Genomic DNA, 144,179 nt, shown 5'->3' on the forward strand with positions numbered 1-144,179 from the left:
CTCCCGCGACTTCCTTGTAGTCTGAAGACCTAAATCATTATTTTCCTATCTCTCCTCTCTCCTCCTCATATTCTCCTCTCTCCTATAGAGAGTGCTACCGCTGGGTAACTTCTCTCCTCATGCTCTCCTCCCGCGACTTCCTTGTAGGCTGAAGACCTAAATCATTATTCTCTTATCTCTCCTCTCTCCTCCTCACACTCTCCTCCACACATTCTCCTCTCTCCTACAGAGAGTGCTACCACTGGGTAGTTTGTCTCTCCTCCTGCTCTCCTCCCGCGACTTCCTTGTAGTCTGAAGACCTAAATCATTATTTTCCTATCTCTCCTCTCTCCTACAGAGAGTGCTACCGCTGGGTAACTTCTCTCCTCCTGCTCTCCTCCCGCGACTTCCTTGTAGGCTGAAGACCTAAATCATTATTCTCCTAACTCTCCTCTCTCCTCCTCATATTCTCCTCCCCACATTCTCCTCTCTCCTACAGAGAGTCCTACCACTGAGTAGTTTGTCTCTTCTCTTGCTCTCCTCCCGCGACTTCCTTGTAGTCTGAAGACCTAAATCATTATTTTCCTATCTCTCCTCTCTCCTCCTCATATTCTCCTCTCTCCTATAGAGAGTGCTACCGCTGGGTAACTTCTCTCCTCCTGCTCTCCTCCCGCGACTTCCTTGTAGGCTGAAGACCTAAATCATTATTCTCCTATCTCTCCTCTCTCCTCCTCACACTCTCCTCCACACATTCTCCTCTCTCCTACAGAGAGTCCTACCACTGGGTACCTTCTCTCCTCCTGCTCTCCTCCCGTACCAGCTCATCTTAGTCTTCATATTTACTTATTGTATACTGTATACAGATTGTAAATAACAAAATAAATTAAAAAAAAAAAATCACGTATGAGACTTAATTTTCAAATTTGATGCAAATCAGCTCACAGAAGTGACTCTTTACTGAGCAGAATTTTCCGTATTTTCAGATTTTTCTCGCAATCGATTTAATTGATTTTATTTAAACATTGTACTGTGTTTACAATCATCAATATCTTTTGATTCAAACTATTTTTTCCCCAAAAATTTTTGATTACGACACAGCTGTGAAAGAAGTTAGATTGATTCGTTCCTCTAAAGTGCTCAAAATCAATAAAGTCAATTTTTTTTTTTTTGATCTTAACACAATTTTTGAGCTAAAACATTTTGATTAAAGTAACAAGAGAAATTTTTTACGTATGTCCATCACGGATTTTTGATTCAATAAAGATCAATCTCAATGGACCATTGAAACAATTTGGAATACTGCTTAGTTTACAGATTGTAGGTTATCTTCTATAATATAGACATTGAACGAAGTAATGATAGGTAAGTTGGAAGACAAGCAACTTGGTGACAATTATAAGTTTGCAGAAGTAAAACCGCTGTCTTGTACAATAGACACCCTGATGCTTCTCCTCGTTTAAAGAGAGAGTTGCAGCTCTCAGGGGCTTCAATCAATCCACGTATCTAACCAGGAGCAACTCGAGATATAAATTGGATAACCTGGATGCCCTTTCCACCGTTTGTTACCCTGATTATCCTCATCCCAATACTTTTCTTAACCAGCAAAAGATAATCAAAAAATCTTTTCTACAAAGTACTAGTTAGGGTTGTTAGCCTTTTTTGTCCGTTAGGTCATGGCCGAGTCCTCATGGCCGAGCCTCCATCGAAATCGTAAAGCTTGACTTTGGCGCCGTGTAGTTACCACTTTTAAGGGATCATGGACCTACAAAACACGCGCATTTCTGGTAATAAATGAAAATAATTAAAAAAAAAAAAATTATAATTCATTAAGATCGTTCATTATCGATAAATATCGTACGCTATTATGATCGATCAATAACTATTATCGATTATCCATCACCGGATAGTGTGCTATAAGTAGCTTCTAGAAAGAGAAAATCTAGGATTAGTAATTAGTAAGCAGCTGGAACCTGTGATTTCCGCGTTGAAATACAATACTAAGCTAATCTATTCCTACGTTTTTATTAAATATTAATTGAAATACGTAGCAATGATCTTAATGAATACTGGAGTCAAGGGTGGTTTCCCTTGGCAAGATAATGCTCAACTTCCCTCGCTCAGGGGCCCTTTCTAGACCAAGGATGAGCAACACGCGGCCCGCCAAGCATTTCTAAAATTGAATTTGATCTAATATCGATCAGCTTGTATCGAAAACACAATGCCAAATTTCTCATTAAAAATTTCAAGTAAATTCGTTTTTCTGATCTTTTCTTGTTTGTTTTTAGCCTGCATTAAAATTTGCATATGAAATCTTTACTTTTTTTTTTAATTTTATATTTTTTTATTCTAATATTTATTATAAATAAAGTTTCGTAAATTATTAATAAGAGTTAATCTATGTGCGGCCCGACAAAAAAAATTAAAATTTATATTGGCCCATTGATTAAAAAGGTTGCTCATCCCTTTAGACTAAACTTTAGACTATCTGAACTTGCCAGGCGCCACAGTAACCGAGCGGTTAAGATACTAGACCCGCAATGCTAAGATGTATTGTTGGTTAGTGGGTTCGATTCTCGGTCTCTAGGTCTTGTATTTTATTTAATGGTTAATATGAGAAATTTACAGTAAAGTATGTTTGCTAATCGCCTCCGTCCACGGGCACCTAATTTGGTAGTTGAACGTAAAGCCCGCCTGAAAAAATAGGTGATTACTTTACTTTACTTACTTTACTATCTGAACTTGCTGGCTCCACTTTGTTCATGATGCTGCCAATAAGTATCAAGCAGGTTAGTTATTCAGGAGTTAACCGACTATACCTTCCTTGAGGGGCTCTGGGAAGACGGGTGACTCCTACTTTCCCCTTTCTTTCTGGGATTTTTTTAGGAAGAATGCCTGATTGGTTACCAAAAATCAGCCTACTTTTAAGAGGATTTACAGGTTTTACAAACCGTACAAATCGTAGATTCCTAATCAGGAGGAGGATTTCAAACATATATTAATGATATGTACACGTTATGTGGTAGAAAGGAAACGAATGTTTCGACGACATATACAGGTATTTAGATGCACCATTTCGTTACGAAGACATAATATTCTCCACCAACATCTGTAGCAGAGCTAGCTACAGAAATATGAATGTATATTTAAAAGTTATAGCCGATTAGAATGAATGCAAGAAAAAAAATGATTAGAGAAGGATTATGGTGATTTTAATTTCGGTTAAGCTATAAGGATGACAGGAATATAGAGTACTGGATCCATCCATTAGTTGTAAGTTTGTATGTAAATAGTTGTATATAGTAGAGGGATGAATGCGTGAAGCGAATGTATTTATAAGTAAGAATGGAGAGTGAGTGATATTCTAGTGATAAGCACCTAGACGATGCTGGCTGTATAGCGGAAGTCAATGCCAAAAAAAAAGGCAAAAAAAAAACCGCATTGGAAGTATGAAATATGTTTTGATAATTCAGAGTCTTGAATCTTCAGCTTCCTTTGCTAGAGGAGGTCGTGCGAGTGACCAAGCTGAAGTTATTTACTGAAGAAGGTAACCAGGCATTGCCAAACCAGTAAATGTAGTCAGCAAAACGTTTATAAAGTTTTCGATTGTATGACCCCGGGTTTAAAATTCAGGTTACGCCCCCTGCATGAAGGAAGAAAACCTAATAAATACAAGAAAACTTCATTATACAAGTTAAATAATGAAAATAAATTTTCTTAAATGATTGAGAAGTGAAAGAAGAACAAAAAAAAAAGGTAAAATAAAAGAAAAATTATGGTTTTCCTTGAGGTTTTCCTTTTATTCCCTTTCCATCTTCCTCTCTCTTTTCCTTGGAAGTAAAACACGGCGTACTCTCACTAAGAGAGAGGGGGTGGGGGTAGCTGGTGTTTGCCTCATTTCCTCGGCCGCCGCAATAGAGAGCCAAAGAGAGAATTGCATGAGTTGTACGTACATAATACACAATGAGAGAAAAAGAAAACTTTCTCAGAGTGGCAGGAGGAAAGGAATGTGGGGGCGGTAACGCCCCGCGTTCATTCACTTCGGCAGCAAGTTTCTCGCCGTACCCAATGTAAGGAAATGTAAGTCGGAGGGCGGCGGGTTATACACGGCCGCGTGCAGTGGTGGTGGTGGTAAAATAGTGGCAGCCGAAAGACCTTGGTTTGTTTTATGCAGCAACTGAATAAGGAATGGGGGAAGGTTTCTTATATATGTGGAGGGAGTTGAGGACAACCCGAGGAGAAATTGTGGGTTCCTAGGTACGACGGGTATGGTGGGATACGCTAGGCGTAAATCTGGCCAAAAACCCATTAAAGCTGCCAACTGCTGGCAAACGTAATTAGTAAGCGCAAGAGAGAGAGGAAAGAGAGCCAAAGTTCAAGTCCTCAAGTTCGACTCTGTTTCTCCAGCTCTCCCAACGGCTGAGTGCTGCCGGGGAGTCATTCTTCCAGTTCCCCGGCTTCCTGCGGGAACATTGCTCTTCTCTAAACCAGTCCTCTGCGCATTTTCCTAGTTCAAGTAAAAAGAAGAAAAAGAAAAAGAAAAGTAGGCCTACTTACTGCCACCACTAAAAAAAACTCCTCCCACCACAACGTTTTCTTTGTACCGCACACCGGATGTACATGACAGCTAGTTCTGTCCCCATTCCTGCGGCACACTTTCTGGGAGTAAGGTCGTCGGAAGGACCAAGGATTTAGCACAAGGCTTGCTACACAGTCTCCTTCTTCTACAATCTAAACTAGTAACTCTAATTTTGATTCTCCCACTCTCCGTCAAGCACTACCACACAGACTCAATTGTGCACAGCTGTTTATACAGGGTGTTCAGCATAAGACTACGGTAACTTCGGGAGGCGATTCTGGGCATCATTTGCAACAAAAAATTCCATATAAACTATGGCTCGATTCGGCTCCGTTTTATAGATATTTTTAATTTTATGTTTTTTCAAGGTATTACTACTTTTTAGCAAAAAGTTGTCTATATTTCTCAAACTATTAAAGCTACAGCTATTTCAATAAGCTCATTAGAAAGAAGGTTAAATTTCCTTTTAAATAAGCTAATTTGTATTCCAAAATAATAATATTAAGTATTTTACTTTGTGGCCCAAACATAGGAAATAACAAGTTTCTAATTTTTTCCAAAAGCTTTGACTTCATTTTTCTCAAAAACGTTTTATATAAAAAAGCCGTGCACTATTCAGGAAAAACATCTACATACGATCACCTTTCGAACGGTATACAATAATTGGGGTTATGTTAAAAATTGATGCAGAAATCTGTGATTAATTGCAAAAAAGTATAGTGGAGAAGCTAGGCGGGAGTATTGTAGATGTTTTCCTGATAGGGTGTTCCGAACGCTAAGACGATCGTGGAGGTGTACTGGCGGTCCGGTGAAGTATTCCATCCACTATTATTTAATTTGGGGATCAGAGCGAGTAATAAGTTCTTCGCTTACTTATTAGCGCTCCACAATCTCCTGTGTTCGGCTTATTCATTAGCTCTTCACAACCTGTTAATTCCAAAAGTTTATTGAGTAGTTCAAAATGATGATTTATTCACATTATTTGGTATATTTCATTAATTAACTAAAGAATAACACACAGATCTAAACTCGATAAACGAAAATCCTTTCTTTCGAAATTGGTACCTAACACTCATTTAACATCATATTCATTTTTCTTCTTTTTATTTTATTTTAGTATTTTTAATGTAAATTTTATATTTTTGAATATAGTTCTTAAATAAATTAATTATTAAATTACACGTTTGCAAAAAATCGTACTGGATTTGATGATTCTGATGAGTTACATATATTCTTATGGTAGGAGAATTCCTTTCATAATGCCGACGTTGTTTTGAGGCCTACTTTTTTGCAATTAATCGCAGATTTCTGCATCAATTTTTAACATAACCCCAATTATTGTATACCGTTCGAAAGGTGATCGTATGTAGATGTTTTTCCTGAATAGTGCACGGTTTTTTCATATAAAACGTTTTTGAGAAAAATGAAGTCAAAGTTTTTGGAAAAAATTAGAAACTTGCTATTTCTTATGTTTGGGCCACAAAGTAAAATACTTGATATTATTTTTGTGGAATAAAAATTAGCTTATTTAAAAGGAAATTTAACCTTCTTTCTAATGAGCTTATTAAAATAACTGTAGCTTTAATAGTTTGAGAAATATAGACAACTTTTTGCTAAAAAGTAGTAACACCTTGAAAAAACATAAAATTAAAAATATCTATAAAACGGAGCCGAGTCGAGCCATAGTTTATATGGAATTTTTTGTTGCAAATGATGCCTAGAATCGCCTTCCGAAGTTACCGTAGTCTTATGCTGAACACCCTGTATATAAAAAAAAATTATTCTAATCACCGGATATTGACTAAATACAAAATGAATGAACAATTTACCAGTTATAGAGCTAACATTTCTCTACAATTCGGTGAAGAATTCATTGAATTCTAAACAGTAGAAAGAGAGATACAAAAGTTTAAAAATTGGAACAAGTAGCAAAACCTCCAAAATGTAACCATCTATATCTATTTAACTATTATCACTAAAACCATCAAATCTATACCAGTTATAGAGCTAACTATTCTCTACATTTCGGTGAAGAATTCATTAAAATCAGAAAAATAGAAAAAGAGATATAGAGGTTTGAAATTTTAGCGATTTATAAAAATCCACGAAAATTTAACCTTCCAAATCTCTTAAACATTTCACACGAAAACATTGCTGTTTACGTCAACGTGTAGAGCTAACTATTCTATACATTTCGGTGAAGAATTCATTAAAATAGGAACAATACGAAAAGATATATAAAGGTTTGAAATTTGAACGTTTTACAAACGCACGAAAATTTAACCTTCAATATCTCTTGAACTATTAACACGAAAACATTTCAATTAATATCAGTTGTAGAGCTAACTATTCTCTACATTTCGGTGAAGAATTCATTAAAATAGGAACAATACGAAAAGAGATATAGAGGTTTAAAATTTGAACGTTTTACAAACGCACGAAATTTTAACCTTCCATATCTCTTAAACTATTAACACGAAATCATTGCTATGTATGTCAGTTATAGAGCTAACTATTCTCTACATTTCAATGAAGAATTCATTAAAATAGGAACAATATAAAGAGAGATATAGAGGTTTGAAATTTGAACGTTTTACAAACGCACGAAAATTTAACCTTCCATATCTCTTTTACTAATAACACGAAAACATTCCGATTTATGTCAGTTATAGAGCCTACTATTCTCTACATTTCGGTGTAGAATTCATTAAAATAGGAGCAATATGAAAAGAGATATAGAGGTTTGAAATTTTAGCGATGGGCGACATCAGAGATTTAATGGGCGACAGAGCCTCAAAGGGTCTGCTTTGTGGTGGAAATCATGTGGCCACAGCCAACTAGATTATAAATGTGATACACTAATCATAACGCTGGAAATAAATAGGCCACGCCTCCCGGTCGCCTTTTTTAAGATTAGCCGTCTTCTAATTGGGGGCATTCATTCTGTTTAAAAGCCATATACTTTTGCGCTTTGTGGATTCGCTTTTAATCGCTTTTAATAGGTCTTCTATTCAGTGTGGGATGGGGTGGCAAGTGCTGGAAGCCTCTAGAAACGATGTGGGTCACGTGGCACTTGCTCGGGTTTAGTCGGGTGTTGACGCTGACCCTGGGAATAAGATGGCGGTGATTTGGAAAGTGTATTGCCATAAATGGTTTGATGTGGAATTGAATGAATAGCCATTAAATATGGAATTAAACGCAATAAATGGATTATTTCTTAAATTGTAAATAAAGTTGGATTACCATTTATGCTACTTTAAATCTAGAGAGCAAACAACGATTAAAGGATTAGTAATAAATGTTAGAACGGTTAAATTTTGAACGTGGAGAATTGAGAGACGGCGGAAGTTTGAAAACGGGTTTTAGAGGAAGAACAATATGAATGTACTTCCGTGGACTTGAAAAACCATATTTCCGGTGCAAATCCAAAATCGAAAATCCACTCGAAAACTTTTTCTCTCACTGAGGGTTAGGAAAAGTACAAAGTACCAACTTCGAAACAAGAAATAACGCAGCTACAGGTTCAACTATAATAAGTCTAACATAATTTCAATATAGGATACAATCTACGTTAGTATAGTTACTATGTAACTTAAATCAAAAGACAACATCTTATCCGTGATTAAGATCAATCAAGTTTTGTGTAAATAGTTAACAGAACAACAACAGTAAATCGAATTGTGTTTATTTATTAAACAGCTAATTTCTGCGAACAGCAACATTGTCACCTTAGATACGTACATCACTATCTGAAGCTAACTCCCAGCTACAAAGCGCTTTAATTCTCTCCCACCTAAACTATAACTTAGCTCCAAATAGCTTACCTAATATTTACATAAATAAATAGTTTTGTTTAGTTTAGTAAACTATTGTTTACAATAACTTTGTTACACTACAACTTTTGTTATTGTTATTTGTTTTAGTTATAAACTGTAACTAGTTTACAAACTCAGAGAAAGTATTGCTTCCATAAATTAGAATATTTTAATTTCTGGTACGAAGATAAAAGGAATCCTGGAAAATGATATACCGTTAGAAAGTACCACATTAGACAAGGAAACTTTTACTAAAAAGTGCCAGCACCTAGGTCTGATAATGATCCCCATAAGGGGGCCTAATGAGTTTTCTTCAAAAATTTTCGATTACTTTTATTTTTCCCAGTATCCAGGAGGAAGACTGTTTGGAGGAATAACTTATTCTTCAATGTCGTCCTGTAGGTGTGATGGTATCTTTAAATGAATCTTAACCAGCATTGCAACTAGCTTGCAATTAGTACCAATTGTACCCAGCTAACTTATGCTTCAAAATGGTATCAATTTTTAGAAAATTTATCTCTGTCTTTCTAACCATGTAATAACATTTTTATTGCTAAAAAAGGGGTAATGATTATAGAGAAAAAATATTAAGTGACGTCACTTAAGTGAACAGTGGAAAATATGAAGTTGGCCAATACGTCATTGAACTCCACTTTAGATGTACTACACACAGTAGGCCTATAGACATTACTTACTGATTCATCCAGTATATTTATTGTAAAGTAGTATATTGTATTATAAATGTATTGTGAACCAGAAGATTGAGGCTGTTTGGAGAATAACTTATGCTTCGAAATGGCATCAATTTTTAGAAAATTGATCTCTGTCTTTCTAACCGTGTCATCAGAATCGAATTCGGACTAAAACTTTCTGAGTAATAACATTTTTATTGCAAAAAAGTAATGATTTTAGGAAAAAAAATTAAAGTGACGTCACTCAAGTGAACAGTGGATAGTCTAATCCCTTCCCTTTATATTGTGTATAATTGTAAATTTTGTATTATATGTATATTGTTGGGAATTATCGTGTGTATTTAGTTTATTATTTAAATTAATGATTTTACATTTGTATATAATAACATGTACTGAAGGGAAGGGATTAGCTATGAGGTTAGCATACTGGACTTCCACGCGGAGGTCCCGGGTTCGAATCCAGCAGCTGACCCATAGATTTTCTCTTCCTAGGAGCTTCTTACAGCTCACTGTCCGGTGATGGACAGTGTTGTCTGTAACGAGAGAACACTGTCCGGAGGCCGGCAGTGCACTGGAAAAAGCTCCGGGCGCTAATGACCTCAGCTGTTGATGCGCCAAAAAAAAAAAAATAATAATAATAATTATAGGTAATAATTATCTGGCTTTATCGCAAATAATATAGTTTTCTTCAATTATATTAAAACTGTCCGGTAGGACAGTTGTATAAGGGTTGATCGTCAAAAACTGCACGAAAAAGCGTAACGTTGAAAAACACCCAACTTTGACAATTTTTTTCTCTTTTTCTATAAAAGATAAAATTCCCAAATTTTCTTTAAATTATAGGGCAAACCCTCCTTTATCACTGTAATTTTTTTGTAACGACCCAGATTTAATAGGTTTCGAGAAAAAAGTTGCCGAAAATGAGCAAAAACGGCTTTTTCAAAAAATGTTCTTGTTCTTGTTCTTCTTGTTCTTCTTGTTCTTCTTGTTCTTCTTGTTCTTCTTGTTCTTCTTGTTCTTCTTGTTCTTCTTGTTACGTTTTTTGTAAACAACGTAGCGCCTAAACGCGTGAACCGATTTTCATGAATGAGGTGTCGTTCGATTCGGAATTTTATGTAGATGTGCCTTTTGGGGGTCTCGATCCTATACATGGAATGGGAGAGGAGTTAGCCCCCTTTATGCAAGGCCCCCTCCAAAATTATTATTACTAATTACTCTGTAAATCTTGGCCCGATTTTGATAAAATTTGGTAGGATGATAGGGTTAGGGCTCCCCTACGTAACATTAAAGCGGCGATCAGCTCTTACACTTGTTAAGGGGAAGTATAGCAATCGTTTCAAATTATCGACACGTGAACCGACCGAAGTGTCATTCGAATCGAAATTTTGTACAGATTTGCACTTTAAAAGTCTCGACGCCGTGCCTCATAAGGAGGGGAGTTTGCCCCACCCAAATAAGGCCCTTTCTAAAACTATTATTACCAATATTTCTATAACGCTTAGTACGATTTTGATAAAATTCAGCTCGAATAAGTGGTTAAAGCTCCTCTACGTTGCTGATGCTCTTGCACCTACTAAGAGGAAGTACTGCAATCGTTTAAATTATCAATGAGTGAACCGATTTAAATCAATGAATTGTCGTTCGATTAAAAAATCTTTGCCTCTTTGCCTTTTAGGGAGAAGTACTGCAATCGTAGTTTATTTTTCTTACTCCTCTTAAAAGGAAGTACTGAAATCGCAGTTTAATTTTGCTATTTACGTACAAATACCTTCCTATGTTATTCAAAACGCTTTTTCAAAAACATTGTTATTGGGGATGGTTTGGGGGACCGCAACTATAATCATTCTTTAGAAAGATCTCTCCAGTGGTAGTTACGGTTCCGACTTAACACCTTATCAGGTTATAATTATAGAATTGCTTATTCCAAATTTTAAAAAAATCTGTAAAGCCGATATGTAACTTTGTAAAATAGACATAAAGGAAAATCTATCCAAAAGGTACAAAAATCTCCTTAACAAAAACTTACAGTTTAAAATGTTAAGTATAAGGGTTGATTAAACGCCAAAAGGTACACAAATCAGCAAGTACCCAACATTTCATTAATACTTCATTAATATTTAAGTAATTCTACTGCATTAATTTTCATTAATAAGTTATTTTTTAGAATTTATTAGATGTCACAGACCCTTATGCTGGCCACTTCATTTATAATATTTTTTTGTTATAATTATGATAAATCACATATATTTACATGCATGTTAAAGTAGAAAAAGACAAAGTTAGAGTTGGCTACTGTCTTGAATTCCTCTTACCGAAATATTCGTGAGCACAAATAACATACAGTTATAACAAGTAGATTATTCAACAACAATTATGATTTCTCGATTGTAATTTAATTTAGTCCCCCTAATTTTACTTATAGTAAAATACTGGAATAATTAGCTGTCCTAAAAATATGCATATCTTATTTACTGTATATTACATATATACAACATTGTGGGATGAATACCTAGATTGAGAATGTAATTGAAGAAAACTATATTATTTGCGATAAAGCCAGATAATTATTACCTATTATTATAAACGTTTGACTACTTCATAAAATAACAATTACTTTAATCGAAGAATGAACTTAAACCGACGATTTTTGAAAATCATTGATGTATGTTGGTGAAGTTTCTTTTAAAAAAAAGTTTTGAATTTTTTAGCCTCATAATTTTTTTTTATTTTTTGTAACGTTTTTCTTTTTAACCTGTAATTAATAGTTTCATTATTATAGATAACTAGATATTACAGTCAATCTACAGTGCTACTTGAACATATATTTTGTAGACGAAAATGGCCAGCATAAGGGTCTGTGACATCTAATAAATTCTAAAAAATAACTTATTAATGAAAATTAATGCAGTAGAATTACTTAAATATTAATGAAGTATTAATGAAATGTTGGGTACTTGCTGATTTGTGTACCTTTTGGCGTTTAATCAACCCTTATACTTAACATTTTAAACTGTAAGTTTTTGTTAAGGTTCTCAATCTAGGTATTCTTCCCACAATGTTGTATATATGTAATATAAAGTAAATAAGATATGCATATTAAAACTGTCCGGTAGGACAGTTGTATAAGGGTTGACCATCAAAAACTGCACGAAAAAGCGTAACGTTGAAAAACACCCAACTTTGACAATTTTTTTCTCTTTTTCTATAAAAGATAAAATTCCCAAATTTTCTTTAAATCTTACTCCAAACCCTCCTTTATAACTGTAATTTTTTTGCAACCACCCAGATCTAATAGGTTTCGAGAAAAAAGTTGCCGAAAATGAGCAAAAACGGCTTTTTCAAAAAATGTTCTTGTTCTTGTTCTTCTTGTTGTTGTTCTTCTTGTTCTTCTTGTTACCTTTTTTGTAAACAACGTAGCGCCTAAACGCGAGAACCGATTTTCATGAATGAGGTGTCATTCGATTCGGAATTTTATGTAGATGTGCCTTTTGGGGGTCTCGGCGCTGTACATCGAATGGGAGAGGAGTTAGCCCCCTTTATGTAAGGCCCCCTCCAAAATTATTATTACTAATTACTCTGTAAATCTTGTCCCGATTTTGATAAAATTTGGTAGGATGATAGGATTAGGGCTCCCCTACGTAACAATAAAGCGACGATCTGCTCTTACACTTGTTAAGGGGAAGTATAGCAATCATTTCAAATTATCGACATGTGAACCGATTTTCATGAATGGTCATTCGAATCGAAATTTTGTACAGATTTTCACTTTAAAAGTCTCGACGCTTTGCCTCATAAGGAGGGGAGTTTGCCCCACCCAAATAAGGCCCTTTCTAAAACTATTATTACCAATATTTCTACAAAGCTTAGTCCGATTTTGATAAAATTTAGCACGAAGAAGTGATTAAAGTTCCTCTACGTGGCTGTGAAGTGCCATCATGCTGTTACACCTACTAAGAGGAAGTACTACAATCGTTAAAATTAACAATGAGTGAACCGATTTACATCAATGAATTGTCGTTCGATTCAAAATCTTTGCGTTTTAGGGAGAAGTACTGTTTTTCTTGCTCCTCTTAAAATGAAGTACTGAAATCGCAGTTTTATTTTGTTACTTAAATACAAATACCTTCCTATTTTATTCAAAACGCTTTCTCAAAATTTTTAGGACAGCTAATTATTCCAGTATTTTACTATAAGTAAAATTAGGGGGACTAAATTAAATTACAATTGAGAAATGAATAATTGTTGAATAATCTACTTGTTATAACTGTGTGTTATTTGTGCTCACGAATATTTCGGTCAGACGAATTCAAGACAGTAGCCGACTCTAACTTTGTCTTTTTCTACTTTAACATGCATGTACGTATATGTGATTTATCATAATTATAAGAAAAAACTATTATAAATGAAGTGGCCAGCATAAGGGTCTGTGACATCTAATAAATTCTAAAAAATATTAATGAAAATTAATGCAGTAAAATTACTTAAATATTAATGAAGAATTAATGAAATGTTGGGTACTCGCTGATTTGTGTACCTTTTGGCGTTTAATCAACCCTTATACTTAACATTTTAAACTGTAAGTTTTTGTTAAGGAGATTTTTGTACCTTTTGGATAGATTTTCCTTTTTGTCTGTTTTGCAAAGTTACATATCTGCTTTACAGATTTTATTAAAATTTGGAATAAACAATTCTATCATTATAATCTGATAAGGAGTTACGTCGGAACCGTAACTACCACTGGAGAGATCTTTTTAAAGAATGATTATAGTTGCGTTCCCCCAAACCATCCTCAATAACAATTTTTTTGAAAAAGCGTTTTGAATAACATAGGAAGGTATTTGTACGTAAATAGCAAAATTAAACTGCGATTTCAGTACTTCCTTTTAAGAGGAGTAAGAAAAATAAACTGCGAATACAGTACTTCTCCCTAAAAGGTAAAGAGACAAACATTTTGAATCGAACGACAATTTATTGATGTAAATCGGTTCACTCATTGATAATTTAAACGATTGCAGTACTTCCTCTTAGTAGGAGTAAGAGCATGATGGCACTTCACAGCCACGTAGAGGAGCTTTAACCACTTATTTGAGCTGAATTTTATCAAAATTGGACTAAGCGTTATAGAAATATTGGTAGTAATAGTTTTAGAAAGGGCCTTACTTGGGGGGAGGCGAATTCCCCTCCTTATGAGGCACAGCGTCGAGGCTTTTAAAGTGCAAATCTGTACAAAATTTCGATTCGAATGACACTTCATTCATGTAAATCGGTTCACGTGTCGATAATTTGAAACGATCGCTATACTTTCCCTTAACAAGTGTAAGAGCAGATCGTCGCTTTAATGTTACGTAGGGGAGCCCTAACTCTATCATCTTCCCAAATTTTGTCAAAATCGGGCCAAGATTTACAGAGTAATTAGTAATAATAACTTTGGAGGGGGCCTTACATAAAGGGGGCTAACTCTGAATCGAATGACACCTCATTCATGAAAATCGGTTCGCGCGTTTAGGCGCTACGTTGTTTACAAAAAAGGCAACAAGAACAACAAGAAGAAGAACAAGAACAAGAACATTTTCTGAAAATGTTGTTTTTTCCAGTTTTTGCTAACTTTTTTCTAGAAATCTATCAGATCTATGTAATTAGGAAAAAATTACTGATATAAAGGAGGATTTGCCCTATATTATAAAGAAAATTTGGGAATTTTATCTTTAATAGAAAAAGAGAAAAAAATTGTCAAAGTTAGGTGTTTTTCAACGTTACGCTTTTTCGTGCAGTTTTTGACGATCAACCCTTATACAACTGTCCTGCCGGACAGTTTTAATAATGTATTATAAATGTATTGTATACAGGGTGAACCAGAAGATTGAGGCTGTTTGGAGAATAACTTATGCTTCAAAATGGCATCAATTTTTAGAAAATTTATCTCTTGTCTTTCTAACCGTGTCATCAGAATCGAATTCGGACTAAAACTTTCTGAGTAATAACATTTTTATTGCACAAAAGTAATGATTTTAGAAAAAAAAAATTAAAGTGACGTCACTCAAGAACAGTGGAAAATATGAAGTTGGCCAATACGTCATTGAACTCCATTTTAGATGTACTATAACACAGTAGGCCTATGGACAATACTTACTGGTTTACCCTGTATACTTAAGTATATTGTGTAATTTTTTTTTTTTTAATGAACATCTAAGGTTATTGGCGCCCGAAGCTTTTTCCAGTGCACTGCCGGCCTCCGGACAGTGTTCTCTCGTTACAAACAACACTGTCCATCACCGGACAGTGAGCTTTAGGAAGAGAAAAATCTAAGGGTCAGCAGCTGGATTCGAACCCGGGGAACACTGCGTGGGAATCCAATAAGCTAACCGCATAGTCTAATCTCTTCCCTTTATATTGTGTATTATTGTAAATTATGTATTATATGTATATTGTTGGGAATTATCGTGAGTCTTTAGATTATTATTTAAATTAATGATTTTACATTTGTATATAATACCATGTACTGACAGTGGTACAAGTTATGTGATATTGCACTCATGTTATGCGATATTGCAAACTCCCTATCAGCAGGTGTATTGTTGGTAGGGATAAAAAATAAAAAAATACAAAATCTTTATTTTTGTACCCCGTTCTGGTTTAATAACCACACAAAAATAAGCTATAAATTTCGTTGATTTTATTTAACTACTTAAAAAACTATATATACTTATACAACAACAACAGCAGGCTTACTACTTTAAGAGTGGTTAGTTTGTCTACTGTTTCAAGTAAAGGACGTGATCAATAATTCTTGACTTGTTGTTCTACAGCAAGTAAAAACAACCTTTAACTATTAAATACAACATGTAGTTAAGATCACATACGCAAAACATATGTTAACTTGGCCGCTAAATTACTAAAGCAAGAGTTCTTGTGTGTGTATCTGTCTGACAGACAGATGAGAAGGGGTGAAAGGGAGTATAAAGTACTTAGAACTTTCCACTACATACTTAACCAGTACTTTATCGCTTACAAGTTTTCCTAAGTAAAGAAGAAGTTCAATAAAAGAGGAAACAACATAACCTAAAACCGAAATTACGAGCATCTACTATATAGCTATAATAAACATAAGGGTATTCCTAAGCGTTTTCTACAAAATACGTTTTTGCGTTAGTTCTAACAAAATTACATTAACAGGCGAAAAATAAAAAATAACCCCCCACACTAGAAGAAATTAAGCTTGTAACAAACATTACCCAGCATGCAGTTAAAAGTAAAAAAAAAAGTCCACCTAAACTAAATGAATGAATATTTATGTCAGTTATAGAGCTTACTATTCTCTATATTTCGGAGAAAAATTCATTAAAATAGAAACAATACCAAGAGAGATATAAAGATTTGAAATTTGAAGGTTTTACAAACTCAGGAAAATTAAACCTTCCATATCTCCGAAACTAATAACAGGAAAACCTAATGATTTATATCAGAGATAGAGCTAACTATTCTCTACATTTCGGTGTAGAATTCATTGAAATAGGAACAATACCAAGAGAGATATACAAGCTTAAATTCTGTACGTTTTTCAGAAATACACAAAAATTAAACCTTCTATATCTCTTAAACAAATAACAGGAAAACATTGCTATTTATGTCAACTATAGAGCTTACTATTCTCTACATTTTGGTGAAGAATTCAACAAAATAGGAACAATATAAAAAGAGATATAGAGGTTTGAAATTTGTACTTTTTACAAAAACATACGAAAATGTAACCTTCCATATCTCTTAAACTATAACCACGAAAATATTGCTATTTAGGTAAGTTATAGAGGTTACTATTCTCTACATTTCGATGTGGAAGTCATTAAAATAGGAACAGTACAATGAGAGATATAGAGGTTTGAAATATGTACGTTTTACAAAAACACACGAAAATGTAACCTTCTACATATATCTCTTAAATTATTACCACGAAAACATTGCTATTTACTCAGTTATAGAGCTTACTATTCTCTACATTTCGATGTAGAACTCATTAAAATAGGAACAGTATAAAGAGAGATATAGAGGTTTGAATTTTCAAGGTTTTACAAACTCACGATAATTTAATTTACCATATCTCCTAAACTATAAACACGAAAACAATGTTATTCATGCCAATTTTAGAGCTAACTATTCACTACATTTTGGTGAAGAATTCATTAAAATAGTAACAGTGGAAAGAGAGCTATAAAGGTTTGAAATTTTTATGTTTTACAAACTACTGGGCAGTTTTAGTAATTTCTCTTTTCTTTCAATTTATAGTAATTTATATCTGTATAAGATACAGTATGTGCAAATGATACTGCATCACTGTCAGGTACAGAATGAATGAGTATCCAATCCAAACATCTAATGATGAGTCTTCGCTGTAATTCCCTTGCTGGTCAATTGAGGCAATCTCGAGGCCACTGGCGCTTCAGCTGAGTTTTTAGGATTTCCTACGATGTGAAGGAGGTTCAGGTTCCTCTGTAAGAGGTTTTATTTAATAAATAATACGTACTAAATATATACTAAAAACATGCATATTGCATAAATACTGCGAGACACATTAAGTAAGAGTGGTTAATTTGTTAAGTTTATCTAACGCGTTTATTTGTCAGTATGTGCGTTCATATTAACTTTATACAATATAAAGTAATAACTTTATCATAAAGTTGTAGTGTTAAAAGGGAAATTCGCCATCGTTTTCTCCCTAGTTAAGTATCCACTGGTTAACCCTAACCTGTCAGAATTATAACACAAAATAATCTCTATAATAAAACTTTATGGACCACAGACGTGAGGTTATTGTTCTCTTTGGTTATAATAATTATCATTAAAGTGTGCATTAATGTTTAACTACTTAAATTAATAGGCCAAGTGTATCGTGTATTAAAATTTGAAAACAATTATTTTGGAATAACAAATGGATTACCTTAGCTTAAAGATTAGAATTCTTCAGGTTAGTAACTTAAATGAAGCTATTCTAGGTTTAATTTCATTAAAAGAAGTAGAATAAAGTAATGCATATTTGTTGCAGGTGGGCTAAATCCTGTACGTAAACGTAAACGTCCAACTACTAAATTGTGTGTTGTGGACGGAGACGATTAGCAAACTTACTTTCTGCATGCTCAAATTAATCAATAAATAAAATCCAAAGCGTATACTGGGAATCGAATACAGTATATCAAAATTCATCTTAGCTTTGCAATCCTAGCCCTTACCGCTTCGCTAATGTGGCGCTTAAATGTGTCCTAAATGGACAGAAATTCAGATTTGAGTTAGGCTGCATTTCCTACTATTTAATATCCTTAAAATTCTGATAGTTTGCAATATAGTTACCGTACATATTTATGAAATGATTCTTTAGAGAGATGAGAGAGGTTTCGTACAGTAGTTCTTTGGGTGAAAAGATTTTGTTCCCTAATTTACTGTCGGGACCCAGTCGTAATTTAAAGTTTCAGTTTTTTCCCCCCTTTGAGCTTGCGTTTTAGGGATATTTGTTCATACGCTCAAAGAGTTTTCTCTGAAAAAAAAAATTTCTGATCTCAAAACGGATAAATAGCGTTGCCACTAGCTATATAATGTTAACATCACTCCACATCGTAGCAATGCTATTCTTTTCTTTTTGGCGAAAATATCAGTTGATTTAAGAATGCGTGTGTAGGGTAAAAGGCAGGCCAAAGTTACGTTGGCTGGACGGAGTGAAGGAGGATGCCCTGGCGTTGCTGGGCGTACGTAACTGGAAAGTGGCTACCCAAAATAGGGAAAACTGGCGGAAGCATTTGACGGAGGCCAAGGTTCGGTAGACGGACTGTCGCGCACAATAAGAGAAGAGTGTAGGGTAAAAGCTGCGAGCGATTGGTCATCGAAGAATGAATCCTGCGACATTAATCTAACGTATGCAGGTCCTAACAAGATTTGGCCATATTCCTTCAACAAAGAGAACGTTTCTAAACGATTCCACACCCCTTTGGCACTTCTTCTTAGTGATGCCATAAAATGGTTTGGAACAGAGGATATCTCGAAGTAACTATCTTACTCGCTGAGGAACAAAAATCGAAAGTATTCTTAAACTGTAAAAAAAGGGGTGAACTGTGATATCCCGTAATTAACTTAACAAGTTGAGCTCTAAAAAGCCAAAAGTGGGGTTTCCCTTCCCCCCTCAGGTAGGCTGTTTTCTCTCTCTCCCAAAGTTTACTGAAGACAATTGAGTTGGGCTCCTTCGACTTGAGTAGAGGCCCGGAAGACTGACGAATGAGACTGCAAATTAAGCTAAAGCAGCAGGCGAAGTGGCTTCTCTGCAAAGTAAGAGCCTGCTTCTTCCGCTATGTCTGTGTGGCGGCAGACGTTGCGTACCCACTTCTTGCACTGGCTCTGGTTATACTTGGAAACGCCGCCGGCAATATCACCAACACTGAACCAGCCAGTGACTCTGGTTCAACGCTATTTGAATTGCAAAATTCATCTTATATGCGACCACCATTCAACTTACTGCCAGAGTCTACAACTCTCTCTCTGTTGCTTTCTCTCTCATTGCTCCCCGCTCCACATTACCACTTCCATACTCTTCTCCGCATTCTACATCCTTCACCACCATCAAGTACCTCCGGGTTCTCCCATTAATTTCACTGGAGAGATGGAGAAGAAGAGGAAAAAAAGACACCTTCTGGGATATTAACACAGTTACATCCCCTCCAGGCTGTAATATAGTTCGCCTTCCTCCACTTCTTCGACTACAAGGAGTTTCTCTTTGTGTTTGTGTAATGTTGGAAGTGGAAGTAAGATGTACGATCTTGGGAAGCGGAAGGAAGTGAATGGTAGATTAACGGAAAGGCTTAATATTAAAATCTTATTCATTTTTAAATCTAGTTAATATTTTATTCTACAATTTTTTTTTCTTTCTCTTACTAGTGTAAGAGAAACATATAAACCATCCTCAAGTTCTCAGAGAACGAGAAATATAAGAGAGGAACTTTGAGAATTAAAGTCAGAGAAAGACGTGCGAGTGAGCAAAACCAGTTTTTCTGCACCAGAATACTCAGGTTCTGTAGTTAGTCTCCAGTGTGGACTATTTATTGCAGCTTTTTGCCATTAGGATCTGAGAGTAGCGCAAGCCGAGAAGGTTGGAAATTCAGTCCCTGACTGAAGGAGTCATATAAAATTCACAGGAGCTGTCCAAATAAGTCGGGTAAGGGGAAACAGGCTGGGCTCCTCCCCCGTGAAATGTACCTCAAACATTCTGACGTTAAAATCTGGTTAGATCCACAGTGTTGGATATCTATCTGGACAACGCCTGTCCGTTGAGAAGACTGATAAGCTGTATAAAAGGAATCTGGCACTATTAAACCAGAATGCAATGTAAGATATTCAGTCAGTGATCTGAGAGGTGTCCGTGACAAGCGATATAAGCCTAATCACATTATAGATATCTATAAGGTGGTCGTCCATTGTGGAAACTCAAGAGTTACTAGTGTCCAGTGACCAGCTATTAGTAGGTTCGGAATCTAATCAACAGCTTAATTAGGTCAGCCTTCCCAAAATTCCCGAAGCATCCAGGATGTATAAATACATGCTTTTGATAGGAGATACTTCCTGCTGTATACTGGAGACTATCCAGCACCATACAAGAGTTAATTTCACAGTCTCTAGTGAGTACGCTGTTAAATCCCTTTTCTTTTCTTTTTTTTTTTTGAGGTTTTCTGCTTTTTGGGGTTTAATACTTTAAAAACTCCAGGAAAATTGAGGGCACTCTTGAGGGCATTCTGAAACACAGTGTATGTATTTGATTTTTGTATTTGTATTTTTATTCTGAAACATAGTGTGCATTTCACACCCCTTCTTCACCCCTTACACTACGTCTAGGGCTTAGACTAGCAAGTCGATCGCAACACACTTTTGAGATAAAAAGTAGATCTTATATACAGAAAAGTTGGCCACCCCTGCTAGAGAGGTATCTAAGCTGCCCAAATAGAGATCAAATTTAGGTATTGTATTAAATAATGAGTTCAATGTGTAGAGATGTATGAAGTGTTACATAACGAAGAACTGATCAACTTCAGTTCCACTTATGTAAATAATTCTTGATGAGAATAAGTCCTCCAAAAATGGTGATTAAAATTAGTTACAAAAAATTTACAAAAAATATTAAAATTTTAATCTTATGTTAGTTTCATTGTAGTTGTCAAGTATTTGTTTGTTTGGTTTTTTAATGAGCATCTTTTAAATTATTTAACGTCTCTCCAATTAAGTGTAACACAGATCTCACAAGACTTAATTTTTAGAGAAGTATCCGGTAATGCAATAATTAATGATTGGAAATTAATAATTCTAAAATTGAAGGGGGCACCCCCTCTAAATATTACATTATTATTTTTTCCTGTTTTGGCGCATCGACGACTGTGGTCATTAACGTCCAAGATATTATTCATTACTATTAATGGACATTATTATTAATGTTAATTTTTGTTCATTAAATAATAAGCATTCAGTATAAATAAATAAATGATAATCCTGCATTATTAATATTAATTATACTTTCAAAAAGCATTAAAATGAACATCACTTTATTTGAAATCACAAAATTAATAGTACACTCCCCTTAAATGCTGCGAATATCATTTTGAAAATAGTTTCACATCAGAACTTGATTGTTCACCAGATCATGGTGGTCATGAGGATCCAAGATATAGCAGCGAAAAAGATTCCTTTAGTAAGAAGATGGATGTAGTAAAGTCTGCAAACAAAGTAAAGAGATTTAAATAGTTTGGTGAGCAACCTAACCTAATACCTTCTCTTATTGCAGATTACAATTCATTCGGAAGAGCCCCATTTTTGTCTTGTTTTGGATGACGGCAGCAATGAGGTGTCATCCTACAGCTATGGAGGTTGCTCTCGATCTCATCATTCTTCAACTGAGATGGAGATTAACAATTAGAAACCGTCCATGCCATCTCTTTGACGACTTTAGTAGACATGGTTGCCATGAAAACAGGGTTTACTCCAGCCACTGTGTGGCAATGTGGTAACTTCACAATCGGCTTCCCTCACCTAGACTTAACCCAATGTGTCTGCTTCTTTTTAATAAAAGAAAGATACACTCGGAAACACTTACGAGGTGAGGAGTCATTGAGGTGAGTTGGCACAGCGAGTGGTTATTCTTGATTGCCCTACGTGGGGGATCCTAGAAAAGCCAGCCTGGTTTAGTAAATCGTTTGGTGAGTAACCTAACCTAAAACGTTTTCTTACTGTAGGTTACTAATCATTTGAAAGAGTCCCGTGCTTATGACTAGTTTATGTATGACAGGAACAATGAGGACTCATCCCATAGGTGAGGAGGTTATGCTAGATCTCACATCCCTCATCGGCTAGTACAGAGATTGGAAATTAAGAGTCATCCTCCTCATCTCTTTGAGGATTTTAAAAGGCATGGGTGCACTAACACCAGGTCAGTGTCTAGGAGTCTAAATACAACGGTATGGAGCAATGGATCCCTTCCTAGTATTAAAGAATATACGATCATGTGGGCACTCGGATGGAGAGAAGTACCCAGAGGGAACAGAGTGCTTGGATCAAGGATCAGGTACTTGGAGCGAATTTTCCATCACTATCAAGACTAAAATCAATAGAAAGACGCTTCCAGCTACATATAGATCTATTTGGTCTCCAGTAAAATATATCTTTTAAAAATAGTTCCAGTTACCTCCAATATTTAGCCTTAAACTTGTCCAAATCTTCATCTTTCTCATGGAGTATGAACTTTTTCACTCCTTTCCCATAGATAACTAACAATTCTGATTTTGTAACCTCTTTAAATTTTAAATCAAAAATCTCTCTTTCTTCAGAAGGTATTAAATTGAATATTGATTTATAATTAGTATTATCGAATTCAATCTGTTGGCAACTGAAATATTTAAGTGCATTCATTGCTTTGTATATTCTTATATTCAGTTTAGTCAATCTGAAAGGACAAAGAAAGATCACATTAACAATATTTTGGAATTATGGCAGGAATCAGTCTTCACGAAGGTGGTTTTCGTTGTTCATAAAATACTAAATTAATTGCAAAACGAAAATGGCAGTTACTGTACCTAGGCTCTTTGCGAAGGATGATCAACAATGAGTCTACAAACCAAGCTGGCAGTACTTGCAGAGTGTAGAACAGGAAATGCAAGTAGTAAGGGTTATTGGCGTAGTAAACAAATGGATACCACAGATCATTGTTCACTGGTAGTTCTGGCGCTATCGCCTCACCTATTTCTCTTAACTCTTCATAGGTCGTTTGAAAGGTATCTCCATACGTACAGTTGTACACTGGTAACTTCTCAGTGCGCCTGAAATGAATTTATCAGGGTTAGAACAAAAAAATTTATGTTTTTCGGTAAATACTTCAAACATAGTTTTTTATATGATTAACTCGTCGAAGTTCTACAAAGATTTTTCTAGATTAACTCGTCGAAGTTCTACAAAGATTTTTCTAGAAAACCTGTGCTCTTTTTAAAATAACTAGGCCAGTATGTAACCAGTCTGTAGTTAATCAATTCTTTGATAAATTAACATCATAACTCCAATCTTCTGCCCCTTAACAGATGATCTAGACGCAGGCCTAGAGCGCCATTGTGGGGCGCCGCTGCCATAAGGCTTACAACTTTTTATTTATTTGCAATTAATTTGAAAGTTTGGGTAAGTTGGGCTTGTGATATCGGTTGTCCTGGGTCCTGAGCACAGTAGTCTTCGGGCTCCGTCTCAGTACATAAATGTATATGAAATATATAATTATGGTGCAGGAGATGCTCATCATTCTAAGACCTAAAGTGACCGGAACATCAAAATACTTACTTGTGCTTGGTGACCCAGGCACTGACAATCATCGCATTTACTACAACGTCTATGGGAACCATATCCAGAAATGTTTCAGGTTGACACCTGGAAACTCTTAGAACTCCAGTCCCTATTCCACAAAGTATACCAATTGGTCCATTTAGATTGTCTATCCATCCGGGTTCTGGTTCTTGCAGACTGCCAACAACTACGCAGACAAACTGAATGTCCTAAAATGAAACTGTCAATTCGCACTTCAAACTGCTTTAATGCTCATAATCGGCTAAATTAAGCTCCGAGAGCTTGCAGGCCAGATGGTCATTGAGGGTCCTTTTCTCATCATGTCACAAACTTAGCTAATAAAATTTTAGCGGGCTTAGTACGGAGGCTTTCAACAGTTAAGCTGAAAACCACAGCTAATAAGGCAGTTTTTAAAGTGCAGAAAACGATGTAAGCGAGGTAGTCTAATGATTGGAGCAATTCGATGATTTGTTAAGGGGATCACTTTTCCAAGTTATGGGATGCATATAAGAGTTTTTGCGTACTAGAACGGGGTGTGTAATCCCAAATATCGCCAACAACACCAGTTTTTGAAAAACTATTATTACACAGATAAGCGAGTTCGTTTTGTCATCAATGCTAGGTATCGTATGATCGGAATGCTTGGGAGGAGTTAAAGCTTTAGGTCCCACATTCAGACATTTCAATCGCAACTCTCACCTACTGAAGGACGAAGTATAACTACTGGAAGGTTCTCTTTAATCTGTGCGACCATATTCTCAGCTATCGATTTTGAGAAGGTGTACGTATTAGGATAGACAGTTATTATTCTGAAACAGAATAAAATGTGTTTTAAAAAATTGTTATACTTTAATGTTTTTTATGGTTAAATTAAAAAAAAATAATAATAATTTTATAAACCAAGTTTGTAAAATTACAATTTTGAAATTTTAGCAATGTATATCAATATCCTGTTACTAACAAAATAAAAAATAAATGATTTTCATGGATTATACCATTTAAATTCCACATATGAGAAAATTTTAATGTGATCAACTCTAACTAAAGCAACAGGCTCGCATTTATATTACCATAGTGCAGGGGTCGGCAACCCGCGGCTCGCGAGCCGCATGCGGCTCTTTTATCCAAATTATGTGGCTCTTCAACCTGTCTAAAATAAATTCTATATTTCAATTTTATTCAAACAAATGAAAATTTCATTTATTAAAGTAAAGATATTCTTTCAAAAAGAATTTTAAATGTGATAGGTTAGAAATTGAATAGAATTATATTAAAATACAGTACGTAATATATAGGACGGCCCCTATTTTCATTTAAACACAGGTTTAGTTATGTATTTGTTTATTTACTTTGCAATATGTTAAAATTAATATATAAAATATTTAAATGTTATTGAATATCATAAAATAATAATTTGCGAATACAAATGATCTACAGAGTTGTTTACATTATCATCCTTGCGGCTCTTGGTAAGAATTATTAAAATTATTTAAGGAGAAATGGCTCTCTTCCTAAAATAGGTTGCCGACCCCTGCCATAGTGCATCAGTGGAAGTCAAAACTTTAACAGCTATCTGGTGAATCAGCCTCTGATAATGAATAAAATACCAAAAACTGTCAGAAATTAGGAAAACATGCGAGCTGTGACGAATAAAGTGAACAATATGGTCTTATCATTGCGCACCTAACAATATTTCGATGGAAAATAAAATGTTTACAATATTACAATGCTTACTTATGTTGTAATAAATTCATTAAATTGTCTTCTCGTTCTGCAATATCAATCAAAGTTCTCCAGTCATACTGCTGAGGATACAGTACTTCGCCGATTTTCTCGTCGTTTAACTTCGGCGTGGAATATGCTGTAGATACGTACTGAAAACACTGTAATTTAAAAATGTTATTAGTTAGGAATCAAACGTTTAATTTAAATCAATGAGTAATCTGAAAATGTGATTTGTAAATTCTTAGAATCTTCTGACTAAGCTATTACCAGGAACAAAAACGTTATTTTCATAAAATATTTTCATCTTTTTATCAGCAGTACAATTTTCATCATTTTTGGCGTAAAATTTATGCAGGTGACTCCCATCTGATCAGCTAGAGATGTTTTCATCTTAAGCTAGATTTTTTTTTTTTTTTTTTTTATGATTTAAGGCGCGTCAACATCTAAGGTTATTGGCGCCCGGAGCTTTTTTCAGTGCACTGCCGGCCTCCGGACAGTGTTCTCTCGTTACAGACAACACTGTCCATCACCGGACAGTGAGCTGTAAGAAGCTCCTAGGAAGAGAAAATCTAAGGGTCAGCTGCTGGATTCGAACCCGGGTCCTCCGCGTGGGAGTCCAGTATGCTAACCTCATTTAAGCTAGCTTTCTAGGTACGCTTGTGAACGCCGGTAGACAGACGTTCTTTTTAGGTGTAAGAGGATAGACTCTGAACTACTTCCGCCCTTTTAATTGTTTACTTCCGCTGATAAATATTTCTCAGTTGAATTAATCACAGCCATTTTGTTCTTAGTACAATGACGGAAGATTGTTGGAGAATTCCGCTTGTTCGGCTCAAGTTACGCAGCACCAACTACGAGGTGAAGAAATAATAATTAGTGCTTTTGGAGCATCTTAGCTATCCGAGCAGATACAAACCCTTTTAGAAGATCCTGGTTTATTTCCATTCTGAACCACTTCTAATATTCATCAGAAATGTGACCTGGCTAACTCATCGCTAACCAGTTCTCGCTCGAACAAACATAGTTGTAAGTATGTTCAAAATATACGTATTTGTCACTCTGTCAGAAGACCTGGGATTGCTACGCCTCCAATCAAATCAGAGCTGAACTTCGTCAAGTTGGTTACTAGTCAACTTACTACAAACTCCTACAAGACATAGGCCCTTAATCGCTTTTGTGCCAATGCATGCATTCTCCTCAAAGATGAAAAAGAAGTCCAACGTACCGGTTTGATCCGTTGTAGAAGATTCATAAGAAACAGTAACTCTGGCAAAAAAAAAAACTCCCCTAACTGCAATAGGGTTTTGAAACTCGAAACTGTTCCGAGGAATGCAGAAAATTGGGTGCGATTCATTTTGCTGAGTTCCTCAAATGAAGTTTGTGTACTTCACGGAGAATTAAGTTTTTAAAACAAACTACAAAAATCTAAATACCTCTAATTTCTTCATTGATTTCGCCAAATCAAGAAGTTCTTTGGTGCCCCTTACATTTAGCAGGATGGCACTAGATAGAGGATCATCAAATCTTACACAGGCTGCTGCATGGAACACCACAGCTACGTTTTCACATAATTCCTGTCACACAATGTTTCGACATGAAAAAACTCTCTTTCAAAGAACAAGATCCTTATCAACGAGACATAAGAAAGTTTACCCTTCTATCGCGATCGCTCAGTCCCAACCCCTTCTCCGCCACATCGCCATCCAGAACAGCTACCTTACTGAAAGCGTCCGGCCTTTCTGATCGCAGCCTTTCAAATACCTTCAAATTACAAATCAGATATTACATAATTAGCTAATAATCCCAGTTCTTACTCTCGTAAGACTTGCTTGGTACTCACTAAATTCTGGCAGACCTGTTGCCATCTTGTTTCCGGACTCAAATCTCTTTTACTTCTGATTATCAAGTAGATCCTGCGCACTTCCGTTGTCCTCAAGAGTTTCTCGATTAGTCCTTTCCCGAAGTATCCAGTTCCTCCAGTTATTAGTACATCCTTACCGTGCAGCCATCCCCGGATCGTTTCAGCCATTTTCTTGCTGTTCTGGGGAAAAACAAACAAACAAAGCTGTAAATACGAATCATTTAGTAAACGATTACTTACTGGATAGCTTAATTATTTTCAAAGCTTATTTTATTAAATTTGAAATGTCTGCTATCTTGCGGTTTCGAGTTATGCTGATAAACACCCACATGTTGCCATACACCTATACAGCTCTGAGTATATGTATGTAATGTACATAAGAAGTACACGACAAGATGTGATTAAAACTATGCCTAGAAGAAGGGGATGGGATAGACTCTTCTGTAAGGCTCCATTTCAGTGGAAGATACATATATTTGTAAAAACAGGTGAGAAGTAAGTTTTATATAATGCGGAGTTTAAATAAAAACTATGCATGGTAACCTTGAGAATCTTGGATGTTATAATCTGTACATAAATACTGTGGCAACTTACCTCCCTAGCAGGTTATCGTCCACTTTGTTTCTAAGCGCGCCTAGGATCTGTCAACCTTCTAGCTTGATTACCGAATGAAGAATAGACAAGAAAATTGTAAAATATCTAAACAGAGAATCATTTCCTTCTATTATTTATCTCAGAATATCGTTACCGCAGTATGCACATAAATTGTTGTTTTGAGAACAGGTCAAACAACCGTGAGATCTTTTTCATTGTTTTCTAAATTATTTTGCTGTCAAAAACACACACAATAATGAATATTTGTCTAAACAATGCCAGATTAAGTGAAGATATTAATTAGATATAGTTAATTTTAATTCATTGTTGCCTAAGAATGGTGAGTTGTATATTATTTGGATAATTGCAATTCAGTGTAGTGGTCGTTTATAACTTCAGTCATTCATTCTGGAATCGTGCAAACTTGTCATTCATGTTTGTATTGGAAATATCTGATTCGTTCTCTTAAATAACGAACGTAGAAACTACATTTGTGCGGTCAACAAAACTAAAAAGGTCCAGAAATTTCGAAATTATTGTGTGGTTTAAGTCCGTGAGTAATGAGCTCTTAGAATAGATCTTCTTATTGCAAATGCTCATTTGTTGCCCTTCGAATGAGAGCCAAATTGGCTGGGGCACCCACTTGAAGGTTAATAAAATCGCATTCGTCAGTTTCTTTAAAGAAAATAGGAAAAACAATAGGGCGTGCTAATTTGTAAAGAAATTAATTCTCAATTTTGGACACATAAAATCGGCCAGAAAACGAAGTGTGAAAAAACGCGCTCATGGTGACGAGTGAAAGCATTTGTGACACTGCCAAAATTTGGAAGCAGTGAAATTTATTGAAACCTCAACTTCTTAGTTGGGGTTGCCCTTGGTGCAGAGCAGTCTTGAAAACAATACCAGCAGAATGGTCTCGCCCATTTTAATAATTTGGAGAGTGTCATTTAGGCCTTTCAGGGTGCAAGTGAAAAAACATCGTAACAGCTTCAGACAAATGATTAGTTTCCATAAGAAAATCATTTTTTGGAAAGAACGAGCAGAAGAAAGTAATCCAGGCATGTTCCACTGAAAAGCAGCAACTGGTCTAATTTTGCTTAAACTTCGCATGATCTTCTGTAATAGTTTTTGTTCAAGGAAAATTTGCTTTTTTTGTTCATAAGAACTTGTACGCTCCAATAGTTTCAATATAATAGTACAGTTTGTAGGTACAATGTTAGTGACGAATCTAAATGTTCCAAAAATTCTGTGTTAGAAGGATTAGAACTGTTCTAGTTTCTCTTACAATATTATTACTATCATAAGGGAATTTTGTAAGGTTACGTTGGTAATAAATCTAATGTAAATGGTTGCCAGAAATTATTTACCTTTGACCAACATGTACTTTAGTTTTAGTTTCATCGAAACATGGAGGGGAAGGATTGCATTTAATTTTGGACAAAAAATAAAGAACTTTTTTAGATAAATTGTAATGAACATTAATAATTTCTTATTTTCTTTTAATGTTTATTTTATTTATTGTTTATTAACTAATTTCGTCAATTTCAATTGTGGTTAATTGCAAGCTTTTAGTACATATATCAGCTGAAATAAATAAACTTTTTATTGTGTTAAAACTGAATACATTTAATTTTGAATGATGATGTTCGACGTTAATGTCACTCGCCTTCAATTCTGATAATTTTATTTTGAAAATAGTTTCACATCAGAACTTGATTGTTCACCAGATCATGGTGGTCATGAGGATCCAAGATATAGCAGCGAAAAAGATTCCTTTAGTAAGAAGATGGATGTAGTAAAGTCTGCAAACAAAGTAAAGAGATTTAAATAGTTTGGTGAGCAACCTAACCTAATACCTTCTCTTATTGCAGATTACAATTCATTCGGAAGAGCCCCATTTTTGTCTTGTTTTGGATGACGGCAGCAATGAGGTGTCATCCTACAGCTATGGAGGTTGCTCTCGATCTCATCATTCTTCAACTGAGATGGAGATTAACAATTAGAAACCGTCCATGCCATCTCTTTGACGACTTTAGTAGACATGGTTGCCATGAAAACAGGGTTTACTCCAGCCACTGTGTGGCAATGTGGTAACTTCACAATCGGCTTCCCTCACCTAGACTTAACCCAATGTGTCTGCTTCTTTTTAATAAAAGAAAGATACACTCGGAAACACTTACGAGGTGAGGAGTCATTGAGGTGAGTTGGCACAGCGAGTGGTTATTCTTGATTGCCCTACGTGGGGGATCCTAGAAAAGCCAGCCTGGTTTAGTAAATCGTTTGGTGAGTAACCTAACCTAAAACGTTTTCTTACTGTAGGTTACTAATCATTTGAAAGAGTCCCTTGCTTATGACTAGTTTATGTATGACAGGAACAATGAGGACTCATCCCATAGGTGAGGAGGTTATGCTAGATCTCACATCCCTCATCGGCTAGTACGGAGATTGGAAATTAAGAGTCATCCTCCTCATCTCTTTGAGGATTTTAAAAGGCATGGGTGCACTAACACCAGGTCAGTGTCTAGGAGTCTAAATACAACGGTATGGAGCAATGGATCCCTTCCTAGTATTAAAGAATATACGATCATGTGGGCACTCGGATGGAGAGAAGTACCCAGAGGGAATAGAGTGCTTGGATCAAGGATCAGGTACTTGGAGCGAATTTTCCATCACTATCAAGACTAAAATCAATAGAATGACGCTTCCAGCTACATATAGATCTATTTGGTCTCCAGTACAATATATCTTTTAAAAATAGTTCCAGTTACCTCCAATATTTAGCCTTAAACTTGTCCAAATCTTCATCTTTCTCATGGAGTATGAACTTTTTCAATCCTTTCCCATAGATAACTAACAATTCTGATTTTGTAACCTCTTTAAATTTTAAATCAAAAATCTCTCGTTCTTCAGAAGGTATTAAATTGAATATTGATTTATAATTAGTGTTATCGAATTCAAACTGTTGACAACTGAAATATTTAAGTGCATTCATTGCTTTGTATATTCTTATATTCAGTTTAGTCAATCTGAAAGGATAAAGAAAGATCACATTAACAATATTTTGGAATTATGGCAGAAATCAGTCTTCTCGAAGGAGGTTTTCGTTGTTCATAAAATACTAAATTACAAAATGAAAATCACAGTCACTGAGATTACCTAGGCTCCTTGCGAAGGATGATCAACAATGAGTCCACAAACCAAGCTGGCAGTACTTGCAGAGTGTAGAACAGGAAATGCAAGTAGTAAGTGTTAGCTGTCAAGCAAGCAAATGGATACCATAGATCATTGTTCACTGGAAGTACTGGTGTTATCTTCTCACCTATTTCTCTTAACTCTTCAAAGGTCGCTTGAAAGGTATCTCCATACGTACAGTTGTACACTGGTAACTTCTCAGTGCGCCTGAAATGAATTTATTAGGGTTTGAACAAAAAAATTTATGTTTTTCGGTAAATACTTCAAACATAGTTTTTTATATGATTAACTCGTCGAAGTTCTACAAAGATTTTTCTAGAAAACCTGTGCTCTTTTTAAAATAACTAGGCCAGTATGTAACCAGTCTGTAGTTAATCAATTCTTTGATAAATTAACATCTTAACTCCAATTTGCTGTTCTTCTTCTGCCCCTCAACAGATGATCTAGACACAGGCCTAGAGCGCCATCTATTGAGGGCGCCGCTGCCACAATGCTTAAACCTTTTTATTTATTTGCAATTAATTTGAAAGTTTGGGTAAGTTGTGCTTAAGATATCTGTTATCCTGGGTCCTGAGAACCATAATCTTCGGGCTCCGTCTCAGTACATAAATGTATGTGTAATATATACTTATGGTGCAGGAGATGCTCATCATTCTAAGTAACCAGCATTACATCAAAATACTCACTTGTGCTTAGTGGCCCAGGCGCTGACAATCATTGCATTTACTGCAATGTCTATGGGAACTATATCCAGAAATGTTTCAGGTTGACATCTGAAAACTCTTAGAACTCCTGCCCCCATTCCGCACAGTATACCAGCTGGTCCATTTAGATTGTCTATCCATCCGGGTTCTGGTTCTTGCAGACTGCCAACAACTACGCAGACAAACTGAATGTCCTAAAATGAAACTGTCAATTTGCACTTTAAACTGCTTTAAAGCTCATAATCGGCTAAATTAAGCTCCGAGAGCTTCCAGGTCAGATTGTCATTGAGGGTTTCCATTTGTTTCCTAAAACTTTCTAATCATGTCACAAACTTTGCTAACAGAATTTCAGCTAGCATTGTAGGGAGGCTTTCAACAGTTAAGCTGAAAACCACAGCTAATAAGGCAGTTTTTAAGGTGTAGAAAACGATGTAATGGAGGTAGTCTAAAGATTGGAGCAACACTAAAGCAACTCGATGGTTTGTTAAGGGGGATCACTACTCCATGTTACGGGATGCAACTTTTTGTGAGCTGGTTGCCTGGCCATCTATACGAGATGGATCGAGCGTCTAACTGTAAATGTCGCAATAAGACCAGGCTTTTGAAAAACTATTATTACATTGGTTAGCGAGTCCGTTTTGTCATCAATACTAGGTATCATATGATCGGCATGTTAGGATGGTATACTCCCCTATAAAATGCTTGGGGAGGAGTTGAAGTTTTTAAGATATCTTACAGTACTGCAATAATTTAGGTGCTCCCCAAAATTATTTTGTTTAGAGTAAAGGTCGAAGAGAGGGGACTAGAGTCACATTAGTTTTACGTTCCACATTCAGACATCAATCGCAACTCTCACCTACTGAAGGACGAAGTATAACCACTGGAAGGTTCTCTTTAATCTGGGCGACCATATTCTCCGCCACGCATTTTGAGAAGGTGTACGTATTAGGATAGACAGTTATTATTCTGAAACAGAATAAAATATGTTTTAAAAAATTGTTATACTTTAATGTTTTTTAGGGTTAAATTAAAAAAAAAATAATAATTTTATAAACCAAGTTTGTATTCTTACAATTTTGAAATTTTAGCAATGTATATCAATATCCTGTTACTAACAAAATAAAAAAATAAATGATTTTCATGGATTATACCATCTAAATTCCACATATAAGAAAATTTTAATGTGATCAACTCTAACTAAAGCAACAGGCTCGCATTTATATTACCATAGTGCATCAGTGGAAGTCAAAACTTTAACAGCTATCTGGAGAATCAGCCTCGATAATGAATAAAATACCAAAAACTGTCAGAAATTAGGGAAACATGCGAGCTGTGACGAATAAAATGAACAATATGGTCTTATCATTGCGCACCTAACAATATTTCGATGGAAATTAAAAGGCTTACAATATTACTGTGCTTACTTATGTTGTAATAAATTCATTAAATTGTCTTCTCGTTCTGCAATATCAATCAAAGTTCTCCAGTCATACTGCTGAGGATACAGTACTTCGCCGATTTTCTCGTCGTTTAACTTCGGCGTGGAATATGCTGTAGATACGTACTGAAAACACTGTAATATACAAATTTTTACAGTTAGGAATTAAACGTTTAATTTAAATCAATGAGTAAATTGAAAATGTGATTTGTAAATTCTTAGAATCTTCTGACTAAGCTATTGCCTGGATCAAAAACGTTATTTTCATAAAATATTTTCATCTTTTTATCAGCAGTACAAATTTTCATCATTTTTTGGCAAAAAATTTATGCAGGTGACTCCCATCTGATCAGCTAGAGATGTTTTCATCTTAAGCTAGATATCTAGGTATGCTAGTGAACGCCGATAGACAGACGTTCTTTTTAGGTGTAAGAGGATAGACTCTGAACTACTTCCGCCCTTTTAATTGTTTACTTCCGCTGATAAATGTTTCTCAGTTGAATTAATCACAACCCTTTTGTTCTTAGTACAATGACGGAAGATTGTTGGAGAATTCCGCTTGTTCGGCTCAAGTTACGCAGCACCAACTACGAGGTGAAGAAATAATAATTAGTGCTTTTGGAGCATCTTAGCTATCCGAGCAGATACAAACCCTTTTAGAAGATCCTGGTTTATTTCCATTCTGAACCACTTCTAATATTCATCAGAAATGTGACCTGGCTAACTCATCGCTAACCAGTTCTCGCTCGAACAAACATAGTTGTAAGTATGTTCAAAATATACGTATTTGTCACTCTGTCAGAAGACCTGGGATTGCTACGCCTCCAATCAAATCAGAGCTGAACTTCGTCAAGTTGGTTACTAGTCAACTTACTACAAACTCCTACAAGACATAGGCCCTTAATCGCTTTTGTGCCAATGCATGCATTCTCCTCAAAGATGAAAAAGAAGTCCAACGTACCGGTTTGATCCGTTGTAGAAGATTCATAAGAAACAGTAACTCTGGCAAAAAAAAAACCTTCCCTAACTGCAATAGGGTTTTGAAACTCGAAACTGTTCCGAGGAATGCAGAAAATTGGGTGCGATTCATTTTGCTGAGTTCCTCAAATGAAGTTTGTGTACTTCACGGAGAATTAAGTTTTTAAAACAAACTACAAAAATCTAAATACCTCTAATTTCTTCATTGATTTCGCCAAATCAAGAAGTTCTTTGGTGCCCCTTACATTTAGCAGGATGGCACTAGATAGAGGATCATCAAATCTTACACAGGCTGCTGCATGGAACACCACAGCTACGTTTTCACATAATTCCTGTCACACAATGTTTCGACATGAAAAAACTCTCTTTCAAAGAACAAGATCCTTATCAACGAGACATAAGAAAGTTTACCCTTCTATCGCGATCGCTCAGTCCCAACCCCTTCTCCGCCACATCGCCATCCAGAACAGCTACCTTACTGAAAGCGTCCGGCCTTTCTGATCGCAGCCTTTCAAATACCTTCAAATTACAAATCAGATATTACATAATTAGCTAATAATCCCAGTTCTTACTCTCGTAAGACTTGCTTGGTACTCACTAAATTCTGGCAGACCTGTTGCCATCTTGTTTCCGGACTCAAATCTCTTTTACTTCTGATTATCAAGTAGATCCTGCGCACTTCCGTTGTCCTCAAGAGTTTCTCGATTAGTCCTTTCCCGAAGTATCCAGTTCCTCCAGTTATTAGTACATCCTTACCGTGCAGCCATCCCCGGATCGTTTCAGCCATTTTCTTGCTGTTCTGGGGAAAAACAAACAAACAAAGCTGTAAATACGAATCATTTAGTAAACGATTACTTACTGGATAGCTTAATTATTTTCAAAGCTTATTTTATTAAATTTGAAATGTCTGCTATCTTGCGGTTTCGAGTTATGCTGATAAACACCCACATGTTGCCATACACCTATACAGCTCTGAGTATATGTATGTAATGTACATAAGAAGTACACTAGAAGATGTGATTAAAACTATGTGTAGAAGAAGGGGATGGGATAGACTCAACTGTAATACTTCATTTCAGTGGAACTTGTGGGCGTACAAACAGGTGAGAAGTACGTTTTCTACAATGCTCAGATTTAAAGAAAATCTATGAATGATAAACTTGAGAATCTTGGATGGAGATAGTCGTGTTCATAACGATCAGGGTACATTGCTTTAAGGAAGGTTATAATCTGAACGTGAAAACTGTAGTAACTTACCTCCCTTGCAGGTTATCGTCCACTTTGTTTCTAAGCGCGCCTGGGATCTACCAATCACCTGGCTTGATAACAGAATGAAGAATAGACAAGAAAATTGTAAAATATCTAAACAGAGAATCATTTCCTTCTATTATGTATCACAGAACATCGTTTACACAGTTTGCACTTAAATTGTTGTTTTGAGAACAGGTCAAATAACCGTGAGATCTTTTTCATTGTTTTCTTAATTATTTTGCTGTTAAAAAAAAACACACAATAATGAATATTTGTCTAAACAATGCCAGATTAAGTGAAGATATTAATTTAGATATAGTTAATTTTATTTCATTGTTGCCTAAGAATGGTGAGTTGTATTTTATTTGGATAATTGCAATTCAGTGTAGTGGTCGTTTATAACTTCAGTCATTCATACTGGAATCGTGCAAACTTTTAATTCAAGTTTATATAGGAATTATCTGATTCGGCCTCTTAAATAATGGATGTAGAAACTACATTTGTGCGGTCAACAAAACTAAAAAACTGAAAAGTTACAGAAATTTCGAAATTATTGTGTGGTATAAGACCGTGAGTAATGAGCTTTTAGTCCAGATCTGCTTACCGGAAAAGCTCATTTGTTGCTCTTCGAAATCTTTATCTCGTCGATAAATTTTTTTTTTGTAATTTTAATTATTTACTGAACTCAGTTTTGACAATTACTTCGCATCATTACACCCTTTAGCGTTCCAAGACATACGCTTACGTCTCTCATTTTTTAGAAAACAAAAATTGGCAGGATAAGTACCATCAGTTTCATTTAAGAAAATAAAATCGTAATGTAGTTTGGTGTAATGGAAAACTGACAGGAAAAACGATAGGACAAGCTAATTTGTAAAGAAATTAATTCTCAATTTTGGACACATAAAATCGGCCAGGAAACGAAGTGTGAAAATACACGCATTTGTGCCATTGGCAAAATTTAGAATCAGTGAAATTTATTGAAACCTCAACTTGTTAGGTAGGGTTGCCCATGGTGCAGAGCAATCTTGAAAACAATCCCTGCAGAATGGTCTCGCCCAGCTTCTTATGGGAAATAAGATAAAGGTGAAAACGTTGTTTATAACTAGTATAAATGTGATTGGGCTAACCGAAATTAAGGGGCTTAAAATTCAGCGTGATAGTAATACTTCTAAAATTGAACTCTGGTAATAAGCTAAGTTGGGTCTTTTATTAGATCATTTTAATTATTTGGAGAGTGTCATTTAGGCCTTTCTGGGTGCAAGTGGAAACATCGTAACAGCTTCAGACAAATGATTAGTTTCCATAAGAAAATCATTTTTTGGAAAGAACGAGCAGAAGAAAGTAATCCAGGCATGTTCCACTGAAAGCAGCAACTGATCTAATTTTGCTTAAACTTTGCATGATCTTCTGTAATAAAAGAATTAAATTCGTTTTTCGTTCATAAGAACTTGTACGCTCCAATAGTTTCAATATAATAGTACAGTTTGTATAATTTTAGTGACGAACCTATACGTCCCAAAACTTCTGAGCTGGCAGGAAATTAAAGGATTAGAACTGTGCTAGTTCTAGAAATTGTTACTATCATAAGGGAATTTTGTAAGGTTACGTTGGTAATAAATCTAATGTAAATGGTTGCCAAAAATTATATACGTTTGACCAACATGTACTTTAGTTTTAGTTTCATCGAAACATGGAGGGGAAGGATTGCATTTAATTTTAGAGAAAAAAAATAAAGAACTTGTTAAGATAAGTTGTAATGAATATTAATAATTTCTTATTTTCTTTTAATGTTTATTTTATTTACAGTTTATTAACTAATTTCGTTAATTTCAATTGTGGTTAATTGCAAGCTTTTAGTACATACATCAGCTGAAATAAATAAACTTTTTATTGTGCCAAACTGAATACATTTAATTGTGTATGATGTCTATCAAAATTAATGTTACTCCCCTTCAATGCTGTGAATATCATTTCTCTTGAGTTTCCATTCAGAACTTGATGGTTCAGCAAATATATGTGGTGAAGAGGAACCAAGATATAGCAGCGAAAAAGATTCCTTTAGTAAGAAGATGGATGTAGTAAAGTCTGCAAACAAAGTAAAGAGATTTAAATAGTTTGGTGAGTAACCTAACCTAATACCTTCCCTTATTGCAGGTCACAAATCACTCGAAAGAGTCCCATGTTTTTTTTGTTTTGGATGATAACAGCTATGACTCTTCCTACAGCTAAGGTGGTTATTCTAGATCTCATCATCCTTCAACTGATGGTATACAATCTGAGATGACTGGCAGTTAGAAGACGTCCACGCCATCTCTTCTAGGGCTTTAGGAGGCATGGGTGCAATGAATGCAGTGTTTACTCCAATCAGTGATTGTCATCTTTTTGATCTTGATTCTCTAAAGACGAAGTAAACGACAAGTACTGTATTCTAAGAAATTTATCCTGAACAAGAACGGTGTGAATCCAACCACGGTGTTATTAAAAATAATGCCAGCATTGCGAAATGAGTGAGCTTTCCCGAATAAGAGACTGGCGAATCTTCTGGGTATCAATAGTCGGAAGGAGTCTGAGATGAGTTAAAATAGGTACCGTACACTTTCCGGGAACTACGGGGTTTTCCCGCTTTGCATTTCGGAGATTTCTGAAGAAGCTGGTATAGATTTTGCGGGGGAGATGAAGAAGATTTTAATAAGTGTCATTGCAAGGAGATGCCTGTTTAGTTAACGCCCTCCCTTCGAAAGCATGCCTCGAAGTAAGTAGTCTCACCCGAATAAGATGGGCTGGGAGCGCGTTCTGATCGATTCCAAAATACCTGCGAACTAAGTAAGTGTTGGAGAGGATATTCCCTCTCTTGAAAGGGGTACGATGTTTAGGTCCACCCGGGCCTGAATGTTACCGTGGTTATAATGGTGTATGTATAGGTGCTAGAACATTTACGTCATATATTGGAATGTCAGAGGAGGCCTTACAGGTAGAGCAGTACTGGTAGACACCACGGTGTGGTAATTTCACAATCGGCTTCCCTCACCTAGACTTAACCCAAAATAACCAGGGTTTAAGAGATAATAAAATGAGCTCCAATTACCTCCAATATTTAGCCTTAAACTTGTCCAAATCTTCGTCTTTCTCATGCAATATGAACTTTGCCAACCCTTTCATGGAGATTACACCCAATTCTGATTTTGTTACCTCTTTAAATTTTAAATAAAATATCTCTCGTTCCTCTGAGGGTATTAAATTGAATATTGATTTATAATTAGTGTTATCGAATTCAATCTGTTGGCAACTGAAATATTTAAGTGCATTCATTGCTTTATATATTCTTATATTCAGTTTAGTCAATCTGAAAGGACAAAGAATCATCAAATTAACAATATTTTGGAATTATGGCAGAAATCAGTCTTCACGAAGATGGTTTTCGTTGTTCATAAAATACTAAATTAATTGCAAAACGAAAATGGCAGTTACTGTACCTAGGCTCTTTGCGAAGGATGATCAACAATGAGTCTACAAACCAAGCTGGCAGTACTTGCAGAGTGTAGAACAGAAAATAGAAGTAGTAAGTATTATTGGCTAAGTAAAAAAATGGATACCACAGATCATTGTTCACTGGACATTTCTTTACTAACACTTCACCAAGTTTTTTCAAATCGTGGAAGGTGATCTGGCAGGTATCTCCATAGGCACAGTTATACACTGGTAATTTATCAGGGTGCCTAAAATTAAATTAAAACTTTTTAAAAAGAAGACAGAATTTTGGCACTATTAATCCAATTGGGACCAATGAACCTCACAACGATTAGCAATACTCTACAAAACGTTTTAATAAGATCTATCTACCTATTATTACTTTGTAGTATAGTTAAAATGAACACAAGTCAGAGTTTTTATTGTTCATGTTGAAAAGCAACATAAATTACCCTACGGGGCAGATTTAATTGCTTAATTATTTTTCTGCAATCATTTATAGTGAATAAATGTTTTCATTTAGTAAACACAAGTAATTTTAAAGATTCAGAAAAATATTCAGTTATCAAAATTCATAATAATTAAATAAGGTTAAAAGAGGAGAGAACGATTTTATTATTTTGGCGCCCCATACCGTAGAAATTTTAAGTTGCCAACGTTGGCAATAAGAAGGTTATAGATGTGAAGACAAGAAAGTGGAATCCAGTTCGTACGTTCCCGGGTGTTGTAAGATCGGCTTGCCAGTCCGTGGCTATAACCATGGTATACCTAAATACTAAATAAAAGATGAATAATAATAATGTGTAATAATAGAACTACATATTTCATAGCTTCTCTTGCATGACAAGCGGGAACTACCGGATTTTCTATAAAACGGCTACAGTGGGCCCTGAAATGGAACTTCAGCGGAGAAATTAACCCACCTTCAGCTAGAAATGTACTTAAATCGAATTTTTCGAGTTTCAATCAACTGCGATTATAAATAATTTAGTCATAATGGTTTTATTGTCGTGAATATTTAGATTTGTGCTGTCGTTCGCGACGACATCTATCAAGGCGTGGCAGACCGGTAAGTGTTGACTATCCATTTCCTCCTCTTGCAGGCACAGGGGACACATAGGGCTGTCCACCACCCCAATCCTATGCAAATGTTTTTGGATGTAGTCATGCCCTGTAGTCATACGAAAGCATGCCACAGCCTCCTTTCTTGCGGCTGTTACCGAAACAGGATTCTCAAGCAGCGTCCGCCACCGCTTTCCTTCTGCTTGATGCTGTTGGGTCTTTTTTATTTCTTCATTGTAAGAAGACTTAACTACTTTTTTAACAGCGGAGAAGGCGAGCGGTGTGTCGGGTTGCTGCATTTCGGCTCTTCTGCGGGCTAGCTCATCTGCTTGCTCGTTACCCGTTAGGCCGCAATGACTCGGCACCCATTGGAGCACGACATGAGTTCCCCGCTCGATCAGAACAGCTATATGGTTTCTAGCTATCCCCACCTCCGAGTGATCAGTGTGATGTCTAGATAGCTTTAGTTGGGTTTTAATTTTAACACAAAGTGATAAATGCGTATTTAAAATTATGCTTTGTCTATTTAGATCGTTTTGGTTTGAATTTTTTAATAACTAAATGTTCGGTCGTGACCGGGGACCTTCGGTCAATTTGGCTAGCTTCCGATTCGCGCGGGTCAGTCTCAGACCCGCACTCGTACTGACGTACGCATCCTCTCTAATTTTCTTCTTTCTATTTCTTATCGCTGAAAACTAAGTTACTATTTTACTTTTCCGCTTGTTTGAACTTTCACCTTTTTGTTCTCTTAAAGCTTCTATCTATCTCAACTTGTAGTTTCTGTTTTCTTATGCCAAATACGTCACTGCCCATAGCCTCTGTTTGCTTTAACCTTTTACTTGTGGGTCTATACTGTAGAAGACCCTTTTGCCCCACTTACATCCTTTTGGACCATGTGGTCACTGTTCCTGTCAGTACAAGTTTTCTGTGGGGCATTGCATCATACGCTTGTCTGCAAGTCTGCTTATTGGTATTATTCTTACCGCATCTCCGCCTGCTACGCTTCACTTCTGCTGACACCTTGCAGTTCGCATCATCCGCATCTAGTGCAATTATTGCACTATTCCCCTTCATTCTTCCGCTTAATCCGCTATCCACTTCCATTAAGCTTCTTTGGGCCCAAGCCCAAATATTGCCTACCTTTCTCAGAGTTCAACACACACACTCACACAAACATATGCTCACGCTTCCGCTCCCCAGCTTCCTTTCCTTCTCATCCTCCTCAGGCGTCTTGTCAACCTACGCCCCTTGTACCAAAGAAGTCCCTTTTCTTCTATACACTTATTCACTCATTCATTTTCATTCTTTGTTTAATTATTTCTTTCGCGTATTCGCGCGCCTACATTAAACCTGTATCATTAATTCCAAAGACTTTATTATAACGTAAATTTTAATATTTTAAATTTTTATCTTAAAAATCTTATCAAATTTAATATAATCAACATTTGAATAACTATATAACTATGATTTTCTATTACGTTAAATTACCTGTCCTATTTTGCAGGAGATTCTCATCATTCTAAGACCTAAAGTGATCAGCACTACATCAAAGTACTTACTTGTGCTTGGTAACCCAGGCGCTAACAATCATCGCATTTATTGTAATGTCTATGGGAACAAAATCTAAAAAAGAATCCTCAAGGCATCTGCTCACTCTCAAAACTCCAGTCATTACTCCACAGATTATACCCGCCGGACCATTTAGATTGTCTATCCAACCAGGTTCTGGTTCTTGTAAACTGCCTGTAACTGAGCAGACAAACTATAGGTCCCAAAGTGAAACTTATTCTGCAAAAGCAATTCATATTGCTTTTGTTAATGTTTACAATAAAAAATTAGCCATTTTTATTTTTGCGGAACTCACAGATCTCTAATTCTTCATAGTTTTTTTTTTTTTGCAAAATTCAATAATATTTTATAATTCTAATAGTACAAAACGTAGAAAGGTAAGAATCTATTTGTGGTTTAGGTGGTTGAAAATACGAGGGTCGTTTGAAAAGTCCGTGCAAAGTCAGAGAGATAGCACCACTGGCGCGTATCGAGGTTATGTTTAGTTAGTAGCATCTCTTGGAAGAACACACACCATGTTTCAGCCAGATCTGTCTATTTCTTTGTGTTTAGCATTCGTTGGAATCGAGGAAGTCGAGTGATTTTCAAAAAATGGACGAAAAAGAATTTCGTCTGTTGATCAAACACTACTTTATGAAAGGCAAAACGCCTCAGGAGACTAAAGAGAAGCTTGATAAACATTATGGTGACTCTGCACCTTCGATTAGAACAGTTTATAAGTGGTTTCAAAATTTTCGGAGTGGCCATATGGACACAAGTGACGCTGAACGTTCTGGACGCCCTGTTGAGGTTACTACTCCAGAAATCATTGATAAAATCCATGATATGGTGATGGATGACAGAAGAGTGAAGGTGCGTGAGATTGCTAGTGCTGTGGGCATCTCAAAAGAACGGGTACATAATATTTTGCATCAACATTTGGACATGACAAAGCTATCCGCAAGATGGGTGCCGCGATTGCTCACGCTTGACCAAAAACGAAATCGTGTGAAGTGTTGCAAGGACGGTTTACAGCTGTTCCAGAAGAATCCGCAGGACTTTAAGCGTCGTTTCGTCACTGTGCATGAAACATGGATACATCACTACACTCCTGAGACCAAAGAACAATCTAAACAATGGGTTACCAAGGGGGAATCTGCGCCAAAAAAAGGCGAAGACCGTTCCTTCGGCCGGAAAGATTATGGCGACTGTCTTTTGGGATTCGCAAGGAATAATCCTCATCGACTATCTGGAAAAGGGTAAAACTATTACAGGTGCATATTATTCATCGTTATTGGACCGTTTAAAAACCGAGCTGCAAGAAAAGCGCCCACAAAAAAGTCCTTTTCCATCACGACAACGCACCAGCTCACACCTCAGCAGTTGTGGTCGCAAAATTAATGGAAATAGGGTTCCAACTCGTTTCACATCCCCCCCTATTCTCCAGACTTGGCTCCCTCGGACTACTATTTGTTCCCCAATATGAAGAAATGGCTGGCGGGGAAAAGATTTTATTCAAACGAGGAGGTGATTGCAGAAACGAATGGCTATTTTTCAGACTTGGACAAATCCTATTATTCGGAAGGGATTCAACAAACTAGAGCAGCGTTGGACGAAGTGTATAAGCCTAAAAGGAGACTATGTTGAAAAATAAAAAAGGTTTACCCCAAAAAATTAAGTAGTTTTTATTTTTGCACGGACTTTTCAAACGACCCTCGTATTTAAGACAGTTTTTTTTTACCGATGCTTTCAACCCTTCAGTGTTCTCGAACCTAGTGAGAAATCAGGCAGTTCTTGACGAGAAGAAAGGAAATAAAGAAAAGATATCAATCGCAACTCTCACCAACTGAAGGACGAAGTATAACCACTGGAAGGTTCTCTTTAATCTCTGCAACCATATTTTCCGCCACGCATTTTGAGAAGGTGTACGTATTAGGATAGGCAGTTATTATCCTGAAACAGAACCAAGTGTGTTTAGTCTAAAAGAGTATTACAAGTCTTTATTGATTTCAAATAATTCTTATATGTTTCCTTAATGTAACTTATTATTAAATTGATTCCATATCATGGGGATCGATTCTAATTAGAGAGAAATAAAACTGTTTATAGGACGAGCAACGACGTCATGACTACTAGAAGCGCAGAGAAGTTGGTAAACTAGGAGTCAGACGGCAGGTTTCTAGGGTATATGGTCAAAAGGATCCGTTCTGGCATCTAAGAATGAGGTGAACCAAGACGTTAAAGTAAGGAATAGATGTCCTAAGATATTCACAAGTATGACTGACCAAAATCATAGTGTAAGATAATTCTTGGCGTAAACGATGGAATGTTAGCAAATATTGGTACTTTATTTATACCAAACAGTTAAGTTAAGTTAAGGCAAAATCATAATGTGTCCTGCATACTGGCGAAAACATGCGAGCTTTGGCGAATAAAGTGAACAATATGGACTTGTCATTGCACACAATATTTCAATGGAAATTAAAAGGCTAAAAATATTACAATGCTTACTTATACTGTAATAAATTCATTAAATTGTCTTCTCGTTCTGCAATACCAATCAAAGTTCTCCAGTCATACTGCTGAGGATACAGTACTTCGCCGATTTTCTCATCGTTTAACTTCGGCGTGGAATATGCTGTAGATACGTACTGAAAACACTGTAATATACAAATGTCATTAGTTAGGAATTAAACGTTTAATTTAACAGACCAAAGTGACATACAAATGCTAACTAGCTGATAGTGCGGCTCCGGTCCAAAAAATTTATGTTCAGAAAGGATTTACTTCTGTTTCTAGAGTTGAATTTTGGAATAACACAGGTATCGATCTACAAAGAAAATCGATAGTGCAATTTTGTGCCTATAATCGATTCATTGATACGGCACATCTGGTTATGTAATTTCGTACAAAAGATTATTTATTACAGATTGGAATATTAGATTTAAAAGTTCTGGTAATTTACGTTTTTTCAGTCATCCTAACCACTCACAATCTCTTTTTCGGACTGAGAAAACTCACAAACCATAAAGCTTGAAATTGAGTTTTTTTAGAGTCGTTTTCAGAGTCGGACGAAAATTACTCTCGCAAGGAACCAAGAACTATAAAAATCTAATTACCTCTAATTTCTTCATTGATTTCGCCAAATCAAGAAGTTCTTTGGTACCCCTCACATTCAGCAGGATGGCGCTAGATAGAGGATCATCAAATCTTACACAGGCTGCTGCATGGAACACCACAGCTACGTTTTCACATAATTCCTGTCACACAATGTTCGTCATGTAAAAACTGTCTTTCAAAGAACAACTTCCTTATCAACTAGACATAAGAACGTTTACCGTCCTATCGTGATCGCTCAGTCCCAACCCCTTCTCAGCCACATCGCCATCCAGAACGGCTACCTTACTGAAAGCGTCCGGCCTTTCTGATCGCAGCCTTTCAAATACCTTCAAATTACAAATCAAATATTACACAATTAGCTAATAATCCCAGTTCTTCCTCCCTAAGACTTGCTTGGTACTCACTAAATTCTGGCAGACCTGTTGCCACCGTATTTCCGGACTCAAATCTCTTTTACTTCTGATTATCAAGTAGATCCTGCGCACTTCCGTTGTCCTCAAGAGTTTCTCGATTAGTCCTTTCCCCAAGTATCCAGTTCCTCCAGTTATTAGTACATCCTTACCGTGCAGCCATCCTCGGATCGTTTCAGCCATTTTCTTGCTGTTCTCGAGAAAAACAAACAAAGAATGCTGTAAACACGAATCATTTAGTAAAGATTTACTTCTGGCCGGATAGGCTTATTTTCAAAGCTTATTGTATTAAATTTGAAATACCTGCATTCTTGCGGTTTCGAATTATGCTGATAAACACTCACATGTTGCCATACACCTTTATAGCTGTGTATATACGGGGTGACCAAAGTTATATGCTCCAACCACTTTTTTTTTAACGGCGGGAAATTTCGAAAAAATAAAAAACACGTATTTAATCATTTTTAGTCTAGTTTATTTTCAGTGATTGACCCATTTTTTTAAACCCCTGTATCTCGAGATACAGCATCCAACTTTTGTTTTTCAAATGGAACGTTATATTTTTTGTTGCATATATTTGTAGTATTTGATCTCCTAAAAACAACAAAAAATTTTTTTTTGAAATCGGTTAGGTTTATATCGAATTACTCTAGCTTGCCTAGATCTTGACTTCGCTACCATAAGTGCTACTACAAGCATAGCGTGGGAGTCCAGATTTTGGCTTGCCTATCCGTTGGTTGTGCCCAGTTTGAATAGATTCTTTAAAAATAAATAACGTAATTTTGACAGTAAACTGAAATTTGTTTTTCATATTTTAAATTACCATAACTTTTGGAAAACCTAACCGATTTAAAAAAAAATTGTTTTGTTGTTTTTATGTGCTCAAATACTACAAAAATATGAACAAAAAATATAACGTTCCATTTGAAAAACAAAAGTTGGATGCTGTATCTCGAGATACAGGGGTTTAAAAAAATGGGTCAATCACTGAAAATAAACTAGACTAAAAATGATTAAATATGTGTTTTTTATTTTTTCGAAATTTCCCGCCGTTAAAAAAAAAAGTGGGTGGAGCATACAACTTTGGTCACCTTGTATAATGTACATAAGAAGTACAAGGGAACATGTGATTAAAACATAAGAAGAGGATTTGATGGACTCTTCTGTAATGCTTCATTTCAGTGGAACTTGTAGGTTGCAAACAGGTGAGAAGTATGTTTTTTATATTGCGCAGAATTAAAGAAAATCTATGAATGATAAACTTGAGAATCTTGGATGGATATAGTCGTGTTCATTAAAGAGTGCATTGTTTATAAGGGAGGTATAATCTGTACATCAAAAACTGCGGCAACTTACCTTCCTTGCAGGTTATCGTCCACTTTGTTTCTAAGCGCGCCTGGGATCTACCAACCACCTAGCTTGATAACAGAATGAAGAATAGACATGAAAATTGTAAAATATCCAAACAGAGAATCATTTCCTTCTATTATGTATCACAGAATATCGTTTACACAGTTTGCACTTAAATTGTTGTTTTGAGAACAGGTCAAATAACCGTGAGATCTTTTTCATTGTTTTCTTAATTATTTTGCTGTTAAAAAAAACAAACACAATAATGAATATTTGTCTAAAAAATGCCAGATTAAGTGAAGATATTAATTTAGATATAGTTAATTTTATTTCATTGTTGCCTAAGAATGGTGAGTTGTATATTATTTGGATAATTGCAATTCAGGTAGTGGTCGTTTATAACTTCAGTTATTCATACTGGAATCGTGCAAACTTTTAATTCAAGTTTATATCGGAATTATCTGATTCGGCCTCTTAAATAATGGATGTAGGAACTACATTTGTGCGGTCAACAAAACTAAAAAGGTCCAGAAATTTCGAAATTATTGTGTGGTTTAAGTCCGTGAGTGATGAGCTCTTAGAATAGATCTTCTTATCGGAAATGCTCATTTGTTGTCCTTCGAAATCTTTATCTCACCGATAACTTGTTGCTATTTTTTTTTTTTTGTACATTTTAATTATTTACTGAACTCAGTTTTGACAATTACTTCGCATCATTACACCCTTTAGCGTTCCAAGACATACGCTTACGCCTCACATTTGTTAGAAAACAAAAATTGACAGGATAAGTACCATCAGTTTCATTTAAGAAAATAAAATTGTAATGTAGTTTGGTGTAATGGACAGGAAAAACGATAGGACAAGCTTCTTTAAGGACTACTACTTCCTCTGTACATTGATGTTTATTAGAGACTATTTCATTTAATGTTCACCACAATCAAGATAATTTTCACTCATTAGTTACCGAAAATTTCCTCAAATTCTATTTTGGAATGTCCAAGGGTACAATAATCTATGTGAGAATATTAGTCACTTTGAGAATTATGATATAATCTGCTGTTCTGAGACTTGGCACCTAAATGAAATCAAGAAATCTCCTTCGAAAAGTTTTGATCTGGCAGCATCATCCTTGGCTATCAGAGAGAAATCCAGAGGAAGAGGAAGTGGCGGTCTACTGATTTTCGTTAAAAGTGATGTGTTTAAAGTTCTTGTTGTTAAGTCGTGTCATTGGTGGTTGATTTTAGAGCTTAAAAGTGAGGCTGTTTCTTTTCTGCTAATTTTTGTCTATTTCAAACCTTCATTAGATATATCTGTTCTCTTAGATTTATTTGACATCTCAGTTAAGAATTTATTAAGTAATAATAGAAAACTATGTGTATTGGGGGGTGACTTTAATTCAAGGGTTGGTATTATGGACAATTTTGATGGAATCTATGAACATTCTAATCTTAATGATGTACATGATAGTTTAGATGAATATTGTAATCAGAGAGGTCGTCTGCTAATTCAATTTATGCATGATAATTCTTTTATTCTTATAAATGGTAGATCTTACAGCGATCATCCGGCGCAATTTACTTTTGTTTCTCATTTAGGAAAAAGTATTAATGATTTGATCTGGTGTAATAACGCTAACATGGATGATATTTATGATTTAAAAATACTTAATAACATCTCTGTGTCTGATCATTTCCCTGTTTTATTGCAGCTTAACTTTGATTATCAACACTCCACCTGTAATTTTTCTAATTCTATTGCTAACAAGATTGATGTCTTTAGATGGGATAGCAACAAATCTGACCTCTATAAAGAATTTATGATGTACTCAGATAAAGTCTCTAGTCTTAGTAAATCATCTGATATTATGTTTGAAAATTTTCTAAACACTTTAACTTATGCTGCAACTTGTCTTGGGTTGAAACATGAAAAAATTGTTTATAACAAGTCAAATTATTCATCTAATAAGCCTTGGTATGATTTAGAGCTTAAAACTTCAAAAAAAAATAGTATGCAGGCGAAATGGTTTTAGACTACAAAATGTATGTTTTGTTAAAGAATAAGTACAAAAAGTTAATTAAAGATAAAAAGAATAACTATGACAAATCAATATTAGATGATTTTTCCAATGTTAAAGATCCTAAGGCTTTTTGGTCAGTAGTCAGAAAATTTAAAACGAAAAGAAATAATTCGAACTTAGTCTCTCTGCAAGATTGGGAAAAATTCTATACTCTGATATCTATCAACCATGCCCTACCATTGAGGGCTCTTATTTTGGCGTTTCTTTGCCTATTCTGGATGAGCTAATTGAGTTCAATGAAATTATTCAAAGTTTATCAAAATGTAAATCAAACTCTGCTCCTGGTCAGGACGGTTTTTCTTTTGAGTTTCTGAAATTTCTTCAACAAAACTGGTTACTTTACTTGCAAGTTCTATTTAATAATGTTCTAGAAACTGAATGTATTCCTAAACTTTGGTCGAGAATTTCTCTTTGTATGCTCCACAAGAAAGGTGATAGGCATGATCCTGCAAATTATAGGGGGATAGCTCTGGCTAATTGCATTTTAAAGGTTTTTACTCAAATTTTGTTAAATCGTTTGATTATCTAAGGTGGTTATTCTAGATCTCATCATCCTTCAACTGATGGTATGGAGACTGGCAATTAGAAGACGTCTACGCCATCTCTTTTAGGACTTTAGAAGGCAAGGGTGCAATGAATGCAGTGTTTGCTCCAGTCCGTGTTTGTCGTCTTTTTGATCTTGATTCTCTAAAGACGAAGTAAACGACAAGTACTGTATTCTAAGAAATTTATCCTGAACTAGAACGGTGTGAATCCAACCACGGTGTTATTAAAAATAATGCCAGCATTGCGAAATGAGTGAGCTTTCCCGAATAAGAGACTGGCGAATCTTCTGGGTATCAATAGTCGGAAGGAGTCTGAGATGAGTTAAAATAGGTACCGTACACTTTCCGGGAACTACGGGGTTTTCCCGCTTTGCATTTCGGAGATTTCTGAAGAAGCTGGTACAGATTTTGCGGGGGAGATGAAGAAGATTTTAATAAGTGTCATTGCAAGGAGATGCCTGTTTAGTTAACGCCCTCCCTTCGAAAGCATGCCTCGAAGTAAGTAGTCTCACCCGACTAAGATGGGCTGGGAGTGCGTTCTGATCGATTCCAAAATACCTGCGAACTAAGTAAGTGTTGGAGAGGATATTCCCTCTCTTGAAAGGGGTACGATGTTTAGGTCCACCCGGGCCTGAATGTTACCCTGGTTATAATGGTGTATGTATAGGTGCTAGAACATTTACAACGTCATATATTGGAATGTCAGAGGAGGCCTTACAGGTAGAGCAGTACTGGTAGACACCACGGTGTGGTAATTTCACAATCGGCTTCCCTCACCTAGACTTAACCCAAAATAACCAGGGTTTAAGAGATAATAAAATGAGCTCCAATTACCTCCAATATTTAGCCTTAAACTTGTCCAAATCTTCGTCTTTCTCATGCAATATGAACTTTGCCAACCCTTTCATGGAGATTACACACAATTCTGATTTTGTTACCTCTTTAAATTTTAAATAAAATATCTCTCGTTCCTCTGAGGGTGTTAAATTGAATATTGATTTATAATTAGAGTTATCGAATTCAATCTGTTGGCAACTGAAATATTTAAGTGCATTCATTGCTTTATATATTCTTATATTCAGTTTAGTCAATCTGAAAGGACAAAGAATCATCACATTAACAATATTTTGGAATTATGGCAGAAATCAGTCTTCACGAAGATGGTTTTCGTTGTTCATAAAATACTAAATTAATTGCAAAACGAAAATGGCAGTTACTGTACCTAGGCTCTTTGCGAAGGATGATCAACAATGAGTCCACAAACCAAGCTGGCAGTACTTGCAGAGTGTAGAACAGAAAATAGAAGTAGTAAGTATTATTGGCTAAGTAAAAAAATGGATACCACAGATCATTGTTCACTGGACATTTCTTTACTAACACTTCACCAAGTTTTTTCAAATCGTGGAAGGTGATCTGGCAGGTATCTCCATAGGCACAGTTATACACTGGTAATTTATCAGGGTGCCTAAAATTAAATTAAAACTTTTTAAAAAGAATACTTTACAAATTTTTTTAATAAAATCTATATAAAAAACCGGTGGTCCTTCTGACATCACAATAAATGACCATTCTGTTATGTTCAAATTAATTTACATCGTCACACCCATGGGATGCTTTTTTTTTTATCGTCCACTGAGAGATCAGGAAATATTTTTATTTACAATTATTACTTTGAGTTTTAGTTAAAATGTTCGTATATTGTGCACAAATCTGAGATTTTATTATTTATGTTGAAAAGTAACATAGATTACCCGCCGGTTCAGATCGAATTGCTTAATTATTTACAGCAATAATTTAAAGTGATATTTATAGTCGTAAAACTATCTCAAATTAATCAATTCTTGATAATTAAATTCAGTTAAAAGAGAAGTGAATGATCATATTATTGTGGCGCCCGCACCGCAGATATTTTAAATTGCCCACGCGGGTAACAAGAAGGTTATAGATGACAATACAAGAAACCGAATCCAGTTCGAACGTTCCCGGTTGTTGGAACATGGGCTTGCCATTCCATAACAATAACCATGGTATACCTAAATACTAAATAAAAATGGATCGTGGAAAAATGAATCAATTGAGAGTTTCAATCAATTACGCTAGTTTTCAGCTTCTACTAAGATAGCTTTATTTGGGTTTTATTTTTAAAACAATGTGATAAATGCGTATTTAAAATTATGCTTTGTTTATTTTGATCGTTTTGGTTTGAATTTTTGAACAACTAAACCTATATCATTAAATGTTTACGACATTATTATGACGTAAATTTTAATATTTCAAATATTTATATCTTAAAAAATTTAATATAATCAACATTTGAATCACTATATAACTATGGTTTTCTACTTTATTTCTTTATATCGTTCCATTATCTCTTCTATTGTGCAGAAGATGCTCATCATTCTGAGACCTAAAGTGACCAGAACTATATCAAAATACTTACTTGTGCTTGGTGACCCAGGCGCTGACAATCATCGCATTCAGTGTAATGTCTATGGGAACAAAATCTAAAAAAGAATCCTCAAGGCATCTGCTCACTCTCAAAACTCCAGCCATTATACCACAAATTATACCCGCCGGACCATTTAGATTGTCTATCCAACCAGGTTCTGGTTCTTGTAAACTGCCTGTAACTGAGCAGACAAACTGTAGGACCCAAAGTGAAACTTATTCTGTATAAGAAGTTCAAACTGCTTTTGTTAATGTTTGCAATCAGAAATTAGCCATTTTTATTTTTGCGGCCCACGCAGATGTCTAATTCTTCAGGTTTTTTTTTCCAATTCAATAATTTGCAGAATTCTAATAGTGCAAAGCATAAAAAGGTAAGAATCAATTTGTGGCCTAGGTGGTTCAAAATACGTTTACAATTGGTAGATGCAGAAACGGTTACTCCAAATCAGTCTGCCTGATTGATTATCGAAATAATATTCTTTAGTCAAAAGAGATGGAGTACCATAGGGCACAATTAGAAATATGGGTATTTCTTTGGTGGAACGTATTTGGGGATGTAAGGGTCCCACATTCTGACGTATCAATCGTAACTCTCACCTACAGAAGGAAGAAGTATAACCACTGGAAGGTTCTTTTTAATCTGTGCGATCATATTCTCCGCCACGCACTTTGAGAAGGTGTACGTATTAGGATGGGCAGTTATTATTCTGAAACAGAACAAAGTGTATTTAGTCCAAAAGAATATTACTAGTCTTTATTGATTTCCAATAATTGTTATATGTTTCCTTAATGTAACTTATTATTAAATAGATGAATAATCCATACCATGGGGATCCATTCTAATTAGAGAGAAATAAAACTGTTTATACAGCGGTAAACGGTGTGGACGAGCAACGACATCATGACTAGTAGAAGCGCAAGGAACTTGGTAAACTAGGAGTCAAGACGGTAGGTTTCGAAAGTGTATGGTCAAAAAGAGCCGTTCTGGCATCTAAGAATGTGGTGAACCAAGACGTTAAAGCACGGAATAGATGTCCTAAGATATTCACAAGTATGACTGACCAAAATCACAGTGTAAGATCATTCTAAGAACCAACTGGCTGCCAAGCGTACAGGATATAGGAGTGGCAGAAGATAGCTCTGGACCCGAAGGTTCCAGTAAAACCCGCAACAATACCCGAATGCTTTCGTGTTCTTGTAAAATGATTGATAAGGGCTGCGATCATAGTCTGGGTGTAGTACAAGTCACAAGGAATTCTGTATGGGAACTTTAGGAGCGGGACAAAAGAAATACATCACAGTTAGCTGCAATACTACGAAATCAAACCAGCAAGATAGGGCAACTGTAGCCTGAGGAAGTCCTTGTCGTCGCACGGACATTGAGATTTAAAGCGTAACAAGATTTACTAAGGATGAATTGGATACGGCACTATCCAACAAATGCTGAGTAGTCACTCTAACCTAGACCAAATATATAACCACACAATCAAAATCAATTAACTAGATGGCGATAACAGTCGTCATTAGAGTAAACTGATTGTAACCATTATAGAGTATAACCTCCACTCCGATCATTCTCTCTCGTAGCACGTAGGTAAATTGTCAGATCCACACCCAGAGTTCACAATTAGAAGGGAATCTTTTTATTATTGATTTTACATGTCACAGCACGCATGTGTTTCCTATTTCTGACTGGTTTCGGAATTTTGTCCGTCATAAGAGTCGGTCTTATCACTCAGAAGTAGAGAATACGACTTTCACTAATAAAGTCTGTCACACGCTCCACTAGCCGACTATGTGGGGACCGATGGAATTTTGGCAAATATTGGAACTTTATTCATAGAAAATAGAAAAGTAAAAGCAAAATCATAAAGTGTTCTGCATACTGTGCGAAAAAATGCGAGCTGTGACGAATAAAGTGAACAATATGGTCTTATCATTGCACAGACCTGTTGCCATCTTGTTTCCGGACTCAAGTCTCTTTTACTTCTGATTATCAAGTAGATCCTGCGGACGTCCGTTGTCCTCAAGAGTTTCTCGATTGGCCCTTTCCCCAAGTATCCAGTTCCTCCAGTTATTAGTACATCCTTACCGTGCAGCCATCCCCGGATCGTTTCAGCCATTTTCTTTCTGTTCTCGAGAAAAACAAACAAACAATGCTGTAAACACGAATCATTTACTAAAGTGTTACTTCTGGCCGGATAGGCTTATTTTCAAAGCTTATTGTATTAAATTTGAAATGCCTGCAATCTTGCGGTTTCGAGTTATGCTGATAAACACTCACATGTTGCCATACACCTTTATAGCTCTATGTGTATACAGGGTGTTCAGCATAAGACTACGGTAACTTCGGGAGGCGATTCTGGGCATCATTTGCAACAAAAAATTCCATATAAACTATGGCTCGATTCGGCTCCGTTTTATAGATATTTTTAATTTTATGTTTTTTCAAGGTGTTACTACTTTTTAGCAAAAAGTTGTCTATATTTCTCAACTATTAAAGCTACAGCTATTTTAATAAGCCCATTAGAAAGAAGGTTAAATTTCCTTTTAAATAAGCTAATTTGTATTCCAAAATAATAATATTAAATATTTTACTTTGTGGCCCAAACATAAGGAATAGCAAGTTTCTGCCCAGAATCACCTTCCGAAGTTACCGTAGTCTTATGCTGAACACCCTGTATTATGTACATAAGAAGTACACGGAAACATGTGATTAAAACTATGTGTAGAAGAAGGGGATTTGATGGACTCTTCTGTAATGCTCCATTTCAGTGGAATTTGTAGGTTACAAACAGGTGAGAACTATGTTTTTTATATTGCGCAGAATTAAAGAAAATCTATGAATGATAAACTTGAGAATCTTGGATGGATATAGTCGTGTTCATTAAAGAGTGCATTGTTTATAAGGGAGGTATAATCTGTACATCAAAAACTGCGGCAACTTACCTCCCTTGCAGGTTATCGTCCACTTTGTTTCTAAGCGCGCCTAGGTTCTACCAACCTCCTGGCTTGATAACAGAATGAAGAATAGAGAAGAACATTGTAAAATATCTAAACAGAGAATCATTTCCTTCTATTATTTATCTCAGAATATCGCTACTGCAGTATGCACATAAATTGCAGTTTTGAGAACAGGTCAAATAACCGTGAGATCTTTTTCATTGTTTTCTAAATTATTTTGCTGTTAAAAAAACACATAATAATGAATATTTGTCTAAACAATGCCAGATTAAGTGAAGATATTAATTTAGATATGTTTAATTTGATTTCATCGTTGTATATTATTTGGATAATTGCAATTCAGTGTAGTGGTCGTTTATAACTTCAGTCATTCATACTGGAATCGTGCAAACTTGTAATTCAAGTTTATATCGAAAATATATCTGATTCGGCCTCTTAAATAATGGATGTAGAAACTACATTTGTGCGGTCAACAAAACTAAAAAGGTCCAGAAATTTCGAAATTATTGTGTGGTTTAAGTCCGTGAGTAATGAGCTTTTAGAATAGATCTTCTTATCGGAAATGCTCATTTGTTTCCCTTCGAAATCTTTATCTCGGCGATAAATTGTTTTAGCGCTTTTTTCCTTACGCCATCCATTTTTGAGAATACATGAAATTTGGCAGAATGAGCGCCAAATTGGCTGGGGCACCCACTTGAAGCTTAATAAAATCGCATTCGTCAGTTTCTTTAAAGAAAATAGGAAAAACAATAGGGCGAACTAATTTGTAAAGAAATTAATTCTCAATTTTGGACACATAAAATCGGCCAGGAAACGATGTGTGAAAATACGCGCTCATGGTGACGAGTGAAAGTATTTGTGACATTGGTAAAGTTGGGAAGCAGTGAAATTTATTGAAACCTCAACTTGTAAGGTGGGGGTTGCCTATGGTGCAGAGCAGTCTTGAAAACAATACCCGCAGAATGGTCTCGCCCAGCTTCTTATGGGAAATAAGATAAAGATGAAAACCTTGTCTTCTATAATCTTAATATAAATGTGATTGACTCTCTTTTCTTACCGAAATTAGGGGGCTTCAAATTATTTCTTTTCACCGTGATAGTGATACTTCTACAATTGAACTCTGGTAATAAGCTAAATAAGGGACTTTTATTTTAATTATTTGGAGAGTGTCATTTAGGCCTTTCAGGGTGCAAGTGGAAACATCTTAACATCTTCAGACAAATGATTAGTTTCCATATGAAAATCATTTTTTGGAAAGAACCAGCAGAAGAATGTAATCCCCGAGCATGTGCCACCGTAAAGCAGCAACTGGTCCAATTGTGCTTAAACTTCGCATGATCTTCTGTAATAGTTTTGTTTAAGCAAAATTTGCTTTTTTCATCCATAAGAACTTGTACGCTCTAACATTTTCAACACAATAGTACAGTTTGTATGATGTTAGTGAAGAATCTAAATGTTCCATAATTTCTGAGTTAAAACGAAATTAAAGGATTAGAACTGTGATAGTTCTAACGAAATTATTACTATCATAAGGGAATTTTGTAAGGTTACGTTGGTAATAAATCTAATGTAAATGGTTGCCAAAAATTATTTACCTTTGACCTACATGTACTTTAGTTTTAGTTTCATCGAAACATGAAGGGGAAGGATTGCATTTAATTTTAGAGAAAAAAAATAAAGAACTTGTTTAGATAAGTTGTAATGAATATTAGTAATTTCTTATTTTTTTTAATGTTTATTTTATTTACAGTTTATTAACTAATTTCGTTAATTTCAATTGTGGTTAATTGCAAGCTTTTAGTACATATATCAGCTGAAAAATTAAAGTCTTTACGGTTAATTTTAAATTGAACACAAATAAAATATCGGTAATTGCCCAGATTCGCGTGGCGTCTAAAAAATTTCCAGCATTTTACGTGAATGGTATTAAATATAAGTTTAATCCAGATAAAAATTGTATAATGTGTAAATCGGATGGTGATAGTCTTGAACATTTTTATCTGAACTGCCTCCCGCTGGCATCTTTACGTGAAAAGTGGCTCTCTAAATATTTCACCCATTCCGATAGGTTTGAAAATTTTTTGGTTGTAAGCTGTACAGAAAAGATAAATAACACTTTTCTTTACACTATTCAAGCACTCCAGCTAAGGCTAGAATATTAAGTGAAAACTCTTTGTATATGCATATATTTAATAAATTAGAAGTTTACTAAATGTTCTTTGTCAGCAGTTAACATTGGTTAACACATTTCAGGTGTTGAAAATTATTTAATTTCAGAGTAGCTGTACTAACTAGTTGTTCTTTTTATTATATGTATCTGTTCTTTATATATCATTATTCTATATTTCAATTATTTTCGAGTAATTCAGGATGTAATGGTTTTAATTTTAAGATTACTTAATTTTTGTAAAATGTTGTACATGTGCAGGACAGTCTCCCTTGCCACAAGATGTATTTTTCTTTAGGCAAATAAAATTTATTATTATTATATATCAGCTGAAATAAATAAAATGTTTACTGTGTCAAAACTGAATACATTTAATTTTGAATGATGATTTTCGACGTTAATGTCACTCTCCTTCAATTCTGCGAATTACATTTTGAAAATAGTTTTACATTAGCACTTGATGGTTCACCAAATCATAGTGGTCATGAGGATCCAAGATATAGCAGCGAAAAAGATTCCTTTAGTAAGAAGATGGATGTAGTAAAGTCTGCAAAAAGAAGTAAAGAGATTTAAATAGTTTGGTGAGCAACCTAACCTAATACCTTCCCTTATTGCAGATCACAAATCATTCGGAAGAGTCCCATGTTTTATCTTGTTTTGGATCTCAAGAGCAATGAGGACTCATCCCATAGGTGAGGATGCTCGATCTCACATTCCTCATTGGCTAGTACGAGGATTAGAATTTAGGAGCCATCCTCCTCATCTCTTTGAGGATTTTAAAAGGCATGGGTGCATTAACACCAGGCCAGTGTCTAGGAGTCTGAATAGTAGAACGGTATGGAGCAATGGATCACTTCCTGGTATTGAAAAATATGCGATCATGTAGGCCCACGGATGGAATGAAATACCCAAAGGGGCTAGAGTGTTTGGATCAAGGATCAGGTACTTGGTGCGAAATTTCCAGCAATATCCAGACGAAAAGACGCTTTCAGCTATATATAGATCTATTTGGTCTCCAGTACAATATATCTTTTAAAAATAGTTCCAATTACCTCCAATATTTAGCCTTAAACTTGTCCAAATCTTCGTCTTTCTCATGGAGTATGAACTTTTTCAATCCTTTCCAATAGACTACTGACAATTCTGATTTTGTAACCTCTTTTAATTTTAAATAAAATATCTCTCGTTCCTCAGAGGGTATTAAATTGAATATTGATTTATAATTAGTGTTGTCGAATTCAATCTGTTGGCAACTGAAATATTTAAGTGCATTCATTGCTTTGTATATTCTTATATTCAGTTTAGTCAATCTGAAAGGACAAAGAAAGATCACATTAACAATATTTTGGAATTATGGCAGGAATCAGTCTTCTCGAAGGAGGTTTCGTTGTTCATAAAATACTAAATTAATTACAAAATGAAAATCGCAGTTACTGAGATTACCTAGGCTCCTTGCGAAGGATGATCAACAATGAATCCACAAACCAAGCTGGCAGTACTTGCAGAGTGTAGAACAGGAAATGCAAGTAGTAAGTGTTAGCTGTCAAGCAAGCAAATGGATACCACAGATCATTGTTCACTGGTAGTTCTGGCGCTATCGCCTCACCTAGTTCCCTTAAGTCTTCATAGGTCATTTGATAGGTATCTCCATACGTGCAGTTGTACACTGGTAACTTCTCAGTGCGCCTGAAATTAATTTATAAGGTTTTGATCCAAAAAAAATTTACGTTTTTCGGCAAATATATTTTAAAAATAGATTTTTAAATGCTTTACTCATCGAAGTTCTACAAAGATTTTTTTAAAATAACTTTAGGCCAGTATGTATCCAGTCTGTGGTTAAAACCAATCTGCTGCCTCTTAACAGATGATCTAGACGCAGGTATAGAGCGCCATCTATTGAGGGCGCCGCTGCCACAATGCTTAAACCTTTTTATTTATTTGCAATTAATTTGAAAGTTTGGGTAAGTTGTGCTTGAGATATCGGTTGTCCTGGGTCCTGAGTACCGTAGTCTTCGGGCTCCGTCTCAGTACATAAATAAATGTGTATATATTTATATATTTATGGTGCAGGAGATGCTCATCATTGTGAGACCTAAAGTGACTGGAACATCAAAATACTTACTTGTGCTTGGTGACCCAGGCGCTGACAATCATCGCATTTACTACAATGTCTATAGGAACGATATCCAGAAATGTTTCAGGTTGACACCTGGAAACTCTTAGAACTCCAGTCCCTATTCCACAAAGTATACCAATTGGTCCATTTAGATTGTCTATCCAACCGGGTTCTGGTTCTTGTACACTGCCAACTACTACGCAGACAAATTGAATGTCCTAAAATGAAACTGTCAATTCGCACACTTTCTAATCATGTCACAAACTTTGCTAACAAAATTTCAGCTAGCATTGTAGGGAGGCTTTCAACAGTTAAGCTGAAAACCACAGCTAATAAGGCAGTTTTTAAGGTGTAGAAAACGATGTAAGGGAGGTAGTCGAAAGATTGTAGCAACACTAAAGGCTCCATGGTTTGTTAAGGGGATCACTACTCCAAGTTACGGGATGCAACATTTTTTGAGCTGGTTGTCTAGTCATTTATACGAGATGGACAGAGTGTGTAACCGTAAATGTCGCCAATAAGACCAGGTTTTTGAAAAACTACATTACATTGTTTAGCGAGTCCGTTTGCCATCAATGTTAGGTATCGTATGAGCGGAATGCTAGGGTTAGAGATGCAAACTCTTGTAAAGTTCCAAAAAAGGACACCCTAAAAAAATTAGGTACATTCAGGGTCCTTTCCTAATTTAAGAAAGGATAACTAGGTGTTAAAAAGGACTGTCCTTTCCAAAAAAGGGCAGTTTGCAACCCTAGCTAGGGTGGAATACTCCCCAAATAAAACGCATGAGGGGGAGTTGAAGCTTTTATGATATCTTACAGTACTGCAAGTTAGGGAGGTCCCTAAAATTATTTTGTTTAGAGTAAGGGTCGAATGGAGGGGACTAGAGTCACATAAGTCTTAGGTCCCACATTCAGACATCAATCGCAACTCTCACCTACTGAAGAACGAAGTATAACCACTGGCAGGTTCTCTTTAATCTGTGCGATCATATTCTCAGCTACCGACTTTGAGAAGGTGTACGTATTAGGATGGACAGTTATTATTCTGAAACAGAACCAAATGTGTTTAGTCTAAAAGAATATTACTAGTCTTTATTGCTAGTGAACAATATGGTCTTATTATTGCACACCTAACAATATTTCGATGGAAATTAAAAGACTTACAATATTACTGTGCTTACTTATGTTGTAATAAATTCATTAAATTGCCTTCTCGTTCTGCAATATCAATCAAAGTTCTCCAGTCATACTGCTGAGGATACAGTACTTCGCCGATTTTCTCATCGTTTAACTTCGGCGTGGAAAATGCTGTAGATACGTACTGAAAACACTGTAATATACAAATGTCATTAGTTAGGAATTAAACGTTTAATTTAACAGACCAAAGTGACATACAAATGCTAACTAGCTGATAGTGCGGCTCCGGTCCAAAAAATTTGGGTTTAAAAAGGATTTACTTCTGTTTCTACAGTTCAATTTTGGTATAAGATAATACAGTTGTACATCAGGGCTACAATGTTAATGGTTGGAGTCATTTATGTAGCAATTCCACGAAAAAAACCGATTCAATGATGTGGTAATTTTGAGTAGGTAATTTCGAACAAAAGAAATCTCTTTGTCAGACTGAGAAGACTCCCAAACCGTAACTTTTGGTTAAAGCTTGAAATTGAGTTTTTTTCAGAGTCGGACGAAAATTACACATAGTTCGCAAGGAACCAAGAACTATAAAAATCAAATTACCTCTAATTTCTTCATTGATTTTGCCAAATCAAGAAGTTCTTTGGTGCCTCTCACATTCAGCAGGACGGCACTAGATAGAGGATCATCAAATCTTACACAGGCCGCTGCATGGAACACCACAGCTACGTTTTCACATAATTCCTGTCACACAATGTTCGTCATGAAAAAACTGTCTTTCAAAGAATAACTTCCTTATCAACGAGACATAAGAAAGTTTACCGTCCAATCGTGATCGTTCAGTCCTAACCCCTTCTCAGCCACATCGCCATCCAGAACGGCTACCTTACTGAAAGCGTCCGGCCGTTCTGATCGCAGCCTTTCAAATACCTTGAAATTACAAATCAAATATTACACAGCTAATAATCCCAGTTCTTACTCTCTAAGACTTGTTTGGTACTCACTAAATTCTGGCAGACCTGTTGCCACCTTATTTCCGGACTCAAATCACTTTTCCTTCTGATTATTAAGTAGATCCTGCTGACTTCCGTTGTCCTTAAGAGTTTCTCGATTAGTCCTTTCCCGAAGTATCCAGTTCCTCCAGTTATTAGTACATCTTTACCGTACAGCCATCTCCGGATCGTTTCAGCCATTTTCTCCTTTTATTACCTGTTGAAGGATTTATCAGTTTTTATGCCAGTTTTGAGACTATTGTGCTCATAATATTCCACAACCGGCCTATTATTAGGCCTTCGAAAATTGACATTTACAAAAGTCGAATTTCGTATTGCAGCGCCAGTTCGATAAACGATAGATTATAAAGGCATCCTGTACCGATATAAATCCCGAAAGGAACACGTTTTCGCTAAAGAGATGCTCTAATGTTTAAATAGAACATTTTACTTTTTTTGGATTCCTCTTGGTCCAAAAAAATGATTCCCCCAAAATTGTCTTGTTTTATATGTTTGTGTATACATTCCGCTAACTGTGAGCCCACGGCTTACATCACGTGGCTTAGAAAGGTAGACAAAATTAAAACCAAAGAAGATATCCTTTTATGAGTACTTAAGTAGTTTTCCCTTCAAAGTACACAATCCACTAACAACTAACAAGTACTGCTTCGCTCTATAACCTTCTTCCACAGTGTTAGATAGATATCGTACATTGAATCGATACTTACGAGCCAGAATTTTTTAGTTTTTAAAAAGACTTCTAGTATAGTTTAGTCAAAAACCATTTATAGATATCTGGGGAAGGATACACTTTACAATGAAATTTCATTTCAGTATTTACAAACTTTGTAACTTGGTGAAAAGTATGTTTTCTATAATGCGCAGTTTAAGGACAATCTATAAGTGATAACATTGAAAACCTTAGATGAAGATTATCGTGCTGATAAATATCAGAATAGATTGTTTATAAGGGAGGTTATAATCTGTACATGAAACCTGTGATAACTTACCTCCCTTGCAGGTTATCGTTCACTTTCTAAGCTCGCATAAGATCTGTCAACCTCCTAGCTTGATTACTTAATGAAGAATGGAAAAGAAAATTGTATAATAGTCAAACACAGAATCATTTCCTTCTATTGTTTGAACTAGGATAAAAAAAACTTGGCTTACAAGTAACCATGAACAGGTCAAATAACCGTGAGATCTTTTGTTTATCTAATTTTTTAATAACATAATTATGAATATTTATTGTCCTAACGATATGGGAACGTCACTCAGTTATCCAACTGCAGTTCTACCGCTCCACGAGGCCAGGGTTGGATTAAGTTTCTCTCGGCATTGCCGTCGGCTTTTTGACACTGGGTCAGGCAGTAGCCGGGGTGCCCAAGAATATTAATTTGCAATTTCAGATTTTTTTTTTTTTATATTTGACAAAGGTACTAGGATTTTTGGGAACTCAAAACAAAAAACATGCATTTTGTAAATTTTATGATTACTTAATTAGGAATTTATAAATCTATTTTAGGCTTTTTAATTAATAACAACTTTCTTTTGTAGCTCCCAAAATGCAACAAGACCAGTTATATTATTTTTTATTTTTAAATCCAGTTTTAAATATAATTTTACAAGATTCTAGCATATAGGAATATAGGTTGACTGCTCCAAATAGACGCATTCATTAACAATGAAATTGCAACAGCCACTAGAATTCCTTCGGCAAGTACGTGCAAATAATAAAGTCTGAAAATAAAACAAGATATTTACATGCATTTTATCATAGAAATAAATACGAACTTGGGAAGTGACTAGCTCAGTTGGAAATCTAATAAGCCGGAAGTCCAATCAATTTCATTATTTTTTAAAAAAAATGCCTGCTACAACGGATAAAGGTAGCCATATTTCTTTTGCATGCTGAGGTTCTGATAAAAGAAAGGCATTTCCAGATTTAAACACAAATTCGAAGATTTGACATCGATGGCCATCTTGCTCTTACTATAAGCAATATAAGATCTTTTGTCTCCTTACCTCCAATACTTAGCTTTAAACTTCTCTAGATCTTCTTCTTTCTCCTTCAGCACAAACTTCTTCAGTCCACTTTGGAAGGCAGTCATCAACTTCAATTTTGACGTATTTTTAAAAGTCAGAAAGAAAATATCTCGCTCTTCTGATGGTATTAAATTGAAAACTGATTTATAATTGCTATTATTGAAAGCTATCTCTCGTGTGGTGAAATAATGGATTATATTCATCGCTCTATACATCTTTACATTCAATTTGGTAAAACTGGAAGAAACAAGAAATTTAGCACGAACCAACTTCCTGTAAACTTAAACCCGGGAGAGGGGGAATTAATGTAAATTCGCTTTGTAATTATATTGCACCTCAATAGTAAAGTAATCGTCTATTAATTCAGAAGGGGCTTAACGTCCAACTATCAGATCGGTATCATGGGCGGAAGCTCATACATTACGATAAACAATTTTTTTTCTAACAAATAAAAAGTAGTCCCGTACGCGGGATTCGAACTGGGGATCACCCAGTTACAATGCCACGCTTCATAATCACCAGACTAACCGCGAGTCATTTGTCAGCAATGAAACCATACGTTTCTTTTTTTTTTTTAAACTAACCTAATAAAGTTTGCATTGAAAACTAGATACTTTACATTGGCTCCTTGCGGAAGATGATGAGCAATGTGTCCAGAAACCATCCTGGCAAGATTTGTAGAAAGTAGAAGAGGAAATTGAAAAGGTAAAAGTTACTTGCGGCAAAACCAAACGGATGCCAAACACTGCGACCGACTGGCAAGTCTGCTGCAATCTTTTGTGCATAGTCTTTGATTTCCTGGAAGACCAACTTGTACGTGTCTGCATAGGTGCAGTTATATATGATCAGCGTTTTGGAACGTCTACAAATAGTAAGATTTAGTTATTAGGGCATTTGTTTGGCTAGTATTAAAATAATTTTAAAGTAACTTAAACTATCTTACAATATCAAAATTATGTTACATTAATTAAAAAGAAAAGTTTGAAACTGTGGCAGAATCACTCGACTTTGGAATTTTGCTGAAATTTCACAATTAAAAGTGGAGTTACAGTAAGTGATCTTTACTAATCTCTCTACATTTCTTGAATCGAAGCCATACTTAAGAGTTGTAGAAATGGTTTAAAGTTTACAGCTCAGTAAAGAATACTGGAGTAAATTTCAGATGATTTAAACAGAAAACAGATGGAAACGGACTGATGTATATCGGATACCATCCCGGTGATGGAGAACGATTTTTTCCGCACATTTTTGACTGAATAACTGGCGTAGCCATGACTGCACCTAACAAGGGCCGTTTCCCCTCATTAACTTCCCCCTACGGCCACGTTTCAGCGCTCCTGGAAGACAAGATTACCATCAGTTGTTTTTAGTTGTAATATAACTCCCCGGCATAACATCCTTTCTTGAACATTTCAAAAGATTTCCTTGTTTTACTAACTCTAAAAAACTGAATTAGATAGAAACACCGGTATTAAGTGCAGGGTGAGCGGTTAGCTTCTGAATTCCCCGTCCATAAGCCTACTACTATTTGGGTACCTAAAAGCAAACTCCAGTTCATGCAAAAAAAAAATAAATAAAATAATAATAACCTTAATAAGTAACAAAAAATAATAACAATTTTCTCACTTGGTGCTGGTGACCCATGCGCTGACAATCATCGCATTGATGGCGATGTCTATTGGCACAAGGTCTAGATATAAACTCATTTTACACCTCATCACTCTCAACACGCCGGAAATCAAGCCGTACGATATGCTCATTGGTCCATTCAAGTTGTCAATCCAGCCTGGTTCCGGTTCCAGCAAACTTCCAACAGCTGTTTAGATAAGTAGCATTAAACTTTCTTACTATTGTTAAGCCTCGCAAGTATCGATTCAATGTATCTAATATCCAACACTATGGAAGATGGTTATAGAGCGAAACAGTGCAGTACTTGTTAGTGGATTGTGTACTTTGAAGCGAGAACTATTAAAGTACTTATAATAGGATATCTTCTTTGGTTTCGGCTTTGTCTACCTTTCTAAGCCACTTGACTCCATAGTTAGCGGAGTGTATGCTAAGGCAATGTTACCCAAGAAGTAGCAGTTGTGAACTAGCAGTCCATAAAGCCTCCATTCACTCGGTGGCTAATTTCTCTTACGTCACCAGAGGTGAATGACATCATTCAACTTGGAGTCGCGGATAGCTACTAAGTTCCTTAACCGCCAAATTGTTGAACATGATGCTTGTCTATTATTGTCGTGATCGTGATTAATGATTTCGCAAAGTCTGACATAAGCAGCAACTACAGAGAATTAACAATCACTTTCTAGCCCACTGTTGCAAGAGAGGCAGAGAAGCTGATCTCACCTACAGAAGGACGAAGTATAACCACTGGAAGGTTCTCTTTAATCTCTGCGACCATATTCTCCGCCACGCACTTTGAGAAGGTGTACGTGTTAGGATGGACAGTTAATATTCTGAAACAGAAATATGATCAGTCTCGTATTGAATCGTTTATTTTGTACACAGCAAGTCTTTCCTTACTTATACTGTAATAAGTTCATTGAATTTCCTTCACGTTCAGCAATATCAATCAAAGTTCTCCAGTCATACTCGTGCTGGTACAAGACTTCGCCGATTTTCTCGTCGTTTAACTTCGGCGTGGAATATGCTGTAGATACGTACTGAAAAGACTATAATACACATTTATTAAAATCATTTGCGGCTTTTGAAAGCACACAGTCTTTCAAATTATTGGAGTGGCAAAAATTTGGATTTTTGGTCATCCTTACGGAAAAAAGTAACCTTCAAGAGAGGACTGGTTAATGACAAGCCCAACTTGGTTTAGATATCTTAGGTGTTATTCGGAAGATTATTAGGAGAGGTCTCTTAGAAAATGAACCACTGTTTCCAAAGACTAGGTTTGTATTATTTCTTGTTGTGTTTCGGATGAACGGCCCAGCAAATCTCCGGAAAAAGGGAAATTCTCTTGTTTATCTCCTGGGGAGCTTAAAACAGGCATTTCCAGGGCGAAATCAAACTTTGAATCCAAAATTGCAATACTTCTTAGAAATGTAAGAGTTAGCCCAATAAATCGAAAGGATGAAATACTTAATAAAAATTTGGCCAGAAGTGGCTACCTGCTATTCGGCGCTTGTGATTCCCTTATTACCGCTGCTTGGTGTCACGAAGAGGTACCAGCAACTAGATTTCTAGTCTAGGATACCTGTTATCTAACTCTGGGCCGATGGTCAATCGGAAGGTCGTAGAGGCATCCGGTCATTTGGTCCCAATAGCGAAGACCTGACTATCATCCATCAAAGGAGCTTCTGAGAGGTACAGCCAGCTAACAGACCCAATGCTCTGCCGTTCAGAAGTGAGAAAGTTAATTCCGATGTCCTGTATGTTCTCGTTGCAATCGCTATTTGCAACAAAAAACCTCTGGCACTTGAAGATCAGACCATGATAGGAAACCCCTGGGGACCCTGTACATGGTGTAGCTTCTTCTCTAGAACTACATAAGGATGAATAAGCCACTTGTGGATACAGTGAGGAGAATCCTCTTGTTCTAGAAAAAGTACCTCTAGTTTCTTCATTGACTTTCCCAATTCTAACAGTTCTTTAGTTCCTCGCACATTAAGCAGGATAGCACTGGTCAAAGGAATATCGAAACTTATACAGGCTGCAGAATGGAACACCACTGCAACATTTTCCCACAATTCCTGGAAAAGATGATCATAAAGTAGGAACATATTGATAATTTTACTTTTTTTATCGTTCAAGAAAAGCTTACCTTCTTGTGGTTGTCGCTCAGTCCTAATTCTTTTTCCATCATATCCCCTTTGAAAACTATAATTTTACTCAAAGCATTCGGTCTTTCTGATCGCAGTCTTTCAAATACCTTTAAAATTACAAAATATTACAACAGATATTTTATCTAAAAAAAAACCTGACTACCTAAATCTTGGATTTCCTTAGTACTAACCAAATTCTGGGAGACCTGTTGCCATCTTGCTTCCGGACTCAAGTCTCTTTTACTTCTGATTATCAAGTAGATCCTGCGGACTTCCGTTGTCCTCAAGAGTTTCTCGATTAGTCCTTTCCCGAAGTATCCAGTACCTCCGGTAATTAGTACATCCTTACCGTGCAGCCACTCTCTGATCGTTTCAGCCATTTTTTTTATTCTGTTTTTCTATGATAATGAAAGAAACGTTTCGTGGTACCTGTATATTGGAATGAAACGAGTATTCATTTTCAGTTAGTCTATTCTTCACCAAAAGCTAAAATTTATTGTAAAAGAATACCTAAAGCATTGTTAGAATTTAAATTTATTATTTTTAAGCACCACTTCTAAGAGAAAATATGATGCAATTGAGAAAATTTTCTATGTTCAGTTTCCCCCCCAAAAAACCCGTTTGAAACCCGCTAAAAATGTTACTCTCTTTACAAACTGATCTGAGGGCAGCCCACTCCAAAATGAAAACTCGCTTGCAATGAGGATTTTAGTATAAATTAATCTATCTATCTATATTATTTTACTTTTTCAGATATTTTGCTCATTGGCGCCTGGAGCGTTGTTTAGTGATGCCATCTTCTGGGCAATGATCTCTATGTTACACTGTCCATAACCGACCAATACTGTGGCTGTAAAATGTCAATTTTACCCCCAAAGTTAAAGCCGGAAGTAGCTGCTAGGAAGAGAAAAATCGAAAGGTTGGCAGCTGGATTCGAACCCGTGATCTCCGCGTGGGAATCCAGGTCGCTTGAACCACTGCGCTATCCCCTCCCATTCTGTACCAAGTATTTTCTCCAACTTAGTCCATTTAGTGGGAACGTAGTCACAATATTTGGAATTTGACGAAAAAAATCTACCTAAGAATCTCGAAACTTTTCTGATAAACTTTACTACACGGTCTACTCAGGTAAAGCTCTATAGCTTTTCGTTTGAAATTTTAGCCATGCTAATTTATTGTAAAAATTTTCACTCTAATCACTGTTAGTAAAATTTCAGAGTTGCGAGAAAACCATGGAAATTTTAAAGAGAGAAACTTGCTGAAGGGCCTAACTGGTCATTTTCTTGAAAGGAAACTTATTTTTATTTTTATTTTTTAAATGAAAACTTGAAAACTGTGGCATTACAAAAAATTTTATAAATCAATTTCGCAGCTTAGATCTGAAAACAATACTTTACCAGTCCAGCAATCAGTGCAAGCAGCGCGATCGGCGTTTAGACACAGTCAAGAACTGAAACTATTAGTCGACTAATCTACAGAAGGAAAAGCGTTCTTATAAATAACAAACCTAATATCCTCAATTTATTGTGATTTGCATCATAATTGTATAAAATCCAGTTTCTTCCTCAATGTTTGCACTTATTGTGAAAAACTACGTCTAAGGAAAAGACAAAAATTTGGCATGAACTTCCATTCGATTGTTCCTGACCACAGTTAACGTATTTAAATTACCTGTAAACTAGTATTATGTACTTCTTAGAAGTACAGTTAACTTCAGTATTTTGCATGCTCACTGTGACAATTTACTACTGTTAGCAGAACCTGTACTCTCTGAGAAGCTTTCAAATCCAAACTGATGGCCACAATTCTCAGGAGCAAAGAAAACCTAACAGTTAAGTCACACTTGCTGATCTTCTTCGTGTTCAGAATTTCGGTTATACATACCGACAATCAACTAATACCCAGGTGTTAGAACCGTACCCATATCTTAGATCGCACATTAAAGGAAGCCTTTATAGTTCCGCCTCTCCTTTTAGGATCTCCTGTAAATAAATATGCCTGGAAGAATGTTTCAAATAAATGTAATACTTAGAAACTGAGTACAAACAGATTACAGTAAATCGTTTAAATCATTTGCGACAAAAACTTGGATTTTTATTTGAAGTGTTGCAGGTTTGGTTATTTTTATCTGTTATATTTTTAACTTAAAAGTTTGACTTGTATTTCATGATTCACATTGAACGGTAACAGAAGAATGACAATTCATTTCTAACTCTATTTACAATATGCTTAGTTGAAATTCGATCTATTATATAATCGACTGAATTGTTTTGATTATTACGTCAGTTGTCCCGTTTTGCATACAATACAGTTTATATTAAAGTTTAATATTTTCAGTTCAGTCTTCTCTTAGGTAAGGCTGTGCGATTCTTGTGGAAGTAGCGATAATTAGCTGTAGAAGACAAACCAATATATCGATTATAACCAATAATTTATTTTTTTTACACATATTTTAGGAGGCGTAAAGCGTACCCTCTTCGAGAAGGATAAGTGTTGGCCAACCTTCGGAAAAAGTTGTACTCGGCTATTGCAGATGCAGCCGAGAGCATCTGAAACACCAGCCCATGTACTTGGTTCGTGTTATTGATTCATTTTGTTCACCAATCGCCACTGTAGGATAAACATGCAATCACCGATTGTCTGAGGAAGTGTCCACGGGGTGAATATAGAGGGGTCGTTGAGGTATGAAGATGCTATTGCCTTTAAGCATAGCTGTACAAGAAGTTATGGATAATTGACCCAACAGAAAGAGCAATCATTGAATGCCCACTCAGAAGAAAGAAACAGGAAATACGTGAATGACCCATTTACGAAGAGATGTTTATTAAGGAGTATTTCAGGGGATTTGAGGATTGTAACTATATTCCAATTAATGTAAGGGCTTCCTCGAAAGGTTTCAATACCAAAACTGTATCGATAGAAAATATCGAGTATTCAAGGGAAGCCAGGGTGCCGATTTAACGACCGATATGCAGATTTCCCATAACCTAAGAAGTTTCCAATCCTTTCAATTTACTGATTTTTCCCAAGTTCTTGGCCAAAAGATGCCTCCATTTGATGTCACACCATGTAGCAGTGGAGTTCGAACCCTTCTAAGTACTTAATGTGCTTACAGTCACATTTTGCAACAATTCATTACTCTCTACATCGCGGCAATTTGTGGTAAATTTCACTTTCATAACTCTTTTACCACTTTCATTTGTATTGATAAAAGCAGTTTCATTAAATATAGGTTCAATGCCAGGTCAAGGCAGCTAACAATGTGATTTAACAATAGCGAAATAATTGTTCCTTAATAATGGTTCAATTAGAGTGGGGTAAAACAATGTTCATAGAAAACAATACAAAATTATTAAATAACAATAATAAATGGATCAAAACAAACAAATTAATTTAAAACTATGTAAAATAACTTTATTCAAGAAGTGGTAAAAAAGAAAATCAAGGTCACATTGCATAAAAACGACATACAATTTAAAATATTCAATTGAGCAAAGTCTAGTTGAGGTATGATGATTATGAAGCTGGATAATCTGGACAATCTGAGTATACTATGAAAGATTCAACGTCATACATACTCGTATATCCCCTTCATCTCTTCGTATCTGGAATGTGGCTATTTCTCCCAATTGTAATGCTAGTTATTGTCAATAATTGGGCCAAATCTCGTGAAGGTATTGATTATTACAGAAATTGTTATGAAATACATAATGGGAATTACGAACACGAAGTTTAGAGTCCTTTCTAGCTGTATTTTTGTATCCTAATATTATTCAAGTAAATTTCACTTTGTCTCACCTTGAAGGCGAATGTATCCAGTGAAACATGACATTGAAATTCGATTTTAACAACGGTTTTCAGTACTGTAACAGTAAGCAGTTGGTTAACCTGTTGTTTTAGGAAGTGCATTTTATTTGTTCCTTACCACTGATACACACATGTTTAACAAATTACGTGAACTGAACTGTAAGCTAAAATTATTTAACTAGTTGAAGAAGTAAAATAAGACACAGTGTAAGAAAGTAAGAATATATTGCAAATTATGAAAATAAAAATAATAGTAATCGAATAGACCATTGTGTAATAGCAGCTTCGGTGAGTTGGTCGTTGGAGTCAGTGCAGGATATCGCGTAGTAAATCCTTTGCAGTCGTACTGAGTTCTTCCGGGAAGATGATGTCAAAGCTGACCAACAGATCACCCTGGAAACAGAATAAACATACAATAGTCTCGAATGGTTAGAACATAGGTAGATGACCGACATGTGGGAGTCCTAATTCTGGACGCATTGGGTTCCAATAAAATAAATATTAAAGAAGTTCAGAAAAGCTGGAATAGTAGGAAGACCACTCTCCTTCTCAAACAGAACCATTTGTCCATATGATTGAATCATTGGAAAAAGTTCCCAGCTTCTATCAGGATGCCAGAATGTGAACTCAATATTGGCTCTTATATCGTAGCTCCTTTTAGACCTTTTTTTCCTCCGCAACTAATTCTGCATCAAAATCTTTTTAGACCATCCTAAAAGCAAATCAAATAATTGCAACCCTCCAAGAAAATGCAGAAAATAGTAATTTCTTATAATTTTCTAAACTTCCATAAACTACATTAATAAAAAGCCAAAATTTGGAAGTGAAACAATCTTTTTCTGCAACCATGTAGGAATGTTCTCATTACTCAATTAAAATCAGCTGTGTAATGCCGAACTTTACCTCACTAGTGGGGAAAAATTCCCATTAGTGTCACTTTCCTCACTTGTGAGTGGAAAAACTTTATTGGGCTTCCTTGATATAAGAAGTTTTGTTATTAAATATTTTCTGTAAAACTTTAATAAGCTTATTTAAATTTATTTTATCTAAATAATTAAAAAACGAATATTAAAAAAATAAAATAAAAATTGAAAGGAATATAGAAATAAAAATAATATTTTAATAAATAATTAGATATTTTTAATTATAGCAGTTAAAAAGTTTATAGTGTTACCTTACAGAAATCTAAAATGGATTCTAATGATTCCTGTTTAGTTATATTTTTTTTAAGTTAATAACCCTAATGGTTGCAGAAAAAATATAATATTTAACTCGAGTGTAAAGTATTTTCCTCACACTCGGCAATTTGCACTTGCACTCGCCTCGCTTCGCTCGCTCGTGCGTGCAAACCCTGCCTCGTGTGAGGAAAAGTACTACTTTCCACACTTGTTAAATAAATAACTATTAAAATAATTTTTCCAGACAATACTTCTAGGACAGTCTTAAGAAAGACAGTGGTGGGCCTTGGCGATCTCCTCTCTGATGAAGAGAGTCAGTAGAATTTAGAATGTTATTGGTAGTGTTTACCGCTGGGTAATTTCTCAACTCTGATTTGTGTAGATATGTTGTTGATTGTCACCCTTGTTGCTTATAACGGCAATGCGTTGATTGTAGCTAAATAAATAATTAAAAATTAAACAAAAATAATTTAGGATCAAAATTCTACATTTCGTAAAGTTCTTAACTGAAAAAGATGTGACCTGAAATATGGTTCTACTAAGAGAGAGAAGGTATTCAACGGAAACATGCGTTTTTTTGAGGCCTTCTGAACCGGAAAAAGTGATTTCCACACATTGATAAGTAGATTTGCGGGTGATGAAATAGTTAAGCGATTTCTTTTTTCACACTCTTAATCTTTCAACCCCAACCTAAAACCTTCTTAATAAGCTGTAATCAGGATTGCAGCACTTTAGAGCTAAACCTGTTCCCTGCCCGAATCTCTAAATCGAATTTTTCCTATGATTTGGGCCAAATTATTCTAATAAAATTTTGCTTACCCGTTGAGTTGGTTGCTTAGGAAGCGGCAGTCCTTCTCCAACGAATCTTTTTACCGTCTGTGGGTTGATGATGTCGTTTTTCATATTGAGCGTGAGTTTGCGTTCCGTCAGCGACGGCAGCTCCAGAAATACGCCGCATAATGCCTGAAAGTTAGAGCAGAGAGTTCTTTTACATGAATCACATGGGTTGAATTGAAATGCCTTGATTCAGCAGCTGAGTTAGTGCTGTGACTGGTCCCAGCTCCAAAAAAAGAGCCCAGTTTCCTGGTATCCCCTAGGACAGTAAGCCGATTGGCCCTTTTGAAAAAGCTGCACCCTTCATGTTTCAACTATTTAGTCTATATCATTATTTCTACAAGCCCTTTGTAATATTCAATTCTTTGTAATTTAGTGCTCGTTTATAAGAAACCTTCGGAAATCGATCAGCTACGATAATCCGTCAAGCATAAATAGCTGGAGCAGTAGCCCAATAAGACGAGCTATTATTCTCGCCCGCCCAATGCGATCCGATTCTCAGTCTGCAATGGCTACATCATCTGAAGTCGTAGTGCAGTAAGTTTAGGCGAGTACTTTATACTTAATTTGGTTTGATAAGCCCCACTTACTGCTTCTGTACACAAAATAGATACTTCCAGAACATTTGTATGGCAGTTTGCTGGCCTCTAAATAATTCAGGATTCCAAAGTATCCTATTGGGACTAAGCGATCTCCCTTGCTAAGTTACCCTAATGTCCAGAATGTTCTCAGCTCCCCTTATCAATGAAATCCTGGTCTGTTCTATTATAAAAGGATGCCCACAAAAGAGTTGAATATTATTTTCGTAGAACTAAATGATGCCTCAAGCTGCTTGGCTAATGAGACATGTCATGATCTCACAAGCGCAAGTTACAGTAACAGGAGTATAGTATATAACAGAAGTGGGCCTCAAGGCTTAGGACAGGAATAAAACCTTTCATTATTAAACTAATACGCTTGAACATAATATGCTTCATCTACCAACTCTCGGTTGATGCAGCCATTGTACTCTGCATATACGTACATACATAAAACAACTGTCACTAACTACCTAGAGTTTAGGGAAACATCAAAATTTAGATAAGAAATGCGGCTCTTTGTCTTTGAATCCACCAAACACTAATTACTGTATTTCCATCGAGCACCATACCTCTTTAAGAGTGACTTGGGCCGTATATCGAACATCACTGCCTTCCCTCTTCAAGAACGGATGCGGCTTGTCCCGAATAATGACCACTATATCAGCTGGAATCTTGTTTCTGCTTTGGTCTCCTTCTCTCAGAAAAGTTATCTTTGTACCGGATTTCCATCCTGGTTTTACGTTGATAGTTAAAACTTTATCCTCTGTTCTAAAGTAGCCATCCGGTTGGACAACCTGAATAGCCAATTATGTGTTTAAACTAAACAGTTATGTTTTACAGATAGTATAAAAGTAATTTTGTATTGGATTTTTTTTAAAACAGAAAGTTACCTTTTTAGTTATTTTTATCTTTTTGACGCATCCAGTGAAAATTTCATCTAAAGAAACGTAGAGATCGTGTTCGATGGGGCTGTCTTGGATCTGAAATGGATTACGGATGTAAAGCTGATATACTAAAACATTTTTGTTTTTAAGACAGTTTACACCACTAAATTTAAAAGAATGAAGTTAAAGTTAATTTAAGAATTGAAACAGGGAATTGGTTCTGTGTTCGCTATACGTATAATTTAAAGGCCAGAGAGGGAACTATTCATTTCTTTTGGCCATATGTTCTATCTTGACAGAACTTAAGAGTGCGACACCTTGGTGTTCGTTAACTTTGTCAAATTTAAGAGAACTTTGAAACCCTACTAATTGTCTAAATCTTATTCATTGTACAGATACCAACTGTTAAAAGAATTTAATTACGGGTTCATAAATTAAAACTGTCCGGTAGGACAGTTGTATAAGGGTTGATCGTCAAAAAGTGCACGAAAAAGCGTAACGTTGAAAAACACCCAACTTTGACAATTTTTTTCTCTTTTTCTACTAAAGATAAAATTCCCAAATTTTCTTTAAAATATGGGGCAAATCCTCCTTTATATCTGTAATTTTTTTGCAACAACCCAGATCTAATAGGTTTCGAGAAAAAAGTTGCCGAAAATGAGCAAAAACGGCTTTTTCAAAAAATGTTCTTGTTCTTGTTGTTGTTGTTGTTGTTGTTGTTGTTACCTTTTTTGTAAACAACGTACAGCCTAAACGCGCGAACCGATTTTCATGAATGAGGTGTCATTCGATTCGGAATTTTATGTAGATGTGCCTTTTGGGGGTCTCGACCCTGTACATCGAATGGGAGAGGAGTTAGCCCCCTTTATGTAAGGCCCCCTCCAAAATTATGATTACTAATTACTCTGTAAATCTTGGCCCGATTTTGATAAAATTTGGTAGGATGATAGGGTTAGGGCTCCCCTACGTAACATTAAAGCGGCGATCAGCTCTTACACTTGTTAAGGGGAAGTATAGGAATCGTTTCAAATTATCGACACGTGAACCGATTTTCATGAATGAAATGTCATTCGAATCGAAATTTTGTACAGATTTGCACTTTAAAAGTCTCGACGCCGTGCCTCATAAGGAGGGGAGTTTGCCCCACCCAAATAAGGCCCTTTCTAAAACTATTATTACCAATATTTCTATAACGCTTAGTCCGATTTTGATAAAATTCAGCTCGAATAAGTGGTTAAAGCACCTCTACATTGCTGATGCTCTTGCACCTACTAAGAGGAAGTACTGCAATCGTTTAAATTATCAATGAGTGAACCGATTTAAATCAATGAATTGTCGTTCGATTAAAAAATCTTTGCCTCTTTGCCTAGAAGTTCTGCAATCGCAGTTTATTTTTCTTACTCCTCTTAAAAGGAAGTAATGAAATCGCAGTTTAATTTTGTTATTCACGCACAAATACCTTCCTATGTTATTCAAAACGCTTTTTCAAAAAAAGTTGTTACTGAGGATGGTTTGGGGGACCTTAACGATAATCATTCTTTAAAAAGATCTCTCTAGTGGTAGTTACGGTTCCGACTTACCATCTTATCAGGTTATAATGATAGAATTGCTTATTCCAAATTTAAAAAAATCTGTAAAGCAGATATGTAACTTTGTAAAATAGACAAAAAGGAAAATCTATCCAAAAGGTACACAAATCAGCAAGCACCCAACATTTCATTAATTCTTCATTAATATTTAAGTAATTTTACTGCATTAATATTCATTAATATTTTTTAGAATTTATTAGATGTTATGCTGGCCACTTCATTTATAATATTTTTTTGTGATAATAATTATGATAAATCACACATATGTACATGCATGTTAAAGTAGAAAAAGACAAAGTTAGAGTAGGCTACTGTCTTGAATTCGTCTTGCCGAAATATTCGAGAGCACAAATAACACACAGTTATAACAAGTAGATTATTCAACAACAATTATTGATTTCTCAATTGTAATTTAATTTTACTTATAGTAAAATACTGGAATAATTAGCTGTCCTAAAAATATACATATCTTATTTACTTTATATTACATATTACATTTTTTTTTATAAAAAAAAGTTTTGAATTTTTTAGCCTCATAATTTTTTTTTATTTTTTATAACGTTTTTCTTTTTAACCTGTAATTAATAGTTTGATTATTATAAATAACTAGATATTACAGTCAATCTACAGTGCTAATTGAACAAATATTTTGTAGACGAAAATGGCCAGCATAAGTGACATCTAATAAATTCTAAAAAATATTAATGAATATTAATGCAGTAAAATTACTTAAATATTAATGAAGAATTAATGAAATGTTGGGTGCTTGCTGATTTGTGTACCTTTTGGCGTTTAATCAACCCTTATACTTAACATTTTAAACTGTAAGTTTTTGTTAAAGAGATAAATATGTTGCATTAATATTATTATTATTTTTGTGGCTTTATTTTTAGTTTCCTGTACTTTACTCGTGAACAGGAAGCGATTCTGCTTTATTATATTTATGAAATAATTGTTTCCTTTCTTCCACATTATTGAAGGTTTTTGTGTTCTAATCTTAATTCCGTAGAACTAGTTTTGAAAGTAATATTTAGTTTTCTTCTTACTTTATAATTGAATAAGAACTTAAATTCCGGCTGACAGACTACCGTATATGCTGTTTTTTCTTCATTGTCATCAATGCATATTATTATTAATTAAAGTTATTATTATTATTATTGCTATAAATATTATTATCACTATTTTTTTGTTTATGTTTAAGGCGCGTCAACATCTAAGGTTATTGACGCCCGGAGCTTTTTTCAGTGCACTGCCAGCCTCCGGACAGAGTTTTCTCGTTACAGATGACACTGTCCATCACCGAACAGTGAGCTGTAAGAAGCTCCTAGGAAGAGAAAATCTAAGGGTCAGCAGCTGGATTCGAACCCGGGACCTCCGCGTGGGGGTCCAGTACGCTAACCGCATAGCTAATCCCTTATTATTATTATTAATACTACTTTTCAACTTTTCAGTTGGAAAAAACTTCCGGTCGAGTCATTCCCTGAAAATTTGGATATTTGGCAATAGATTTAAAGCTCCTTAATCATATGTCCGTTTATAAGACCGTTCATTTCACTGAAATGGCACGTTAGAGAGAAAATACACCTAGTAAATTGGATTTCCAATTGCGAAATCTTGAATGTTGCGTTACAGTCCGGACTCAAAAAAGAGTATGCGATTCTTCCAGCTGTTTTCTTTAGAGGAAAAGGTTAAGTAAATCTCTCTCTAGGAACACACGGGTAGGCAATGGACTCACCTTAGCCTTGGTTCGACTTTTAGGGTGTAGATTAGTGGACGAAGGAGTAAGGAAGGAACCTCGTCCTAGACCGGCAGGAATTCCAGAAAAGAAACCGAACAGATCTGGACCTTCGTCCATGTCCTCGTCGCCAAAATCAAAGAACGTATCAAATGGTGAATGAGTGCCGAAGAATTGGGCAAATGTTGCCCAAGGATCACCGTGGAAATGAAAAGCGGTGCCACCACTCTGTCCGGCACCATCCGTGGATCCTTTTAGTCCTTCTTCGCCATATCTGTCGTAGATTTCACGTTTCTTCAGATTGCTCAACACCTAGCAAGCAATGTAAAGGCATTAGGATAGTTGGCCAATGATACTTTTCTTTTTTCTTTTTTTTATAGAAAACTTTTGGGGTGATACCTCATACGCTTCAGCAACTTCTTTGAATCTCTCTTCAGCACCTGGTGATTTATTCTTGTCAGGATGATACTTCAAGGCAAGCTGGCGATAGGCTTTCTTGATTGCTTCTGTAGTAGCTCCCTTCTGCAGACCCAATGTCTTATAATAGTCTTTACCCATAATTTACTAAAACATAAAATTGCTTCTTTTTTTTTTTTGTAAACAAAATTAACAAAGTTCATGCGTACTTTTTAATAGAACAATAACATCAGAGTTGTTTGCTGTGACAGCGTTTTCACCATACAAACAGGAAATATTTTTTAAATTTTGAGTTCATACAAGATGTAAACGTTTCTAGATCCGTTGAATTTGAAACAATGGGTTTTCCCAACCTGTGTAACATTAACCAGCGCGTAAGATCTAATCAAAATTCCGAGTACAATATGGGCTTTTCCAAGTTTTCTTCAATTTTATATAAATAACTGAAAGGGTTTCATTTGAACATGATAATTATTATTGTTTGAAAGTTCTCCTTAGAAAGTAATGATTTCATTAGGGTAGTAAGGGATCTCCGACGTCACGCTTCCTTTAACATTATCATTTTCATGCAAAAAAAGTTAGCAAACATGTTTAATTATAAAGTCAACAATCTTATTACTAATTCTAAATTTAGAGAAAATTTAACTGTATTAATTGAAGTGAGAGAAAGACTTGTGAGGGACATCAGTATTTTTGAACCATTAAGAATTTTACGAGTTCAATGTTCAAAGGAAAAGCGTTTAAAAGTCCTGAGAAAAACTTGATCATAACTGAAAAAAACAAAACGTAATTGGATTTTTAAAGTGTCCAGCTGATAAAAATCCTATTGAATTTTCATTTCCCTGGATGATTAAAATACAAGAACAATACATACATTTCGAGCCTGAAAGCTCTACTTAATGTGGTAACTCGTAGAATTTTGACAATTTTAAGCACCTTCTATTCAGGTTTGATGACACAGAAAATTTATATTGCTAAATGGTTGTTTCAATTACCTAATTTGAGATAAATCAAATGAATTCTGAATGAAATTCTAATCAAAATATAGCAATTTAAATTAAACGATCAACATATTTATCCAATCCAAAAAATAAATTCAACTCCTTATAAAACTTGCTTGGTACTTACCTTTTCCTTTAACCACTGCATTACATAAAATTTATTTTAAACAAATACCTCTTATTAAAAGTGACAAAAACGTTTTAAAAACTGTAAAGAATGTTACTCATACAATAGACAAACTAGAAGTAATCTGGTTAAAAGATATGTAGTAGGGTTATGCTAAGATAGGTTACTTTACTAGAAGTAAGCAGCAACTTAACCTATTTTAGTAGAATGGCATTAAATATAACTGAAAATTTTGAATTTGAATTTTATTTGGGTTAGCAACAAAGTAATGAAATCTGTTGTGAACACACTTGACTTTCTCTAATCGCTGTTTACTTAATCAAATTTTCTTAAAACTTACCATTTATACTGAAAAGTAGAGGTCGTCAACAGCATACAAGTTTAAGGTGTCCTTTTTGAAAAAAAAGTTGCTGAAAAGCAAAAAACAACCAATTCAGGTAAGTGGCACTAAAAGGTCAGCCAATTTTAATTGAATTTCAAATTGTTTGTTACATATCTAACCCTTATTTAATATATTTAACTTTAAACTGAAGTGGTGCTTTAGAGTTAAACCAAACCATCTTCCTCGCCTAGTAGTGCCCCTTTATCGAGTTTTCTCGCAAAAATGTTTCACGTAAAAGTTGTAGAACTACTCATGCGTAATAAGTTTAAATTAAAGTCAGTAATGGAAGCCGTTTTTGAGGAAAATTCTCAAAAAAACTGATGGAAGAAAATGGTAGACTATAATGTAGTAGATGATAATGAAATTGGATCGAGTCTCAGTTCTTGTCGATGTTCTCTCCTGAACTATATCCAGTTGGAGGTTAAGAGTAATCCTGGCAGACCTGGTCTAATGATGTGATAAGCATCTCGCGCCCACATTCAGGTATTGGACAGACTTATTGGCTTTATACCTCGAGTGAACTGCCCTATCTAGTTCCAGGTAGCCAATGCAGATCAATTAATTTTTTATTTTTTTTTTTAATTAAAAAACACAAAAAGAACAAGGTTGCGGAAATTAAGCATGACTAATGTTTCATTAAATCATTTATTCTGTCGAGTGAGGGAGTCTGGATTAAATTAAACCTCTAATCCCTCCAAAAATACAGTTGGTGTAATTAAAAATAATTAATGTTTAGGATGGGGAATAAGATAGAGTATATTTTAGTCAGGGGCATTAACGGGAAGGAAAAAAATAAAATATTAAATGGAAAGGAGAGTGTGGAAAAAGAGGGTTGGAAGATCTGAAGTCACACCAGCCATTGAATTGCATACCACACAACTGCCTCCGCAATAGTAACAATAAACATGTACTCACCGGCTCTTTTCTTTGGAACTTATGAAGAATAGACGGGAACAAAAGGTACGATGAAAAGACTATGGTTATGCGCACATATTATGCGAAATTAATTGGACTCAGGCTGGACATGGGCATGTACGGTATAATCCACTTGTGTTCATGGTGACTTCATGCAGAGCAGGACATTTGCATGCGTTTCTACAGTAAAATATGATAATTACTTTATGTTCCTGTTGGTGGTAAGAAGGAGGCAACAGTGTTGCCAAATATTCGCATTCAAATCGCATCACTTGGTTCGGTTCAAGTGAAGTGCAGACATGGACAAGTTTTCGACCGAGCTGTTACAATGTTTTTATGAAACGGAAAAATTGATGTCAAACCTCACAATACACAAGGTTCTGTCTCACAAATATTCAAACTCCAAATTGTTGAACAAGAAAGAAAAATCTGAAGCAAATTATTCTAACTAGTAATAAATTAAATAATTGAACAATAAAAATAAATAAGCTGTAAAATTATATTATTATTATCATTATTATTTTTAGCTATCTCCTTTGGTATTAAAACGGATTAATTTACCATCAATAAATAATAAATAAAATGGAAAAGTAATTTTCAATGAATAAATATTGATTCATTGGATTATGATGGCATTGGCTGTGCAGTGACAGTTGGTAGCCCTGGAGAGACTCTAAAGCGCTTGATGGACGTGATGGGGGGGGATGAAATTTAGCTCCATTAAATGATGAGGTGCGGAAGCACTTACAGCATTTTATTTCATTTCCTATTTAATCATCATTATTATAAATTCTGCTGGACAGTTTTATTACAGTCAATAATGTAATTACGACCTTTTTTTTTGTCAAATGTAATTTATACTTTAAATAAAATCACTTTAAATCATTGTGTGGAATAATTTCAAGATGAAATGCTAGTAATTTTGAATTTAACTTTTCAATTTTTTTGAGTTCGTGTAACCGCATGATAACAGCCGCCTTACTAAACATTATACAGATCGTAAATCATGAGAGTTTCAATAAACACCTCGGCCCCCCCCTCTCAAAAAAAAGAAGGTTCGTAAAACATTGACGTGACAGTTTAGAGAGGTGCCCATCTTATAACCTTCCATAGTCCGCCATAAATAGGTTATTTATTTAACAAGTGTGGAAAGTAGTACTTTTCCTCACGCGAGGCAGGGTTTGCACGCACGAGCGAGTGAAGCGAGGCGAGTGCAAGTGCAAATTGCCGAGTGTGAGGAAAATACTTTACACTCGAGTTAAATATATTTTTTCTGCAACCATTAGATTTATTAACTAAAAAAATTAAAAATTTCATTTTTACAGTCTACAAAAAGTAATTTATTTATTACATTTATTGTTATATTACAATTATTTACATTAATTACGTATTTACATTACTTTTTACATTTTCTGCTGTTTCTTTTATTGATGGAGTGTTTTCTAAACAGGAATCACTAGAATCCATTTTAAAGGTAATACTATAACCTTTTTAACTGTTATAATTAAAAATATCTAATTATTTATAAAAATATTATTTTTATTTCTATATTCCTTTCAATTTTCATTTTATTTTTTAATATTCGTTTTTTAATTATTTAGTTACGTTAAATAAGCTTATTAAAGTTTTACAGAAAATATTTATGTTAATAACAAAACTTCTTATATCAAGGAAGCACAATAAAGTTTTTCCACACACTAGTGAGGAAAGTGACACTAATGGGAATTTTTCCCCACTAGTGTGGGAAGTTGGGCATTACACAGCTGATTTTAATTGAGTAATGAGAACTTCCCTACATGGTTGCAGAAAAAAGAAATTTTCCCGAGTGAAAAGAATGGAGAAATAGGCGACGGCAAGAGGAAGTGATGAGAAAACTTGTCATCATCATTTTCCCAACATTGAACTGAGTTTCCCAAAACAAGGTATCCCACCCTAAACTCAGTTATAGTTTTGCATGTTCAAAGTGCAGTAGGAAATTATGATACTGTTTTCATTAAAAACTCTTTCCAGTCATTATTAGAAGGAAAAGCCTATGTACAGAGAGAGTTTTCTCTTAGTTTTTCCCCACGCCTGAGGGTGCCACCTCTCAAATAAATACAGAATAGATTTGCATATTAAAACGCTATTTCTTGGCGAGTTAGTCGTCAAAACTCAAAAATACCGCCATCATATAGCCACGGCTGACTCTATCTATAGAAAACGTCACCGCGCCCCCATTTCTCCCGCAGTTTCCCTCACTTCCCCCCCTACACTGCCGCCCCCTTTAATTCTCAACTAATAAAAACTTTGTCCCTACTTCAATATTGAAGAACTTGTAAACTACCGCAAAGATATTCCTCTTTCTCCGTCTATTCTTCAAACTTTAGTTTTTCCCTTTATCCGTTTAAGCTTGATCCTTAATCTTTACCATCTCTTTTACAACCAAAAGAGAGCATATTGTGATCTCGTGCAGGCTTTAGATTTTGAGGAATTACCGGAAATACACGGTTTCAGGTCTTCTGAGTCTAGAGATGTGGTTTTAGTAATTGATCTGAGTGCATGCATGTGTTTGCATCTACTGTAATTCAAAATCAGTCATCCGGAAGTAACCCTTGACTTTTTTACTGTTCCATTTCCGTTCAACAGCCCTGATTTAATGCTTGGTGGAAAATCCTGTTTGGCTTCATAATTTCTTCATTAGTCCAAGAACTTCGAAGGCCATAATTGACTTGGTAGGATTTTTTTCAGGTAAAGACGATCCAGAAGGCAATTCACCATGCAACGTAGTCCTTTTAAAAACTTTCCATAGTCCATTAAATTCAAAAAATTTATAATAAGGTTAAGGTTATTTAAAGGCTTTAAAACTTTAGATTATAAGGCTATGCAGTTAGAACCTCACAGGTAATCGATGTACGTACACAGCCTACCTAGTTAGACGTCTTCACAGATCTGTATAGTTAACGAAGATATTTAGATTGCTAAGTTATGCAGGTTAGCTGCAAGAGTAGGGTTTGTGGTTAATGATAACATCAAAGATTCACTCTAATGTCTGGGTAACGCAGCATCACTTTGTACCAAACACAAGTAGAGAAGTGCCAAGGTGAGTGCGCGTGTGTAGGATCTCACTAAAGAAGCCATGAGACAGTGCCTTAAGAAGTGAGGTAAGTGTAAATGGCGTGCTTAGTAAAGCACCATATTATGCTTACAATAAACTTTACAACTATATTGTAATGAACTAAGTCCCCTTTTGGTATACCAAGTTATAATTTAGTTTTCTAAGCGACCATAAATATCGTTCAATTGTGTAAGTTAAGTAAGTTTACGAGAACTATAAAGTTGGCGAGTAATTTTTTTTTTTACTTACATTAAGAGGAACTATATTGTGATCAAGTATTCAACCGGAAATATAATTTGAAGTCTATTGGACAACGTGGAATACAGTGCTCTTTGTTTGTCTGTCTATCGGCTTTCTGACTTATTCTGTTCCGCTTATTGTATTTCATTAATCTAGCAGATTAATTGTTTGTATTTTACAATGTAGAACATTTATATGAAACACTTTTTCGTTGTAATTAATGATCCAAGGGCGAAGGATGCCAGTTAGGAATTGCATCCACAGAACCCGAATAGATAAAGGCGTCACCAAGTGGCGATGAATGCATTATACATATCCAAAACATTCACGTCAGTTTCTTTTTGCACCTGACTGTAATTTGTGGAAGTTGTTTACGAAGAGCAATTAAAACTTCAGTAAAAATTTAATGTTAAAAGTAAATTTACCAATTAAATTGTGCACGACAGAGAAAGTTGTGAGTTCGTCATGCGCAGAACTTCATAGAATATTTAAGACTATTAGAGTGTGGAGATAAACTTGACAAGAAGCCCCCGATGCGATCTCGTACAAATTTAAACAAGATATATAACTCAGTAAACTATTCATCCTGTAAACTTTGTTTTACTGTGTGCGGGGGCACAATTAGGGCTAACATGTGTGATATTTATATGGAGCACCTGAGTATCAAACATGTTGGAATATTAAATAAAAATAAGGAAAAGTTATTGTGGATGGATCAGAGTTTTGGACCTTCAGTTACGAACAGCTGAGTAATGAAACGCTCAAAATTCAACTTGACATCACTTATCGATTATTCATCCCAAAAAGTTAACAGCAAAGTGCTAGCGCAGAATATAATCAATTTTACCATCCATCGATCTTCCAAGATATTAGAATATTAAACTCGATAAATGATGAAAATGTAGAATTAATACCATTAATGTAGCTACAAGATGAAAAAGTACAGACCACTGTACTGTACAAGGTTTTTAGTTGATGATTTATTTTGGTGGCCCCCTCTGACAGAGCCTTTAAGAAATATGAACACTATTTTCTGATCAATTAAATAGTAATACATTATGCAAAAACAATGTAAATTACTCTAATGGTTTTCTTTAAACTTACATTATCTTTTTGATACACATTATACCGACGGAGTTAGTATAATTACCATTTTATCGATAAAGGGAATTTCTGAGGGAGGTTTTCCACCTTCAGGTTAGTAAGTAGTAAGATCCTGTTACTGATTTAATATTTGATTTGATTCTAAAATTTGAAGCTCAAAGGTAATGCAGAATCAGATTGAATTAATTTTTCTTTTTATTTTTATCTCGCCAAAATTAGCTCAGTGTTATTTCTGGATATCATGGCATTTAATATCGTATAGAGCTTTTTAACTTTTAAAGTGAAATATTTTTGAATGAAAAATAAGTTACAGGGCAGTTCTGTGGTACGAGTTACTTCTCTTAAAAGGATCTTTCAGTATGATGTACCTATAGATAAACTGTTCATGATGTTTGGAAGAATCAGAATATGTTTCAAAACTTTGATGTTTGAATCCTTGGAGATCAATTTCAACAGAATATCGTGTAAGTGTTTGCAAAAGATATTTTTTTCTTATATTGGTAACACATTCTCACCATAAAAACAACTATTAACTGAAAAAAAAATCTATTTTCACTCGAAAGAAAAGTTATTAGTGAACTGATAAAATTGTTATTACGAGTTAGAAGGGATGTCCGCCGGACTGTAGAAGATGGTACATTAAAAGAGGTAGTCGCAATATAGTGACGACCATCGGAGGAAAGTTTAGGCGATGATGTTTAGGGTGTGGGAAATGTGACATCCTCCTCACACAGGTGAAATTGGAAGGGGAATAATAATTATAAGTTCGTGGAGACTTTATCAAACGTGTCTCTGCTATTGGCAATGCCACGGCTTCCTGCATGTTCGGGAGCGTGTTTTTTCGGAAGGTTTTTCGAACCCCCCATGTTGGTGAAATTTAATTTTCTTCTTTTTTACTCCCCTTCATGGGCTGAAAAACCAGAAATAAATCATTAAAATTTTCAAAGATGTTTTTATATTCTCCAAAAATGAAATATATCTCTGTTTGATCTGTTTTTTTTTGGACAGGTCTGTGTGTACAAACTCCATTCTTGGCAGCAAATGGTTAGGAACAAAACGCTTTGTATTTCTCCCTTATTATGAATTCTGACCTCATCAGTTTTATACGCACTTATAGCGTTGTTAAATTTAATAAATTTTACAGGACGTCATGTATATAATTAATACGTTCAAGTTCTAGGAAAATCGATGGCGTTTTCGAGAAAAACTGAAGAAAAAAAAAATCGATTTTGTGCTGGATTCAATCAACAAGTGGACCGTTTATTTTGAAAGTGGTGTAAGTCCAGTTTCTGTTATTTCGAGAAAATTAAAGGTTAACATATCTGTTAATTATAAAATTTAGACAAATTATATGAAGTCTGGCAATGTTTCTACTGATTTATCAGTATGTAATTTGGTTATATAAATTTGTTTTAGGCGTATTTTACTAAACTGATGTATACTTACGGGCTGCAAATGGACTTACATCACTTTCAAAATTAAACAATTGTAAAAATAGTTTAATTTCAATTTTGAAAAATCAAATAGTATATATTTTCAAATAATAATATTGTAAGCGCGTGAGGCTTACACCCAGATGCGGAGAGGGGAAGATGACGTAAACGTAATTTAAATCGATACGTGCTCGGGGGGGGGGAGATAAATAAATACAAAGAAAATATTTAGTAATGAAAATGGTCAAGAAAACACTTACCTTTTACGCACCGGAAGCGAGCGCACTCAGCATCCGCCAGGCGGTGAAGGATCTCTAATTAAGCGGTAGAAGGGAATAAGAACTATTAAGGAGCTGAGGTAAACAAGTGTGTAAAGATGTGTGTGTGTAATGTGTAGCTGAGCTCCTAGAAGCGTAAGAAATATTGGGGTTCAAGCCCAAAGAGGCGTATTAGAATTGGAAGTGATGTAAGCGGAAGAGGGAAGGGTAATAGTGCACCAAGTGCACTAGATGCGGATGAGGAAGAGGTAATAGTACAATCAATGCACTAGATGCGGATGAAGGAAGAGGTAATAGTACAATCAATGCACTAGATGCGGATGAAGCGAAGTGCTAGATATCAGCGGAAGTGACTCTTAGCAGGTTGAGGTGCAGTAAGAATTACACCAGCAGGCAGACTCGAGTGACGTAGGGCCGGAAGCAGCCGATGATGAAGCGTTGCGGAAGTACGAAAAGCTGTACTTGAAGCGTTGGTCCAGCGGACGCGTACTATATCTGATGCAGAGCAGGGCCAGACGTAGACTCGTTATGAAGCGGTATGGAATTGAGGAGCACTAACTTATTTGCACAGAGTCAGCGGCGTACTGAACTACAGCAGACGGAAAAACCCCACGGGTAAGAGAGGATAGAGAAGGGGAAGGTTGAAACCATGGGAACTGAGAACTAAACAAAACTACAAAATAGAAAAATAAGATTTTGGCGGCGACACCAAAGGAAAAGATTAACGAAAAATAACGCGTACTACGAGAATTGGAATAAGGAGAGAGAGAGAGAGAGAGAAATAGAAAAAGGCGAGATGGAGAACTGTCAAACGGTACCGCCGAGAAAGGACGGTACGCGGCTTAACAAATATACTAATGTATAATAATATTTCATGTTAATAAATAATAATATACTTCATATTAATCTAATTTTGTTTACAAATATTAATGACACGGCATAAAATAGAAGTAATATTTTTAATTTTAGACGCTAATTACATTGTTAAAATTACAAGATATTGATAGTATTTAATATAAAACAAATGTAAAATAACAGGCTACTGATCGGCAACCATCTGCTAAGCCGCCTACCACTGTCAATTGGTCTTACACCACTTTCATAATCGATGATTCTGCAATTTCATTTACCGACCAATTTTAAATTCTACAAAACATGGGAATTTTTTAAGAAATTAAACACGGACTAGTTATACATAAAAAATTAACATAAAATTGAGCATGAATTACGTGATATCCCATTTTTTTCAAAAATGGACTTACACCACTTTCAAAATAAACGGTCCAAGTATAGTTGGAGGACGAAACCAGTCCAGGATACAATCGAAACTTACTTGCTACGATCGATAATAACAATAAAGTAAAATTGGTATGTTTAAAAATTCATATATATTTTTTTTTTTTTAAACCAGTCTAAGTTAGAACTTTGAGATCAGTATCAAGAGAAAACCGAACCAGATATTTCTCCTGGTTATAAAATGGGGGAAAATGGTGAAATTTAAATTTATAGTTGAATCGGGGCGCCACGGTAGCCGGGCGGTTAGAGGCGAGTCCTGCGAAGCTAATAGGTATTGTGGTACTGGGTTCGATTCCCGGTCTTAGGCTTTGGATTTTATTTAATGGTTAATAAAAGAAATTTACGGTAAAGTGTGTTTGCTAGTCGCCTCCGTTACCTAATTGGTAGTTGGACGTAAAGTCTGCCTGAAAATATATGCAATTACTTTACTTTACTTACTTTTATAGTTGAATCGATAAAAGAAGACAACCGATTTATCCTTGCTTTCCACTAAAATAACAGTAAATACTTATTATTTTCAGCGATTGTCCAACGATAGTCGTCAACCGCTCAAGAATTCGCCGCTGCAAACATAGAGAGCGCCAGCGTTCTCTTTATAAAACCTGACGAAGGGACAAATATGTGACTGAAAGCTGTGGAGTTAGAAATAAATACAGTGTTGACATAAATAATACATTTGGATCTTGCATTATGTAGAACAGATATGAGGTAAAAGCGTGGATCAAAAATATATAGGGCATGTAGAAGGGAGAGAACTTTGTCAACTACAATGGTACGACTGGTAAATCTACTGTGGTGCCATTTCCGTTTGTCCATCGGATGGTAGACTAGAGCCGTTGTACTGCAGGTATTGCGCTGGGTTTCAGCGTGCTGCATAAGCTGAGTAAGCACTAGCTGGGAGTGTAATGTTCCAGCTGACAGCCCGAGTGGAAGCACAATTGATAGATGAACGACTCGAGGAGGTAACCAGGCCAAGCTTACACTATCTCCAGGATCTTCTTTACAGTCGCAGGATCTTGAACAATGATCCCCATTGTTATCCACTCTCGGCGTGCTTAATACGGAATATAGTTTCCACGTCTTCTTTTTTTTTTTTTTTTAAATAAAATTAGGTCAAGTTCTTAAACGAGGATTTGTATAGAGAACAGAAAATGGCAGATAGTCGCGCCGTCTGGGCTAGTTTTATTGTCCAAATCGCTCTATCCTAGTAAGGGTAGCTATTCTGATCGTGCGGATCTTCAATTTCATGTTTTTACCGGTAGAAAATGGCCAGTCTGCGGGTATTTCTGCGATCATAACTCATATTTGCTATATTTCTCTTAGGCAAACACCAAAATAAGTGCCACAAAATGCTTGCATTTTGGAAAACAACTGGGAACTTCGGTTTGTATTCAGGTTAGAAACATGTTCTAACATGCTCGCTAGGTGAAAGAGCATTTTTAAAGGAAATCGCTGTTAAAAAATAAAATAAAAATATGCGAACTATTATTAGCAATTTCCGTTGCCCCAAGTATATCTATCTAACTGGGGATTTCCTGTTCAAGCCCATCCTTCTCACACAGGTAAATTGATTGAAGTTTGATATAATTAGCTAGATTATGATTGTATTAAACTTAATTAAATTTACTGCAGAGTTCAGCAAACATTAGATTTAATTTAGATAGATCTAATTAGACGGCCATGTTAATCAGTCTGGATGACTAATCTCTCTCTCTCCCAGCATCCCTCAGTGGACTGGAGGATTCATCTAGAGCTACGTCAAGTTGCTATGCACATCCCGGGCTCTTGGGTCTGCCCACATCTTCAGCACCACCATTCTCACACATATATCTTCCAATATCGTCCACCATCTTTCCAATATACTGGCTGGCCGTCGGCCAGAAAATCATGTTCAGTTGGTCTATCCACTTTCATTGCTTAACCACCAAAAAAAAAATTCTATTTATATATATATATAATCCAGCTCTATGGTTCTATTCGCTTTACTCATCCAACCCCGTCCCAAATTTTCGCTTCATCATGAACTACTGTAGCAAACCTCTCATCCGCGCGTCTTTTCTCCCGCCTCTTCCCGTTCATCATCTACGTCTTCTCGTTTTGCTCTATCTCTTTCTAGCTCGGTAGTTCAGTTATTATTTCAAAGAATATTTCACGATCTATATTTCTTTTTCATTTAACATTATTTATTAGCGTGATTATTTATCTGGGTAGGCTGTAAAAACAGTTTCTTTTACATAACTTAAAGGTGAACCTCCTTCCTCTCCCCCCCCCCGGTATTCTGCACTGTGACCTTTAATTAGATCTGTTGTGATCTCCTCACTACTGCCAGGTGAGTGAGCTTGTTGCGCCACCGGTAATGGTTCAACACTTCTCGGTATACTCGAGAAATATGGTGCCTGCAGCGAGCGATAATTATTCGCTGGAATTAACTCCTATTCGCTCTCCCTAGATACTTCTTGCTAATTACCTTGCCTTTCCAGGAAATGAGTGAGCTAACACAAAGCCTTGCGCCCAAATCTTCCAGATGTTTTAAAGATGGCCTTGCCAGGTCCAAAAGTGGAACAAACTCTCCGAGGAAGTACTAGGAGAGACAGCGCGAACTCCTTCTCCTTAGAATAAAATACAGGGACACTACCATCTTAATGTGCAAGAATACTTCCCACCTTAATACGTAAACATGTTTCAGCTCATAATGCAGAAGAAGAATTCCAGCAGGCTAACGATCCCGTTTTGGTCACCAGGATGATTTCTACCCAACCACAACGGGAACTAGAATGCTCACAGGCCCGGGAACTGTAAAAAAAAACCCTCCAAAATCTCATAGCTTTAACGGCACTTACTATCTCTTAACGCATCATTCCAGTCAAAGGATAGTCTCCATTAAGAAAGAACGAAGTAGATGGCCTGGATTAACTTCCAGTCTTCCAGCACTGGATCTGCACATAAGAACCGCTTCCTAGACTCCGCAGTCTCTCGACGTTAGAATAAAAATGGATCATTCAGTAAGTGATCCAATGATGAGAATGCGTTCACTTAAAAATTTTAGGTAGCAAAGTAAGAAGTCTTATAGTCTTAATCTCAAAGCACGCACCACTAGCGAAATTGCCATCGTTTCCATAAAAGTCGCTATATAGTTTGAAACAATATGTTCATAGTATAGCCATTTTGAAATTTACATTTACAACCTTTTGTGGAAAATTGAGATGGAAAATAGGTCAGGCTTTTCCTCTTAGCGGTGAGAAGGGAGAAGGTAATAAGTTTGTGGACAACACACAGTCTGGCTTGGTCTCCTGAACTCCCGGATGATAACAGAATAATATATATATACGTATGGTTATATAAAATGAAGAGTTATGCTTGACATGAACAGCCTTTTCGGTTAGTAATTATACCACAGTATGATACTTGTAGCAACAAGTAACTATAGTTGCGGGTAGCCGTTGAGAAGGTACAACTATAGGTGTTATACTAATATAGTAAATAGTTGAGTATAGTAGACATTACTAGGGAGTGGGTGTGGTCTGTTGGAAGTAGAAGGAGGATTGGCTAATGTAGAAGGAGTGGGGAAAGGCCAAGAAGTGCTGGAAGCAGTTTGTAGAGGAGAGTTTAGCAAAGTGGCCCGGAGTTATGGCTCCCAGGGGAGGAGATCAGATACCAACTTTATTCTACACCATATTCTATATATATATATATATATAGAGAGCTGACATAAAACACCCATCTGCACACAATCACACCTTTAGATACATTTTACACGATGATTCACACCCTCTAACTTGTCACATATATAATATATTTTATATATTCAATCAGTTCGAACATTTTCAGTCGTTCAATGATTGTTAATAAAAAATTTTTTGGATGAAATTTATTGGCTATCATCTTCACCAATAGCACCTCTTTATTTTAGCTTTGTTTTCAACGTTATCAATAAAAAACATAAAAACATTCTTTTAGCGCAAGTTACGTCATTAAAATTTTCTTAAAACTTCAACATTTGTAATTTAAAATAAATATCTAGAATCTAGAACAGTAGTTCTTAACCGGTGTTCCGCGAATATGGTCCAAGTGTTCCGCGAAATTTCAATTTTAAATGTATTGAAGATTAGAAACTTTTATAAAATTTAGTAAATCACATCAAGTCAAGACCTTTGAAAACACGCATTTTTAAACAACTTTGTATATCTATGGAAGCTGAGTATGAATGTTTGCTTTTACACAGTGAAGTGAGATGATTATCAAGGGGTAAAGTACTAAGTAGAATATTGGAACTTAAAAATGAATTGTTGGCTTTTTTCCAAAACGAAAATAATGATGTTTTTGTAAATTATTATGAAAATAGTTATTTATTTAACAAGTGTGGAAAGTAGTACTTTCTTTCACGCGAGGCAGGGTTTGCACGCACGAGCGAGCGAAGCGATGCGAGTGCAAGTGCAAATTGCCGAGTGTGAGGAAAATACTTTACACTAGAGTTAAATATTATATTTTTTCTGCAACCATTTATTAACTAATAAAATTAAAAATTTCATTTTTACAGTCTACAAAAAGTAATTTATTTATTATAAACATTTATTGTTATATTACAATTATTTACATTACTTACGTATTTACATTACTTATTACATTTTCTGCTGTTTCTTTTATTGATGGAGGAGTGTTTTCTAAACAGGAATCACTAGAATCCATTTTAAATTTCTATAAGGTAACACTATAACCTTTTTAACTGTTATAATTAAAAATATCTAGTTATTTATTAAAATATTATTTCTATATTCCTTTCAATTTTTATTTTATTTTTTAAAATTCGTTTTTTAATTATTTAAATAAAATAAATTTAAATAAGCTTATTAGAGTTTTACAGAAAATATTTATGTTAATAACAAAACTTCTTATATCAAGGAAGCACAATAAAGTTTTTCCACTCACTTGTGCGGAAAGTGACACTAATGGGAATTTTTCCTCACTAGTGCGGGAAGTTGGCCATTACACAGCTGATTTTAATTGAGTAATGAGAACTTCCCTACATGGTTGCAGAAAAATGATATTTGGTATGTGCTAAATTGGCATACGTATTTAACTCGTATTTAACTGATTATTTTAAATATTTAAATACCGTAAACAAAAGTATTCAAGAAAGAAATGAAAATATTTTGACATCAACCGGCAAATTGTCAGCAGTTAAGAAGAAAATTTGTCTTTGGAAAAATCTTATAATGCAAAAAAGTAGAGTAGATATGTTTGATTCTCTTCAAAATGATAAGTAAGGCGAAATCATTCCTGATATAACAGAACATTATTAGAAGCCAAACTTGAAAATTATTTTCCATCTTTAAATGTACGAATTTTATGATTGGATACGAAATCCATTTGGCATTTTTGATACATCGCAAGCTCAATTTTCCTTACAAGAAGAAGAAGAATTAGTTTCTCGGTCCACAGACCGTAACCTTAAAATGAAATTTTTAGAAGCAACTATTGATGAATTTTGGATTTCTATCCAAAAAGAATACCCAGCTTTGTCAAGAAAGGCACTCAGTTTTACTACAATTATCAACATCTTATCTTTGCGAGTTGGGTTTCTCATCATTAACCAACATAAAAACCAAGAAAAGAGAAAGACTAATACGAGGGTCGTTTGAAAAGTCCGAGCAAAGTCAGAGAGATAGCACCACTGGTGCGTATCGAGGTTATGTTTAGTTCTTAGTAGCATCTCTTGGAAGAACACACACCAAGTTTCAGCCAGATCGGTCTATTTCTTTGTGTTTGGCATTCGTTTGAATCGAGGAAGTCGAGTGATTTTCAAAAAATGGACGAAAAAGAATTTCGTGTGTTGATTAAACACTACTTTATGAAAGGCAAAACGCCTCAGGAGACTAAAGAGAAGCTTGATAAACATTATGGTGACTCTGCACCTTCCATTAGAACAGTTTATAAGTGGTTTCAAAATTTACAGAGTGGCCATATGGGCACAAGTGACGCTGAACGTTCTGGACGCCCTGTTGAGGTTACTACTCCAGAAATCATTGATAAAATCCATGATATGGTGATGGATGACAGAAGAGTGAAGGTGCGTGAGATTGCTAGTGCTGTGGGCATCTCGAATGAACGGGTACAAAATATTTTGCATCAACATTTGGACATGACAAAGCTATCCGCAAGATGGGTGCCGCGATTGCTCACGCTTGACCAAAAACGAAATCGTGTGAAGTGTTGCAAGGACGGTTTGCAGCTGTTCCAGAAGAATCCGCAGGACTTTAAGCGTCGTTTCGTCACTGTGGATGAAACATGGATACATTACTACACTCCTGAGACCAAAGAACAATCTAAACAATGGGTTACCAAGGAGGAATCTGCGCCAAAAAAAGGCGAAGACCGTTCCTTCGGCCGGAAAGATTATGGCAACTGTCTTTTGGGATTCACAAGGAATAATCCTCATCGATTATCTGGAAAAGGGTAAAACTATTACAGGTGCATATTATTCATCGTTATTGGACCGTTTAAAAACCGAGCTGCAAGAAAAACGCCCACGATTGGCCCACAAAAAAGTCCTTTTCCATCACGACAACGCACCAGCTCACACCTCAGCAGTTTTGGTCGCAAAATTAATGGAAATAGAGTTCCAACTCGTTTCACATCCCCCCTATTCTCCAGACTTGGCTCCCTCGGACTACTATTTGTTCCCCAATATGAAGAAATGGCTGGCGGGAAAAAGATTTTATTCAAGCGAGGAGGTGATTGCAGAAACGAATGGCTATTTTTCAGACTTGGACAAATCCTATTATTCGGAAGGGATCAACAAACTAGAACAGCGTTGGACGAAGTGTATAAGCCTAAAAGGAGACTATGTTGAAAAATAAAAAAGGTTTACCCCAAAAAATTAAGTAGTTTTTATTTTTGCACGGACTTTTCAAACGACCCTCGTATAGAAGAGGAAATGAGGGTGGCTCTATCCCAAATCAGACCTGATATTCTTCAAATATGTAAGAATCGCCAGCCACAAATTTCTCATTAAAAGATTTTTTTTTTGTTATTTGTAGCAACGTACTTTTATGTTCATTATTTGATTAATTTCATTTTCAGAATGTATTTTTTAAAACTATGTAATAATTTATCCTTTTTAATTTTAATTAATACACCTATATCTTTCTTGAAAATTATATTCTATTTTTTATTATTCATTAATTTTAAGTTCTTGCTAAATAGCGAATTTCAAATTTTTTAATGTTAGTGTTCCGCGTGAAAAATAAATACATATAATTGTGTTCCGCGTCTTTGAAAAGGTTAAGAACCACTGATCTAGAGGATTGGCTGAGTGGTAAGAGAATGTTGGCTACCAATACGCAGATCGTAGGTTCGAATCCAGCTGCCGGTCTCTTTGATTTTCTCTTTCTAGGAGCTACTTACTTAGGAGCTCACTTGTCTGATTGTGGCCAGTGTTGTCTGTAAAAAAAAAAGGCAACACTGTTTGGCCGCTCCAATAGTGCTAAATATACCACTTCTTTTGTGGGAGGGGGGGACTCAGGGGATTTCGAAATGAATACAATATTTTTTTAACTGTTAAGGAAAAATAAAAATGTTATTATTGTACATAATCGAGATTGTTCCAAATACCACCTTTATACTCGCACATAGGATTCTAGGGGTATAACTAAATAATCCATTAGTAGTCAGTTTTGTCACATTTCTAAAACTCTACGGACAATTTTTTTTATTGTTGTCGTTACGATGTGCGATATTCAAAGCACGTTCGCTTTCATCGAATGTACACAAATAAAGTGCTAAGCTAGCACAGCTGCTCTTACACAAGTACTACCAACACAAATTTCAAACACAACTATATATCGTATCTTCCAATAATAAAAGGCCTCGCTGCCACCTCATCCTTTTGATAACTTCCTTCAGCTACAACTTCCTGTTGAAAAAAAAGAGTTACCATTTCGCTTCCACATTATCCTACACCAACAAGCATTCCACCAAAATCCTGGTGCCATCTTTGACGGAGTGCGTCTCCTTCCTCAATCATCACAAAACTGGAAACATCCAGGGTGAGTAATGATGATGCGCAGACAATTGTAAATCAAAATTCAACTTGTGTTCCCAGATATTCCTAAAAATTTTGTTAGCTATTATAAAGCTATGTTTATCGTTACAGGTACCTATATATATCCCAGCATCAGAGCAACTTCAGTTTTTCTACGCCCATTCTTGTAGTTGTTCTTAGGAACGTTCTTGCTGCACATGCTCTTAGGAACTCGACGATTACACCAATAGAACGTTAAGTCACTTTCCTCCTTAATTAAGTATTTTCTGTAGTACCGCTTTTCCTCAAAAGAAAACCACCGTAAAATCAAATTACTCAGAAATAATATTGAAAATAAAAGCTACAGATTAAGTATTACATTCATTAAATGAAGAAATAATTTTCCATTTTCCAAAAACACTTACTTAGTCACTAATATCACAAAAATTAAGTAAAAATAAAAATAAAAGATCCGTAAAAATCTACGGTACTTCCGGATTGAGATCCGAAACTAAATCGAACTGGTGCGTTCAATTGTGGCACCCTTAACTAAATATCAAATTTAGAAAAAGTTTTTGTGTTATCTCGTTTTACAAAAATTATGCTAACCAAATACTTCACAGACGTACATTCAGAGCAATTTGTTAAAAAAAAGAAGAAAAAAGTGAACACTGATACATCCGGCGAAAACTACAAATCGAAAATTTGATACGCAACACTTCCTGTAAGCTAGCGGAAGTAGGAAACAAACGAATTCCCTACACTACAAGCTACTAAGTTTCTTACTTAAAGCTGACATTTTTACTATTACTTACTTGGCTTTATTGTAACAAATTTCTCAAGACATATTGTAAACCCCCCCCCCCCCCCCCATAAAAATATAATTTATTTGCACAGTAATTGTTAGCCTCCAACAGGAAACAGTTTAAGCTACCTGTAAACGGAAACAAAGCAGAGCAAATTTAAACTACGTAATTTCATTTCCCACCATTCAAGATGGTAGCAGAACATCACTTAGTTAAATTCCATTACTAAGGGCACTACAATGAAACGAGGATGTTTACAGAATTATGTGAAGTTATAATTTCCTTAAAAGATAAGGATGGTTTTATATACACAGCTGTTTATCTTAAAAAAAAAAAAATTAAAAAAATAGAAAGTGTTGTCTGTAACGAGTGAACACTGTCCGGAGGCCGGCAGTGCACTGCTGGTGCGAAAAAAATGTAGCTGTAAACACACACGATTTCTTTTTACTACTAATTCTTAAGATTCTAACTCCTAACTAAAAAGAGTCAGTCATAAATGATCCGTTCACTGCACAAATCGATTATCTCCAATTTTTGAAATACAAGTATCTTACAATTTAAGTGCCAAACCACTTGGTCAAGTCATAGTTTTTTATTATTTTTTTTAAATTTATAATAAATTCCCCCAAATGATAAAGATTAAAACACCATTAAACGACATTGAATAATAAATAATTAATTTCAGAAGCCATTTTGAATTAACTCCGTGCTCTAATACATGTAAATCGTTGCAATAATTCCAACTCAAATTCTGTAGCAGGCGCTGTATGATAACGGTAAATTTAATTTGAATTTATATTATAAATAAGAATTTTAAAAAATTATGTACATTATTTCATCGCAATGGTTTTATGGAGTTAATCGATTTGTGCAACGAACGAATCATTATACAGTTAGTAAAACAGTTCATTACACTGAAATTTAACCTCTCAGTGTAACAATCCTAACCTTTCTCCAAAAACTGTTATAAAATGAACTCTTTCAAGAAAAAAAATTATTTTAAAGTTCCATTAAAATAATCCATGGTATTTATGTACATGAAATTTAAAGAAAAATTCGCAAGCTGTTTTCCAGAAAATGGGCAAAATACTTATCCAAGAAATATGGACCCGTCAAAATTACTGGAAAATCGTTCCTGTAAGGAAAGCTTCTAGGATCCCCTTATCAATGACGTACTCTCTTAAGTAAAAATTTCCCCGGGAAATTATGTTCATAATCATTGTAGGAAAATCTCTTTTTTTTGAGGAAATCTCAAAATAGTGGAAAAATCTATCCATTACCTTCTGTCTACCAATTTTCTTCAATTTTTTGTTTGTAATTTAGTACCAAAAGTTCCTGATATTTAGCACAAGCGGCCAACCAGTACAATGAACAGGATGGGCACTTTAGGCGTAAGGCTAAAAAGACACCCTCGCTTCCGGAACTGCCATTATTTGGAATTTCACCAGGTAAATGTTTGAAATAAAAGTCCAGATCTGGTTGGCTGCTGCTAGTGGACCAAGTTTAATGGAAGTCGTTGCAGCTATTTATGGAGAAAATTTTAACAAGATGAATCTGTAAAGATGTTTTTTTTTTCAGTTGATCAGTTTCATCTTCATCTTAATTATAACAGCCTCAGACAGCACTTAAGCAGAATATCACATTATTTGATATTTTTTGGCAATTTTTCGTATTTAAGTTGTGGTAGATACGGACAGAGGTACGAGGTCTGTAAATTAAGTAATGAGACTGATTTTTTTAAAATCTTTTTTATTCAAAAAGAATTACAATTCTATATAGTCACCTTCAAAATAACTTCTCTCTGAAGCCACACAGCGCTGGAGACGTTTCTTCCACTCCTCATAGCAGTGGCTCGAACTCCGATACTGGAATAGCCTTCAGCTGGTTTCGGTTACAACCGTTTTCAACTGTCCCAAAATGAGTTCCCTTGAGGTGATTTTTCAATTTCGGGAAGAGAAAAAAAGTCTTAAGGACTCGAAGTCAGGCGAATAAGGAGGCTGGAGGAGCCACAGGAATGTTTTTACTGGCCAAAAACTCCGTTTATTGAAATCGCTGTGTGTGACAAGGAGCATTATCGTGATGCAACACCCCACTTGTTCTTGATGTTTGGTCTCACACGAATTGATCCTTTTTCAGAAGTTTTTCAAGAACTTCTCGGTAAAAGTGTGTTGACTGACCCGTTTGACCTTGAGGTAGAAACTCTTCGTGGACGATTCCGTTGGATATCGAAAAAAAATAAAAAAAATCAGCATGCATTTTGATCTTCGACTTCGCCATCCTCGCTTTTTTTGGGCCTTGGAGAGGTTGAAGTGTGCCATATTCCATGCTCTGGCGCTTTTGGTTTCTGGGTCGTACTCAAACACCCAAGACTCGTCACCAGTAATGACACGTTCTAGAAATCACCTCAAGGTGGAACTCATTTTGGGGCAGTCGAAATCATTTAAACGGCTGTAACCGAGACCAGCTGAAGGCTATTCCAGTATCGGAGTTCGAGCACTGCTATGAGGAGTGGAAGAAACGTCTCCAGCGCTGTGTGTGGCTTCAGAAGGAAGTTATTTTGAAGGGGACAATATAGAATTGTAATTCTTTTTGAATAAAAAAAATTTAAAAAAATCAGTCTCATTACTTAATTTACAGACCTCGTAAATAGACCAAGTTAAAAAAGAAAAACGTTTTCTTTCGTACGCAACGGAAGTCAAAACGAATCTTTCCGGTGAAAATTCCAAATTGGAAATCTGCACCATTACAGTGCTTAGCAGTAGAGGAAGTGAATGTAAAAAAAAACATCGAGGAAGTTAATGTGGGGAAAATTTTGATTTTCCCCTGAAGCTAAGAAGTCATGGGGAATTTCCCCCAAAGTGGTCAACACTGGGTAATAAGCACTCTATTCAAACTATTAGTGTTAATATTTCCTTTCTTTCCTTTTTTTGTAATAAGTACATTACTTACCAAGTTCCACTGTTAACTACAAGAAAGTAACCTAAAGTACCAAAATGTAAAACTACTTTACATTAATTATCTCAACAATCACCACCAGATAACTATCTGGATAACACTTGAAAATAGAAAAAAAAAATTTCCCTCTTTATCAGAACTGGTTATCAAGTCTGTCCAGTCATATACACATAGTTACAGTTAATTGTAGGTTCGTGATTTGATTCTTTTATTTTTTTTAATATGGGGGAGAATATGTTACCCCGTGGTAATTTTTTTGTGCGCCCTTTCCCTGAACTGAAACTTTACTTTTAATATAACCTTTATTTGGCCCTTGGGTTGGCGCCCATAGCCCTCAGCCTTACTCATTAAGTAAAACGGTAGACATTATAACTTTCTTGCATAATGTAGAACATATTGTAACATTAGGGTGTTCATAGTATTCCATGACTCTTCAATTAAAATAATAATAAAATCACAGCTGTTCTCTAACAGCTGTTTTTTTTTTATTATTTTTTTTTTTTTTATTTATTTAATGATTTTTGTGTTACTTCTTTTTTTATTAACTATTTTTTATACTAGTAATTTCATTTCTATTAAATGCTTTAATTATTTTGAACGTTTGACACATAAGTACTATCTCTTTAACAAAAACTTTAAAAAGTTCGAGTAATAAGGGTTGATTAAACGCCAAAATGTACACAAATCAGCGAGTACCCAACATTTCATTCATACTTCTCAGCATCATATTTTTTAGAATGTATTAGATGTCACAGACCCTTGTGCTGGCCTTTTATTACGCATAAATATTTTTCTGTTAGAATAATGAAAGATGTATCTCAACATCATAGTTAGTAATAAAAAAGCACTTCATTTTATCTCTATTCCAAATTATTCTTGTGATTTATCTTTATTCTGAATAATCTCACACTCACTCGCACATTAAAAAACGAATGTTAAAACGAAATTTTAGCCTTGAAGTAAAGTAAAAAGTAAAGTAATCGCCTATTTCTTCAGGCGGGGCTTAACATTCAACTACCAAATTAGGTGCCTTGGACGGAGGCGACTAGCAAACATACTTTACTGTAAATTTCTCATATTAACCATTAAATAGAATACAAGGCCTAGACCCCGGTAATCGAATCCACTAAACAACAATAAATCTTAGCTTTGCGGGTCTAGCCTATAACCGCCTAACATACTTTACTATAAATTTCTCATATTAACCATTAAATAAAATCCAAGTCCTAGACCAGGGGAATCGAATCCACTAACCAACAATACATCTTAGCTTTGCGGGTCTAGCCTATAACCGTCTAACCTACTTTACTATAAATTTCTCATATTAACCATTAAATAAAATCCAAGACCTAGAGCAGGGGAATCGAATCCACTAACCAACAATACATCTTAGCTTTGCGGGTCTAGCCTATAACCGCCTAACATACTTTACTATAAATTTCTCATATTAACCATTAAATAGAATACCAGACCTAGACCAGGGAACGAATCCACTAACCAACAATACATCTTAGCTTTGCGGGTCTAGCCTATAACCGTCTAACCTACTTTACTATAAATTTCTCATATTAACCATTAAATAAAATCCAAGACCTAGACCGGGGGAATCGAATCCGCTAACCAACAATACATCTTAGCTTTGCGGGTCTAGCCTATAACCGCCTAACATACTTTACTGTAAATTTCTCATATTAACAATTAAATAAAGTACAAGACCTGGACTGAGGGATTGAATCCACTAACCAACAATACATCTTAGCTTTGCGGGTCTAGCCTATAGCCGCCTAACTACTATAAATTTCTCATATTGACCATTAAATAGAATACAAGGCCTAGACCCCGGTAATTGAATCCACTAACCAACAATACATCTTAGCTTTGCGGGTCTAGCCTATAACCGCTCGGCTACCGTGGCGCTCTAATTTTAGCCTTGAATTCGTCTTTTAGCACAAATTACAAACAGTTAATAACAAATAAAATAATATTTGTAATTAGAATTCATTCATTACATTACATTACATTACATTACAGACAAAAATACTTCGCAAAACTTCTTAACGCTCCATTCTATGTATCTAATAACCTCACACTATCCATAATGACCTCAAAATCTCCCTTTCATTACAGATCTTGCTAACACTCGTTTTTCTCAAATTTTGTTTCCTCTACAGCAGCTCATCTCTAATCCTCTCTTAGAACACCTCTATCTTCCTCCACATTACGCTAGTTAATCCTCTAAGGAGATTGGAAGAGAAGATGGCCTCTCGTGATCTACTCTTATCGTGAGAGCAGTATAGCAAAAAGCACGTTACTGGAGTGACACCACCACTGGGGTGGTCTTCTCCACTCGTGATTTTCGTGTATTTTTGTTAACAGGTACCACATTTGCTTGTTGCAACAATCGTTGTTGCAGTAGTAAATTCCAATAAAAGATTTAAAAATAATTCTGTACTTTAAATATAAATAATATGAGTACTTGTTTTAAAGAAGTTTTGTATCCAAATAAAAATATACATATCTTTATCTATTTGATTTTACTCAAATACACAGCAAGTACCAAACATTTTATTGATATTTCACTTACACTTAACCAATGGGTCATGAAGTCATAGGTGTCGCGCTCTAACCTCATGGTCTGGATCTCTAAGCGGACCAGAGAGTTCTTTAAACCCAGCCACCTGTCATGCCCTTTGGGTCATTAACTATCAACTCTGGTTAATAAGCAGCTACACTTCAGCAGCAGTACTAGTCTGCAATGTACTTTGATAACTTTCCATTTTGGTGTTACAATCAACCTAAACAGTGTTCTCGTCAATTGTATTTGTCAGACTGATGAACATAATTGATTCAGAGCTGCATATCTCAATAGTAAATATTCTTTAGCTGTTAACTTAGAAAAAAAACAAAAAACATTCGGCGAATCTGAGTCCTTGTACTTTGAGTCACATAGTACTTTTTCTGCCCGCTAAAATTAAGTAGCGTCAAAATCGGCGCCCAGAACAACAATTCTGTAAAAGCAGTTTGCCTTTTGTCTTCTAAACGTCCCTGATTTTAATTTTCTGATTCGTAATTTATTTACTTTCAAGGCTAACACAAATATGGATATGTTTTGCAAATAATATGAACACAGGTGTCTGAATGTTTGCACATAGTGAGCAATAAAATGTAAACACATTTTTCTGACTATCTATTATTTATCTAATAAAATAATAATATTTTAGAATTAATAAGTGTTTACCACCTAAATTTTGACCGCCAACTGCTTTTACAGTTTCAACAACTTAAGCATTAGGGTTTTTTTAAAATGATAAATGGTACCCAAATCGACAGGCTTCCCAACATTTCAAGCTCGTAATCTTTCATCAGTTTATGCGTCCATTTTTTATTATTATTATTATTTATCCTTTTATTGAAATTTACACCTGTACCTACAGGGTACAATAAGTAAATGAGATGAATGTATTAGTTCGGTACGTTTAAGTCACGTTCCAGGTAAGTCTTTTGTCTAGGTACATTCCAAGGTACCGCACATGGTCGGCTGGTGGGATAGGTGTATGATGTATGTAAGAAGACAGGTGATGGAGTTTGTCTACGAATACCAAGGAACAAAAAGAAAAATCTATCCAAAAGGTACAAAAAATCTTCTTAACAAAAACTTACAGTTTTAAAAGTTCGAGGCATAAGGGTTGATTAAACGCCAAAAGGTTGCACAAATCAGCTAGTAACCAGCATTTCATTCATACTTCTCAGCATCATATTTCTTAGAATGTACATATTAGATGTCACAGACCCTTATGCTGGCCATTTTCATGCACAAAATATTTGTTCAGTAATGACTAGCGCCCATTTAATTTAAATTGTAATAGGAGATATTGATGCACAGGTGTAAATAAAAAACAAATATACAGGGTGAACCAGTAAGTATTGTCCATAGGCCTACTGTGTGTAGTACATCTAAAATGGAGTTCAATGACGTATTGGCCAACTTCATATTTTCCTCTGTTCTTGAGTGACGTCACTTTAAAGTTTTTTTCTAAAATCATTACTTTTTTCCAATAAAAATGTTATTACTCAGAAATTTATAGTCGGAATTCGATTCTGATGACACGGTTAGAAAGACAGATAAATTTTCTAAAAATTGATACCATTTTGAAGCATAAGTTTGAAGCAAACAGCCTCAATCTTCCTCCGGATGCTGGAAAAATAATAGTAATCGAAATTTTCAAGAAAACTCATTCGGCCCTTACGTGATCATTAACAGACCTAGGTGCTGGCACATTTTATAAAAGTTTCCTTGTCTAATGGGCTTTCAAACGGTATATCATTTTCCAGGATTCCTTTTATCTTCGCAAGAGAAATTACGGTTGTTTTACAAGAAAACGTGTTCACAAGCACTCAACAGTGTTATGGTAAGATAGTACAGTAACGTGGCAGACGTGAATGAAGGTCATCCAGTGATGGCCGCCATTAGTCACCCAGTTGTTCACGGGGCCAACGGCGCCTCAGCTGCCGTCTTCGAGGATTGGAGGGTAGCGTAGTTGAAGATAAGTTTGCAGCTAAAGGGTTGGGGGATGAAATGAGAGTTTTTGGATGAAAATTTTTCTATCGGATTTTGGCAAGTTCGGAGATCGAGTGGGGATTTTGGAGATCTGTATGTATTGATGTGGTTGCTATAACATAGAATGGAGCGTCTACTATTTTGGATTGGAGTGTTTGCAGTCTATTTGGATTTTTTAGCTGTTCCGTAAAGTTCGAGTCCGTAAGTCCATATTGGTGTGAGAAGAGCTGTATAGAGTCGTCGTTTGTTCTGTAGTGAGAGTTTTGAGCGTTTGTCAAAGTAGTCTGGCTAGAAGTTTGTATCGTTTGTTTTAGTTCGGTGCGTTTAAGTCTCGTATGGGAGTTCCTGGTAAGTCTCTTGTCTAGGTACATTCCCAAGGTACCGCACATGGTCGGCTGGTGCGATAGGTGTATGATGTAAGAAGACAGGTGGTGGAGTTTGTCGTTTGAGTATGTAGACTATGTATTTAGAATTAGTTGGGTTAATTTTTATACGCCAGTTTTCTAACCAAGGTTCTATTGAGTGAAGGTGGGACTATAGTGAGCGTACTGCAAGGATTGGGTCAGAGTGTGTGGAGAGAATGGCAGAGTCATCAGCGAAGGAAGTCTATTTAAATTTGTTTTTCTGCAACCATGTAGGAATGTTCTCATTACTCAATTAAAATCAGCTGTGTAATGCCCAACTTTACCTAACTAGTGGGGAAAAATTCCCATTAGTGTCACTTTCCTCACTAGTGAGTGGAAAAACTTTATTGTGCTTTCTTGATATAAGAAGTTTTGTTATTAAATATTTTCTGTAAAACTTTAATAAGCTTATTTAAATTTATTTTATCTAAATAATTAAAAAACGAATATTAAAAAAATAAAATAAAAATTGAAAGGAATATAGAAATAAAAATAATACTTTAATAAATAATTAGATATTCTTAATTATAACAGTTAAATAGGTTATAGTGTTACCTTATAGAAATTTAAAATGGATTCTAGTGATTCCTGTTTAGTTTTTTTTTTTTTTAGTTAATAACCCTAATGGTTGCAGAAAAAATATAATATTTAACTCGAGTGTAAAGTATTTTCCTCACACTCGGCAATAACTATCAAACTATAAAATAAAATAAATTTATCAACAAACTAACACTCGCTACGCTCGCTCGTGGGTGCAAACCCTGCATTGTGTGAGGAAAAGTGCTACTTTCCGCACTTGTTAAATAAATAACTATTTCTCTATCTATTTTATTAAAATAAAAGTTATGGAACACGTGTTTTGTTTTTTTTTGTAATCTATGAAGTTTCGAGAAAAATCTTCAAATAAAATTGAAGTCCATTCAACAAGTGTGGTCTCTTTCAGTCAAAGTATTATTAAACTAAGTTACAGATTCCCTGGTTTTGAGCTCCTTTTTTCCCCCCTATCCCTCGACAAAGGCGCGTTAAATCATTTTTTCTTTTTGTCTTGCAGCCCAAAATTTCTCATATATGGTACTTATGTCCTGTAATGCCGGGCACTCACTCGTTCAAATGCTGAAAAGTCCATTACGCCGTTAGAGCACAATGGGCAGAATCGGCGAGTCTCTAATACCTATTTTTGCGGAGGTGTGCTTGGAGATAATCGAGTCCCCCTGTAGTTCCTCGGAAGAGTACGAGAGAATCTTCTTTTGGGAGGCTGGAATGTATCTACTGCTTTCCAGCGGCCATGATCTTAAATTCCGCGTGTAATTTCCCCTTTATGTGGGGGGATACCTAGTAGCCGAAGCGAAACACATTGGATGGTCGGGCTGATCACATTGACTCCCCTGTTCGTTCCCTGGTTATCAACAATGAGCCAGAATCCACTGGAAATCCAGGTGCTTCCCTTCTACAAGTACCTTTTTTTAAACATTTCTAGGCACGCTCTTACATCCGCAGAAATTCCACTTTTCCCGTTATGGCTGGCTATTAACACACAGCTTGGGAGTCACTGAGTAAACACTACTTTCTCCAATTTCTTTTCAACCATATATCTTAAACCTATCCAAGATAGCCCGGCTCTTCCCATCGAAATTTGATGCCCACGTTCCAACAAGTTATGAAAACTGGAAGTCGATACCGTATACTCTAGCTCCTGCATTTTTAGTGGCACCTTCTGCTGAACCGGCGGTATAGATGTGGGTCCAAGGAAGAGATGGATGAAGAAATGCATTCTCCTAGCATTTCAAGGGCAAGAGCATCTCAACTCGGTCTCAATGTTGACTCCTTTTTTTTACGGGCTCCATGAAATGGAGACGAAACCAAAGTTGTGCTCCTTATTTTCCAGTACGACTCATTGTATTTAGGATCTCTCTCTCCTTCGAAAGGATAAATTATGTTTTTGGCGAATAGCATCTACTTGATTTGAAAATTTCTACCTGAGTTTTTAGCCTTGCGACTTCAGGTGGACTATTTTTTTTCCAAGTAATCAATCCTCAATCTTGCTAGTCTCTCCTTCATGTTTAGAGCTGCAATTACTCGCCAAACTCTTAGCAGATTACTGATTGCAATTGCATAGCCGCTGTAGAAGTAGACATTGAACCTCCTGTAATTTGTCTAAGCGCACCATTTTGGAACTTTTTCTAGCCGTTCTAGCACAGAATCCGAGGCAGTAATTACTAATTCATTGTCAGATTCAATTACCGGCCCAAAGCTAGCACGTCTTAGTAGCGCTCAATTTAGGGCCCACCAATCTACTAAGGAGGCTCATTCTCAGTTTTTGACCTTCTAACCTCCATAAATAAAGCGACTTTACCAAAAATGAAAAATAAACATTTTTCCTGACCTACCTCTAACCTCTCCGAGTCAAAATTCGCTTCCATCACCCTACCCAAATGTTCTATCTTCTTCTTCTATCTTCACTTATCACATCACCTAATCAGTTTCCTTCCAATTACGAGGCTGATACTAGATCCTAATGCACGCCGGAGTTCCTCAAAGAAACATCTCTCATAAAGTATATTCCGTATCGCTCATAAGCCACTCCATACAGAAACAATCAACCATTTCTACAAGAAAACCATATTTAAGACACAGCATCCAATAGGAACGCTGTGATGACATCCTGCGCAATCCTCACCAAGATGAAGATCAATGCTAAATGAAAGTGCATCTGAGAAGTCCATTATTATTGGAAAACGATCAGTTTCCGTTTGTATTATTAAATAATAAATCTGACGAACAAAAGAAAACTATATACCGCCCTACTTGCCCAAATATGGACGTACCGCAATACAGCTCTACGGAAGTGCCAAAAAATTGTATATCAAACCTTGCAGTCTAAAGTTCTAAGAACAATAGTGTTACGCCTCTCTGGGCCACATAAACCCAAGGATTAGTAAGTAATTAAAATAAAATAAAATAACTTCGTGGGGCCGGGTCGGCACCGAATTTAGTTTGTTAGTCTTTTTTCCCACAAACAAAAGCACCTGTTGTTGGTCTGGACTCGCTGCTCCTCTTAAACCCCTTTCGGGTATTCCTTCAGTTTTCCTTTTTGAAGGACTTTTGAGAAAGTAGCGTGCTAAACAGATAGCAAAATCCACTAATGGTTCAGCCCAACACACTCGCCATACTCCTCTCTATAACCTGCCGCCTCCTTCCACTAGTCTCCGCTGGAAGCGCTGTCTGCTTGCCTCTTCTCTCGTTTCTCTTCTCTCTTTTCTCTTCTCTCTTTTCTCTTCTCTCTTTTCTCTTCTCTCTTCTTTCTTCTTTCTTCTGACCCGGGCCTCTCTTCGAGAATTAGCCGACTAAAAAACTATTTCAACGAAAAAACCCTAATTCTTAATACAAAAAAAAATTTCTTTTTTTTTTCTCAGGTAGCCAGCTTTTCCGTGAAGACACTCTCCTTATAAAATTTTCCAATATCTACCGTTTCGCTATTTTTCTTTGATTTTATTTTAGCTGTTATAAATCTTATAAATATTATAAATATTGACACCGTAATAATCTCTCCTCCTTCCCGGAAAGAAAAATAGCGAAACCTCTAGCGTACTTTTGGTATAGAAAGGGCAGGAATAGGAAAGGAAAGGAAAGGATACCACCCCTAGGTCTAGTCATCTGCTGGATGTACTTTCAAATCCTTTGCACTCCAAATCCCTGCGAACGCTCCTGTCTCTACATTCTCGAGTTCGTATGCTGCTTGGGATATCTTCCTTCTAATCCTTCGCTGCACAAACCTTGGTGCGAGCTTACCAGAATAATATGCTGATGCATCCGATTGTGGATGTGTTTTGCACCATACCAGCTGTCCTTCAGCATACTCTACAGGTCTTCTTCGTAGATTGTAAGCGCGACATCCTTTCTCGTACGCTCGGTTCAGCCTGTCTTGTACTTCTCTGTATAGAAGCGGCATTGCTTTTAATTTTTCCAGGCGGGACTCTCGGTTTACATTTACTTCCCCAGTTCCATCTGATGCTTGCTCATCATAGTCTGCAGCAGTCCTTGGTAGTTCTCTACCATAGTTTAAATATGCTGGGGTATATCCTGTTGCTTCGTGCACAGCAGTCTTTAGCGCAAATTCCAACTTCGGTAACTGGCTGTCCCATTTCCTGTGGTTATCTTGTACGTATGATGACAGCATGATTTTCAACACCCTATTGACACGTTCGGTGGGGTTGGCTTGGGGATGATAAAGGTTGGTAAACCAAATCTTTGTCCCATACTCGTCCATCTTACTTTGAAATTCACGTCCTTTAAATTGGACACCATTATCGCAGATGATAACCTGCGGCACACCGAACTTCAGGAATACCTGATCTTCTATCAAATCAGCAATCTTCTTAGCTGTAGCAGTTCTCAACGGCAAAAGGATAGAATATTTTGTAAAATAATCGCATACCACTAGTAGCATCCTATTTTGTTTGGTCGATAAGGGAAGTGGCCCCATCAAGTCCGTTGTAATTATCTGCCACGGTTGTTCTGCGACTCTTTGCCCTCCCATTAAGCCTGCTGGTCCCTGCTGACAAGGTTTCAACGAAAGACATGTAGGGCATCTCGTCACATATCTGGCAACATCTGCGGCCATACCAGGCCAATAATACTGCTCTTTTAAGCGTTGCAGCGTCTTAAATGAGCCAAGATGTCCTGATATGGGACTGTCATGGAAGTCAAATAATAATTTCTTCCTTTGAGATTTGGGTACAACCAGCTTCCATGGTCGATCTTCTCCAAGGATCTTATTAGAATCGACAACTCTTTTATGCAGCCTTGTTCCCTCTACTTTCCAGGCTGGATAGGCTTCAGGCTGTCTGCGAACCTTGGAACATAAATCCCTATACCAGTTGTCGAGTTGGTCCTCAGAATAGTCGATTGCCGAGATTTCTTCTTGCTCTTCTTCCACTCTGGACAGGGCATCAGCAGCTTTGTTTAGCTTTCCTGCTCGGTGCTGGATGGTGAAATCATATTGCTGTAGTTTCACGGCCCAACGTGCCAATCGTCCCTGTGGGTCTTTTAAGCTATTAAGCCATTTGAGAGCCATGTGGTCGGTGACTACGCAGAACTTCATACCCTCCAAGTACGGTCGGAACTTCTCGATAGCCCATAGCACCGCTAGGCATTCCTGCTCCGTTGTAGAGAATTTTTTTTCTGCGGCGGTCAGTCCTCTGCTGGCATATGCAATTGCCTTTTCCCCTTCTGGATATTCTTGACTAAGGATGGCTCCTAATCCAGAAGTCGAAGCATCCGTTTGTAATACAAATGGTCGGCTAAAATCCGGACAGGTAAGTATGGGCGCGGAGATCAGTTTGTTTTTTACCTCCTCAAAAGCTCTTTTCTGGTCCTCGCCCCAGTGCCATTTCTTACCTTTCTTCAGCAGAGATGTAAGGGGGGTGACTACGGTTGAGAAGTTTGGCACAAAACGCCGATACCACGAAGCTAGGCCCAAGAATCGTCTTATCTGTTTCACAGTTCTGGGTGTGGGAAAATCCATTATTGCAGACACTTTGTCAGGATCAACTTGAAGTCCCTCCTTGTTCACCACATACCCAAGGTATCTTAACTGGGGTCTGCAAAAGCAGCTTTTGTCCCAATTAATTGTCAGATTCGCTTTTGCCAGGCGTTTGAAAACTTCTTCCAAAGTTTGTATATGCGTCTTGAAGTCTTTGGTTATGATCACAATATCGTCGAGGTATACGAAGACCTGTGGTTCTAGCTCTGCTCCAAGGACATTGTCTACCAGACGCTGCCAGGTTGCCGGTGAGTTGTGGAGTCCAAAGGGCATCCTGGTAAAGTGAAATAATCCCCTGCCTGGGATGGTAAAGGCCGTTTTCTCACAGCTATCTTCCTCGAGAGCAACTTGCCAATAGGCGGATTTTATGTCTATGGAAGAGAGATAGTGGCCATCTCTAAGTCGGTCAAGGATGTGCGAAACGAAGGGTAGTGGATAAGCATCCCTTTTCGTCACGGCGTTTAATTGTCTATAATCCACACAAAAACGGTGAGTCCCATCCGGCTTTTTAACAAGTACCACTGGGGATGACCAAGGACTCTTGGATGGTACTACTATACCCTGCTCCAGCATCTCATCTAGTTCTTTATTTAGTATTCCCTGAATGTGGGGGGATACAGGGTAATAACGTTGTTTGATAGGCCGGTGGTCTGTCTCGATTACATGCTTGACTGCACTTGTGCATCCCAACTTTTGTGGGCGAATAGCTTTCCACTTTTCGACGACTTCCTTTAACACCTGCTTCTGATCTTCCTCTAGTGCGGAATGTTCAATTATCGCAGGACCTGTTTCTACTGCCATGACTGCGTCATCGAAGGACCAAGTACCTCGTTCTACATTGGGAATGACACTCATCTTTTGCCAAAAGTCGACTCCTAGGATTAGGTGATACTTGAGCTTAGGAACTACTAGAAAATTAATTATTCTAATTTTTCCACAAAGCTCCACAGGCAGACAGATTGTTCCCACTACTCCCATCTTGTCTCCATTTGCTACTGAAATTGCTCCAGGATTCGCTACTCCTAGTTCTAGTCCAAGACTTGTTAATCTTTCCCATGTCTGTTCATCCATTAAGCATCTGGTGGCTCCCGAATCCAGAAGTCCAACCATCTCCAGTCCCAAAATTTTAACTTTTATATATGGACGGCTGTCTCGGCTACAATAGTGAGTTAATTGTTTGGAGGGCTGCTGGTAAACTTCTCTCACTGTCGCCAACCATTCCTGCCATTCAGTGCTATGTCGATCGGACTGGGGGGTTATGCACGAGCTGCGTCCTTTCAGACTCGTCCCCTTGGTGAGTTTCCCTGGTCTCTGGAACAAGAACATTCTTCTGTGGTGACTTGCTTCTTGCCACAACGTTCGCAGAATAATTTCTTTTCTGCCCTACACCACCGGAAGGCGTGACCAGGTTGGCCACAGTTCCAACATTTGCTCCGAGATCTAGGATTAATCTTTGCTGTGGGTGCGCTGCTGGGTTTTTGGCTGCACGAAGGTTCTTCACTTCTAACTTCAGCCACTGTAGCATTATTCCTGCGCATAGGTGGGAGATAAGCTAGATCAGGCTCTAGGAGGTATTTCTTTGGTGGGGGTGGTCGATGTGTTTGAATCCGCCACCGATTTTGCTCCAAGCGTCTTCCCTGTTGTACCAAGTCATTTAAATCTGACACTTCTTGAAGACCCAATCTATCCAAATAATAAGGGTGAAGATTCCGCATCACAATTCGCAACATTTCTTGTCCTGCAGGCCTCTGAGGTAGTCGATGGAAATAATTTCTCATCACACTCACATAAATTCCTATCGGCTCATCTTCTCCTTGGGTGCGGGAGCGGATCTCATCCCACAATCGCTCAGCATAGTCTTGTGGCTCAAACTCATTTCTCATTTCTCGAACAATTTGGCTCCAGTTGGAAGTCTCACGCCTAATGGCTTTATACCATATGAGGGCTCTACCAGTAAACAGATCATACGCTGAATTATACAAGTCAGCTTCACTTGCATTCCGTGCCGTTTTCATTTCATCAATTGCTTCCAGAAACGCATGAACACTCAGCCCTTGGCCGTCTCCAGAAAATTTGATTCCCCAATCTTTAAGTGGGACTTGAACTTTCTTTACAAAATATCCTTCAGAAGGTGGCCGCTGCGGGATAGGGTTACTATCCGCTGGTGGGATGTTAGGCGCTGGTAGTGCCTGACAGCGTTGGTTTAACTCTTGAAGACAGCCAACTGTATGTTGCAGGTACTCAATGCGCAACTTCTCTTTATGAGTGTCTCCTAAAGACATCAGAGTCAATTTAGATAGCAAATCAGCGATTAGGCTATCCAAATGGCGAGCTATTGGACTCTCTCTGCTTCCTGAAAAATGCGCCATCTGCATCTTTAAGGAGTCTAGCATCCTCTTGTACTGATCCAATTCTTGTGTGGTTGATTCCTGAACAGGTCGTTCAATCTGCTGTGGTTCCTTTGCGGTTTTCTCCTCAAACTGAGCCCATAACAAGGCACATTTATCCGTGAGTTGCTTCTTTAGCTCGCATGCTTCCACGTTTTTAACTTCGGGCCTCACCCGGTTAATTCTATTTGTCACATGTTGCAATCCCGTATCTATTTTTCGCAACTCCCCTTCTGTAGACGTCGCTTCCAAAGCTGTGATTTTAGCTTCTAAGTTGTCCACCTTTATTTGGCAAACTTCCAATTCTTTGGGTGAGGTGGTCTCTACCAATGGAAGACTGGCCTTCCCCTCTCTCTCCAGTCTTATGCGTGGCCTAAGTTTTCGCCGCATCTCATCTACAGACGCGTCTTCGGCAAGTCCCCTAATACGTAGCTCATATATTAGCTCATCCTTATTCAGTCTATCTACATCCATTTTGTAGATTTTTTTTTTTCTTGAAATCCAAAAGAAGTAAATAGAATTCCGGAGTAAAACAAAAACAATTATTTGATTAAATACCAAAAAAAACAGTATAAATTGGGTACTTCTTCAGGGCCCCACGTTGGGCGCCAAAACTGTTACGCCTCTCTGGGCCACATAAACCCAAGGATTAGTAAGTAATTAAAATAAAATAAAATAACTTCGTGGGGCCGGGTCGGCACCGAATTTAGTTTGTTAGTCTTTTTTTCCACAAACAAAAGCACCTGTTGTTGGTCTGGACTCGCTGCTCCTCTTAAACCCCTTTCGGGTATTCCTTCAGTTTTCCTTTTTGAAGGACTTTTGAGAAAGTAGCGTGCTAAACAGATAGCAAAATCCACTAATGGTTCAGCCCAACACACTCGCCATACTCCTCTCTATAACCTGCCGCCTCCTTCCACTAGTCTCCGCTGGAAGCGCTGTCTGCTTGCCTCTTCTCTCGTTTCTCTTCTCTCTTTTCTCTTCTCTCTTTTCTCTTCTCTCTTTTCTCTTCTCTCTTCTTTCTTCTTTCTTCTGACCCGGGCCTCTCTTCGAGAATTAGCCGACTAAAAAACTATTTCAACGAAAAAACCCTAATTCTTAATACAAAAAAAAATTTCTTTTTTTTTTTCTCAGGTAGCCAGCTTTTCCGTGAAGACACTCTCCTTATAAAATTTTCCAATATCTACCGTTTCGCTATTTTTCTTTGATTTTATTTTAGCTGTTATAAATCTTATAAATATTATAAATATTGACACCGTAATAATAGTTAACGCTCCAAATTCTACGTCACCAATCACACAATACACTCTGATCTAAATATTTCTCTCGTCTCTGAAATAGCCCCAATCTCGCTACCCAAAACTCCACAACAAATCTACACAATCATTACGACCCTCTGATCCACAACATGTCTACTAGAACACTTCCTTCAAATCCACATAGCAGACTAAAGCGGCGATGGCCATGCGACCATCTTAATACAACGCCGATCTCCTAGGACGGTTGTAAGCTAGCCAACGTGGCAAACTAACGGCTTCCATCACTGGATGGTCGTCGTTCACTCCACTCACGCCTCTTGGCGCACATGCATGTGCGCGCACGTGTATGTAAATGCACATATATGCATACACCTGTATTTGCACCATTTCCTTACCCACATCTCTTTTGCTTGACGTAATCTATAACACTTGCAAAATAAATAAACAAATTAAAAATAATAATAATAAACAATAAAAATTAAAAAACAAAAAGCAAATTGTTTAAACAATCCATGTAACCCATCTGTATTTATTTTTTTAAATTCAAATTTGAAAGAATAATCAAATAAACAATAACTTCAATTCTAAATTGTTTGCAGAGTGGGGAGACGATCCATTAATTCTAGGAGCTTAGAAAAGAGTTTGGCTATGAAGCGAAGTCAGTGCATCCCCAAACATGGTTCAATACTGCTCGTTGGCGATTGGTCTGCTGGCCAGCATACTTCTGTCTTCAATGGTGCTGGCTCGACCCGGCCCAAGGCCCTGGTCTGATTCGGATCAAAACCTGAGAGTAGTCAGGAACTCCTGCAATAGTCCTTCAAAAAAGTTAATAGGTAAGAGCCTATGATGAGAGCAGAACAACTTCTTAATCCTCTCTAAATTTAATAATCTATTGTAATTAGCAAATTCGATGTTCTGTTTCGATGAATTCCTACACTCAATCGGTCATTTCCGGTTACAGACAGTAAAGATATTCATTCCCTTTTTCAAGACATTTTGTTAACTCACACCCTACAAAAAGACAATGTTCCAAAAACTATTTAGCAGGCCATGAAACGGACGATTCATGAAAACAGGAAATAGGGACTTTAAAGCGAACACTACTTCCTCTTATCTTTTGAAGGAAAAGAAAAAGAAAAGCGTTACTCCCTCCATTTACACTTATTAAAAAATAATAATAATATAATATAAATAAATAAAAGAAAATGTATATTAATTGCCTATTTTTTCCAGGCGGGCTTTAGGTCCAATTAACAATTAGGTGTCGTGGACGGAGACGATTAGCAAACATCTTTACTGTAAGATTTTCATATTAACCATTAAATAAAATCCAAGGCCTAGTCCAGGAATCGAATCCACTAAACCTACAATACATCTTAGCTTTGCGGGTCTAGCCTATAACCCCTAACATACTTTACTATAAATTTCTCATATTAACCATTAAATAAAATCCAAGGCCTAGACTGGCAATCGAATCCACTAACCAACAATACATCTTAGCTTTGCGGGTCTAGCCTATAACCGCCTAACATACTTTACTATAAATTTCTCATATTATCCAATAAATAGAATCCAAGACCTAGACCCGGGAATCGAATCCACTAAACCAACAATACATATTAGCCTATAACCGCCTAACATACTTTACTATAAATTTCTCATATTAACCATTAAATAAAATCCAAGGCCTAGACTGGCAATCGAATCCACTAACCAACAATACATCTTAGCTTTGCGGTTCTAGCCTATAACCGCCTAACATACTTTACTATAAATTTCTCATATTAACCATTAAATAAAATCCAAGGCCTAGACTGGCAATCGAATCCACTAACCAACAATACATCTTAGCTTTGCGGGGTCTAGCCTATAACCGCCTAACATACTTTACTATAAATTTCTCATATTAACCATTAAATAAAATCCAAGGCCTAGACTGGCAATCGAATCCACTAACCAACAATACATCTTAGCTTTGCGGTTCTAGCCTATAACCGCCTAACATACTTTACTATAAATTTCTCATATTAACCATTAAATAAAATCCAAGGCCTAGACTGGCAATCGAATCCACTAACCAACAATACATCTTAGCTTTGCGGGGTCTAGCCTATAACCGCCTAACATACTTTACTATAAATTTCTCATATTAACCATTAAATAAAATCCAAGGCCTAGACTGGCAATCGAATCCACTAACCAACAATACATCTTAGCTTTGCGGGTCTAGCCTATAACCGCCTAACATACTTTACTATAAATTTCTCATATTAACCAATAAAATAATAATAATAATAGAGAGATTTATTGTTATCAGAAATATACATTTTCATAAATATTTTTGTTCAAATAATCTCTACTCCTTAGTCCTTAGACTGTGAGGAGGAAGAGTCTCACTATACAATTACATTTTACTGTCCCTAACATAGAACAATTTATTTTTATTTTATTAAATTTTTGATTATAATTTATTTATTTATTTTTTAAACAACTGAATAAAATTTCCCTATTACAATATTTGAAAACATAATTATTATAATATAATAATATAATAATAATAATTTTATTTGTATTTGGGAAGACCCATACAAAATGGAGTTTGGTTCTCCTCAATAAAACAATACAATTAGAGTGTATAATCTGACAGAGAGAGAGAGATAGAGAAAAAGAAGAAAAAACAAACAAAACACAAAAAATAATAATACAATAATAATACAAAAAGTAAAAGATAAAAAACATCAAAAAGGAAAATAAAAGAAATATAAATCTTCCAACAAGACAACATTAACTAAAATAATATGAAACAAACAGTTTATATAAACCAATAATAAATAAAAAATTACCCTTGTTTAAACTTTTGTAAATAATTACTTATAACTAATAATAACAGTAATAATAATAAAAAACAGCTCACAAATTATCAGAAAAATCTTTGAACTTCAAAGCTGAAGTCACAAAATAAAATAAATTATCCATTTGTTTTAAATCATTTATAACAAGTAAATTTTGTAAATTTTCTTCTTTTTCCAAATTAGATTTCAAATATGTGTCTAAATACTTTTTTCTTATGTTTTTAAATGTAGGGCAGACTAATAGAAAATGAAAAACATTACAAGGTTCCTTTAAATTACATAGATCACATATAATCTCATCATTAAAACTGTAACTGTGATTTCTATAATATAATTTTGCATTTAAAGGGTTAGCAAGCCTTAACTGGCTTATCACTCTATGTTTTATTATTGGAGATCTGATTTCTAAGTAATATTCTCTAAAACCTAGATTGCTTATATGTTTATATAACGGATTACTGTTTGAATTGAATACAGAGTTGATATCTATTGAAATATTATTATTTTTAACTTTCTCTGAGATGTTAGAAATTTCTTTTTCAATTAAATTTACATTGGTCATGTGAAGAATGTTTTCAGCTCCAATCGGTATTAGTTTTGATTTAAATTGTGAAAACCAATTAAATTGTATTTTATTTGTAGGCGCAGAGTCCAATTCAACCAACTTTTGCAAACACATTCTAGGCAGTCTATCATCTTCCATCTTTTTCACTTTAATAAACCAATTACACATTCTCTTAATAACCAAATTTTCAAGGTGATCAACGCCTGTTTCTAAACGAACCAAATAGTTGGCAGTATTACGGGGCCAATTGAAAACTGTTTTAAAAAATTGCGTACTTATTATATCAATTCTATTGCAGTATAATGGTGCCCAAATCTCAGATGAATAGAGTAAGGTCGAGCTAATTAATGATCTAAAGAGTTCAAATTTTGTTTCCCAAGCGTCCGATTTGGATTTAATTAATATATCTCTAGCTTTGGTTGAAGCGATCTTTGACTTTTTAATAAACTCTTCTACTGCCACCGAAAAAACCCCTGAAGATGAAAAAGTAACACCTAGATAATTGAATCTATTGCAAATTTCAATTTTTTCATTATTATAATAAAAAGCTAGTGATTCCTTAATTCTACCGCCTCTTCTAAATGGTACAATTTTAGTTTTAGAAATATTAACCGTAAGGGCATTATTAGAACAGTATTTTGATAAAAACTTTAATTTACTATTAATCCCAGACCAACTATAATCAATTAGAGCCAAATCGTCAGCGTATAGTAAAGCCGAAATATCTTCATCATTTTTAACTTGTATGCCTTTGCAGCCGCTATTTTGTAAAAAGAGAATTAGGTCACTAATATATAAAGAGAAAAGCAGGGGTGACAAGGAGTCTCCCTGAAGTACACCCTGTGTGACGTCTACCCTGTATTCTCCTGAGTGGTCTTTTAAAACTATTGTTGCCTTATTATATAAATCTATTAATATGTTCAATACCCGACTACTCAAACCAATTTCATGCAATTTGGGCCATAGCTTATCATAAACCAAACTATCAAAAGCCCGCTGAAAATCGATAAATGCCACATAAACTGTCCTCCTTTTCATTCGCAACCCAATATGTATAGCTGAAGACAAAATAAAGATATTATCTGTACAGCCCCTACCAGGACGGAAACCATTTTGTTCTTCCGGTATAACTTTAATATTGTTTGCCCAAACCATGATACGTGTAGATAATATTGAGGTGAATATCTTTAAAACGGTGTTAATTAGGGCAATACTCCGGTAGTTACCTGGGTCCCTCGGATCACCCTTTTTAAAAAGATGGAAGACAAAAATTTCAGCCCATTTATCCGGGACCTTTTCACAACTTAATACAGAATTATAAAGATTAAGCAGATAATGCTCCCAATCGGCCGGCATTATTTTAAAAAATTCATAACTTAAACCGTCAGTGCCAGGAGCTTTTCCTGATTTACAACAATTTAGAGCTGCCTGTAATTCCTCTAAAGAAATATCGCCATCCAGTGCTGAGACCCGTACATCAAATGGAAGACTATATCTACTTCGAGTGCCATAAAATTTAGAATAATATTCCACAAAGTCATTTGTAGAAATAAAATCATTCAGTGGGTTTTTGCGCCTAAATTTATTAATCGCCAACCAAAAATCTTTTGTATTTCGCACATTACTAAGAGTATCCAAACATTCTGTATAATATATTTTTTTACTGAATTTAACTATAGATTTATAATTCTTCTTAACCTTTAAAAAATTAGAATATTCAGCATCAGAAAAATTCTGTTTTACTAAATTTCTATATGCAAATCTAACTTCCCTTTTTGCATTTTGGCATTTCTCATCAAACCAAACCTTATTTTTTAATTTTAGATTCCCTATAGGAATTCTCTTTTTTACTATCAAACCAGAAGCATAAGCGCAACCTTTGAAACAGCTCAATAAATTTTCATAAAGATAATTAACATCAGTAGAACTAAAATAAATATTATTAGTTAATAATAGTGAACATAAATAGTTCTGAACTTTGATTAAATTAAAATCAGAAATTTCTTTATCAATAAAACGATTAGTTTTAGTGCTATTTACATTAAGAGTATCACTATGGCAATTTGACAAATACAATGCCACGGGAAGGTGATTAGTTAATTCCGGGAGTGGCACAACTTCGAAATCAGCGACCAAATCTAAAACTGGAGGAGAGATCCACACTGTATCTACAATACTAGTACCTCTTGGAGTAAAATCTGTGTACTTAGCCGGCGTGTCACTAATAGATCTACCATTTAATATAAAATAACCACTATCCTCCATAAAGTTAACAAGTTTCCGCCCTCTAACATTACAGACTTCATCCAGTGAATCTCTCTGCCCTGACAAACAGCTGCCCTCGAATATATCTTCCGATAATTGATTTAAATTCCCCACTCTGGCATTCCAATCACCTCCCACTATGACATAATCCGAATTTCCCCCGCTTTTTAAACCCAAATTTACATTTTCTAAAACTAGCAGACATTCATCAGTATCAGCACTAGGGGGCCAATAAATATTGCCAACTATAAATGAGACAGAGAGAGTTTTTATTCGAACAAACATACACAAATTACTATTATGTATTTCCAGGCTATGAGGAAAAACATCCTCTTTAACAAAGGTTATTAAACCTCCACTCGCTCTTCCTCTTAACCTACTCTTAATTGCTTTGGCCATATAAAATTTATAAGAACTTAACCAATTCGGGACAGAAAGCTTTTCTGTAAAGACAAAAGTTTCAGACAAACAAATTATATCGGCACTAGAAACTAAATCTACCACCTCAGAATCTAAATCAAAAATTCTCTTAAAACCATTTATATTCCAAAATAAGATCTTTAATAAACTCTTACCACTAACATCAAACGGTAATTCCTTTAATTGTCGCTTTGGGATAAAAAACGTTCCAAGGAGCCTTGTTGCAAATTTTTCTTCAAGCTCTTAACTTTCCTTTTCTTCGAGATCTTCTTACTAGTCCCAGAAGTGTCTGTTCCAGCATCATCAATATCATCCCCAGAGTGAAAACATAATTATTATACATAATAAATTTTCTTTAATTTGAATATAATTTATTTATTTATTTTCCTTTTATATAAGTATTAATATTTTTTATTTAATTTTATTTATTTATTTTTATATTTAATTTCCTATTCCAGCACACAACTCAGGCTATAGCTAATCCCAGTTGAACTCCCTTACCAAACTTTCCCTAAAAATCCAAGCCTCCTGAGCGTAGCCAACCAGGGATTTAAAATCACCTCCACTTAAAAACTGTTCAAACTGTACCTTGGAGAGGTTTGATAACCCAAACCACTTTCTCCTTATAAATCCCAAAACTGGGCAAATGGCAATAAAGTGGAAGTGATCCTCCATCTGGCCGAGATTGCACAAAGAGCATCTCCTATGATCTTCCTTCTTCCAAGGCTTGTCATTCAAATTCAACAGTCCACACCTCAGTTTAAAAATCCATTTTACATGATCTAAATTATTTTCATTGTAAAAATAATTACAATTACCCAAGCATATTTGGCTGTAATAGCTGTTGAAATTTGAATGACTTGCCCTAGCTCTTGCTCTCTCCAGCTCAACTTGCTTTACTTTCTGGGATAAACTTCTCATTTCCCCCAACCACATTTCCCTATTTTCCCAATTTAGGGCTAAGCTATAATCATATTTTCGAGCAAGGTCTGCCCATTCACGAAACCAGAACGCGTTACATCTAACTACCTCGTGTGCCAGAAACCTAGGAAGACGTTCATCGTCATAACTTAATGCAACTTTACCAATATATCCCAAATGAAGATTCAGGCAATATTCAAAAATACTACTTCTTTGACATTCCAGATCCAGCATGTAGTTCGGAGTGTAACTGGGTGCACTCAGAAGCAGTTTCAAATAGAAGCGTTCACATTTGTCTAATATCTCATACTGTTTAAAACCCCAAACCTGCGCACAATACGTGAGCATCGCTCGAGTAACTGTATTAAAGACTCGGGACTTAGAGATCACTGAGATAAATTTATTCTGAATGAAACGCTTCCATACTAGATTCATGGCTAGTTTACCACATTTAGCTTTATTAGCAAGGTGAGCCTGGAATGCCAGCCGAGGAGTCAGCAACACCCCCAACCAATAAATAGAATCCAAGACCTAGACCCGGGAATCGAATCCACTAAACCAACAATACATATTAGCCTATAACCGCCTAACATACTTTACTATAAATTTCTCATATTAACCAATAAATAGAATCCAAGACCTAGACCCGGGAATCGAATCCACTAAACCAACAATACATCTTAGCTTTGCGGGTCTAGCCTATAACCGCCTAACATACTTTACTATAAATTTCTCATATTAACCATTAAATAAAATACAAGACCTAGACCGAGGGAATCGAATCCACTAACCAACAATACATCTTAGCTTTGCGGGTCTAGCCTATAACCGCCTAACATACTATACTATAAATTTCTCATATTAACCAATAAATAGAATCCAAGACCTAGACTGAGGAATCGAATCCACTAACCAACAATACATCTTAGCTTTGCGGGTCTAGCCTATAACCGCCTAACATACTATACTATAAATTTCTCATATTAACCAATAAATAGAATCCAAGACCTAGACTGAGGAATCGAATCCACTAACCAACAATACATCTTAGCTTTGCGGGTCTAGCCTATAACCGCCTAACATACTATACTATAAATTTCTCATATTAACCAATAAATAGAATCCAAGACCTAGACTGAGGAATCGAATCCACTAACCAACAATACATCTTAGCTTTGCGGGTCTAGCCTATAACCGCCTAACATATAAAAACAAATAAAACTGCAATTATTGCAGAATCAGCTTCCATACATCATAATTCGTTACTGGAGATAGTTTACTTTGAGTTACTTGCACAAATCAATCGCTTTTTATTTACGTAGACCAACCTCTTTAAATAGGTTCATCTTCTTATTTTAGGTTTAAAAGTAATGAAAAAAAAAGATATAGATCTTCTGCTAGACGAGCACAACAAGTGCAGGGAAAAGGTGGCAGCTGGCAAGGAGCCCCCTCAGCCTGGAGCGGTGAACATGATTCTGCTGGTAAGTACTGGATATCACTGGATAAACAGAATAATCCATATTTTTTGGATGCCCCATTTTTAAAACTAGAATTGTTCCCGAAATATCAGCACTGAACTACCTTCCTTAATTACTGGTGCCTCTTGGATCTTCTTTTTCACAGGAAACGATAAATTCTTTCTTGCCACTTTTCTTAACTGATCTTCAGCAGATCTGACTCAATAACATCCACTACCTTTAGTTGCGGAATACCGCTAAATACTTCCGATACAGATGAGAAAGTGTTGCGTTCTTCCAGAATGCAGAATGGTCACAACTTTCATCTTCCACTTTATATGCTTAAAACTTTTGTTAGTAATTCATCACATCAGTTTTATTTTCAAATCTTGGCCTCATATAATAATAATAATAATAATAATAATAATAATATTTATTTTTGAAAAAGTAATTTACATTAGATAATATATACAAAATATACTAGCAATGGCTTTAGCCGTCTGCCAGAGTTCACTGCAAAAGTAATTAATTTTTCTTCTTGTAACTAAACAAATTAACCTACAAATAAATAAATCAAACCAGTATAATAAAATAAAAAGGTAAAAAACAAATAAATAAATAATCCAAAAATATAAATGAAATAAAGAGTTATTTAAAAAAACAATAATTACATACAAATATACAAAAATGAAAAACACGCCTAGAAAATACAAACTAGTTGAGATATAAAAAGGGAATTAAAAAACAAAAAAAAAGAGAGAGAGAAAAAAAAAGAGCAGAGAGAGAGAGAAATAAATAAGGCTACACAAAAACTAATTAGAGTCAGATATCCAACCATACCTAACCTTCCAGGCATGGCGAGCGAATTGGAGCAAAGGACGGGGATGTTCTTGGCCTGATAAAAAAGAAACTACATCAGCTCTCGAGAGAATGTGCTTATTAAAATAGAGTAAACGAAATTCTGCCAAAAGGGGGCATTCTCCAAGGAAATGATACATATCTTCCGGCCCACCAGAATTACAAAGTTGACACCTTTCCAGATCAGAGTCTCTTTCGAGCCAAGGTCTGAAATTCAAGTATAAAAGTTCACCCCTTAGTTTAAATAACCAGCGCACTTCATTGAAGGAAAGATCGTGCGACAATGAGGCTGTAACCTGGTCCCTATACTCACTTAATAGAAACCTATATAAAAGGAATCTATCTGAAGCAACCGCTCGACTCACAGACTGTTCGAGAAGAGCTACAGAAATCTTAGATCTCAAAGGAGAAAGCTGGCTACCCCACTTCGAAAGATCGTCTAAACTACCGTTAAATTGGCAAGAATATGTTCGTGAAAGGGTGAGCCAGTGCTTAAACCAGTAAGATCCCCCCTTTATCACCTCAAGCGCCACCTTCTTAGACAGTCTGTAATCCGGGAGAGAGAGTACCTTGAGGCAATATTTAAGATGTAAATGAAGTGTGAAGCACTCCAGAGGTTCCATAGCTGTTTCTATTGCTAACATATAATTAGGAGAGGATAAAGGTAGGGAGAACAATTTCCTGATGAAAAATCTCTGAAATTTTTCCAGCACATCGTACGACTGAAAACCCCATACTTGGGCTCCATAGCACACAACTGCACGCGAAATACTGCCGAACACCCGGTACTTGGAACTTAAAGGTACATTTCTATTCAGAATGAAGTTTGACCAAACTCTGTTTATGCCTATTTTTGCTTGTGATACTCTGTCTTCTAGGTGGGGAAGGAAGGAAAGACGAGGAGTCAAAACTACTCCAAGGTATTTATATCTGTTGACCACCTCAATTCTTTCACCCTTATATGTCCACTTTTCCGAAGAAGCAAACCTGCCGCCTTTTCGAAAAATAATTATTTTTGACTTCTGTAAATTGACAGAGAGATTCCACTGGTTACAATATACCTCTAAAATATTAATATTTCTCTGGAGTGTTACTGGATTATCGGAGATGAGCACAATATCATCAGCATAAAGCAGAATTTTTATTTTTGTGTCACCGATAAGTACTCCACCCTCCAGAAGCGATGGCAAATCGTCTATAAAGAGTGCAAACAGAATGGGACTCAAAAGACATCCTTGTCTCACTCCTGATCCAACTTTAAAAAAATTGGATATTCTGTCCGAACAACGGACTGAGGAAGCTGCAAAGGAGTATAACATTTTTAAAGCCCTTATAAACTTGGAAGAGACGCCTAAGTTAAATAACTTCAAAAACAAAGAAGAGTGGTTAATAGTGTCGAAGGCTGACTTTAGGTCGATGAAAAAACAATAAATTTTTCGACCCTTCGCAGAGAGCTTAAGATTTACTAAGTTTGTTAAAATAAATATGTTATCCAAAGCCGAATAACCACGCCTAAAGCCTGACTGAAATTCGGTCAACAAGTTGCCTTCGGACACGAACTGATTTAAACGGGCGAGCAACAATGAGGTAAAAATTTTTGCCACGGTATCTAAGCAGGAGATGCCTCTGTAGTTCGTAACATCATTAATATTCCCTTTTTTATAGAGTGGAAAAATTATGGATTTGCCAAAAGATGGAGGAATATCGCTCCGCTCATAAATATAGTTAAAAAAAGCCAAAAGTTTATCAAGAAATACAGTAGGGGCATACCTGTAAAACTCGTAAGTTATGCGATCAGGCCCGGGAGCCTTGTTACGCTTAAGATTAGAAGTTATGGTAAGCAGCTCATCAATGGAGAAAGGAGAATCTAAAGTGGGAGAGAACAGAGATGGTTCAGCATAGGAAGGAACAGATACTACAGGAGGATTGAGAAGAGTCTTGAAGTGAGACATTAACTTATCCACAGACAAATCAGACCCTATAATAAAGTTCTTACGACGAAAACAATTAACCAATTTCCAAAATTGTTTGGAGTCCGAGGCAGCTACAAACTTATCACAAAGAGCTGAAAAATATTCCTTTCTTTGTGCTGTACATATTACAACATAATCCTTTTTTGCTTGTAAATAGGCATCTTTGGCAATTATGGAATTAGTTTTACGAAATAAATTAAGACACCTAAATGATCTGGATCTTGCTCTCAAACACTTAAAATTAAACCAGGGCTTTTTCTGGTAGCTTTTTATAAAGGAGGTAGAAGATGGTATGGGACTCGCTTTTTTAATGCAGCTAGTGATGGCATCCGCATAATCTTGAGCATTTTCAGGAAATTGAATTATAGAAGTAAGAGCGACTTCAAGATTAGCGCGATAAACATCTAGGGCAGAGTCCAACCAAATCAGCTGAGGCAACAAGGGTAAAGGATCATTACTGGCTTCATGTAAATTAACATACACAGAAAGAGGTAAATGATCAGAGAAGGTCTCACTCAAAACAGAAAAACGTTCCACCTGGGGTAGGCAGTCGTACGATACGCAGCAAAGGTCGTTTACCGAACAGCCCATTGGGCCAACAAAAGTAAACTCACCCTCAAAATCATCAGCAAAGCGCCCATTCAAAATCACAAGATCATTTTCATCACAAAAATTAATAAATTTAGTACCGGCGGAATTAAGCGATGTATCTTTTGATATTCTAATTGAATTGCAATTAGGATTGTTAAGTGTTAAATCGTCCGGAAGAAGCTGAGAACTGCCAATCCTAACATTAAAGTCTCCTATCAAAATCATATTTTCAGCGAGGCAGTTCTCATAAAAATCACAAAGAGCAGCGAAGTCAGTTTCCCAATTACCACAATTCAGATAGACCGGCAATAACTTAATGACCGTATTATCATTGTTATGTAAACAGATGTAAGGATATCCAGCTGAATAAGAAACACGAATATTAGCACGGGAATTCCTCACCCCAATTAATTTACCCCCACTAGCTCGCCCACGGTTCGATAGTCTAACAGCTGACTCCCAAATCAACTTATGTTCTGGAAAATATTTATTAAACAAACCAAAAGAATCTTCTATTATAAAAGTTTCAATCAGAATAAAAATATCAAAGTTTCTAATTAAATGCAAAAAATCTGAATTAAGAATTTTTGATCGTAACCCGGAGACATTATAAGATATTATAGAGATAGGCCGAACAAGACTCTCTGAAGAATAGCTTCCGTTGCAGACGGCAGGAAGATCTCAGGAAGTAGCAGAAGGTACTGCAGGCAGTAAAGATGACCCAGTAGCATTTTGGCGAGCAGATGAGAAGTAATCTTTAGGAAGATTGCCAGTTAGTAGAGCTGCGATAAAACCGTGAAGGTTAACCTTCACTAAACTGCTTAATTTTTGAGTGCCATCACCACCAGCGAAACGTAAGCCATCTTGATCTGACCAAAAAAATTTACAGCCATCCACCAGTAAGTAGTTTGTACGGACTCCCACACCAATCCGATTGTTCAGTCTCATAATTTCTCTCCTCAGCAGAAGAAGTTTAGAGCGCTTCTTCCGGGTGGCCTCTGGGAGATCTTGATGAACAACAAAACCTGTACCTTTCAAAATTCTAGTGCAGTTAAGAACCTTAATCTTGTCTTGAAGGCGCAGGAAAGACACCAACAGAGGTCTATTAGGTTTACTAGTAACGTTTCCTAGAGGAATAACATTGAATTGATCCGATGAAACGTCAACCTTCAGTAAATCTCGGCAGAAGTGACCAATTGTAGAGTTGAGATCGACCGAAGGAGAATTAGTCACCCCTTTAAAAATTAAATTGTTTCTGCGTGAAGCTAACTCTAATTCCTCAATTCTAGAATCTGATTTAGTATTTAAAGCCTTTAAAGAATCTATTTCCGCCTTGAGTCGAGCATTTTCCTCCCTGAGTTCTGTAATATCGATTCTGAGCAAAGCAATATATATGGCCTCATATATTGATTTTATTAATTATAATTATTTAATACTAATTACAGCTATATTGAAAACCTGCTAGATTTGCAAATGAGCCTAAACCGGGTATTGGGTGGAAACAGTGGAGCGGTGAGCAAAGCGGCGATGATAGCGAAGCGTAAAGCTATTACTGACCGCAGATCTTGCAAAGATCATGGCAGAATTGCTCTTTACTGAAGGCTTCTTGATGCTGCTTAGTTTCCGCCCCACACCCACACATTTTTAAACAATTATGTAATTTTATTAATTAATTTTTATGCATTCACTCAAATGTTTGTTAATTAGACCTGGAGCAGTGATGCAGCGTTACAAGCCAAAGCTTGGGCAAGTGGCTGTGATTTTATGCACAACAGTCCTAAAACTAAAAAAAGTAAGTTAATTATTGTTTTCATTCAGGCGGGGGGCTTTAAGTCCAACTACCAAATTAGGTGCCGTGAACGGAGGCGACTAGCAAACATAACATACTTTACTATAATGTTCTCATATTAAACATTAAATAAAATCCAAGACCTAGACCGGGGAAATCGAATCCACTAACCAACAATACATCTTAGCTTTGCGGGTCTAGCCTATAACCGCCTAACATACTTTACTATAAATTTCTCATATTAACCATTAAATAAAATCCAAGACCTAGACCGGGGGAATCGAATCCACTAACCAACAATACATCTTAGCATTGCGGGTCTAGCCTATAACCGCCTAACATACTTTACCGCAAATTTTTCATATTAACCATTAAATAAAATCCAAGACCTAGACCGGGGGAATCGAATCCACTAACCAACAATACATCTTAGCTTTGCGGGTCTAGCCTATAACCGCCTAACATACTTTACTATAAATTTCTCATATTAACCATTAAATAAAATCCAAGACCTAGAAAGGGGAATCGAATCCACTAACCAACAATACATCTTAGCTTTGCGGGTCTAGTAACTTAACCGCTCGGCTACCTTGGTACTTTACTACCACTTTTATTGTTTTCTTTCTATAGATTTCTTCTTCAAATACGAATCATTTACAAATCTATTGGAAGAAAACATATATTTTATCCAGTAGGACTGTTGTTTTAGGTCATTGTGAAAAAAGTGGATCTAGTAGAGGAAACCTCCCCTACTAAGAAGGTTGAGGACTTTCACCTACTTTTTGTTCTTTTTGCGCTACTATCTCCTTTGGTCTCAAAGAGCCAAAGATTTCATAACGCAATCGAACACCAAGTGAGAGGCCGTTTCCTCCTCTTCCTGACACAATTTGCACAACGGTTCTGAGCCCCACCTTGTACAGGTGCTTTCTGAACCTGTGTAATAGGCCAGTGTAATCAGAGTAATCTATTTTCTACAGCAAGCCCAGAGTCTCTTCGGTTCTTTGTTTACACAGCCAGGGCGTAGTACTCATTGCCGTGTTTAACCCCAGGGCATACTATCACCCAGTTCTTTTCATGCTCTCTCCAGATTCAGTCTCTGAGTGTGATCACCCAATCTGCATGATTGGTGATCCCCCAGCACTGGTTCCGGGCCAACGAAAGGAATATTAGTTCCGTTCCTGGCGAGTTGATCAGCTGTTCCGTTCCCCTTGATCCCTACATGAACCGATACCCATTCCAGCCGATATTTATTATGCCGAGCCAGTTGTTCCAGGGTTTTGGTGCCTCATCTAATACTTACTAATATTGTATCGGTGGTAAATTCATATCGTATTAAACTAAAATGGCACTCCAGAGAAAAGACCAACTACCTCCTCACAGACGTACAGACCAATTTGTAGGAAAGTTTTTATTTGCGCTCAGAGACCTCAAAAAGAATATTTGCAGTAAAAACTCAAACTCCAAAATGTGAGTGGTGGCCCAAAGTAAGAGAAAGTAAATGTGCATCGTAAGTTTAAGTGCGTTGTTGTACTTAACTTGCATTTAACTAATAGGCTATTAACTTTAACTTTTTTGTCTGTTCAGCAAATAAACCAATGGGACAGAATATTTATATGAAAAGTTCAACTGAAAAGGGAACTTTAGAATCATCATTCAAAAAGTACATACCGGAAATGGTGAAGGGATGGTATGACGAGGTGAAGTTGTACAACTACGGAGATCCCTTCTCCGCAGCCACAGGACACTACACACAGGTCAGTGGATCAGTGTTTCATTTCAAACACATGGATTACGAAAATCCATTTACATGAGAAAGGTCACTTAGAATTAAACTCATTTCTCATCTTTCTCATCTCTCCAAATTAGCTCTTATCTTTCTGTACCTCCTGGTTAAGTCTTATTTTGAACCTCATACAAGAAAATTTCACTCATTGAACTATTGGAGAGACATTAATTGTACGGTTGCTCAATTTACAAGGATGCCACCTGCAGTTGCAAATTGCCAAAATATCCTATGCTGATTTGCTACATCTCTTTGCATCAATCAAGTCCACCACCTCTGGATCTTTTTATCCAATTCGATTCCTACTATCTTTCTTTAATCAAAAGAAATTCCCCCAAAATTTAAAAAACTCTTTTCCGATACTGAAACTTTTAAGCAGGTATTGTATTTCAGATGTGGGAAGCTGGCCTATTATGTAATCGCCTAAAAGCAAGCTCTGGGCGCCAATAATCTTAAATGTAGATGAGCCTAAAAAAAAAAAAATCATAAAATTATGGAATAACGCTGCAATGGATGCACTATATACTAGTGATGGCCTATTAGAGCGGACTCGTTCCAATGGAATCGATGGTGGAACGAGTTGATCCAAATCCCTATTTTTAAAAAAAGTGATTCCGCCCCGCCCCAAAAAAATTGAGGCAAATTAAAATGAAAATAATTAATACTGTAGTCCTTTACACTAAAACAAAACTGACTTGAGGCTACTAAGTAGAAGTTCACTGACACATTCCAACTTGTATGAGGAATCCACACCAAAATACAAAACCTGGCGAGCTTAAATACTGATGCTTGAAGAATAAAATAAGTTCCAAGGTTTTTTTAGAATGTCAATTCTAAAATAATATTCATTTTATTATTTTGTTAATTTCTAAACAAAAGTAGGGGTCGATCTAAGACAGGGAGTCGAAGGAAAAATAATTTCGTACCCAATATAGCGAACCTTGCAAAGTAACACCAGGCACACCCATCTCATTAATTAAAAAGCAATGCTGTAGTTACTTTACTTATTATTTAATATATTTTATTTTACTTAAAGAAAATGTTGTGTGCTTAATCTTTAACTTAGCGGCTGGACGCTCTTTCTCTTATCTTCATTGGCGAAAGTTAAATCGTGTACATGTTATTACGACGATCAAAGTAATACTGAGCTAAAAAATAGTATTACCTAACTGGTTTACTTACTGCTGTATCCCTCCCACTCTATCACCTATTTCACAAACATTCGTCGATTGGAAATAGGTTGTAGTTTAATATTCGTTTCATTTGAAAACAAAAAACATTATAACGCTTTCTCAAGATGTTTTTAATTTTTAAAAATTTGTTTTTGTCCATTACTCTTATAAAATACGAAGAATTTCAAATAAAATATAATATACAAACACAGAATGATCTAGAGTGCAGGTGGAGTCAGTTGTCGTTACCATGGCAATGGAACCGTTTAACGACTCCGGCCCAACACCAGCAATTTCATTGGTTAAATCCACTGGATTTGGTGGAGTTAAATCCGGAGTGATTTAAATCCTTTTGAAACCGGACTCGTTCCATTTTTTCGTTCACTAGCCTATTTTAGGGTTAATATTTGTGTTACGTTGTTAATTTTATATTTATCAGATCAATTGAAAATTAGGGAACTACTTAATGTGTGTTAAAGAAATATAGTTTTGTTATTAACTGGAAAAGCTAACTTTTAATGATTTATTTAATTACAACGCGTGACATTTGTACTAATGCATAGGGTAAGTACAGACTGGAATCAGTGAACGAGTTGTTGGAATCGATTCCAACCCTGGAACTGATTCAAATCCAACGACTCCAAACGCGGACTCGTTCTGCCCATCACTACTATATACACTGAAACAATAAATAAAATCCTTCAACAGCTGACTAAGCGCTTTGCTTAAAAAGTGGTTCCGCTTTCTCGCCGCTGCGTCTGCAGGACTGTTGGAGGGGGGTCATCCTGTAATCTCGCCTGGTTGCCGGAGTTGTTCCTAGGAGCGCTAGAAGCAATAAGAAGAGATTTAAATTACCGTAAATTTGCCATCCACCTCTTTCATTGCATTCTGATAAGACGTTTCACACGTGATACCTCCCTGACAAAAAGAAAAGAAGCGAATTACTTTACCTTTTTTCCAAACCAGAATATACATTTCTAAGAAGGTTAGTCAACCTCTCTAGATGTGGCGCCCCATTTGTCCATGCCCTGAATCTAGAAATAATCTATTTATTCATTTCCTTATTATGATGTTTCAGATTGTGTGGAAGAGCACTACTAAGGTTGGTTGCGGTTATTCATACTACGAGGATAACGGCTGGTACACAGGTTATCTGGTCTGCAATTACAGCCCAGCGTTAGTTTTCCTTTTATTATTAATTTTCAAACGCAGATAAAATCCTTTAGTTGACTTACATGTAAATATAAATACAAAGTACACTATGAATGCGCTTATTCTAGAATAATAGAAACTAATCAATTTACCTGATGGTAGAAGAGGGTTTGCTGCATTAGTAACGCCAAAATGATGAACTCATAAAGCAGATCGAAATTGAAAATGCAGCACTATTACAAATTGCAAACAAATTATTGTATTGAAACTATTAAGGAGTTGAACCATCTTCAAAGCAACCGCTTTCTTATCAGCCTAATAAAAGCCATATATTGTACAAAACAAACCATTAATATTGTTAACATTTTTTGTTTCAGAGGGAATTGGTACGGGCAGCCACCTTATAAAAAAGGTTCAGGAACCTGTACTGGCAAATTAGTTGCGTCAACTAAATATAAACATCTTTGCTATAAAAAGAAGTAATCATAAAAAAAAAACTTGTACTTTTTAAGCAAATATTTTTTTATCAGATATTATTTTATTTAATTACAATTTATTAACAATTGTCCAATAAAGTTTTACTTATTTGTGCATCACACAATGAGGCCTCCATGTTCATGTGCATCACACAATGAGGCCTCCATGTTCATTTGCATCACACAATGAGGCCTCCATGTTCATGTGCATCACACAATGAGGCCTCCATGTTCATGTGCATCACACAATGAGGCCTCACGTTCATCAGACAAAATATACCGAGAGAACTTGCGATCAGAGATGATGTTCAAACAGGAATTGGACTTGAAAGTATTGTTTGCTTTGCACAATAAATGATGTGTCATTGTTATTATTATTTTTTGTAATAATTTTCTAGCACCAGTAGCTTTTTCTTTCCAGGGAAATACTGGCCTAAGGATAGTGGTCTTTCTCTTTACAGAAAGCACTGACCATCTGCCATTTGTGAACTATAAAAAGCTTTCTATTAAGAAAAATTATAATAACTTACAGTTAGTTTCGAATCCTGGATCTCAGCAAGGGATCTATAACCACTGAACTATTCATTCTATCTTCAAAATAAGTTATATCCATTTTGGTTACAAACTAAGTGTGAAAAAAGAAAAAGGTTTTGTCCAGTTATCTGAATAAAATTAATGTAAAAATATAAGATAAAATAAGACACTTTATGTCCACCGCATTTAACATTCACCATAGATGGTAATTGTAAGTAACCAGAAAGACGAACAGTACCCACAAATATTAATTTCTACATCCAACGAAAATAATTAATCTTCAAGTATTTAATGTCACGATGTCACGAAGGCAAGCTCTACCCGCTACTTCAACCAAAATTTTATCAAAAACAGAATAAGATTTAAAGAATTAAAAAAGTTTAAGAAAGGAGTCAAACATAAATAGGGCTAACACTTCTCTCATAGAAAGTATACATCTTCCAGACTCACTAAAAGGCCGAAACGAAGGGCATCTCATTCACGAAAATCGGCTCACCGTTTAAGTGCTAAGTTCTGTCCAGAAACAAAAAAGTAACCACAAAAACAAGAACAATTTTGGAAAATGCCGATATTGCCTATTTATGGTAAGCTTTAACTCAAAATTAATTAGATCTAAGATGCAACAAAAAAATAAATAAATTTACAGTTAAAAAGAAAGATTTGCCCTATATAATAAAGAAAATTTGAGTATTTTATGTTTTACAAAAAAACAGAGTAAAAAATGAACAAAATTGGGTGATTCCCAACATTTAAATTGTCCTACCGAACAGTTTTAAAAAAAGATCAGGATTTAAATTAGTTTAGATTAGTTACACGAAGGATATATAAAGGTTTAAAATTTAAAGGTATTTGAAAAAATAGAAAATATAACCTACATCTCACCAACTACTGCCACTAAAATAATGCAATTTATACCCGTTATAGAGCTTGCTTTTCTCTACATTTTGATAAAGAAATGGTTAAATTTAGTGGAATACAAAAAGAGATATAAAGGTTTGAAATTTGAGGGTATTTCAATAGACCGAAAATATAACCTTCTATATCTCACCAACTATTATCACTAAAACAATGCAATTTATAACAGTTTAGAGCTAACATTTCTCTACATTTCGGTAAAGAAATGGTTAAATTCAGTGGAATACAAAAGGAGATATAAAGGATTGAAATTTGAAGGTATTTGAAAAGACCGAAAATATAACCTTCTATATCTCACCAATTATTATCACTAAAACAATGCAATTTATACCAGTTATAGAGGTAAGATTTCTCTACATTTCGGTAGAGAAGTGGTTAAATTCAGTGCAATAAAAAAGAGATATAAAGGTTTGAAATTTAAAGGTATTTGAAAAGATCAAAAATATAACCTTCTATATCTCACCAACTATTAGAACTAAAACTATGCAATTTATACCAGTTATAGAGCTAACATTTCTCTACATTTCGGTAAAGAAATAGTTAAATTCAGTGGAATACAAAAAGAGATATAAACGTTTGAAATTTGAGGGTATTTGAAAGGACCGAAAATATAACCTTCTATATCTCACCAACTATTATAACTGAAACAATGCAATTTATACCAGTTATAGAGGTAAGATTTCTCTACATTTCGGTAGAGAAGTGGTTAAATTCAGTGCAATAAAAAAGAGATATAAAGGTTTGAAATTTAAAGGTATTTGAAAGGACCGAAAATATAACCTTCTATATCTCACCAACTATTATAACTGAAACAATGCAATTTATACCAGTTATAGAGGTAAGATTTCTCTACATTTCGGTAGAGAAGTGGTTAAATTCAGTGCAATAAAAAAGAGATATAAAGGTTTGAAATTTAAAGGTATTTGAAAAGATCAAAAATATAACCTTCTATATCTCACCAACTATTATCACTAAAACAATGCGATTTATACCAGTTATAGAGCTAACATTTCTCTACGTTTCGGTAGAGAAATGGTTAAATTCAGTGGAATACAAAAAGAGATATAAACGTTTGAAATTTGAGGGTATTTGAAAAGACCGAAAATATAACCTTCTATATCTCACCAACTATTATCACTAAAACAATGCGATTTATACCAGTTATAGAGCTAACATTTCTCTACGTTTCGGTAAAGAAATGGTTAAATTCAGTGGAATACAAAAGGAGATATAAAGGTTTGAAATTTGAAGGTATTTGAAAAGAACGAAAATATAACCTTCTATATCTCACCAATTATTATCACTAAAACAATGCAATTTATACCAGTTATAGAGCTAACATTTCTCTACATTTCGGTAAAGAAATGGTTAAATTTAGTGGAATACAAAAAGAGATATAAACGTTTGAAATTTGAAGGTATTTGAAAGGACCGAAAATACAAACTTCTATATCTCACTAACTATTATAACTGAAACAATGCAATTTATACCAGTTATAGAGGTAAGATTTCTCTACATTTCGGTAGAGAAGTGGTTAAATTCAGTGCAATAAAAAAGAGATGTAAAGGTTTGAAATTTAAAGGTATTTGAAAAGATCAAAAATATAACCTTCTACATCTCACCAACTATTATCACTAAAACAATGCGATTTATACCAGTTATAGAGCTAACATTTCTCTACGTTTCGGTAAAGAAATAGTTAAATTCAGTGGAATACAAAAAGAGATATAAAGGTTTGAAATTTAAAGGTATTTGAAAAGATCAAAAATATAACCTTCTATATCTCACCAACTATTATCACTAAAACAATGCGATTTATACCAGTTATAGAGCTAACATTTCTCTACGTTTCGGTAAAGAAATAGTTAAATTCAGTGGAATACAAAAAGAGATATAAAGGTTTGAAATTTAAAGGTATTTGAAAAGATCAAAAATATAACCTTCTATATCTCACCAACTATTATCACTAAAACAATGCGATTTATACCAGTTATAGAGCTAACATTTCTCTACGTTTCGGTAAAGAAATAGTTAAATTCAGTGGAATACAAAAAGAGATATAAAGGTTTGAAATTTAAAGGTATTTGAAAAGATCAAAAATATAACCTTCTATATCTCACCAACTATTATCACTAAAACAATGCGATTTATACCAGTTATAGAGCTAACATTTCTCTACATTTTGGTAAAGAAATAGTTAAATTCAGTGGAATACAAAAAGAGATATAGATTTGAAATTTAAAGGTATTTGAAAAGATCAAAAATATAACCTTCTACATCTCACCAACTATTATCACTAAAACAATGCGATTTATACCAGTTATAGAGCTAACATTTCTCTACGTTTCGGTAGAGAAATGGTTAAATTCAGTGGAATACAAAAAGAGATATAAAGGTTTGAAATTTGAAGGTATTTGAAAAGAACGAAAATATAACCTTCTATATCTCACTGAAACAATGCAATTTCAGAGCATATAGAGCTAACATTTCTCTACATTTCGGTAAAGTAATCATTAATATCTATCCAATAGTTAGATTAGATATATAGGTTTGTATTTTGAAGGTACTTGAAAATATGTCTGGGCACAAGTAAACTTTACATTTGACACGGAGAGCCTCTGCAGTTGGTAGATGTTAGAACGCTTGGCTGAACTCGACAGTTCGAGTGTGAAAGTTCAAATTCATTTTCTACTAGAATAGTTGAAACCGTTTTTGGTAAAAATAATATTTTACTACTGGGTATTTTTGGTGATATCTGAAAATTGAAAATCTACCCGTTACAATATTTTCTTTACTCAGTAAAGGAAGTAAAAAAAAAACCGTTTTCTAATATATCTCAATTAAGTTCCGGTGCAAACTAAAAGTAGTAAAAAGAGAGGGAGAAACTTATTTTAGCATTCAATGTTCGCTTGCAGGAATTAAGTGGGAATACACGCTCTACACCTAAATGGATAACCACTTCTTATGTGTCCAGGGAGCGGTCTCGACTTGGCTACACACAGAACCACTAGTACAACAAATGGATACCAAGGAAGTTGAATTTCTTCAGACCTCACACTCTCCGCTGTAAGTGGAGAAACTTACTAGAAGACCGTGCGCTAGTAGAGGAGGTTGGGGAAAGGTCCAGAACTCCGCTGGGCTGCAGGTTTGAACAGGATGATTTTTTTTTTTCTCTCCTCCTTACTCTCTCTCTTTCTGTCGGAGAGTTATGACCAAAGGGTATCATTAATTTAAGAGAGAGTCCTGGCCTTTAGGTCTTGGTTGCTTTCCTTTACTTCTTCACCGCTCCTATACTGGTGTTTAGGCAAGCGGAAAAAGTGGGAATGTGTGAGTGTGTAATGGAGAGAGTGATTGAGAATGATGGTAAAGAAAGTGGGAAGACTGTACAGGAAGGAAGCTGGAAGAGATTGATCGGTTTTTCTGTAAGAGTGACGGGGTTTGGGAAGGGGGATTGAGAGGCTAAGAAGAAGAGATCCTGCTTCTCCCCCAGCGGTCCTGTTAGTAACTAAACCAATACAAATACCACTCATTCCTAGTTAATGGATTCACATTATTAAAGAGGGTGTAGATTAAAATATCCAAGAATGGTTAGGGGGGGAAACAAAATCCCTTTTTTTTCACTGAAGGAAAGGAAACAGGATTTAGTATATGGCAGTCCACAGGGGCTTGAAGGCTAGGCCGATGAAGCTGATATGATCCAGACAGATTGTGGTAGTCGAGTAAGAACATCACAAACTAAATGATCCGATCTGAGACCCACCGAAGGCTCCAGTCTGCTAGGCTCCAATGATTAGAGGCTTACCATGGAGGAGGTATTATCAATGTGTGTGTACACCTTTTTGTAATCTATTTTCCTGGAATTTGATTCATGGTCAGTAGGAGATCTTGTGTACCACTTCACCCAGCCGCTCCTTAACCACTCTTGCAAGGTGGCTGGAGTAAAGTTTTGCTGGAGATTCCTTTTTTGATTTCTGATCCAAGTCTTCTTGTCTGTAATCTTTTATACTCAGAAAATGGTTCACCAATTTTCATGAAGAATTTTGAAATTATTTTGAATATTTTCTATTCCTTTTACTTTCATAATAATAATAATAAGGGAAGGGATTAGCTATGAGGTTAGCGTACTGGACTCCCACGCGGAGGTCCCGGGTTTGAATCCAGCTGCTGACCCTTAGACTTTCTCTTCCTAGGAGCTTCTTACAGCTCACTGTCCGATGATGGACAGTGTTGTCTGTAATGAGAGAACATTATCCGGAGGCCGGCAGTGCACTGAAGAAAGCTCCGGGCGCCAATAACCTTAGATGTTGTCGCGCCTTAAATCATTTAAAAACATAATAATAAAATAATAATAATTGGGAAGGGATTAGCTATGCGGTTAGCGTACTGGACTCCCACGCGGAGGTCCCGGGTTTGAATCCAGCTGCTGACCCTTAGATTTTCTCTTCCTAGGAGCTTCTTACAGCTCACTGTCCGATGATGGACAGTGTTGTCTGTAACGAGAGAACACTGTCCGGAGGCCGGCAGTGCACTGAAGAAAGCTCCAGACGCTAATAACCTTAGATGTTGTCGCGCCTTAAATCATAAAAAAAAAAAAATAATAATAATAATAGTCTTTATTTCACTAAAGTCTGGCTCCAGGTCATCGACCCTCAGGGGGGAGTCGGTCTTCTCATACATTACATAGATTGCATTACATGATTGGTTACATTACAGTTAATATAAACGAGTAATTAAAGGAAAGATACTCCTAATATGTAAAACATAAAAATAAAAATAAATAAATAATTAAATAAATAATAGGTAGTTAAATCAAATAATGACCCACACAAATTATAGCTTCTAAATTTTTAACATGTTTTGTCGCAGTATCGTAGCAATCTTACAGTAACTGACGTCAGTAATCCAGCCATAGTCTCCATTTAAATATTTCATTAAATCATCTTTTGACAGTATCTCTTGATTAAAACATTGTAATCTAATTTCTTTTAATCTGGGACAGACTGCAAAGAAATGGAAAGAGTCTTCCGTTTGAGACAAGTTACGTACACTACGTACAGAGTTAGCTATGTTCGCTTTGTTGATACAATTTAAATGTTTAAATTCAACAGACCACTTCTGGGCCTTCCATAATCCATGAACACTATCGCTCATGTTGTTGTCGTACTTAGGTCTGTTCAAAAAAGTATCGCGAACTTTGAATTTCCGCGGATTACGTATATTCGATTTTTTTTTGTGGCGTTATGTTGGTACTCATGTCTCTCACTTATGCCGACAAGTTCGGTCATTTTGAATGTTCAGTTAATTTTTGACAGCTGCTTTGATTTTTGCCTATTCCAAACAATGGATCTAAGAATCTTTTGTGTGAAAAACAAAAATTAAGTGCGCGGACGCATTCCGAATGTAGGACTGTGACATAATATGGTGAAGCTACCTTGGACCGAAGCAACGGTTTATAGGTGGCACAAAATGTCTCTCAGAGGGCCCGAGAAGTTGTGTGAACGACAAAGAGCGTGCCGGGACGCCCGAGCATGTCAACAACAGACGAAAACATTGATGAAGTGAAGCAAAATGGTATTGGCCAATCGTTGAATCACCGTTAGAGAAGTTGCTGAAGACCTAAACATATCGATTGGCTCATGCCATTCGATTTTTACCAATGATTTGGGCATGAGACGGGGTCGCCGCGGAAATTCGTACCAAAATTGCTCAATTTCGAAGCGAATTTTCTTCAAAAGAAAAAAAATGGGAAAAACATTGAAAAACCTTTTTCCCCCCCAAATTTTATGAAATTGAGCCCACTGTAACAGTGATCTGGAAAAATCAGTAGCAATATTTAAGTAGGTCATCTCTTTCATTATTTGCGGGAAAATATCATCTAAAGGTCAGAAAATCTAGTAGCTGTACCAAAAAAAGGGGGTGTTCTGAAGAGTCTGTAAGCGACAGCGACATTCTATGCTGAACGCTCTCACATTCAGCAATATTCTGCTACGTCTGGAATTATCATTGGTCTCTATTATTACATTATGTTAATATATTGTGTTTGTAAGGATGTGTGTTCGTATTGTTTTTAGCCGTTTTAGAAGGGCGATCCAGGCATTTATTTGTCCTCGTTCTAAATTGAGAAGGTGAACACGAGCAAGAAAAGGTTACAAATGTTGCTACAATACTCGGTACTTCCCCACTCTCTCTCGCAGTCAGCCAAGCTATAAAACCCCGCTACACCCTGCTAAGTGAGCCCTTGTGTGGTCTTACACCATACTAGATGCATTGTTGCAGGTCAGCATTGTCCCTAAACGGGACCCTTTCAACTACATTTCATTTGCTGCTACGTACACTCGACTAGTTGACATTTTAACAATTCAAGTATAAGACTAAATGGAATACAGTTATTTAATTCCATATAATGGAGGAAATCAAATAATCTAAACCTCGAAAAGAGACTTCCTGTCACCAGAATTACTTACTTCCTGTTAGCAATGAGTTTTTCACCGGAAACGCCTGTTTAAGTCGATTTTACAAAAAAAACAACAACAAAAATTGACCTCTCTGAGTGGGGTTTTCTTAATTTCAGCATCTTCCACATATCTTGCTATAAAATTTCACAAGAATAACAAATTTACTCAAAACCATAGCACAATAACATTAAACTCAAATGATATTCACAAATTCCCAAAGAAAATTTGTTAAAAACTACAAAATTAAATAAATATCAAAGTATAAATTGCAAAGATAAAAATCACATGAGTTATAGAATTTTCATTGTCTCAAAAAAATATATTAAAAGGCTGGTTTTTGATTGGTCAAGTAAATGCTATGATGCACCAACTAGAATGTCCAAATTTAGGAAATCGCCCAATCTTTTCATTAGAGAATTCGTGGGTGGGGCGCAGAACCGCATACTTAACTATTCAAATTTTTTTCTAACCAATAAAAACCAGCTACAAGCGGGATTCGAACTCAGGATCTTCCACTTAGAAATCTACGCTTCATAACCACTACAACAGCAAGTAATCAATATTTGCTGCTTCTACTCCTCATAGGAGTTTTGCAGTGGAAGCTTGAACTGATGCCGTCAGAAATAAATTTCAGAAAAATTAAATAAGTAAAGTAATTGCCTATTTTTTCAGGCGGGCTTTACTTCCAACTAACGAATTAGGTGTCGTGGACGGTGGCGATTAGCGAACACACTTTACTGTAAATTTCTTTAATTAACCATTAAATTAAAAAATCCAAGGCTTCTAGACCAGGGAATCGAACCCACTAACCAACAATACATCTTAGCATTGCGGGTCTAGCCTATAACCGCCTAACATACTTTACTGTAAATTTCTTTAATTAACCATTAAATTAAAAAATCCAAGGCTTCTAGACCAGGGAATCGAACCCACTAAACCAACAATACATCTTAGCTTTGCGGGTCTAGTCTCTTAACCGCTCGGCTACCGTGGCGCCTGAAAAATTACAATAAAATTGTTATATTTATTCAATAACAGAATTGAATTCCATAATATTTTTCAAATACTTGACTTCGTAAATTCAAAATAAATAAATTGAATTAAATTCTAGAGATTAAGCTTTGAATATTGTGATAACTTATAAATAAGGGCATGTATGTATGTATGTATGTATATAAATTTAAATTGCATACAAAACGTTAGATATATAAACACAAATAAAATGTAGTATGTTAGTGTGAGTATGTATATACAGTTTTAGCGTGCGAAGGGTTTATTTTAATTGTATTCAACATGCAAATCTCATCCCTTAAAACATTATCAATTTAAAGGGCTTTTCGCGAGATTTTGTACTAATTTGAATAAACTAGCTGATTCACAGTGTTAATATTTAATTTAATTGTGTCAAAAGATAATTTATATTTGTTTATGAAAATTAATCCCAGAAATAGGTGTTGAAGGTGTTATTCTTAGTGAAACAATCAGAATTGGTCCATTTAAGGACAATTAGTGTGAACTGATTAACTTGGCAGTGTTAAAATATAGATATTAAGTTGCCCTGATTTGAAAAAATATAACTTCCAAAACTGTGGACAAATATTTTTTTTTTAACTCAAAGTATGAAATTCACGCATTTAAACTTATTATAATTTTAATTTTAATTTAAATTTTGGGTAAAAGCTATCTTGGGAAAGCGCTCGCCTCGTTCTGCGATAGAATTTTCCGTAAATCTGGTCGCCCCTAATTGTTATTCAGTAAGAAAAATGGTAAGAAATTATAAATTCACCACACAGAGTGGAAATTATAATTTTCTACTTAAATGTTGCTTACATAAATTTATTTATACAGCAGGTAAAGTAATTAATTCATTACATTTGTAATGTTAGTAAATATTATATTGTAAAATTATGTACTTCCGCATTTGTTGAAACAGCCAAAAACTGTTTATTTACTTTAGACTTCATAACTGGAAGAAGTTCTGTCAGCTCCCTTTGCTTCCTGGGGCTTTCTCAGATAGCCCGGGAGGTTAAGAGATGTTTAAGCGGAGGAATAGATGGGAGATACATCAGGCACCAGGTAGTGGTAATCCCAATTTGTCAGCTCACCGATATCTGTGGTTTCCCTTTTGATATACTGATTCGGAGCAAGTCACTTACTGAGACAGTACCTAAATACAGTATGCTCCCGATTATCCGTGTATAGTAAAGTAATCGCCAATTTTTTTTAGGCGGGGTTTAACGCCCAACTACCAATTAGGCGTCGTAGAAGGTGGGCGGAAGCTCATACTTTACTAAAAACAATTTTTTTCTAACAAATAAAAAGTTAGTCATACCCGGGATTCGAACCGGTGATCTTCAACATACGAAGCCACACTCTTGACCACTAGACTAACACCCGCCCTAGATTATCCGTGCATAAATTTAAGTAAAAAAAGAAAGTAGCCCATTTCTTTAAAACGTTAGCGCCCATTTCGTGACAGCGCGTCCGTTATGTTTAGGCGCAATAAAATAATTTTTTACTTTAGAATTATATCATAAAATAATAAATATATGTTTATTATTATATTTAGAAAAGCATTGTATAAGAACATTTTATTAACATAAGTAAATTAAATAAAAGGATTATTCGGGTTTCTGGATTATCCCTTTTAGCCCTGCACATGATTAACCCGAATAATCCGGGAATATATATTATATTGTACACAGATAATTCGCAACATATTTACAACTAGTATTGAAAGTGCGGTTGATTAAAATGAAATGAAAATAGGGAAGATTGTAGTAAAAGACTAAAGCTAAAGTAAAATCCTTAATCTCTAAACCTCACTGATATTAATCTGTTTAACCTCTGATAATGCATGAAAGTTTGATACCGATCAGAGATACAACAAAACATGCGTGCTACTGGGAATAAAATCAAAGATATGTATAATTACGTTGATTTTTATCATTGATTTCCTAGTTAATCTAAATCCATTGGGTGTGGTAGCCACCAATCAGAGTTATTCCAAACCCATTGGGTGTGATAGCCACCAATCAGAGTTAATCTAAACCCATTGGGTGTGGTAGGTCACCAATCAGAGTTAGTCTAAACCCATTGGGTGTGGTAGGCCACCAATCAGAGTTAGGAGCGGGATCTCCTCCTTAACGTGCTTCCCGTTTTTTTTTTTTAAATTTGGAGTGCCATCTTTGGATTATCTGGAGTTCATCAGGAATCATTGCATAGAACTGATTACGGGATCTTGGTACCCAAAAAAAGTGAAATGAATTGCTCCTGGGAGTGATTATTCCGCTCCACCTTGGGCTTCTTGGAGGGTGGGGGAAAAATTGGTAGAGGAGAATGAAGGAGAGGACCTGATTGGTTCGGGGGGGAGGTTGGCTTCTTGGAAAGGAAATCTCTTTACCCTGGACTTCCTCTTCTAGTCCTCGCACTTCCCAAAAAACAGTGGTTCTGAATATTTTTTGGAATTTCATGACATATTACAATTGATATTTTTCTTACAAAAAAAACTTAAAATACTATCCTTAAACTGTAATTAAAATCGTATCCGTGACAATAAATATTCATTGAGTAATTACAAGATTTTCTTTATTTGCAAATGATTACTAGATCAGACATAAAGTAAACAATGCCATGACCTGTTTATTCAGAGCGTGGTAAAGGAGTTTGCTCAACAAGGGCGGGAAATTTCTTGTTTACATCAGAATTAAAAGGTTATAATTCATGATATTTTTAAAATAAATTAATGGACAAAAAATTATTATTACTTTATTTATTTTGTTTTATTTTTTTTTCTTTTTAAAGACAGTCCATAGTAAGAAATGAGAGAAAAAAATTTACATAATCTAAAGAAAATTGAACGCTCTCATGCTCTTAAAGTGTAGGTTATTAATATTTATTGCAACCTCCCGCGGCCGCCATCTTGCACTCCACTGCCTTCTTGTTCTGTATTAACCTTATAAATTTATTTATTCTTTGCAAGTATATACACTTTTTTTTTTCTTTTCATTCCATCCACTTCGTCCCTGTTCTTCGACTACCTTGTAGTCGTCCGTTTTTCTTTCTTTGATATTAAACAAACTTATTTTATTTAAATAAATAAACAAAAAATGTGTGTGCGCTTTGGGGGGGGGTGTGAAGGGGCTTGGTAAGAATTTTTTAATATAAGCAATGAAATAAAAAACTAATATTACATAATTTATATTTACCTTTCATGATGTTAGTACCGAAAAACATCACTTGCGGCGTTATCATGATGTTAGTACCGAAAAACATCATTGGCGGCGTTTTCATGATGTTAGTACCGA

The 144,179-nt window shown here is 35.8% G+C and overlaps 7 protein-coding genes and 3 long non-coding RNA genes across 22 annotated transcripts; 4 read left to right on the forward strand and 6 right to left on the reverse strand.

The window, feature by feature from the left end:
- The first annotated feature begins 17,428 nt into the window (after positions 1-17,428).
- Positions 17,429-34,493, forward strand: LOC141462206 (uncharacterized). 3 transcript variants are annotated; one of them, XR_012463144.1, is made up of 8 exons: positions 17,429-18,021; positions 18,100-18,113; positions 21,865-22,276; positions 22,366-22,641; positions 26,417-26,651; positions 29,952-30,363; positions 30,453-30,728; positions 33,942-34,493. It is a non-coding gene; the product is annotated as an uncharacterized lncRNA (long non-coding RNA). The 3 variants fall into 3 exon arrangements; XR_012463146.1 differs by lacking the exon at positions 33,942-34,493 and adding an exon at positions 32,757-32,896; XR_012463145.1 differs by lacking the exon at positions 18,100-18,113 and having other exon boundaries at positions 33,942-34,492.
- LOC141462199 (fatty acyl-CoA reductase wat-like) lies at positions 21,609-28,238 on the reverse strand. The gene is made up of 10 exons (XM_074143862.1): positions 28,081-28,238; positions 27,466-27,666; positions 27,279-27,386; positions 27,059-27,199; positions 25,635-25,783; positions 24,600-24,709; positions 23,898-24,087; positions 23,150-23,392; positions 22,762-23,019; positions 21,609-21,795 (listed from the first exon to the last, which is right to left on the reverse strand). The coding sequence occupies exons 2-10, from the start codon at positions 27,652-27,654 to the stop codon at positions 21,714-21,716; spliced, it is 1,470 nt and encodes a 489-aa protein (XP_073999963.1). The 5' UTR covers positions 27,655-27,666; positions 28,081-28,238; the 3' UTR covers positions 21,609-21,713.
- On the reverse strand, positions 29,661-35,800 carry LOC141462198 (fatty acyl-CoA reductase wat-like). Of its 4 annotated transcripts, none has more exons than XM_074143857.1 (10): positions 35,650-35,800; positions 34,991-35,191; positions 34,804-34,911; positions 34,584-34,724; positions 33,401-33,549; positions 32,833-32,942; positions 31,959-32,148; positions 31,237-31,479; positions 30,849-31,106; positions 29,661-29,882 (listed from the first exon to the last, which is right to left on the reverse strand). In XM_074143857.1, the coding sequence occupies exons 2-10, from the start codon at positions 35,177-35,179 to the stop codon at positions 29,801-29,803; spliced, it is 1,470 nt and encodes a 489-aa protein (XP_073999958.1). In that variant the 5' UTR covers positions 35,180-35,191; positions 35,650-35,800; the 3' UTR covers positions 29,661-29,800. The 4 variants fall into 4 exon arrangements, with proteins under 4 accessions (XP_073999958.1, XP_073999962.1, XP_073999959.1 ...); XM_074143861.1 differs by having other exon boundaries at positions 34,991-35,186; positions 35,650-35,751; XM_074143858.1 differs by lacking the exon at positions 35,650-35,800 and adding an exon at positions 35,454-35,595.
- Positions 35,801-36,975: 1,175 nt separating this feature from the next.
- LOC141462200 (putative fatty acyl-CoA reductase CG5065) lies at positions 36,976-54,652 on the reverse strand. 4 transcript variants are annotated; one of them, XM_074143864.1, is made up of 11 exons: positions 50,061-50,138; positions 46,611-46,672; positions 45,249-45,444; positions 45,063-45,170; positions 44,844-44,984; positions 44,236-44,384; positions 43,568-43,677; positions 41,736-41,925; positions 39,120-39,362; positions 38,732-38,989; positions 36,976-37,731 (listed from the first exon to the last, which is right to left on the reverse strand). In XM_074143864.1, the coding sequence occupies exons 3-11, from the start codon at positions 45,435-45,437 to the stop codon at positions 37,650-37,652; spliced, it is 1,470 nt and encodes a 489-aa protein (XP_073999965.1). In that variant the 5' UTR covers positions 45,438-45,444; positions 46,611-46,672; positions 50,061-50,138; the 3' UTR covers positions 36,976-37,649. The 4 variants fall into 4 exon arrangements, with proteins under 4 accessions (XP_073999965.1, XP_073999966.1, XP_073999964.1 ...); XM_074143865.1 differs by lacking the exons at positions 46,611-46,672; positions 50,061-50,138 and adding an exon at positions 54,624-54,652; XM_074143863.1 differs by lacking the exon at positions 50,061-50,138 and having other exon boundaries at positions 46,611-46,748.
- Positions 37,671-44,210, forward strand: LOC141462207 (uncharacterized). 2 transcript variants are annotated; one of them, XR_012463148.1, is made up of 3 exons: positions 37,671-37,764; positions 39,040-39,205; positions 43,834-44,210. It is a non-coding gene; the product is annotated as an uncharacterized lncRNA (long non-coding RNA). The 2 variants fall into 2 exon arrangements; XR_012463147.1 differs by lacking the exon at positions 43,834-44,210 and adding an exon at positions 41,681-41,811.
- Positions 49,418-53,800, reverse strand: LOC141462203 (fatty acyl-CoA reductase wat-like). Its single transcript, XM_074143871.1, has 5 exons — positions 53,624-53,800; positions 52,272-52,381; positions 51,667-51,856; positions 50,449-50,691; positions 49,418-50,318 (listed from the first exon to the last, which is right to left on the reverse strand). Exons 2-5 carry the CDS (start codon positions 52,324-52,326, stop codon positions 50,057-50,059), a joined length of 750 nt encoding a protein of 249 aa, XP_073999972.1. The 5' UTR covers positions 52,327-52,381; positions 53,624-53,800; the 3' UTR covers positions 49,418-50,056.
- A 1,700-nt stretch (positions 54,653-56,352) lies between the features above and the next one.
- LOC141462213 (putative fatty acyl-CoA reductase CG8306) lies at positions 56,353-70,731 on the reverse strand. The gene is made up of 20 exons (XM_074143883.1): positions 68,543-70,731; positions 68,379-68,468; positions 67,063-67,300; positions 66,871-66,978; positions 66,659-66,799; positions 65,622-65,770; positions 65,445-65,554; positions 64,722-64,911; positions 63,715-63,957; positions 63,075-63,332; positions 62,774-62,789; positions 61,062-61,256; positions 60,880-60,987; positions 60,661-60,801; positions 60,102-60,250; positions 59,856-59,965; positions 58,928-59,117; positions 58,249-58,491; positions 57,858-58,115; positions 56,353-57,352 (listed from the first exon to the last, which is right to left on the reverse strand). Exons 3-20 carry the CDS (start codon positions 67,249-67,251, stop codon positions 57,271-57,273), a joined length of 2,880 nt encoding a protein of 959 aa, XP_073999984.1. The 5' UTR covers positions 67,252-67,300; positions 68,379-68,468; positions 68,543-70,731; the 3' UTR covers positions 56,353-57,270.
- A 155-nt stretch (positions 70,732-70,886) lies between these two features.
- On the reverse strand, positions 70,887-79,444 carry LOC141462201 (dnaJ homolog subfamily B member 1-like). Of its 4 annotated transcripts, none has more exons than XM_074143868.1 (7): positions 79,365-79,444; positions 77,879-78,043; positions 77,480-77,791; positions 74,162-74,251; positions 73,841-74,065; positions 72,676-72,819; positions 70,887-71,071 (listed from the first exon to the last, which is right to left on the reverse strand). In XM_074143868.1, the coding sequence occupies exons 2-7, from the start codon at positions 78,035-78,037 to the stop codon at positions 70,985-70,987; spliced, it is 1,017 nt and encodes a 338-aa protein (XP_073999969.1). In that variant the 5' UTR covers positions 78,038-78,043; positions 79,365-79,444; the 3' UTR covers positions 70,887-70,984. The 4 variants fall into 4 exon arrangements, with proteins under 4 accessions (XP_073999969.1, XP_073999971.1, XP_073999970.1 ...); XM_074143870.1 differs by having other exon boundaries at positions 77,879-78,001; positions 79,365-79,434; XM_074143869.1 differs by lacking the exon at positions 79,365-79,444 and adding an exon at positions 79,025-79,183 and having other exon boundaries at positions 77,879-78,001.
- A 5,402-nt stretch (positions 79,445-84,846) lies between these two features.
- On the forward strand, positions 84,847-88,437 carry LOC141462205 (uncharacterized). Its single transcript, XR_012463143.1, has 3 exons — positions 84,847-84,920; positions 85,067-85,223; positions 88,288-88,437. It is a non-coding gene; the product is annotated as an uncharacterized lncRNA (long non-coding RNA).
- Positions 88,438-114,324: 25,887 nt separating this feature from the next.
- On the forward strand, positions 114,325-132,345 carry LOC141462204 (salivary antigen-5-like). The gene is made up of 6 exons (XM_074143872.1): positions 114,325-114,527; positions 122,077-122,198; positions 127,304-127,388; positions 128,970-129,139; positions 131,419-131,516; positions 131,870-132,345. Exons 1-6 carry the CDS (start codon positions 114,371-114,373, stop codon positions 131,973-131,975), a joined length of 738 nt encoding a protein of 245 aa, XP_073999973.1. The 5' UTR covers positions 114,325-114,370; the 3' UTR covers positions 131,976-132,345.
- The last annotated feature ends 11,834 nt before the right edge of the window (positions 132,346-144,179 follow it).

The sequence above is a fragment of the Rhodnius prolixus genome, unplaced genomic scaffold, assembly GCF_049639745.1.
Source record: "Rhodnius prolixus isolate KJV_2025 unplaced genomic scaffold, Rpr scaffold_18, whole genome shotgun sequence".
In the NCBI taxonomy this organism is placed as follows: domain Eukaryota; kingdom Metazoa; phylum Arthropoda; class Insecta; order Hemiptera; family Reduviidae; genus Rhodnius; species Rhodnius prolixus.

Excerpts from the sequence above, each read along its gene's own strand:
- LOC141462199 (XM_074143862.1), bottom strand. The coding sequence starts at position 27,654 with ATGGCTGAAACGATCCGGGGATGGCTGCACGGTAAGGATGTACTAATA. Across the intron at positions 24,710-25,634 it reads ATGAATTTATTACAACATAA|AATAATAACTGTCTATCCTA; the intron begins GTAAGCATTGTA and ends ATTCTGTTTCAG. Across the intron at positions 23,020-23,149 it reads ATCCTTCGCAAAGAGCCTAG|ATTGACTAAACTGAATATAA; the intron begins GTACAGTAACTG and ends TTGTCCTTTCAG.
- LOC141462198 (XM_074143857.1), bottom strand. The coding sequence starts at position 35,179 with ATGGCTGAAACGATCCGGGGATGGCTGCACGGTAAGGATGTACTAATA. Across the intron at positions 34,912-34,990 it reads AACAGGTCTGCCAGAATTTA|GTATTTGAAAGGCTGCGATC; the intron begins GTGAGTACCAAG and ends TGTAATTTGAAG. Across the intron at positions 31,480-31,958 it reads GCCTGGGCCACTAAGCACAA|GCGCACTGAGAAGTTACCAG; the intron begins GTGAGTATTTTG and ends AATTCATTTCAG.
- LOC141462200 (XM_074143865.1), bottom strand. The coding sequence starts at position 45,437 with ATGGCTGAAACGATCCGAGGATGGCTGCACGGTAAGGATGTACTAATA. Across the intron at positions 43,678-44,235 it reads ATGAATTTATTACAGTATAA|GATAATAACTGCCTATCCTA; the intron begins GTAAGCATTGTA and ends GTTCTGTTTCAG. Across the intron at positions 38,990-39,119 it reads ATCCTTCGCAAAGAGCCTAG|ATTGACTAAACTGAATATAA; the intron begins GTACAGTAACTG and ends TTGTCCTTTCAG.
- LOC141462203 (XM_074143871.1), bottom strand. The coding sequence starts at position 52,326 with ATGATCGCACAGATTAAAAAGAACCTTCCAGTGGTTATACTTCTTCCT. Across the intron at positions 51,857-52,271 it reads TATACTTCTTCCTTCTGTAG|TTACAGGCAGTTTACAAGAA; the intron begins GTGAGAGTTACG and ends TTGTCTGCTCAG. Across the intron at positions 50,692-51,666 it reads GCCTGGGTCACCAAGCACAA|GCACCCTGATAAATTACCAG; the intron begins GTAAGTATTTTG and ends ATTTAATTTTAG.
- LOC141462213 (XM_074143883.1), bottom strand. The coding sequence starts at position 67,251 with ATGGCTGAAACGATCAGAGAGTGGCTGCACGGTAAGGATGTACTAATT. Across the intron at positions 59,966-60,101 it reads ATGAATTTATTACAACATAA|AATAATAACTGTCCATCCTA; the intron begins GTAAGCACAGTA and ends GTTCTGTTTCAG. Across the intron at positions 59,118-59,855 it reads TATACTTCGTTCTTCAGTAG|TAGTTGGCAGTGTACAAGAA; the intron begins GTGAGAGTTGCG and ends TTGTCTGCGTAG.
- LOC141462201 (XM_074143868.1), bottom strand. The coding sequence starts at position 78,037 with ATGGGTAAAGACTATTATAAGACATTGGGTCTGCAGAAGGGAGCTACT. Across the intron at positions 77,792-77,878 it reads AAGTTGCTGAAGCGTATGAG|GTGTTGAGCAATCTGAAGAA; the intron begins GTATCACCCCAA and ends ATTGCTTGCTAG. Across the intron at positions 74,252-77,479 it reads AAAGTCGAACCAAGGCTAAG|ATCCAAGACAGCCCCATCGA; the intron begins GTGAGTCCATTG and ends AATCCATTTCAG.
- LOC141462204 (XM_074143872.1), top strand. The coding sequence starts at position 114,371 with ATGGTTCAATACTGCTCGTTGGCGATTGGTCTGCTGGCCAGCATACTT. Across the intron at positions 114,528-122,076 it reads TCCTTCAAAAAAGTTAATAG|GTTTAAAAGTAATGAAAAAA; the intron begins GTAAGAGCCTAT and ends TTCTTATTTTAG. Across the intron at positions 131,517-131,869 it reads GTCTGCAATTACAGCCCAGC|AGGGAATTGGTACGGGCAGC; the intron begins GTTAGTTTTCCT and ends TTTTTGTTTCAG.